At 48.0% G+C, this 144,179-nt stretch overlaps 3 protein-coding genes across 6 annotated transcripts in view; 1 reads left to right on the top strand and 2 right to left on the bottom strand.

Annotated features, from left to right (window-relative positions):
- Nucleotides 1-28,942: 28,942 nt before the first annotated feature.
- On the top strand, nt 28,943-89,145 carry LOC140425005 (biotinidase-like). The gene is made up of 3 exons (XM_072508774.1): nt 28,943-29,324; nt 72,789-72,938; nt 87,187-89,145. The coding sequence occupies exons 1-3, from the start codon at nt 29,112-29,114 to the stop codon at nt 88,351-88,353; spliced, it is 1,530 nt and encodes a 509-aa protein (XP_072364875.1). The 5' UTR covers nt 28,943-29,111; the 3' UTR covers nt 88,354-89,145.
- Nucleotides 41,406-59,870, bottom strand: LOC140425643 (uncharacterized). Its single transcript, XM_072510151.1, has 5 exons — nt 59,225-59,870; nt 54,994-56,133; nt 46,935-47,065; nt 45,075-45,213; nt 41,406-41,571 (listed from the first exon to the last, which is right to left on the bottom strand). The coding sequence occupies exons 2-5, from the start codon at nt 56,109-56,111 to the stop codon at nt 41,406-41,408; spliced, it is 1,554 nt and encodes a 517-aa protein (XP_072366252.1). The 5' UTR covers nt 56,112-56,133; nt 59,225-59,870.
- Nucleotides 89,146-109,595: 20,450 nt separating the features above from the next.
- Nucleotides 109,596-144,179, bottom strand: part of ankrd28b (ankyrin repeat domain 28b) — a 291,957-nt gene continuing 257,373 nt past the window's right edge. For all 4 annotated transcript variants that reach the window (XM_072508769.1, XM_072508768.1, XM_072508767.1 and 1 more), the window contains 7 exons: nt 141,830-141,917; nt 141,653-141,736; nt 138,449-138,594; nt 133,090-133,172; nt 129,577-129,659; nt 112,951-113,042; nt 109,596-111,836 (listed from right to left, as the gene is read on the bottom strand). In XM_072508769.1, the coding sequence (XP_072364870.1) occupies nt 111,550-111,836; nt 112,951-113,042; nt 129,577-129,659; nt 133,090-133,172; nt 138,449-138,594; nt 141,653-141,736; nt 141,830-141,917 (863 nt within the window). In that variant the 3' untranslated portion in view covers nt 109,596-111,549. The remainder of the gene's footprint in view (nt 111,837-112,950; nt 113,043-129,576; nt 129,660-133,089; nt 133,173-138,448; nt 138,595-141,652; nt 141,737-141,829; nt 141,918-144,179) is intronic.

Here is a 144,179-nt window from a genome sequence, read left to right as displayed (position 1 = left end):
CTTCGAAGCCTCAGTGATTTACTCCAAATGGTTTAACAAAGTTTATTTTATTTATTTTTTTAAAATGTATTTTATTACAAACCTGTATCCAAACAGGTTACAGTGAACAAACATCGCGGGAAACATGCTTCCCAACAATCAACGAGACAGTCTATACAGATTTTTCCCCCTTTCACCCCTCCTCCCCCGCGACGAACAGGCCCTCAAACACGGTCACAAACATCCCCCACTTTTCCTCAAACCCCTCTGAAGAGCCCCTTAACTCATACTTTAACTTCCCTAATCACAGGAAGTCGTACAGGTCACCCAACCAAGCCGCTACCCCCAGTGGCGATGCCAACCGCCACTCCAGCAAAATTCGCCGCCGTGCAATCAGAGAGGAGAAGGCCACGACATCGGCCTTTATCCTCACAATGATCCGGCTTCTCTGAAACCTGAAATATCACCACCAAAGGGTCCGGGTCCAGCTCCTCCTCCACTATTCTGGCTAAGACGCGAACACTCCTGCCCAGAATTTTCCCAATTTTTCACAACCCCAAAACATGTGCACGTGATTCGTTGGCCCCCGCCCACACTCACCTCCTGCCCACACTCATCTGCTACCCCCTGAAAGAACCCACTCATTTGCACCCGAGTCATATGCACCCTGTGCACCACCTTAACCTGAATCAGGCTCATCCTTGCACATGAGGAGGTCCCGTTTACCCGATGCAGTGCCTCACTCCATGCTCCCCAATTGATCTCTCCTCCCAACTCCACTTCCCATTTCTCCTTGATCTTCACTACCCGCTCGCCTCGCTGCTCCCCCAGACACTTGCAAATATCCCCAATCCTTCCTCCCTTTCCGCATCCGGGAGCAGCAGTCGCTCCAGCAGGGTGTATCCCGGCAATCTAGGGAACCCCCTCCAGATCTTTTGCGCAAAGTCCCTAACCTGCATTTACCTGAACTCACTCCCCTTCGGCAGCTCTACCCTCTCCCTTAGCTCCTCCAGACTGGCGAACACTTCCTCCAAATACAGATCCCTCACCTTGACCAGCCCCACTTCCCTCCACCTGCTGTATACACTATCCCCCCCCCCCCCCCCCCCCCCGCTCAAACGCATGATTCTCGCACAGTTGCGTTAGCACCGACATTGTTTAACAAAGTTTAATGCCTTAGTTGATACATGGAAGCCTCCTGTAAGCTAATGTGAACTACCTGTCTGATAAGCATTGCAGCGAACCAATCATCCACCCCTAAGGGTTTACTGTTAAAGGGCATCCCAAAATGATGTCAGAGGAGATGTAAGCCAGGACACTGCGCCTCAGCAGCTGCTGCTTTCCGACATTGAGCCTGTCAATTAATAATTGTCAAAACCCTCACCTTCCCCCACTTCCCTCCTTCATTCCATTCCCTCCCCATCCCTCCCTTCCCTTTGCAAATGGATGGAACCATTGTGCTGAAGTGAAAAAATATATTTTATTGCAAGAAATTTATAAAAGTTGAGATTATTTTATGTCAATGTTCAACTGATAAAATTAAAGGTTGAGTTAAATGCAAACTGGTTTCAAAGTTTTGCATTTATAAAATTATATTTGTTCATAAATGTTTTACATTAAAATTTACAAGCTTCTACAAATGTTTTACTGAAACATCATTTAATTGAGATAATTATAAATGAATAAGATAATTTAAGTAAACAAGGCAGAAACATATTTAACATGGGTAATATGGTGGCACACTAGTTAGCACTGCTGCCTATCAACATCAGGGACCTGTGTGTGATGATATGCATAAGCAGTCATATAAATAGTAATGTATATGACCTCCAACCAGTAGAGAACTACCACATGACTCTGTACTTCAAGGAGTCTGGAGAAAGTTGTGATAGTGGATAGTCATACATGCAGTAGCTCTAGGATAATTTATTATCATTAGTAGTTTTTTGATATATTTCTCATAGTTACCTGAACCACACATTTATTAAATAATAAACATTTAACTAGTCAAGAACTAGCCATTCTATTGTGCATGATTCCTATCAGCCAAGCATCAAAACGTAACATTGTGTTCAATTTGGACCGTGGGTGATTTTGAGGTATTTGTACATTCTCCCCATGTCGGCATGAGTTTCCTAGAACCACGGAATAGAACCATAGAATTCCTACAGTGCAAAAGGAGATCATTCAGCCCATCAGGTCTACACCGACCCTCTGAAAGAGCACCTTACCTGTGTCCACTCCCCCTCACCTACCTCTGGAACCTACTTTGTACATCCCTGGACACTAAGGGACAACTTAGCATGGCCAATCCATGTAACCTGCACATCTTTGGACTGTGGGAGGAAACTAGAGCACCCAGAGGAAACACACACAGACACGGGGAGAACGTACAAACTCCACACAGACAGTCACCTAAGATTGGAATTGTACCTGGGTCCCTGGTGCTGTGAGGCAGCAGTGCTAATCACTGTGCCTCCATGTCGCCGCAGTTCACTCTGGGTGCTTCAGTTTCCTCCCACAGTCCAAAGATGCGCAAGTTCGGTGGATTAGCCATGCTAAACAATCCCTTAGTGTCCAAAGGTTAGGTGGGGTTATGGGGATAGGGTGGGGGCGGGGGCGTGGGCTTGGGTAGGGTGCTCTTTCGGAGTGTCAGTGCAGCCTTGATGGGCTGAATGGCTTTCTTCTACACTGCAGTGGTTCTGTAAACACTAATCGAAAAAATTCGATGTTACAAGGACAGTGTCAGCAAAAGGTTCTGGGGCGCTTTTAAAATCCTATCATAATCTACATTAAAACATACAAACATTTGTAAGCTTGACACATGTAAAATTATACAATAATATAATGCAGATTTAAATAGTTTCACTGATTTAAAACAAATAGCCAAACCTATGTTCACTTATAAATAATCACCTTTAATTTAAATAAAATTTAAAATTTACTTTAAAAGATTTATCAACAATACTAATGACTGTTTAAAAGAAAGAGCAAAAGAAACATCTACATACCTTTAAAATACTTGTTTAAAAAAGTTACCTGTTATTTTCCATCTAAATCTGTTGTTTAAATGCCTGCCCTGAGTGGGCATTCTGCATCATAAGGGGGCTGCACTCCTTCTGCGCTGGACTGGAACCAGCGCAAATAGGGCGCTGGAGGCCCCAGGCTGCCGAAGAGAAAGGAAGGTTTGTCACATCATTGGAGCGCAGGTAAGTGCGCACATTTCTCTTTTAAAATCGGCGGCCTGTGGCTTGCTGCTGCTAGCAGGAAGTTACGAGCCATGGGTTCAAACACCACCATGGCAGCTGGTGGAACCCAAAAAAATCTGGAATTGAAAGCTGGCCACAGTAATGGTGATCATGAATGTTGTGTTGGGTGCTCTGGATGCGTGGAACATATACAGGTCACCAACATTTGAAATAGTGCAACACTATTTTATTGAGTCATTAACAGTTTAACATACTCTCACTGTGGGTTAACACGATACTAGCTTTAACTAAAGACCTTAGCCATGTCCTAACCAGTCGATGCACTCAGCACATGGTGAATGCCTGTGCTGCAGACTGTGAGCTCTGTCCTCCTAGCTAGCTGCAGCTCGAATGAGCGGGAACTCTTATGTCCCCTGTCTTTACAGTGAGTGTGCTCTAACTGGTGATTGGCTGCGGTGTTGTGTGTGTTGATTGGTCCCACTGTGTGTCCATCAGTGTGTGTCTGCACCATGATATACTGGTGTAGATTCTGACAACCCCCCCTTCTATAAAAGAATGTATATGTGTGGCAATAAATAGTGTATGGTGAGAATGTCCCTAACTACGTGTGTGCGAAAGACATATTTACAGGACTATGTACATGAGAACTAAGCTATTTACATGGGAAGGTGCCTGGTGCAGAAAAACAGTGTGCAACAAGAATAACGAGATGAACACTATATACAAACCATGTAAACGATCAAACAGAAGAACAGAACAATTCAGAAAGTCTATAAGTCCACAAAGTTCACAAATTAAGTCTCTGAGGTGGGCGACGAATTCTGGTTGACCGCCTCAAGGGTGGATCGGGTGCTGCCGGCTGAGGAGCGGGCTGGACTGCATCAGCGTGAGGAGGATGCAGAGTGACAGGGATCTCTGCATAGTCAATGGCAGAGTCAGCAGGAGGGTGAGGCGTCAGTGGAGGATCACGTAGCGAGAGTGGAAGGAGACGAAGGGCGTGTCGATTCCGGCGCAGAATGGAGCCATCTGGAAGATGAACCAGGAACGAGCGGGGGGCCACCTGCCAAAGGACAACAGTGATGCAGACCAGCCACCATCCGGATGATGGATGCGGACGTTATCATCTGGAGCCAGAGCAGGGAGATCAGCTGCACGGGAGTCATGAGCCGCCTTGTGCTGTGCACGAGACAGCTGCATCCATCGAAGGACCGGAACGTGGTCGAGGTCTAGGACATGAATGGACGGCACCGTCGTCCTCAGGGTGCGACCCATGAGCAATTGGGCTGGCGACAGGCCAGTGGACAGTGGGGCGGAGCGATAGGCCAGCAAGGCGAGGTAGAAATCGGACCCAGCATCGGCAGCCTTGCAGAGGAGCCGTTTGACTATATGGACTCCCTTCTCCGCTTTGCCGTTGGATTGGGGGTACAGGGGACTGGATGTCACATGGGCAAAATTGTACCACATGGTAAAGTTGGACCATTTCTGGCTTGTGAAGCAGGGGCCATTGTCCGACATAACTGTGAGTGGGATGCCGTGTCGAGCAAAGGTGTCCTTACAGGCACGGATGACTGCAGACGATGTGATATCGTGCAACCGTATCACCTCTGGGTAATTTGAAAAGTAGTCCACGATCAGGACATAGTCTCTACCCAGCGCGTGAAACAGGTCGATGCCCACCTTGGTCCAAGGCAACGTGACCAACCCATGGGGCTGCAGGCTCTCACGTGGTTGGGCCAGCTGGAAGCGCTGACAAGTGGGGCAGTTGAGCACTGTGTTGGCTATGTCCTCATTAATGCTGGGCCAGTACACTGCCTCTTAGGCCGGTCGGCGGCACTTTTCCACGCCAAGATGGCCCTCGTGTAACTGTTCCAGGACGAGCTGGCACATGCTATGCGGGATGACAATGTGGTCCAGTTTCAGAAGAACCCTGTCTACTACCGCCAGATCATCTCTGACATTATAGAACTGAAGGCATTGGCCCTTGAGCCACCCGTCTGTTCGGTGGCGCATGACACGCTGTAGCAAAGTGTCAGCCGCCGTCTTGCGGCGAATTTAGACGAGGCGTTCATCCATGGCAGGTAGATTGGAGGCCACAAAGGCCACATGGGTGTCAACCTGGCAGACGAATCCCGCTGGGTCACATGGAGTATTGACTGCCCTGGAGAGAGCATCAGCAATGATGAGGTCTTTGCCTGGGGTGTATACCAGCTGGAAGTCATATCGCCGGAGCTTGAGAAGAACACGCTGGAGGCGAGGCGTCATGTCGTTCAAGTCTTTCTGTATTATATTGACCAGCGGGCGATGGTCGGACTCGACGGTGAATTGAGGAAGTCCGTACACATAATCGTGAAACTTAACCACACTGGTCAGAAGGCCCAGGCACTCCTTTTCTATCTGCGCGTAACGCTGCTCCGTGGGGGTCATGGTGTTGCAGGAGCACTGCCCCAATGCCAGATTGGCTGGCATCGGTCAAAATTTTGGTCTCTTTTGTTGGATCAAAGAAAGCTAAGACCGGGGCCGTGATGAGTTTGGTTTTGAGTTCTCTCCATTCGCGCTTGTGGGCAGGAAGCCATTGGAAGTCTGTTGTCTTCCTGACCAGCTTCCTGAGAGCCATGGTATGAGAGGCGAGGTTAGGGATGAACTTCCCTAAAAAGTAGACCATGCCCAGAAATCGGAGGACCGCCTTCTTGTCCTCTGGCGTTTTTATGGCTGTGATAGCAGCCACCTTGTCTGCATCCGGCCGCACACCCAACTGGAAGATGTGGTCCCCGAGGAACTTGAGTTCCATCTGACCAAAAGAACATTTGGCCCTGTTGAGGCGTAGGCCCTGCTCACGTATACGTTTGAATACGCGCTGGAGGCGACGGACATGCTCCTACGGGGTGGTGGTCCAAATAATTATGTCGTCGACATAGATGTGAACACCTTCAATTCCTTCCATCATGTGTTCCATAATCCTATGGAACACTTCCGAAGCAGAGATGATCCCAAACGGCATCCTGTTGTAACAATATCTGCCAAAGGGGGTATTAAATGTACAGTTTGCTGCTGGATTTGTCGAGCTGGATTTGCCCGAATCCTTTTGAGGCGTCGAGTTTGGTGAAGAGTTTGGCTTCAGCCATCTCGCATGTGATCTCTTCGCGCTTGGGAATTGAATAATGCTCCCTCATGATATTGCGATTTAGATCCTTGGGATCAATGCAAATTCTCAATTCGCCGGAAGGCTTTTTTTACACATACCATGGAACTGACCCAGTCGGTTGGTTCCGTGACTTTGGAAATCACTCCTTGGTTCTGAAGGTCCTGCAGCTGCTGCTTGAGGCGGTCCTTAAGGGGTGCTGGGACCCTGCGAGGTGCGTGCACCACAGGCGTGGCATTCTGTTTCAATAAGATCTTGTAGGTATATGGGAGCGTGCCCATGCCTTCGAAGACATCGTGGTGCTGGTTGATGATGGCGTCAAGTTGCGCCCTGAAGTTGGTGTCCTGAAAGGCAGACGTGTCATCAGGAGAGAGAGAGTGAACTCTCTGAACTAGGTTCAACAGCTTGCATGCCTGCACGCCAAGCAGGGAGGCTTTCGAGGAGCCCTCGAGTTCAAAAGGAAGGATGGCTTTGCGTGACCTGTGCGTCACTTCAAGTTGGCACGAGCCGCTGGCATCAATGGCATTGCCATTGTAATCCAATAGCTGGCAGGCTGATGGAAGGATGGCTGGTTTGACACGAAGGCTTTGGAAGTCAGACCGCGCAATGAGATTGGCAGAGGCACCAGTGTCCAGGCGGAATCGTATTTGGGACCGGTTGACCGTCAGTGTGGCAACACCACTCATCGTCTGGATCGATGCTGTATACCGACAGCGGCTGGTGTCTTTGCTTCGGGGACACCCATCTTTTTTGTCACGATACCGACTCGAAAATGCGCCTTCGGTCCTCGGTGTCACTGCTGTGTGGATGGTCCGCATCGGACTCAGTGACCGTGGGTTGAATTGCCCGGACATTCCTGCGAGCCCGGCTGAAGTGATATGCATTGGCAGGCTGAGCTGCTCGGCATAAGGCAGCATAGTGGCCAAGTCTGCCACATCTTAGGCATTGTCGAGATTTGCCATTTTAAATGGGCGGAGCCACAGTTGCCGCACGTCGTAGCGTCAGCACGTTCACTGCGCCACCTGCGCATTACGTTCTTCGACGTCGCCGTCCCCTCGTTTGGTGCGCACAAGCGCGGGAGTCTGCGAAAAGCGCACAAAATGGCCGTCCTCATCCAGACTGAGGCCCTGGAGTTGCTCAATTGCTTGGACCCTTTCCACCTCATGGGGACCTTGCCGCACCGTTTCAGCCGCTTGGATGTGGGAATACCGACTCGTGGTGTTTTCGTGTAGGACACAGGTCTCAATGGCGGTCGCTAGGGTGAGCTGCTTTACATTGAGGAGCTGCTGTCGTAGGGGGTCCGACTTAACACCGAAAACGATCTGGTCGCGTATCATGGAGTTAGAGGTAGGCCCGTGGCTGCAAGACTGCACAAAGATGCGGAGGTGAGTGAGAAAGGATTGGAAAGGTTCATCCTTACCCTGCAAACGCTGTTGGAACATGTAGCGAAACTTTCATTCACCTCTACGCTGCAGTGCGTGTCAAACTTGAGGAGGACCCTCTTGAACTTTGTTTTATCTTCATCATCCGCAAAGGTGAGAGAATTGAAAATGTGGATGGCATGGTCCCCGGCCGTGGAGAGGACGAGAGCAATCTTCCTGGTATCCGAGGCGTCCTCCCTGTCTGTGGCCTCAAGGAAGAGCTGGAAGCGCTGTTTGAATATCTTCCAGTTGGCCCCTAGGTTGCCAGCGATGCGGAGCGGCGGCAGGCAGATGTAGTCCATGTTGCAGGATGATGGAATGCTGGCAGAAGGCAGATCACTTGCAGGTAAGTCTAAGAAGTGCTAATATCCCTCAACTCCTGGTATCATGTTGTGCTGGGCGCTCTGAATCCGTGGAACACATACAGGTCACCAACGCTTGAAATAGTGCAACACTATTTTATTGAGTCATTAACAGTTTAACATACTCTCACTGTGGGTTAACACGATACTAGCTTTAACTAAAGACCTTTGCCTTGTCCTAACCAGTCGATGCACTCAGCACATGGTGAATGTCTGTGAGCTCTGTCCTACTAGGAAGCTGCAGCTCGAATGAGCGGGAACTCTGGTGCCCCCTGTCTTTATAGTGCGTGTGCTCTAACTGGTGATTGGCTGCGGTGTTGTGTGTGTTGATTGGTCCCACTGTGTGTCCATCAGTGTGTGTGGCTGCACCATGATATACTGGTGTATATTATGACAATGAAAGTGTCATCAATTTGATGCACCCATCAATTCACTTGAGACAAGAGTAGAAATAAACTGTGGCTTTAATCAACTAGAACGGTGCGTGCCTGCGACTGATCTAACACTGAGAACCGCCTACAGGTCGACTGCTCTTTATACCTCCCTTCAAGGGGAGGAGCCATGGGCGGAGCCCATGCAGGCCCCAACATGTTCCCTTATGTATAATGCCATACAATGGCCCATAGGTGGAGCCTACAAGGGCAACAGCATAGCACAGATACAAATACAAGGGCAACAGCATAGTACAGATACAATGGTGGATTATTAGTATAATAGATTCACCACACAATTGTTGCAAAAACAATGTCACTTAGAGAAGGAATTCTACCATCCTTACACGTGATGACACCAAACCCCACAATATTGTGCTTAATTCTAAACTGTTCTCTGGAATGGCCTAGTAAGACACTCATTTTGAGGGCAATTAGGGATAGGCAGCAAATGCTGGCCTTTCCAGCGACACCCACATCCCCTTAAGCTCCTCAACCAAGTGGTCTGGGAGAGGTGACTTATTCTTTATCCAGACAGCGGGCCGGTGCAAGAGTATTGGGTGAAACATTCTCCTCCTGCTCCCGCATCCCCCCCACCCCACCCCCAACCCACCCCTCACCCCAACTGTACGACATAATTAACTTTCTGAAATAACACATAGCAGCAGAATTAGGCCATTCGGCCGTTTGAATCTGCTCCGTCATTCAATCATGGCTGATATTTTTCTCATCCCCATTCTCCTGCCTTCTCCCCATAATGATCCCCTTATTAATCAAGAACCTATCTATCTCTGTCTTAAAGACATTCAGTGATTTGGCCTCCATGGCCTTCTGCGGCAAAGAGTTCCACAGATTCACCACCCTGTGGCTGAAGAAATTCCTCCTCATCTCAGATTGAAAGGATCATCCCTTTAGCCTGAGGCTGTGCCCTCGGGTTCTAGTTTTTCCTGCTCGTGGAAACATCCTCTCCCCATCCACTGTATCTAAGCCTCTCAGTATCCTGCAAGTTTCAATAAGACCCCCCTCATCCTTCTAAACTCCAACGAGTACAGACCCAGAGTCCTCAACTGCTCCTCATATGACAAGCTCTTCATTCCAGGGATCATTCTTGTGAACATCCTCTGGACCCTTTCCAAGGCCAGCACATCCTTCCTTAGAAATGCAGAAATATTCTGCGTTTATAATTAAGGATTTATTTTACATGAAAAAGGATATGTATACTACATATACATTCTCATTCCCACTTTTCACAGGCTATGTACTAGAAGGAATGCACATCATCATGTGCAATAGGGCTCATATGATGTAATGCTGTCATTAGCAACAATTAATAGGTGATGTTATGCACAATTTAAACATCAATATTCATTACAATAGAGTTGGCGAGATTAAATTACATTATTTGATATTATTTACTGGTTCGCAGTTTGGGATAGTCCTGTCATTCAAAAAATGAGGAATAGGCCGGAGAATCATCCGCAAATGTTCTAGGGTTGCGAGAAACTGGAGAGATACTGGGAAGCAGTGTTTGGGACGTTGTCTAAAATTGAGAAGGTGGAGGTCAGGCCGGACCCAATGGTGGTGATCTTTGGGGTATCGGAAATGCCGGAGCTGCTGGAGAGGGAGGGTCCGATGTCATGACCTTTGCCTTTCTGATTGCCCGGCGAAGGATCCTGTTGAATTAGAGGTTGGATACGCCGCTGGGGGTGGAGGCCTGGTGTGTTGTTACTGTTCTTTTACACATGTTTGTAATAAAATACATTTTTAAAAAAGAATGAGGAATAGAACATGACACTTTGGGAATGGCGGCAATGTAACTACATGGAATCTCTATGTAGGTCGGTATATCAGTAGATCTAGACTTGGTTAGTCACAGTTTCCTTCTTCACTGGCACTCAGTCATATTGATGTAGCATTGCATGTTACATTATATCCTGTGCTCTGGGTAATCTCTGGTCCTCCTCCTTGGCTGTGGATCCCCTTGTATGTCCTCCTGGTGCCTGAGGTCACTTCCTTGATAGCCCATATGTGTGAAGTTGCAGGACCCATTTCCAGCTGAACTCATCATGCTTGTTGGTTGATTTGAACAGAGCCAGGCACAGTGCCCTGATGCCCCATTGATGGTAGTTGTTATTCAGTCTCTGACCTGGCAATGACCCTTTCCTCTTCCCTCTCACCTGTGAAGTTCATCACCTTGTCTGGTGAGGTTCTGTAACTTTGGATAGCAGTGTTGCTTCACAGCACCAGGGTCCCAGGTTCGATTCCCACTTGGGTCACTGTCCCGCGGAGTCTGCACATTCTCCCCGTGTCTGCGTGGGTTTCCTCCGGGTGCTCCGGTTTCCTCCCACAAGTCCCAAAAGAAGTGCTTGTTAGGTGAATTGGACAATCGGAATTCTCCCTCGGTGTACCCGAACAGGAGCCGGAGTGTGGCGACTAGAGGATTTTCACAGTAACTTCATTGCAGTGTTAATGCAAGCCTACTTGTGACAATAATAAAGATTATTATTATATTATTGACTTTGAACCATACAATTTTAACCACAAACTTGCTAGCAAAATTACTTGCCTCCTGAATTGTCTACAGTAGTGTTCACACATTTCCACTCAGAGGCACAAATACAGAGGCCTCCTAATTCCTAACCGACTCCTTCAAAATTGTGAAGGGTTTGAATTGGCCGGATTTATAATCCCTTCAAATAAATCAATTTGCTCATTGTTCAGAGCAGGTTGGGTTTGAGGCCCTCCCTTTCTGACACCAGTGAAATTTGCCAAGGGTGGAAATGGATGTGGGACCTCCAGACAGACACGTTTTCCCCCAAGTACATCTGTTTGGTCCTGATTGAGACTAGAAAATCTGGCCTTCCACCTTGACATTCCAGGCCAAGATCATTTCTCACTACTTTATTGATTTCATCCTTTATTGACTGCAAACCCATCTCCTTTGTCCTCTCTTCCCACCCTTCTGAAATGTCAAATACCCTTTTTGTAAGGGGCAATGAAGACTCCACACCAAGTTGTAGAGAAAAACAAAAGTTACTTTATTTAACTATTATGTACAGCTCCAGTAGCCCCATACTGGGTCTTCTCTAGTCAGTGCCTGACTGGTCAACTCTATTTATACAAAGACATATGAACCTTGTTAAGGGTCCCCTGCGCCCCCCCCCCCCTTACCATATTCTGCAAGCTTCACGGGGTAGTGGATCATCCCTACCCCATAAGACCCATGTGGCGCATAACAACCCATGAACATGTATTTCCCAGCTTTGGTCACCGTGCCACCATGTCTCTGTAATAGTTATCATTTCATACCCATTTATTCAGATTAGGAGCCTTTCATTCTGTCTTTTTACCATTTTCCCTACTCTGACTTTATTTGCTGTTGCACTGTTAAGTTTGTACACTCTGTCCCTTCCTATCACACTCTGGTTACCATTATCCACATCCCTAACTTGTACTTCCTCATGAACGTTTCTGAGTCTCCCCTCACGTGAACCATCCCTGTTATCCATTATTTAGTTTAAAGCCCTCTCTGAGTCTGTTATGCAATGCACAGCTGATCAAATGTTACTTCAATGGAGAGTGACTGCAAAATTCCACAGTGCAGAGGGGTCTCGGTGTTCTAGTGCATGAGTCACAAAAACATTAGTATACAGCAAGTAATTAAGATTAATGGAATGCTATCCTTTATTACAAGATGAATTGAACATGAATATAAGGACGTTATGCCTTAGTTACACAGATCATTGATGAGATCAGGGCGGGATTCTCCGACTCCCCGCCGGGTCGGAGAATCGCCGGGGCCTGGCGTGAATCCCGCCCCCGCCGGTTGCCAAATTCTCCGGCACCGGATATTTGATGGGGGCAGGAATTGCGCCGCGCCGGTCGGCGGGCCCCCCCCCCCCCCCCCCCCCCCGGCGATTCTCCGGCCCGCGATGGGCCGAAGTCCCGCAGCTGGAATGCCTGTCCCGCCGGCGAGAATCAAACCACCTCCCTTCACAGTGGACTAGGCGGCGGGGGCGGGCTCTGGGGTCCTGGGGGTGTCCCACGGTGGCCTGGCCCACGATCGGGGCCCACCGATCCGCAGGAGGGCCTGTGCCGTGGGGGCACTCTTTTCCCTCCGCCTCGGCCACAGCCTTCACCATGGCCGACGCGTAAGAGACACCCGCGCATGCACGGAGATGATGTCAGCAGCCGCTGACGCTCCCGCGCATGCGCGGACTTCCGCTGGTCGGCGAAGTCCTTTCAGCACCGACTGGCGTGGCGCCAAAGACCTTTCCCGCCGGTCATCGGCGCGCAAACCACTCCGGCGCGGGGCTAGCCCCTCAAGGTGAGAGCTTGGCCCCTAAAGGTGCGGAGAAATCCGCACCTTTGGGACGGCCCAACGCCGGAATGGTTCCCGCTCCCCCCCCCCAGCCGGGTAGGGGAGAATCCCGGCCCAGATCTTGAATACTGTGTGCAGATTTGGTCTGCTGATTTAAGGAAGGATGTAAATACATTAGAGATGGTTCAGAGGAGGCTTTATATATTGATACTGGAATGAGTGGGTTGGTTTATGAGGATAGGTCGGACAGATTGGGCTTGTTTCCACTGGGGTTTACAAGAGTGAGGGGTGACTTGATTAAAGTATATAAGATCCTGAACGGTTTTGACAAGGTGGACATGGAAAGGATGTTTCCTCTTGTGGGTGAATCCAAAACTAGGGGCACTATTTTAAAATTAGGGCTCGCCCTTCTAGGACATCGATTATTTTCTCTCAGAGGGTTATATGACTTTGGAACTTGCTCTCAGAAGGCAGTGGAGGTGAGGCCATTGAATATTTTTAAAGAGAAGGTGGATAGATTGTTGTTAGGTAAAGGAATCAAATGGTGTTTACAGACCAGTTGTATTTTGAGTGAGTGGAAGCCCTTCCTCTGGCAGTTCTGTAGGAGCCTTGATGGCCAAACATGTGCAAGCAAGGACTTCCTGAACCTGGGGGAATCCAACAATGTCCCCACACTATGGTCTTCTCAGTTTGGCTGTCTCAATCATCATGAAATCGCACATATTGACATGTCCCTCTTAAACAGGGCATTGGTGACCATTTTGATGCAGTGATGAGCCGCAGACTGTGAGGTCCCACACATACCTCAGGAAGATCCCCAGAATGAACCTGAGGTGTAGAAATACAGCATGACAGTGACATTCAGTGCTGCTGACATTAGGTTGCCACCACTGCCCATGGAGCTCAGCACATCCTCCAGAATGCTGCATAGATAGGTGATGGTCTCCATGAAGGGGACAAAGTGGCATAGTGGTATTGTCACTGGACTAGTAATCCAGAGAACCAGGGTAATGCTCTGGGGACCCAGGTTCAAATTTCACCATGCAATTTGAATTCAATAAAAATCTGGAATTAAGTCTTCTGATGGTGGCTATGAAGGAGTAAGTCGCACATTTGGTGGCTCCCGCTCTGTCGGACTTTTGGACCTTTCCCCCCGACTTTTTCCCGGTTTTAAGCTGTAAAGTCGAAGGCTGAGGCAATTGGGCACCGTTTCCACCAACGGTGTATGGAGAAAAGAACCAGGGGCGTCATTCTCCGACCCCCCAGCGGGTCGGAGAATGGCCGTTGGCCGCCGTGAATCCCGCCCCTGCCGGTTGCCGAAGTCTCCGGTACCGGAGATTGGGCGGGGGCGGGAATCGGGCCGCGCCGGTTGGCGGGCCCCCCCGCTCGATTCTCCGGTCTGAATGGGCCGAAGTCCCGCCGAGAAATTGCCTGTCCCGCCGGTGTAATTTAAAGTACCTATTTACCGGCGGGACAAGGCGGCGTGGGTGGGCTCTGGGGTCCTGGGGGGGGGCGCGGGGCGATCTGACCCCGGGGGGTGCCCCCACGGTGGCCTGGCCCGCGATCGGGGCCCACCGATCCGTGGGTGGGCCTGTGCCGTGGGGGCACTCTTTCCCTTCCGCCTCCGCAACGGTCTCCACCATGGCGGAGGCGGAAGAGACTCTCCCCACTGCGCATGCGCGGGAAACTGTCAGCGGCCGCTGACGCTCCCGCGCATGCGCCACCTCGAATGTCATTTCCGCGCCAGCTGGCGGGGCAACAAAGGCCGTTTCCGCCAGCTGGCGGGGCGGAAATCCCTCAGGCGTCGGCCTAGCCCCTCAATGTCGGGGCTCGGCCCCCAAAGATGTGGAGCATTCTGCACCTTTGGGGCGGCGCTATGCCCGTCTGATTGGCGCCGTTTTGGGCGCCAGTCGGCGGACTTTGCGCCGTTGGGGGAGAATTTCGCCCCAGAAGTGCACAAAAAGGCAGAAATAGGAAGATAGGCAAGAGCTGTGCTGAAGCTGCAGCAGGAGACAGCAAGGCCGAGGACCGGACCCCTGGGGTGTCGGCCCAGCGATCAACGGAGCAGTTGATGCAGGTTATCCAGGACGGCTTTGCATAGCAGAAACGGGACTGTCTGGACCCGATTAAAGAGTCGATTGGTCGGCTGGAGTACAGATTGGATGCCCAGGATCGGGCGATCCAGAAGGTTGAGAAGGCGCTGGCTGAGCAGGAGGAGCATCAAACTGCCATTGAGTTGGAGGTGGGGATGCTGTGGGACCAGCAGAAAAGGCTTCTGGAGAAGGTGGAGGATCTAGAGAACTTAAGAATTGTCGGGCTCCCGGAGGATCTGAGGGAGCTGATGCTGGGGAATATGTAGTGGGTATGTTGAAAAGCTGCTGGGGGAGAGGACATTCTCCCGACCCTTGGAGGTGGACAGGGCGTACAGAGTGCTTGCGAGGAAGCTGCGAACGGGGGACCCTCCGAGGGCAATGGTGGTGAGATTGCACAGGTTGCTGGACAAGGAATGTATTCTTCAGTGGGCCAAGCGAACGCGGGGCTGTAAGTGGGACAACAGTATCCTGCGGGTGTACCAGGACCCGAGTGTGGAGGTGGCTAGGAAAAGGGCAGGTTTCAACCAAGTTAAGTCAATTTTCTTAAAGAAACAGGTGAAGTTTGGACTGCTGTATCCGGCTCGTCTGTGGGTCACATATGAGGACCAGCATCATTATTTTGAGTCACCCGAAGACGCGCTGGACTTCGCGAAAAGAAAAGGACTGGTGGTGGGCTGAGAACTCTCGAACTTTGATGCAACTTGTTGGCTCATATTGTTTTTTTTTTTAAATTCTCTTCTGTTTTTGAGTTCTGTCTAAGGGGGGGAAAGAGTTTTTTCATTTTTGTGCTTTCTTTTTGGTGAATGTTGGCACTGCCTTTTTCTTTGATGTGCACTTTTGTGGGATGGAGACGTGCTTGTTTGGATTTTGATGTTTTTCTTTTCAGCTGGGTGATTGTGTGGGGATCGTTAGATGAGGGAATCTGTTTGTATGAGCGGGGGGGGGAGGGTAATGAGGAAACAATGGGTGGGAGACTTTTTGGCGCCAGGGGCAGGGGCCACCAAGCTAGTTGGGTGAGCTAGCTCACGGAAGCACAGTGCGGGGTGTGCATATGTTTAGTTTATTGTATGTGTTAGGTTTTAGAGTAGTGTTGCTAGGGGGGGAGGGGGGGTAGTTGTTCTGCTGATGAGGGAGGGACTTCGGTTGAGGAACAGAGAGGAGGTTGGTGGCGGGGGCTGCCGGGGGGCGGGCCGGAGGAGGCACGGTGCATGGGCTGGAGGTGGGCCCAAGAAAGAGGATGGCTGATCGGCGGAGGTGGGGGGGGGGAGGGGGGGGGCAGTTTGCCCCCCAACTAGGCTGATCACCTGGAATGTTCGAGGGTTAAATGGGCCGGTTAAGAAGGCACATGTTTTTGCGCATCTGAGGGTACTAACGGCGGACGTGGTAATGCTGCAGGAGAAGCACCTTAGAGTAGTGGACCAGGTTAGATTGAGGAAAGGCTGGGTCAGTCAGGTCTTCCACTCGGGGCTGGACACAAAGACTAGAGGGGTTGCGATCTTGATTAGTAAGTGAGTGATATTTGAGGTGGGTAGAATAGTTTCGGATGTGGGGGTCGATATATTATGGTTAGTGGTAAGCTGGAGGGGATGAAGGTAGTGCTGGTTAATTTATATGCACCAAATTGGGATGACGTGGAATTTATAAAGAGGATGTTGGGGAAGATACCAGACCTGGACTCGCACAAGCTGGTCATGGGAGAGGACTTTAATACAGTTATTGATCCCGGCCTGGATCGGTCATGCTCAAAAACGGGCAGGGTGCCATCAATGGCAGAGGAACTGATGGGTTAATGGAGCAGATGGGCGGGGGCGGGGGGGGATCCATGGAGATTTAGGCAGCCGAGGGTGAAGGAGTTCTCCTTCTACTCCCACATGCATAGGGTATACTCTGGGATCGATTTCTTTGTTTTGGGTAGGGCATTGCTGGCGGGGGTTGTGGACAAGGGGTACTCGGCGATCACAATCTCGGACCATGTTCCACACCGGGTTCACCTGCAGATTAGTACAGATAGCAATCAGCGCCCGCACTGGAGGTTAGATGTAGGGCTATTGGCGGGCGAAGTGGTGTGCGAGAGGCTGAGGAAATGCATACAAAATTACCTGCAGGTAAATGATACAGGGGAGGTCTCAGCAGCGGTGGTCTGGGAAGCACTGAAGGCAGTGGTGAGAGGAGAGCTGATCTCGATACGGGCTCACAGGGACAGGACGGACAGGGCAGAGATGGACCAACTGGTAAAATAGATTCTACAAGTCGACAAGAGGTACGCGGAGACTCCAGAGATAGGGCTTCTAAGAGAACGGCGGAGGCTACATGTGGAGTTCGGCTTGTTAACCACCGGGCGGGCAGTGGAACAGCTCATAAAGGCGAGGGGACGATCTACGGGCATGGTGAGAAGGCTAGCAGGATGCTTGCACAGCAGCCCAGAAAGAGGAAGGCAGCTAGAGAAATAAGGAAAGTTATTGACGGGGATGGGAACTTAGTTGGGAATTCGGCAGGGGTGAGTAAGGCGTTCGGGGATTTCTACAGCAGGCTGTACAGGTCGGAACCCCCTGCGGGGCCGGAGTGGATGAGGCACTTCCTGGAGGGGCTGAATTTCCCAAAGGTGGATGGGGAGCTGGTAGAGGGACTGGGGGCCCCGATCGGGTTGGAAGAGATAGTGGAGGGCTTGAAGTCCATGCAGTCGGGTAAGGCCCCGGGACAGGACGGGTACCCAGCAGAGTTCTATAAAACGTTCTCTGTGATATTGGGACCGGTGCTGATGAAGGTGTTTAATGAGGCAAGGGAAAGAGGGTTCTGCCCCAGACGATGTCACAGGCCACGATTTCGCTTATCCTGAAACGGGACAAGAACCCGGAGCTATGTGGGTCTTACAGGCCGATTTCCCTGTTGAATGTAGACGCCAAACTGTTGGCCAAAGTTTTGGCCTCCAGGATTGAGGATTGTGTACCGAACGTCATCGTGGAGGATCAGACGGGGTTTGTTAAGGGCAGGCAGCTGGTGGCCAATGTAAGAAGGCTGTTAAACGTGATCATGATGCCCCCGGAAAGTAGGGAGGTGGAGGTAGTGGTCGCGATGGATGCAGAAAAAGCTTTTGACCGGGTTGAGTGGGATTATTTATGGGAGGTTCTGGGCATTTCGGATTTGGGAGGGGCTTTATTGACTGGGTCAGGTTGCTGTACCAGGCTCCTGTGGGAAGTGTACGGACGAACAGGACGACTTCAGACTATTTTAGACTGCACCGGGGGACAAGACAGGAATGCCCCCTCTCCCCACTGCTGTTTGCACTGGCTATAGAGCCGCTGGCAATTGCTCTGAGGGCCTCAAGGGGCTGGAAGGGGATGGTCCGGAGGGGTGTAGCACAGAGTCTCGCTGTATGCGGATGACCTGCTTCTGTATGTTTCAGATCCAATTGAGGGGATGGAAGAAATCATGGGAATTTTAGGGGATTTTCGGTTTTCGGGGTACAAGCTTAATATGGGGAAGAGCGAGATGTTTGCAGTCCAGGCGAGGGGTCAGGAGAGGCGACTGGGGGAACTGCCATTTAGATTAGTAGGGGACTCTTTCAGGTACCTAGGTATCCAAGTGGCGCGGGATTGGGACCGGCTACATAAATTGAACTTGGCCCGGTTGGTGAATCAGGTGAAAGATGATTTCCGGAGATGGGATGCACTCCCGTTGTCTCTAGCTGGGAGAGTCCAAACGGTGAAAATGAAAGTCCTCCCGAGATTCCTGTTTGTATTTCATTGTCTCCCCATCTTCATTCTGCAGTCCTTTTTTAAGCGGGTCAATAAAGTTATTGAGGGCTTTGTATGGGGGGACAAGTCCCCGCGACTGAGGAGGGTAATGCTTGAGCTGAGTCAGGGAGAGGGAGGGCTGACGCTGCCGAACTTTAGCAATTATTACTGGGCGGCTTCATGGGTGCGTATGGAGGCGGCTTCTTGCAAGGGCACAAGTTTGGGGGCGCTGGTAACTGCGCCTCTGCCGTTCCTGCCGGCACGGTACTCCACCAGCCCCATTGTGGTGGCGGCCTTGAGAGTCTGGGGGCAATGGAGGAGATACGTGGGAGCAGTGGGTGCATCGGTCTGGTCCCCAATCTGCAATAATGACCGGTATGACCTGGGGAGGATGGACTGGGGGGTTCTGAATATGGTGGAGAGCGGGGATTGAGAGGATGGGGAGCTTGTTTATAGAAGGGAGCTTTCCGAGTATGAGGGCGCTGGAGGAGAAGTTTGCATTGGTGGGGGGGTGGCGAATTTTGTTTCTGCAGGTACGGGACTTTCTGCATAGATAGGTATCAACCTTCCCACTCCTGCCGCTAAGGGGGATTCAGGACAGGGTAGTTTCTAGAGGATGGATAGGCGAGGGGAGCGTTTCTGACATTTACAAGGAACTTATGGGATCAGAGGAGACGCAGACCGAGGAGCTGAAGCGAATGTGGGAGGAAGAGCTGGGGGAGAGAGATAGAGGTGGGCCTTTGGGCGGACGGGTTGAGTAGAGTCAACGCGACCGCAACTTGTGCCAGACTCAGCCTGATTCAATTCAAGGTCGTTCACCGGGCCCACATAACAGTGGCCCGGATGAGCAGATTCTTTGGGGTGGAAGACAGGTGCGCAAAATGTGCGGGAGGACCAGCGAACCATGTCCTCATGTTCTGGGCATGTCCAGAGCTGAGGGGATTTTGGCAGGGGTTTGCTGATGTCATGTCCAAGGTATTAAAAACAAGGGTGGCATTGAGTCCAGAGGTTGCGATTTTCGGGGTGTCGCAGGATCCGGGAATCCAGGAGGAGAAAGAGGCAGACGTCTGGCCTTTGCTGCCCTGGTAGCCCGGAGACGGATACTATTAGCATGGAGGGACTCAAGGCCCCTGAAGTCGGAGACCTGGCTATCGGACATGGCTAGCTTTCTCTGCCTGGAGAAAATTAGGTTTGCCTTGCGAGGGTCACTGCCAGGGTTCGCCCGGAGGTGGCAACCGTTCGACTTCTTCGCGGAGAATTAATCGTCAGCAGAGGGGGGTGGGGGGGGGGGGTTAAGTTAGCATAGATTAAGGGGTTAATTAATGGTGGGGCCTGTGGGGGAGGGAGGTGGTATTTGCACTATGTTTATATTTTCATGTACATTGTTTATATTGTGGCTGTTACAATGCCCAAAAAAACCTCAATAAAATGTTTATTGAAAAAAAAAATCTGGAATTAAAAGTCTAATGATGACTGTGAAATCATTATTTATTGTCATTAAGACCCATCTGTTTCAATAACGGCCTTTAAGGAAAGAAATCTCTTGTCCTTACCTGATCTGACCTGCATGTGATTGACTCAAATGCCCTCAGGGATGGGTAATAAATGTTGGCCCAGTCAGCCACCCCCACATCCCATGAATGAATAAAAAAAGATATGTGCAGTCATAAGAAATATAGCTACCCAAACAATTGAAGGTAGGTGAGCCTTGGATAGTAGACTGTCTCTGATGTGTAACCTCTTCAGTACAGTAGGTGGAGTCTCCTGGTGCTGTGATGAAATCCCCAAGAAATAAAGCAATAAATGGAGCAACAGTAATAAATATTCCACAAGAGCCAAATGCAATGGAATCATACTGCTTTTATATGGCAGAATCTTTGCACAGAGAAACTTGAAAACCGATATTAAAACAAATAAGGAATGAATAAGAAAAATGACTGCAGTGTAAAGTGAGGAGCAGCAGTTTTTCAGATCACTGTTTGTTACCTGTCTTGGAGATTGAAACTTGTTTATTAGCCAAGGCCCTGCTGCCTCTGATTTTCAATGTATAGAATTGCTCCAATTTATACACTCTCTCCAACCCACTCACTGATATATCAATGACTGAATGACTCACTAATCACAGACAAAATGCCATTTACAGATACCCAGACCAGACAGACTTTGAAAACCTCAGAATTTACTCTCTGTCTTTGTAGACAATATTTAAGACAGATATTCCGAATGAATTTATGGAAAACTGACATTATTAACAGAAAATATATATACAAATTAATGAATACTGTCATTATTAATTTAAAATGTATTAAAATTTTAAAAATTCAATTAACTAGCCAATTTTCTTACCTCTATTATAGGACAGTTTCTTATAAAAATGTAGTTATATTAACAATTCAGAATATTTTTCCATGCTGTTGATTAAACAAATATCCAAACAATTGTGTTTGTTCAAATTGCGGGGTATAATTTTTCTCTAGAGTCCATTCAAAGGGACCTGAAATCCCCTAAATTAAGGTAAAAATAAATAATATTCAAGTATATGCATCTGTATCGCTTCTCGGCCTTCTGGCTAAGATGAGCGTGGGATCAGGTGTAATGCCTGGATCTGGTATGTCTCTCTTGTGGGGACCATGAATTGGATTCAATTTGAATTGGTTTTTGGAGCAGGCAAGGAGCTGGATTAGGGGTTTGCCCCTGTCCACACTCTGCTCTGGCTTTGTAACTCTGATCAAGTAATTTTTAAAAAGTATGTGCATCTGTAATAGACGTTTGATGTCAGAGTATGGAGAATGTATCTTTTACTGTGTCAATAGGTTAGTGGGTGATTGTGGTTATTGTTCTGTAGAAACATTACCATGGGAGTTTTGCACAGAGCGATTTGCTGGCGGAACATTGCAATTAAAACAGGCTAATTGAGAAGAAAGTCTGGAGAGGTGGAAGGGTTTGTTGGTGTGCTAATCAAAGGTATGAGCATTATTTTGGTAATTGTACCTGCAGGACACCACTGGGATTATAGTTGGGCACCATTTCCCAACCTTCCACCAGTCTTCCCATTGAGACAAACCCTCCGTAAATTTATCTTCCAACCCCTCTTAACAGATTGAATTGTTACTGATTTGAAATCAGGATCACGTGGGTGGCACGGTGGCACAGTTGTTGGCACTGCTGCCTCACAGCACCAGGGACCCGGGTTCACTTCCAAACTTGGTTGACTGTGTGGAGCTTGTACGCCCTCCCCGTGTCTGCGTGGGTTTCCTCCCACAGTCCAAAGATGTGTAGATTAGGTGGATTGGCCATGATCAATTGCCCCTTAGTGTCCAAATGTTAGATTGGGTTACGGGGTTACAGGGTTGGGGGGGGGGGGGGGCAGGGAAAGAGTGGGCTAAGTAGTGTGCTCTTTAGCAGGGTCGGTGCAGACCTGATGGGCCGAATGGCCTCCTTCTGCACTGTAGGGATTCTATGATAATTTCCTGATTACACATGAGCATGGAACAGTTCTTTTGGTGGTAAAGATTCCCCGGACTTAATTTCATAGGAGTATAAAATGGATGACGTTCAAGCCCTTTATATTCATTGCCTCTTTCCAGAATATTAACCATTGTCATATCTATGGGCAGCACGGTAGCACAGTGGGTCGCACTGTTGATTCACAGCTCCAGGGTCCCAGGTTCCATTCCCGACTTCGGTCACTGTCTGTGCGGAGTCTGCACGTTCCCCCGTGTCTGCGTGGGTTTCCTCCGGATGCTCCGGTTTCCTCCCACACGTCCCAAAAGGCTTGCTGTTAGGTAATTTGAACATTCTGAATTCTCCCTCTGTGTACCCGAACAGATGCTGGAATATGGCGACTCGGGGCTTTTCACAGTAACTTCATTGCAGTGTAAATGTAAGCCTACTTGTGACAATAAAGATTATTATACTTGTTTCTATTGAGCAGATTTCCTGGCCTCAACCATATTTCCTGACATTCATTCCAGTTGTTAATGATTATGTATTAAATAGCTGCTTTTCATGCAGATAAATGGCATTTCCAGCAATTATTAATGCTGTCTGGTTGGGACAAAAAAAGTACCAATTTTGGCTGCCTGAAATAGCTGAGCGCTATTCACATTAATGAGATAAAATTGGAAAAAGAGGGGGTAACCAGCTATGTTCAATGGCCAGCTTTTAAGTTTTAAAACTGTATTGACTGCTCATGCAGTCTATACAAGGAAAAATGCACAAGCCGAAAGCTTCACGGAAGTTAGAATGAGGCCTGAGGGATATTTCAAGATGCTGCAATTTATTAGTTCCAGCCTCACCTACCGGTTGAAAGCATATTTCCAACAAGCTATGTTATTTCAGATCATGTTCTAATCACTTCTTGCTTATTCGAGGCTTGAGTTTCATGTGGTTTTCGAGATTTGGAACGGGATTCAATGGAGTACACTTTGTTCTTGCCCACCGGCCAGAGAGATGGTGGAAGCGCCTCATTGCCTCTTTTTGAAAATGCCTCCACATTTTCCAGTGGGCCATCTACAATAGATTCAAAGCACTAATTAAGTCGGGTAACATTGAGGAACAGTGAGAAATCTTCAAAAGAAAAATTAAAGGGAGTCCAAAAGCTATCCATAGAATCCCCACAATGCAGAAGGAGACCATTCAGCCCATCAAGTCTGCACCGACCCTCCGAAAGAGTACCCTCCCTAGGCCCACTCCCCCACCCTATCCCCATAACCCCAGTTAACCTGTACATTTTTGGATGCTATGGGGAAATTCAGCATGGCCAATCCACCTCATCTGCATATCTTTGGACTGTGTGAGGAAACTGGATCACCCGAAGGAAACCCACGCAGACACTGGGAGAACGTGCAGACTGCTCAGACAGTCACCCAAAGTCGGAATCAAACCCCGGTCCTTGGTGTTGTGAGTGCTAACCACTGTGCCAACGTGTCCCCCCAGGCAAGTGTTATGGGTCAGGGTTTAGAGAACCCCAAAGTGTATCATGGAGTTCACCTGATCCACAACTTTTAATAGATTGTGGAATGGGGAGCACACGGCCCACTCTACAGGTGTGGTACAGCAGAAATGGGAAAGTATTTTTTAAAGCAAAACAATGTTTATTCTATGAACTCAAGTTAACCTTTTTAAAACATACAGTGAACATCTTAGCAACCATCAATTCAAATACAACCCCCCAAAGAATACAACACTAAGTAATCATAACTTTCCTTTTAACATCCATAAGACTTAAAAAAGCACCTTGTAACAGAAAGATCAGGGGCAAAATTCTCCAGAAACGGCGAGATGTCCGCCGACTGGCGCCCAAAACGGCGCAAATCAGTCGGGCATTGCGCCGCCCCAAAGGTGCAGAATGCTCCGCGTCTTTGGGGGCCGAGCCCCAACCTTAAGGGGCTAGGTCCGCGCCGGACTAATTTCCGCCCCGCCAGCTGGCGGAAAAGGCCTTTGGTGCCCTGCCAGCTGGCGCAGAAATGACATCTCCGGGCGGCGCATGCGCGGGAGCGTCAGCGGCCGCTGACGGCATTCCCGCGCATGCGCAGTGGAGGGAGTCTCTTCTGCCTCCGCCATGGTGGAGACCGTGGCGAAGGCGGAAGGGAAAGAGTGCCCACATGGCACAGGCCCGCCCGCGGATCGGTGGGCCTCGATCGCGGGCCAGGCCACCGTGGGGGCACCCCCCCGGGGCCAGATCGCCCCGCGCCCCCCCCCCCCCAGGACCACGGAGCCCACCCGCACCGCCCTGTCCCGCCGGTAAGGTAGGTGGTTTAATCTACGCCGGCGGGACAGGCATTTTAGCGGTGGGACTTCGGCCCATCCGGGCCGGAGAATTGCGCGGGGGGCCCGCCAACCGGCGCGGCGCGATTCCCGCCCCCGCCGAATATCCGGTGGTGGAGAATTCGGCAACCGGCGGGGGTGGGATTCACGCCAGCCCCCGGTGATTCTCCGATCCGGTGGGGGGTCGGAGAATCTCGCCCCGGGTATAAATTCACTATTGAGAGCAGTTACCACTTTGAAAATCCCAAATGAACGTTCATAAGCTTGCAGAGATTCATATACACCCTGCTGTGATTTCAGCTTCTCCAAAACTAAAATGAAACCAAACCCACCCTGCAGCAAAAAGCCTAAAGCAAAAGTAAAAAGCTGACAGACAGCCCAGCTCCACCCACTCTCTGACATCACTGCAGTAGTAAACAACCATTTCTTAAAGGTACTCTCACTACAGATATTTATATACATACCCATTTATAAACACCCATTTCTTAAAGGTACTCTCACATGACACAAGGGAATTAAATCTTAATCATCGGGCAAAGGAGAGGAACTAACAAAGAAAGATGAATCACTGTCTCAATGCGGAAGTTGATCAATGAAAGAAAGCTGGCAAAGAGCAAGAGGTACCAGGAAAAGAGCACTGAGCAAAGATGCGAAGATGAAGAGAAGTACAGAAGACTTGCTAAAGCTGTGGAGAACAAATGAGTTAAAAGGCAGAGAGGTACAAGAAGCAGCAACACAAATTACTCCAGGACACTACAGAATTGTACAGAAGCTGACTGGTGTGAGAAGCACCACTGTACCAATCAAGGGCAAGGATGGCAGGGCGCTATTGCTGAAGGTGAGGTGGGTGGAACACTTACAGGCAATTCTCAACCTGCCCAATCCCAGCTCCACTTTTAAGTTCAACGACGGCACCAGAGCTCAACAGCTGAACATCAGCTTGGGAGAAATTGCCAGATCAGAGCTCCAAAGAGGCAGCAAAAGCCTGGAGAACAACAAAGCACCGGGGATTGTTGAGGCACAGCAGAGCTATTGAAAATTGGCAAGAACACAGTCACAACAGAGCTCACAGACCAATTAACAACATCTGGATTGCAGAACCTGTCCCGGATGACTGATGGTGAGGACTATTCATAAAGGTGTCAAAAATGGGTACATCAGTGGCTGCAACAACTGGAGAGACATAACCCTGACTGAAAGCAGAGTAGACACACTGGGGCGGAATTCTCCCCCCCCCCCACTGCCCCACGCCGGGTGGGAGAATCGCCTGGGCGCCGCGCGAGTCCCGCCACGCCGTCCCGACGCCCGCACGCGATTCTTACCCCCCCAAACCGGCGCGGCGCGAATCAGGGCTGGCCGCTGGGAGAATCGCCACTTGCCGTTGGTAATGGGCGAGCGGCGATTCTCCGGCCCGGATCGGCCGAACGGCCTGCCCAATACGACGGGTTCCCACTGGCGCTGTCCACACCTGGTCGCTGCCGGCGGGAACAGTGCGGGAACGGCCTGTGGGGGGGGGGGGGGCGAAGGGGGTTCCTGCACCGGTGGGGGGCTCAAAAGGGGTCTGACCCGCGATCGGTGCCCACCGAACGGCGGGCCGGCCTCTCAGAAGGAGGACCTCCTTTCCTCCGCTGCCCCGCAAGATCGATCCGCTATCTTCTTGCGGGGCGGCTGCGGGGAGGACGGCAGCCGCGCATGCGTGGGTGACGTCATTTATGCGGCGCTGGTCACGTCATTTATGCGCCGCCGCTTTTACGCGGCGCCAAGGCCCGGTGCGCGTAAATGACGTGGCACCGCTCCTAGCCCCCCTGGGACAGCCTCCGACGCTGGAGTGAAACACTCCAGTTTTCACTCCGGCGCGGGACTTAGTCTCCCGATGGGAGAATTGCGCCCCTCGTTCGTGAAGGATAGGCAGGTTGTTGGGGTGGCAGAAGATGCGATGAGTAGACCTCTATGCTCAGGATCACCAGAGCCTGGAATATCAGAAGCTTCTTGAGATCAACTTCATTGATCTCAAGAAGATTGTCACTAGCATCAATTGGCAGTCACTAAGGTACACTGCAAGACAGTACATCCTAGAACGATACATTAACACCTTCAAAGTCCTATTCTGTAACTTCAGCTGCTGCCTCAAGACCAGCACGGACATTGCAGACTACAACATCATCACAGAAGTACGGCAAAGCTGTATGATGCTTCCCTTTCACTTTCCCCTTGATTATTGATTTTGTCACGAGGAGGGTGTCATGTGAGAGTACCTTTAAGAAATGGGTCTTTATCAAATAGCTGCAGTGGATGTACCTTTAAGAAATGGGTGTTTATCAAATAGCTGTAGTGGATGTACCTTTAAGAAATGGATGTTTATCAAATAGCTGCAGTGATGTCAGAGTGTGGGTGGAGCTGGGTTGTCTGTTTTTACTTTTGCTTTGAGCTAGCAGCTACAGGGTGTGTTTAGTTTTGTTTTGCAGATTGGGAGCTGCATCCAGCAAAATCGGGTAATTCTGATTTATTTCTGCATGAAAGGAATGTCTTCAAATCACTTGCTAATTTAAAAGTGATAACTGCTCTCAGTGGAGAATTTAAACCTGATGTCTGAGTTGAAGAGGGTATTCTTTGGGGTGAGTATTTGATTTGATAGTTGCTAAGATGTTTACTGTGTGTGTTTAAAAATGTTAACTGGATTCATAGAATAAACATTGTTTTTTTGTTTAAAACCAATTCTCTGTTGCATCACACCTGTAAAGTGGGCCCTTGTGCTCCCCATAACCAAACTCTATTCAAAGTTATGGGCCAGGTGAACTCCATGATACACTTTGGGGTTCTCTAAACCTTGGCCCGTAATAAAGGCGATGGTAGGTGCAAATGTTGGCATTCCATGGCAACACCACAAATGGACCTGGGCATTGCAGACGGCAGCGCCCTCCTTGCCAAAGAATCACACAGGTGCTTCAGAACATTATCAGCAACCTAGCCAAGGATGGTCAACACCTCAGCTGCGAGAAGACCAAGGCATTGGTGACTGGATGGCAACAAGGCCTTCCATCACCATTGGGCAACAGAAGATATAGGATGTCGACCATTTCCTCTACCTAGGAAGCAATATCTTCAGGAATGGTGAGTAAGATCAATGTCCATCCAAGAATTGGCAAAGCAGCATTGATCTTCCATTCACTCCACACAGTGGGGGCATCGACACCATCTGTACGGCCATGAATCTGCGACTCTACATCCCCATAGTAGTTGCAATCGCAATCGATGCCAGGGAGCCATGGAAGAAAACAGCAAAGGTGTCACGTAAGTTGGGTGTTTTTCACCACCGTTGCCTGCGTAAGGTCCCGAGCATCACTTGGAGAGTCAACATCACCAATGAAGAAGTGGTGCAGAGAACTGGTCAGAGGTGCTGGCAGGACATCATTGCAGAGAGATGTATGAGAATGGCAGAACATATATTTCACCTCCTAGAGGTACAGAGTGGCAAAAGAATGGACACCAGCTGATGATAAAAGAAGATGGGGCTGCCCAAAGGAGACCTGGTGAAGTACATTTAAGGAGGACCTTCAAGAGTAGGGCACCACCTGGCTGAAGCGAAAGAAATTACAATGGACTGGGGCCAGAGGCAGCGTCTTGCTGCCCATCATTCCACACGGGATTGGGGGAACTAAATCTAAGTGTCGTATCTTTTCATATATCGTGCATGAGGCCATTGGGTTTCAGCTTCCAATGGATAGTTGAAATTGTGGAATGTAATCTCAAAACTATTATGAAAATCTTGAAATTGAACAGAATAAAAAGGAATTTTACTTATTCAGTCCCTTTGAGGGAAGGAACTTGTACACAGGTCTTTATTTGGGTTTTCGTACAAATATATTTGATGGATTTATACATAACTGCTTTTTGAATTGAAAACTTTGAGGGATTTATTGGCTGTTTTGAAGCTGTTTAGTCAGTCAGTCTAAGTTTTGAAGGTCGGTATGCATGTTTCATCCAACATTTGCCAACCTTTTAGTACTATACAATTTAGTCTCCAGCTTTAGTGCTGTCTTATACAACTGGCCATGAACCTTGATCTCAATTTAAGAGGATTGTATGTAATTTTATTGCAACTATGAGTTTTCTGAAGTTGACTAGCTGTTGCCTGTTATTCACAATAATCATGTAGGGAATCAACAACTGCATTTTATTTTTCCTTACTGTTCTCACGATACGCAGTTAAACCTCTTGACAATAATTAACAATAACAGCTTCACTTATTTACTTCAGCTGCCAAGCATATTGAAAAGGTCCTACTGAAATTGGTGCAAAAAGCAATAGAAAGAGATTTTTTAAAATCCTGCACTCTTAAGACTTTCACAGTGACTAGAACCACTGCTGTGGTAAGCATAAAGAAGCTGTTTAAATATGCAGTAAAGTTTGTCAATGGCCACAGTTGCTCCACGTGGTGTTCAGATAATCCAGGTGATATACTGTTTGCAAGGCTAGAGTCCAATTCTGCACAATGAACAAGGGATGATGTTGGTCACTTCTGACTGCATCTCTCTTGCAGAACACACATTTTATGTTAACTGTTGAGCAATGTTTCAAGTATAAATATCCACACAAATCTCCAGAGAGCAGTGTTGCCACCAAATGTTACACTGAAACATCAAAGTTTCAGGAATGGAGGCATTTTGCTTGCGGTGGCTGTTGTTGGTGTGGCAATGCTTTGTAATCCCAGTATGGGGGCTGGAGTTTTACAAAGCGGCCGTCTATGAACACACAGCAGTGCTGCGGCCAAAAACAAAGACGCCTGCCACACGCGAGGAGGCACTGAAGCACAGGAAAAAGAACTTGGACATCTACCAAGAGCAAGTCCATGAAGCGGGCAAACAGGTAAAGCAAATTTGTCACTTTTGAAATGCTTATTCTGCACAAATCATTCATTTACTCTTAACGCATGGCTGCATTCTAAGCAGATAATAACAGTGGTAAGGAAACTAAACTCAGAACTTTGTAGCAAAATGTTCCCAAAGGTATAAGAACATTTAGACGAAATCTTCACTTTGTAAAATATTTCATGTAAACTTCTGTTGTGTATTGGGGTTCCCCCCCCATCCCCCCATTTGTTCTGCATCACTACTGGGGCAGGCCCCTGTGAAAATTTATTCTGCTGCTAGCTACAGAATGAAGAGCTGGGCCTTGTTGCTAGTTGAGGAATTTGCTCTATCCCTGTAATACTGTAATTAATTATCTAATTCCATTGTGAAAAAGTTATTATTAGCTCCATTTCAGACAATGTAGTCCAGATCATAGCAACCTCCTGTGTTATTGTGACAGTGTGGGGAGAAAAGGGAGCGGACGTTTTGAGTCTGTGTAACACTTTGTCAAAGCTGGAGATAACTGGAAATGGGGTCAGATTTATACTGATGTTGTTGGGGGGGAAGGTATCGATCGGTGGGACTCGATAGGGGGCCAACAATAGGTGGAGATTGACAAAGGTGTCATAGACTAAAAGACAAAAGGATTGTAAATGAGGGTGATTAAGGCTAAGAAGGGTGCTGATAGTTTGTCGGCTGTGTTGACAGAGGCCTTGGGGATGTAGATCGGGAGTGTTCTAAACGGGAAGAGGAACCTGGGCAGTATGTTCATTTTGATCATCTGCACTCTCCCTGCGAGTGGGAGTGGGCCCCACTGTGGTGAATGTATTATGGCAGCCATTCACCACTGTATTGCATTGTACTATGTTGTTGCCCTTGTGGGCTCTACTTATGGACCATTGTATTGTATTACACCGCATTGTATCATGTTGGTGCCCATGTGGGCTCCACCCCTGGCCCCGCCCCCTTGGGGGAGGTATATAGAGCTGCTGCCCTGAAGGCGGCTCTCAGTGCAGGGCAGTCGCAGGCAGGCACAGTTCTAGCTGATTAAAGCCACTGTTCACTTCAACTCTCCGTCTCGTGTGAATTGATGGTCGCATCACCCACCTCTGTTGGTCCCTTTTGACTTCCTCCACCAGACTTGTCAGGTTCTATTTGTGGCTCCATGTGTCCAGTTGTTGGCTATTTGGCATCAGAATTTGATCTAAGCTTGCTTGAACGGAAGTCCCTCCAACACTGTCCCTCCCCCTGGGGACTCACGGGGAAGAACTCGCTTCAAGTTAAGCTTGTAACCAGAGAAGGCTCCAAACTCCTTTCGGAGTTTCATTATCCCTTCCATGCTGGTCCGGCAATTTGTGATATAAAGGAGAAGGTCATCTGTGTAGAGTGAGACTCTATGCTTTCTGCCCCTCTTTGAATACCTCTCCACCCCATCGCCATTCTGAGGGCAATTGCCATCATTGGCTTGATTGCCAGGGCGAACAGCAGCGGGGATGGAGGCATCCCTGGCTCGTGCTTCTGTGCAGCAAGAAGTATTTAGAGCTGGTGTTTGTCCGTACGCTCATCACGGGAGCGCTGTACAATAGCTTCACCCAGGAGGTGAACCCAGGTCTGAACTCAAACCGTTCCAGTACCTCCATGAGGTACTTCCATTCGACTTTGTCAAAGGTCTTTTCTGCGTCCAGAGAGATGATCACTTCTGGCGTACTCTCCCGGATGGGGTCACATCATCTTCAGCAGGCGCCTGATGTTCGATGTTAGCTGCCTGCCCTTGACAAAGCCCGTCTGGTTCTCCGCGACTGCTTCTGACACGCAGCTCCCCAGCTGGCTCGTCAGGATCTTTGCGTAGTGAGTAGTGAGATGGGACGGTAGGACCAGCACTCAGTCGGGACTTTGTCCTTTTTGGGGATCAGCGATATTGAGGCTAGTTGGTGACAGGGTGCCCCTTACTAACGAACAGCGAACATCTCCCGCAGGTGCAGGGCCAGTGCTGGCACAAATATTTTGTAGAAGTCTGCTGGGAATCCATCTGGCCCTGGCGACTTCCCGCCTGAATGGAGTTGATACTCTCCATGACATCTCCCAGTTCTAGTGGTGCTTCCAGGCCCCATCACTTGTCTTCTCCCATGACTGGCATGTCCAGTCCGTTGAGGAACTGCTTCATCCCCAAGTCCCTCTGGGGGAGTGGGGGGACTCAGAGGTGTACAGCCCCTGGTAGAAGGTTGCGAAGGCTTTGATGATCCCTTTCTGGTGTAGTGACTAGTCTGCCGCTACTGTCCCTAACCTGGGCTATTACCCTCACGGCTGCCTGCTTTCTCAGCTGGTGAGCCAGCAGGTGGTTGGCTTTGACACCATGTTCGCAGAAGAGCCCCTTGTCCAGTGGAGCTGGTGCACTGATTTCCTAGTGGAGAGCAGGTCAAAATCCATCTGTAGTTTTTTTCTCTCCACTGGTAGCTCCGTGGTCCTGGTCGAGGAGTACTGCCGGTCCACCTCCAGTATGGAGTCGGCCAGCTGCTGCCTGGCCATCCTCTCCTTCCTATATTTGTGTGCATTGTACGCAATAATTTCCTCCCTTTTCACTGTCTTCAGCACCTCCCAGAATGTGGAGGGTGAGACCTCCACATTCTGGTTGTTGGTAACGTGCCCATCTATGGCCTGTGATATCCGTTCACAGAATGCTTTGTCGGCAAGGAGGCTCTTGTCCAGCCTCCATGGGGATGTGTTGCGCCCGTCTCCAACCTCACATCCATGTAGTGTGGAGTGTGGTCAGAGGTTATGATTATGGAGTACTCAGCACCACTTCTCCCACTATAAAAAAGTATATCCTTGTATATACTCTGTGTACCTGGAAGAAGAAGGGGAACTCCTTTTCTCCTGGGTGTGTGAACCTCCAGGGGTTCACTGCCCGCATCTGTTCCATGGACACATTCAATTCCTTTGCCATGTTTGATTTTTTTTCCCTGACTTGAGATTTGATCTGTCTGTCTTTGGGTCCTGCACACAATTAAAGTCAGTGTGAGTCTATGTCAGGGGTTTTCACCATGGTTTTCTTCATGAATCTCGCGTTGTCTCAGTTGGGAGCATACACGTTTACAAGGAACATTGGTGACCCTTCCAGGACACCACCAACCATGACATACCTTCCCCCTTGGTCCATAATCGTCCTTGTCGGTGTAAATGCTGTTTCTTATTGAACAGTATGGCAACCCATACTATACTAGGAAGACTATGTCGGCTCTCAGACTTTTCAGTTGGGCAAAGACTCTGGATCTTTTCACTGGGCCGTTAAGTCCCCTGACATTACAGGTGACTATTCTGCCCTGGTGGGGGGGGGGGGGGGGGGGGCTTCTGTCCCTCCCTCCTACGGGGTCAACCATACTTACCTTGTGGATGCGCCCTTGCACTCTGGAGTTTCCCTTAATTTGGGGGCCATCCAAGATGACCATGGTCACCATGTTCGCCATGTGGCTGCGCCCCAGCATTCCAAGGTTCTCTTTGTCCAGGGGCCACCCAACATGGCCACCATCATAATGCACGCCATGTGGCTGCGCCTATGCACTCCGGGGTTTCCCATTGCTAGGGGGTGTGGTGGTATGTATTAGGGGTCATGTGGGACTGTGAAGCCGTGATGCTATTGGCTGACAGATCCCGGGTCCTGGTTGGCTGTTGACTCCTGGCTCCGCCCTGAAGGCGGAGTATAAGAACCCGAGCTTCTCCCCGCCGCTTCATTCTGTTGCTGAACTGCTGGGAACAAGTCTCGCTTAATAAAGCCTCATCGACTTCATCACTACTCGTCTCTTTCGTAAGTCATTGTGCGCTACAATTTATTAAGCGAGCTTAAAGGACTATGGAGCTCCGGATCGCCCCGGAATGCCTGCGGATCAGCCCCCACGCAGCGAACTCGGCAGCAGTATTTAAACACTGGCAAGCATGTTTTGAAGGCCGGATCACAGAAGACCAGAAAATGCAGGTCCTGCATTCGAGGGTAAGCCCGGAAATTTACCCTCTCATAGAAGACGCAGAGGATTTCCCGACGGCGCTCGCATTACTGAAGAGCATCTACGTTCGTCCCGTGAACCAGGTCTACGCGCGCTCCCAACTCGCAACGAGACAGCAAAGTCCCGGAGAATCGCTAGAAGAATTCTACGCCGCGCTGCTAATTTTGGGACGGGGCTGCAGCTGCCCGCCGGTGAACGCGATCGAACACACGGACATGCTAATTCGCGATGCGTTTGTGGCAGGTATGAACTCTCCCCAAATCCGCCAAAGACTTTTAGAAAGAGAGTCGCTAGGACTCTCAGAGGCACGGGCCATTGCAGCTTCCCTAGATGTGGCCTCGCAAAACGCCCGCGCCTACGGCCCCGACCGCGCGGCAGCCCCTTGGGCTCCGTGGACCCCCGTCGTGACAAACCCCCCCCTCCCTCACAGGCTTGCGCAGTTAATGCGCCAGACCATCCCAGGGGGGCCCGCTGCTATTTCTGCGGGCAAGCGAAACACCCCCGGCAGCGCTGCCCGGCCCGCGCAGCTATTTGTAAAAGCTGCGGCAAGAAGGGCCATTACGCGGCTGTGTGCCGGTCCCGGGGGGTCGCCGCAATCCCCGGAGAAGAACGAGCCCAGCGCATCCCAAACGCTCCCCAACCCCCCCAGCGCCCCATGTGTGATCCGCGGGTGCCGCCATTTTGGGTCCCGGGCACCACGAGGGGAGGATGGGCACCACCATCTTGTGACCCCCCAGCCACGTGCGATTCATGGGGGTGGCCATTTTGTCCACCCCCGACCACATGCGATCCATGGGGGTGGCCATTTTGTCCACCCCCGGCCGCGTGCGATTCATGGACGCCGCCATCTTGGATGACAACAAAGGACCCCAGCATCGATGGCTCCACGGGGTCCGAAGAAGACGCCGAGACACTACGACCACGACTGGCTTCGGTGACTCTGGATCAATCACGGCCCCGGACGCTCCAGACGACGACAACAACGGTGCTGATCAATGGACACGAGACATCATGCTTGATCGACTCCGGGAGCACCGAAAGTTTCATTCACCCAGACACGGTAAGACGCTGTTTTCTGACCATCCATCCAAGTACGCAAAAGATTTCCCTAGCTGCAGGATCCCACTCCGTAGAGATCAAAGGGTTCTGCATCGCGAACCTAATGGTGCAAGGGAGGGAGTTTAAAAACTACAGGCTCTACGTCCTTCCCCAACTCTGCGCGCCCACATTACTGGGATTAGATTTCCAGTGTAACCTGCAGAGTCTAACATTTCAATTCGGCGGCCCAATACCCCCACTCACTATCTGCGGCCTCGCAACTCTCAAGGTTGAACCGCCGTCCTTGTTTGCAAACCTCACCCCGGATTGCAAACCCGTCGCCACCAGGAGCAGACGGTACAGCGCCCAGGACCGGATATTTATTCGGTCTGAAGTCCAGCAGTTGCTGAAGGAAGGCATAATCCAGGCCAGCAATAGTCCCTGGAGAGCCCAGGTGGTAGTATTAAAGACCGGGGAGAAGCAAAGGATGGTCATAGACTATAGCCAGACCATGAACAGGTACACACAGCTAGATGCGTACCCTCTCCCCCGCATATCCGACATGGTAAATCGGATTGCCCAGTATAAGGTTTTCTCCACCGTGGACCTCAAGTCCGCCTACCACCAGCTCCCCATCCGCCCAGGTGACCACAAGTACACAGCCTTCGAGGCAGACGGGCGTCTATACCACTTCCTAAGGGTCCCATTTGGTGTCACTAACGGGGTCTCGGTCTTCCAACGGGAGATGGACCGAATGGTTGACCAGCACGGGTTGCAGGCCACGTTCCCGTATCTCGACAACATAACCATCTGCGGCCACGATCAGCAGGACCACGATGCCAACCTCCAAAAATTCCTCCAGACCGCTAACGCCTTGAACCTCACATACAACGAGGAAAAGTGCGTTTTTAGCACAAACCGGTTGGCCATCCTGGGATACGTAGTGCGCAATGGGATAATAGGCCCCGACCCCGAACGCATGCGCCCCCTTATGGAATTTCCCCTCCCCCACTGCTCCAAAGCCCTGAAACGTTGCCTGGGGTTCTTTTCATATTACGCCCAATGGTTCCCCCAGTATGCAGACAAGGCCCGCCCGCTAATACAGACCACTACCTTCCCCCTGTCGACAGAGGCTCGACAGGCCTTCAGCCGCATCAAAGCGGATATCGCAAAGGCCATGATGCGCACCATCGACGAGTCCCTCCCCTTCCAGGTCGAGAGCGACGCATCCGACGTAGCTCTGGCGGCCACCCTTAACCAAGCGGGCAGACCCGTGGCCTTTTTCTCCCGAACCCTCCACGCCTCAGAAATCCGCCACTCCTCAGTGGAAAAGGAAGCCCAAGCCATAGTGGAAGCTGTGCGACATTAGAGGCATTACCTGGCCGGCAGGAGATTCACTCTCCTCACCGACCAACGGTCGGTAGCCTTCATGTTCGATAATGCACAGCGGGGCAAAATTAAAAATGACAAGATCTTAAGGTGGAGGATCGAGCTCTCCACCTTCAACTATGAGATCTTGTACCGTCCCGGAAAGCTGAATGAGCCGTCCGATGCCCTATCCTGCGGCACATGTGCCAACGCACAAATAGACCGTCTCCAAGCCCTCCACGAGGACCTCTGCCACCCGGGGGTCACTCGGTTCTACCATTTCATAAAGTCCCGCAACCTCCCCTACTCTGTGGAGGAGGTCCGTACAGTCACCAGGAACTGCCACATCTGCACGGAGTGCAAACCGCACTTTTTCAGGCCGGATAGAGTGCACCTGATCAAGGCTTCCCGCCCCTTTGAATGCCTCAGTCTGGATTTCAAAGGGCCCCTTCCCTCCACCGACTGCAACGCATACTTCCTGAACGTGGTGGACGAGTACTCCCGTTTCCCCTTCGCCATCCCCTGCCCCGACATGACAGCGGCCACAGTCATTAAAGCCCTTGGCACCATATTCACACTGTTCGGTTGCCCCGCATATATCCATAGCGACAGGGGGTCCTCCTACATGAGTGACGAGCTGCGCCAGTTCCTGCTCAGCAAGGGCATAGCCTCGAGCAGGACGACCAGCTACAACCCCCGGGGGAACGGGCAAGTAGAGAGGGAGAACGGCACGGTCTGGAAGACCGTCCTACTGGCCCTACTGTCCAGGGATCTCCCAGTTTCCCGGTGGCAGGAGGTCCTCCCGGACGCTCTCCACTCCATCCGGTCGCTGCTCTGTACCACCACTAACCAAACGCCTCATGAGCGCCTCCTTGTCTTCCCCCGCAAGTCCTCCTCCGGAACGTCGCTGCCGACCTGGCTGGCGGCCCCAGGACCCATCTTGCTCCGGAAACATGTGCGGGCGCACAAATCGGACCCGTTGGTCGAGAGGGTTCACCTGCTCCACGCGAACCCACAGTACGCCTACGTGGCGTACCCCGACGGCCAACAGGACACGGTCTCCCTGCGGGACCTGGCGCCCACCGGCAACACACACACCCCCCCGACACCGATCATCCCCTCCCTACCACCGGTGCACCCCGCGACCGCCCCCTTCCCGGGAGGATCGGTCCTCCTCCCGTGCCCGCCCAGGAGTGAAACAGGAACGAACACCGAAACGCTCCCGGAGACGACAACGCCTGAACAAGCACCTGCACCACCACCGGGGCTGAGGCGATCGACGAGGAAGACCAGACCGCCCGCTCGACTCGTGGCATCGGCGTGACACCAAGAATGTTGTTGGATTGTAACAAAAAAAAAAAAATTTCTCTTACTAATATTGTAAATAGTTTCACAAACTTTGTACATAGCCCAGTGTAGGGCTAAAACTGTAGTAACATGCCCGAAATTTTCCTCCCAGGACCAGCCTTGTAAACCGCTACCACCATGCGAACCACCACCCCGCCGGGTTCCTTTTTAACAAGGGGTGAATGTGGTGGTATGTATTAGGGGTCATGTGGGACTGTGAAGCCGTGATGCTATTGGCTGACAGATCCCGGGTCCTGGTTGGCTGTTGACTCCTGAAGGCGGAGTATAAGAACCCGAGCTTCTCCCCGCCGCTTGATTCTGTTGCTGAACTGCTGGGGACAAGTCTCGCTTAATAAAGCCTCATCGACTTTAGAGAGGTGCAGTGCTCTGACTGTGAGATGTGGCAGGTCCGGGAGGCTTCCAGCGTCCCGGATGGCTTCATCTGCAGAAAGTGCACCCAACTGGAGCTCCTCACAGACCGCATGGGTCGGTTGGAGCAGCAATTGGATGCACTTAGGAGCATGCAGGTGGCGGAAAGCGTCATAGATCGCAGTTATGTAAATGTGGTCACACCCAAGGTGCAGGCAGAGAAATGGGTGACCACCAGAAAGGGCAGGCAGTCAGTGCAGGAATCCCCTGTGGTTGTCCCCCTCTCGAACAGGTATACCCCTTTGGATACTTTCGGGGGGGATAGCCTATCAGGGGAAAACAACAGCAGCCAGAGCAGTGGCACCACGGCTGGCTCTGATGTTCAGAAGGGAGGGTCAAAGCGCAGAACAGTAATAGTAATAGGGGACTCTATAGTCAGGGGCACAGATAGGCGCTTCTGTGGACGTGAAAGAGACTCCAGGATGGTATGTTGCCTCCCTGGTGCCAGGGACAAGGATGTCTCCGAACGGGCAGAGGGCATCCTGAAGGGGGAGGGCAAACAGGCAGAGGTCGTTGTACATATTGGTGCTAACGACATAGGCAGGAAGGGGCATGAGGTCCTGCAGCAGGAGTTCAGGGAGCTAGGCAGAAAGTTAAAAGACAGGACCTCGAGGGTTGTAATCTCGGGATTACTCCCTGTGCCACGTGCCAGTGAGGCTAGAAATAGGAAGATAGAGCAGTTAAACACGTGGCTAAACAGCTGGTGTAGGAGGGAGGGTTTCCGTTATCTGGACCACTGGGAGCTCTTCCGGGGCAGGTGTGACCTGTATAAGAAGGACGGGTAGCATCTAAACCGGAGAGGCATAAATATCCTGGCCGCGAGGTTTGCTAGTGTCACACGGGAGGGTTTAAACTAGTATGGCAGGGGGGTGGGCACGGGAGCAATAGGTCAGAAGGTGAGAGCATTGAGGGAGAACTAGGGAATAGAGACAGTGTGGCTCTGAGGCAGAGCAGACAGGGAGAAGTTGCTGAACACAGCGGGTCTGGTGGCCTGAAGTGCATATGTTTTAATGCAAGAAGTATTACGGGTAAGGCAGATGAACTTAGAGCTTGGATTAGTACTTGGAACTATGATGTTGTTGCCATTACAGAGACCTGGTTGAGGGAAGGGCAGGATTGGCAGCTAAACGTTCCAGGATTTAGATGTTTCAGGCGGGATAGAGGGGGATGTAAAAGGGGAGGCGGAGTTGCGCTACTGGTTCGGGAGAATATCACAGCTGTACTGCGGGAGGACACCTCAGAGGGCAGTGAGGCTATATGGGTAGAGATCAGGAATAAGAAGGGTGCAGTCACAATGTTGGGGGTTTACTACAGGCCTCCCAACAGCCAGCGGGAGATAGAGGAGCAGATAGGTCGACAGATTTTGGAAAAGAGTAAAAACAACAGGGTTGTGGTGATGGGAGACTTCAACTTCCCCAATATTGACTGGGCCTCACTTAGTGCGAGGGGCTTAGACGGGGCGGAGTTTGTAAGGAGCATCCAGGAGGGCTTCTTAAAACAATATGTAGACAGTCCAACTAGGGAAGGGGCGGTACTGGACCTGGTATTGGGGAATGAGCCCGGCCAGGTGGTAGATGTTTCAGTAGGGGAGCATTTCGGTAACAGTGACCACAATTCAGTAAGTTTTAAAGTACTGGTGGACAAGGATAAGAGTGGTCCTAGGATGAATGTGCTAAATTGGGGGAAGGCTAATTATAACAATATTAGGCGGGAACTGAAGAACATAGATTGGGGGCGGATGTTTGAGGGCAAATCAACATCTGACATGTGGGAGGCTTTCAAGTGTCAGTTGAAAGGAATTCAGGACCGGCATGTTCCTGTGAGGAAGAAGGATAAATACGGCAATTTTCGGGAACCTTGGATGACGAGAGATATTGTAGGCCTCGTCAAAAAGAAAAAGGAGGCATTTGTCAGGGCTAAAAGGCTGGGAACAGACAAAGCCTGCGTGGAATATAAGGAAAGTAGGAAAGAACTTAAGCAAGGAGTCAGGAGGGCTAGAAGGGGTCATGAAAAGTCATTGGCAAATAGGGTTAAGGAAAATCCCAAGGCTTTTTACACGTACATAAAAAGCAAGAGGGTAGCCAGGGAAAGGGTTGGCCTACTGAAGGATAGGCAAGGGAATCTATGTGTGGAGCCAGAGGAAATGGCGAAGTACTAAATGAATACTTTGCATCAGTATTCACCAAAGAGACGAAATTGGTAGATGTTGAGTCTGGAGAAGGGTGTGTAGATAGCCTGGGTCACATTGAGATCCAAAAAGACGAGGTGTTGGGTTTCTTAAAAAATATTAAGGTAGATAAGTCCCCAGGGCCTGATGGGATTTACCCCAGAATACTGAAGGAGGCTGGAGAGGAAATTGCTGAGGCCTTGACAGAAATCTTTGGATCCTCGCTGTCTTCAGGGGATGTCCCGGAGGTCTGGAGAATAGCCAATGTTGTTCCTCTGTTTAAGAAGGGTAGCAAGGATAATCCCGGGAACTACAGGCCGGTGAGCCTTACTTCAGTGGTAGGGAAATTACTGGAGAGAATTCTTCGAGACAGGATCTACTCCCATTTGGAAGCAAATGGACGTATTAGTGAGAGGCAGCACGGTTTTGTGAAGGGAAGGTCGTGTCTCACTAACTTGATAGAGTTATTCGAGGAGGTCACTAAGGTGATTGATGCAGGTAGGGCAGTGGATGTTGTCTATATGGACTTCAGTAAGGCCTTTGACAAGGTCCCTCATGGTAGACTAGTACAAAAGGTGAAGTCACACAGGATCAGGGGTGAGCTGGCAAGGTGGATACAGAACTGGCTAGGCCATAGAAGGCAGAGAGTAGCAATGAAAGGATGCTTTTCTAATTGGAGGGCTGTGACCAGTGGTGTTCCACAGGGATCAGTGCTGGGACCTTTGCTCTTTGTAGTATATATAAATGATTTGGAGGAAAATGTAACTGGTCTGATTAGTAAGTTTGCAGACGACACAAAGGTTGGTGGAATTGCGGATAGCGATGAGGACTGTCGGAGGATACAGCAGGATTTAGATTGTTTGGAGACTTGGGCGGAGAGATGGCAGATGGAGTTTAATCCGGACAAATGTGAGGTAATGCATTTTGGAAGGTCTAATGCAGGTAGGGAATATACAGTGAATGGTAGAACCCTCAAGAGTATTGAAAGTCAAAGAGAACTAGGAGTACAGGTCCACAGGTCATTGAAAGGGGCAACACAGGTGGAGAAGGTAGTCAAGAAGGCATACGGCATGCTTGCCTTCATTGGCCGGGGCATTGAGTATAAGAATTGGCAAGTCATGTTGCAGCTGTATAGAACCTTAGTTAGGCCACACTTGGAGTATAGTGTTCAATTCTGGTCGCCACACTACCAGAAGGATGTGGAGGCTTTAGAGAGGGCGCAGAAGAGATTTACCAGAATGTTGCCTGGTATGGAGGGCATTAGCTATGAGGAGCGGTTGAATAAACTCGGTTTGCTCTCACTGGAACGAAGGAGGTTGAGGGGAGACCTGATAGAGGTATACAAAATTATGAGGGGCATAGACAGATTGGATAGTCAGAGGCTTTTCCCCAGGGTAGAGGGGTCAATTACTAGGGGGCATAGGTTTAAGGTGAGAGGGGCAAGGTTTAGAGTAGATGTACGAGGCAAGTTTTTTACGCAGAGGGTAGTGGGTGCCTGGAACTCGCTACCGGAGGAGGTGGTGGAAGCAGGGACGATAGTGACATTTAAGGGCCATCTTGACAAATACATGACTAGGATGGGAATAGAGGGATACGGACCCAGGAAGTGTAGAAGATTGTAGTTTAGTCGGGCAGCATGGTCGGCACGGGCTTGGAGGGCCGAAGGGCCTGTTCCTGTGTTGTACATTTCTTTGTTCTTTGTTCTTTGTTGACTTCATCACTACTCGTCTCTCTCGTAAGTCATTGTGCGCTACAGGGGGCCCTCCAAGATGAATGTTTGAGGTGCAGTTGTTTCCATTGTCACCTTGTGCGATATGTCATAGCCTGCAAGGAACCCATCTAGAGTTTTCTCTATTTTTATCCGACACAATTGCTGTATTTCCTGTTCCTTTTCTGTGACAGTGGCATAATCCACTCTTCAGTGAAGACAGATATAAAATATTAATTTAGTGCCTCAGCCATCCTTTCTGCTGCCCCAAGATTATCTCTCATTTGGTCCTCAAGTGGCCCATCTCTTCCTTTGATTACCCTTTACGTTTTAATGTTTAGAAAGATTTTTGGTCTTCCTTCTTATGTTACCCGCTAAATAAGTCTCCTGCAGAAACTTTGTTCCTCAAGTTTTCTTTTCTAGTTCTTTGTACTTTGAGTTCCACTTTGGTTCTCTACTAAATTATGAATCTAGCTTTAGCAGAAACCTTCTTCTATTTTATTTTAATTTCTCTACTTTTATTCATGCAGGGAGCTCTGGTTTTTTAAACATTTAGAGTACCCAATTCTTTTCCAATTAAGGGGCAATTTAGTGTGGCCAATCCACCCGATCGAATTTAAATTCAATTAATAACTCTGGAATTAAAAGCTAGTCTTGGTAATAGTGACTAGAAAATCATTGCCCATTGTCCTAAAAACCCACCTGGTTCACAATTGTCCTGAAAATTGGACAATTCAAGCAAAAATTCAGTCTATACCTTGAGGCCTCGGGCCTCGAAAGTGCCTCTGATGTGCGAAAAATCGCCCTGCTGCTGTCTACTGCGGGGGACCAGGCCATCCAAATCTTCAATTTGCTCACTTTCTCCGACGGTGAGGACAAGGCAAAGTTCCATACTGCCCTCAAAAAATTCGACAGTCACTGCGAGGTCGAAACAAATGAAAGCTTCGAGCGTTACGTATTCCAGCAGTGCCTTCAGGGTAAGGACGAGCCTTTTCAATCTTTTCTTACTCAGCTTCGCATTCTAGCGCAATCCTGCAACTACGGTGACACCGCTGACTCCCTCATCAGGGATCAGATTGTGTTTGGCGTCCACTCCGACGCCCTGCAGGAGCAGCTCCTAAAAATAAAAAATATGACCCTGCCAGTGGCGATCGAGACGTGCAAAGTCCACGAACTGGCGAAAAGTCGCTATTCTCGCCTGAAGTCGGCAGAGCAGGACCAACTCGCCTCCCACGAGGCTGAAAGTGTACAGGCCATCGCCCAAATGCGGGGCCTGAACATCGAGATGAAGGTGGCCATTTCTCCAGGGCCCCCACACCTGCGCACCACGGTCGGGAAAACGAAGCGGCCGAAGACTACATTGCGCAGGTGCGAGCGGCGGCTGACCGCACTGCGCAGGCGTGACGACGCGCCGAACGTCACGACGTTGACGTTATGACGTGCCCCAACTGCGGCACCGTCCATTTAAAGCGGCAATGCCCCGTGAGAAGCAGGCGAAGTCTCAACTGCAAGAAGCTTGGCCATTATGCTGCTCTGTGCAGATCTGCACCTCCAACAGGGGGCCAGCGGTACCAGGCCCAACAAAAACGAGTTTGAAGTGTGCAGCAAGGGCTGCAGGACTTGGAACCTAATCCCGTCACGGATCCAGAGGACCACTGCCCGGAGTCCACATATCGAGTGGGCATCATCACCATGCGTAACCATGCCTCCTCACTTTCACCAACACATACACCCATCCTTAATGTGGATTATGCGGACGAGTGGCGTGCCACAGTACAAGTCAACAACTGCAGCTTCCGGTTCAAGCTCGACACCGGTGTTTCGGCCAACCTAATATCCAAAGCAGATCGTGCTCGTATCCAAAGGCAGCCAACCATTCCTCCAGTCTGCCAGTTGCTCGACTACAATGGGAATGCCATCACGGCGCTAGGGTCCTGTCACCTGCAAGTATCCAACAGGGCCGTCAAGGCCACTTTGCGGTTTGAGATCGTCCAGCCCGGCAAGGCTTCTCTGCTTGGTGCCCGAGCATGCAAGCACCTCCAGCTAGTTCAGGGTGTACATGCCATGTCCTCAGCTAACAACACTCTGCAAGCTGACATTGAGGAGCGCCTACTGCAGTACCCGGATGAGTTCACAGGGATGGGCACGCTGCCCTACCGCTATAACAGTCTGCTCAGGCCTGATGCCACGCCTGTCATCCATGCGTTGCGCCGGGTGCCAGCGCCCCTCAAAGACCGTCTGAAGCCACAACTGCGGGATCTCCAGGATCAAGGGATAATATCCAAGGTGACGGAACCAACTGACTGGGTCAGCTCGATTGTCTGCGTCAAGAAGCCCTCGGGAGAACTGCGCATTTGCATCGATCCCAAGGATCTAAACCGCAACATTATGAGGGAACACTATCCGATCCCAAAGCGGGAGGAGCTGACGAGTGAAATGGCGCTTGCCAAATATTTTACAAAGCTGGACGCATCGAAGGGCTTCTGGCAGATACAGCTGGATGAGTCCAGCCGGAAGCTATGCACATTTAACACTCCCTGTGGGAGATATTGCTACAACCGAATGCCATTCGGCATTGTGTCGGCCTCCGAAATCTTTCATCAAATAATGGAGCAAATGCTCGAGGGCATTGACGGTGTACGGGTCTATGTTGACGATGTCATCACCTGGTCCACGACAGGGCGTGCAGCCGGACCCAGACAAAGTCCAGGCAATTAACACGATGAAGACTCCAGAGGACAAGAAGGCGGTCCTCCGCTTCTTGGGGATGGTGAACTTTCTGGGGAAGTTCATTCCCAATCTCACTTCACACACCACGGCCCTCAGACACCTTGTGAAGAAGTCCACCACTTTCCAGTGGCTGTCCGCACATCAAGCAGAGTGGCTTGAGTTGAAAGCGAAGCTAACCACCACTCCTGTTCTAGCCTTCTTTGACCCAGCGAGGGAGACCAAGATCTCCACAGACGCCAGCCAGGACGACATTGGGGCGGTGCATCTGCAGAAGGACAACACCTCGTCCTGGGCTCCAGTGGCCTACGCGTCCAAGGCCATGACGTCCACTGAGCAACGCTATGCTCAAATTGAGAAAAACTGCCTGGGCCTACTCACTGGCATCGTGAAATTCCACGATTATGTCTATGGTCTCCCGACCTTTACCGTGGAGATGGACCACAGACCCCTGGTGCACATTATACACAAGGACTTAAATGACATGACACCCAGGCTCCAGCACATTCTCCTTCGACTCCGCAGGTATGATTTTGAACTGGTTTACACACCCGGGAAGGAGCTAATCATCGCGGATGCCCTTTCCCGTGCCATCACCTCACCATGTGAGCAGGTAGACTTCATGCACGACATCAAGGCGCAGGTGTAACTGTGTGCCAGCACCCACCCGTCATCCGACGACCGACTCGGCATCATTCGGGAGGAGACCGCCAAGGACCCTCTGCTGCAGCGGGTCATACATCACCTCACGAATGGCTGGCAGAAAGGGCAATGCCCCAATACTATAATGTAAAGGATGACCTAACTGTTGTCGAGGGGATCCTTCTGAAATTGGATCGCATCGTCATTCCGCGCAGCCTCCAGAGCTTGGTGCTCACGCAGATACACAAGGGACAAAAGTGTAGGCGCAGGGCCCAGCAAGCTGTCTATTGGCCCGGCATCAATGAGGACATCTCAACTGCGTGACATGCCAGCGGTTCCTGCCTGCTCAGCCCAAAGAGACGCTTCACCAGCATGAGCTCGTGACCTCGCCGTGGTCTGGAGTTGGTGTGGGCCTCTTTCACGTCAACGAGCGTGACTACGTCCTGATTATTGATTACGTGAGCGACAACAGTCCCTGTTTCTTCAGTCAAGAATAGTCCAACTTTACAAAGCAATACCACTTCCAGCACATCACCTCAAGCCTGCATTACCCACAATCTAATGGGAAGGTCAAAAAAGGAGTCCACGTCGTGAAGCAAATGCTCTGTAAGGCTGCGGACTCAGATTTGGACTTCAATCTCGCTCTTCTGGCATACAGGCAACCCCTTTGTCCAATGGGTTATCTCCGGCTCAGCTCCTAATGAATCGTAACCTGCGGACGACTGTCCCAGCCATTCATGTACCTGACCTGGTTCACCTTCCAGTGTTGCAAAAGATGCAGCAAATCAGAACCAGGTAAAAGATCACATTTGATGCTCACGCTGCAGATCTGCCGCTCCTCTCTCCAAAGGACACTGTTCACATTCAGTTGCCTGGTGGCGGCTGGTCAGCTCCTGCTGTTGTGGTTCGACAGGCTGCTCCCAGGTCGCTCGTGGTTCGCATGGTGGATGGATCGATTGTAAGGCGTAACAGAAGGGCGCTACGCAAACTTGCATGGCCACCACCGGATCTCACTTTCCCAGATGTCACTTTGCCCGACCTGGACATCTCGCACCATGAGGCACCAGCCTGGCTGCATGCCAACCGGTCAAGGCACCATAATCTCCGCCTCCACCTCTCAGGCGGTCCAAGAGAATCCGTCGACAGCCTCAATGATTGGAGTTATAAATAATTCCCTGTATATATGATGTTATGTTTCTGCACGCTAGACACCTTACATATCCATCCACTCAACGATTTTGTATATAGTTACTCTTGTAAATATGTCGTTTCTGTTCTAAGCAGCCGACAACATTTTTTTTAAAAAAGGGGGATGTCATAATATGCACCCATGCACATCATGAGGTAAAAACAGGCAGTGACAGACACCCAGGTGAGCCAATCAATGTACAGAACAGAACACGACCAATCACAAGACAGGACACCAGAGGGGGGCTTCCAACTATAAAACACGCAAGGCATCAGCACTCTGCCTCTTTCCACTGGTGATAGCTATAGTGATAGTCAGGGTGTACAAATCATTCAACATCTCCAACACGTGGATCAGAGTTAGCCTGGTCTAGATAGTTAATGTTAGTTTACTTAGGGTAGTAGAGAGTCAACCCACAGGCAGCTGTGTGTTTTGTTGCTAGGGTTCAATAAATCTTTTATTGAACCAACGCCTTCGTTTGGTGTATGCTTGATCAGTTAATTGCATCGTGTGCAATCCGTGTTACCCCAGGGTGAACAACACAACGTGGGGGACTCCCATAATCTGGCACATCATAACTGAAGGTTCTTTTGTTTCTTCTGCCTCCGTATATAGTTCAGGCAGTGTCCTATTGGGCCCCCCTCCACCAACACCCCGACTCCCTCCCTCCCCACCACCCTCCTATCCTGTGCTTTCCCCCCCACTTCCTTTCCCTTCTGTTGGTCTCTCCAGCGCAAAGATTAGTGCTTGTACCATTTGTTTTTTGTACAACTGTGTTGTGAACTGTTTTAATAATCAGAGTCTTCTACCCTCCCTCCCCGTACGTTGGTACTGAGGGGAGGGTACCCTGTTTCTCCAACACAAAATTAGTGTTTGAACCGTTTGGCCTTGTATATATTTTTTACCGTTTTAATAAAAAGATATGAAAAGGGACAAGTCACATGACATTGGCTAAGGCACCAGAAACGACAATGACACACGCAGTCCTGTTGATCCTGCAAAGTCCGACTTACTAACAACTGGGGGCTTGTGTTGAAATTGGGAGAGCTGTCTCAGAGACCAGTGAAGCAACAGTCTGACATAGTCATACTCACAAAATAATGCCTGACAGACATCAGCCCAGATACCACCATCATCATTATCCCTGCATATGTCAAAGAACAAAGAACAAAGAAATGTACAGCACAGGAACAGGCCCTTCGGCCCTCCAAGCCCGTGCCGACCATGCTGCCCGACTAAACTACAATCTTCTACACTTCCTGGGTCCGTATCCCTCTATTCCCATCCTAGTCATGTATTTGTCAAGATGGCCCTTAAATGTCACTATCGTCCCTGCTTCCACCACCTCCTCCGGTAGCGAGTTCCAGGCACCCACTACCCTCTGCGTAAAAAACTTGCCTCGTACATCTACTCTAAACCTTGCCCTCTCACCTTAAACCTATGCCCCCTAGTAATTGACCCCTCTACCCTGGGGAAAAACCTCTGACTATCCACTCTGTCAATGCCCCTCATAATTTTGTATACCTCTATCAGGTCTCCCCTCAACCTCCTTCGTTCCAGTGAGAACAAATCGAGTTTATTCAAATGCTCCTCATAGCTAATGCCCTCCATACCAGGCAGCATTCTGGTAAATCTCTTCTGCACCCTCTCTAAAGCCTCCACATCCTTCTGGTAGTGTGGCGACCAGAATTGAACACTATACTCCAAGTGTGGCCTAACTAAGGTTCTATACAGCTGCAACATGACTTGCCAATTCTTATACTCAATGCCCCAGCCAATGAAGGCAAGCATGCCGTATGCCTTCTTGACTACCTTCTCCACCTGTGTTGCCCCTTTCAATGACCTGTGGACCTGTCCTCCTAGATCTCTTTGACTTTCAATACTCTTGAGGGTTCTACCATTCACTGTATATTCCCTACCTGCATTAGACCTTCCAAAATGCATTACCTCACATTTGTCCAGATTAAACTCCATCTGCCATCTCTCCACCCAAGTCTCCAAACAATCTAAATCCTGCTGTATCCTCCGACAGTCCTCATCGCTATCCGCAATTCCACCAACCTTTGTGTCGTCTGCAAACTTACTAATCAGACCAGTTACATTTTCCTCCAAATCATTTATATATACTACAAAGAGCAAAGGTCCCAGCACTGATCCCTGTGGAACACCACTGGTCACAGCCCTCCAATTAGAAAAGCATCCTTCCATTGCTACTCTCTGCCTTCTATGGCCTAGCCAGTTCTGTATCCACCTTGCCAGCTCACCCCTGATCCTGTGTGACTTCACCTTTTGTACTAGTCTACCATGAGGGACCTTGTCAAAGGCCTTATTAAGTCCATATAGACAACATCCACTGCCCTACCTGCATCAATCATCTTAGTGACCTCCTCGAAAAACTCTATCAAGTTAGTGAGACATGACCTTCCCTTCACAAAACCGTGCTGCCTCTCACTAATACGTCCATTTGCTTCCAAATGGGAGTAGATCCTGTCTCGAAGAATTCTCTCCAGTAATTTCCCTACCACTGAAGTAAGGCTCACCAGCCTGTAGTTCCCGGGATTATCCTTGCTACCCTTCTTAAACAGAGGAACAACATTGGCTATTCTCCAGTCCTCCGGGACATCCCCTGAAGACAGCGAGGATCCAAAGATTTCTGTCAAGGCCTCAGCAATTTCCTCTCCAGCCTCCTTCAGTATTCTGGGGTAGATCCCATCAGGCCCTGGGGACTTATCTACCTTAATATTTTTTAAGAAACCCAACACCTCGTCTTTTTGGATCTCAATGTGACCCAGGCTATCTACACACCCTTCTCCAGTCTCAACATCTACCAATTTCTTCTCTTTGGTGAATACTGATGCAAAGTATTAATTTAGTACCTCGCCCATTTCCTCTGGCTCCACACATAGATTCCCTTGCCTATCCTTCAGTGGGCCAACCCTTTCCCTGGCTACCCTCTTGCTTTTTATGTACGTGTAAAAAGCCTTGGGATTTTCCTTAACCCTATTTGCCAATGACTTTTCGTGACCCCTTCTCGCCCTCCTGACTCCTTGCTTAAGTTCCTTCCTAATTTCCTTATATTCCACGCAGGCTTCGTCTGTTCCCAGCCTTTTAGCCCTGACAAATGCCTCCTTTTTCTTTTTGACGAGGCCGACAGTATCTCTCGTCATCCAAGGTTCCCGAAAATTGCCGTATTTATCCTTCTTCCTCACAGGAACATGCCGGTCCTGAATTCCTTTCAACTGACACTTGAAAGCCTCCCACATGTCAGATGTTGATATGCCCTCAAACATCCGCCCCCAATCTATGTTCTTCAGTTCCCGCCTAATATTGTTATAATTAGCCTTCCCCCAATTTAGCAAATTCATCCTCGGACCACTCTTATCCTTGTCCACCAGTACTTTAAAACTTACTGAATTGTGGTCACTGTTACCGAAATGCTCCCCTACTGAAACATCTACCACCTGGCCGGGCTCATTCCCCAATACCAGGTCCAGTACCGCCCCTTCCCTAGTTGGACTGTCTACATATTGTTTTAAGAAGCCCTCCTGGATGCTCCTTACAAACTCCGCCCCGTCTAAGCCCCTCGCACTAAGTGAGTCCCAGTCAATATTGGGGAAGTTGAAGTCTCCCATCACCACAACCCTGTTGTTTTTACTCTTTTCCAAAATCTGTCTACCTATCTGCTCCTCTATCTCCCGCTGGCTGTTGGGAGGCCTGTAGTAAACCCGCAACATTGTGACTGCACCCTTCTTATTCCTGATCTCTACCCATATAGCCTCACTGCCCTCTGAGGTGTCCTCCCGCAGTACAGCTGTGATATTCTCCCGAACCAGTAGCGCAATCCCGCCTCCCCTTTTACATCCCCCTCTATCCCGCCTGAAACATCTAAATCCTGGAACGTTTAGCTGCCAATCCTGCCCTTCCCTCAACCAGGTCTCTGTAATGGCAACAACATCATAGTTCCAAGTACTAATCTAAGCTCTAAGTTCATCAGCCTTACCCGTAATACTTCTTGCATTAAAACATATGCACTTCAGGCCACCAGGCCCACTGTGTTCAGCAACTTCTCCCTGTCTGCTCTGCCTCAGAGCCACACTGTCCCTATTCCCTAGTTCTCCCTCAATGCTCTCACCTTCTGACCTATTGCTCCCGTGCCCACCCCCCTGCCATGTCCTGTCCAACCAACAGGGTAGACCCAGCAGAGGTGGTGGCACAGTGGTATACAGTTGGGAGGGAGTTGCCCTGGGAGTCCTCATCGACTCTGGACCCCATGAAGACTCATGATCACACATGGGCAAGGAAATTTCCTGTTACCAACACCACCGCACCACTTGGAGGAAGTACCAAGGGTGACAAAAGCACAGAATATACTCTGGGTGGGGGACTTAGATGTCCACCACCAAGTGTGGCTTGGTAGCACCACTGCTGATTGAGCTGACCGAGTCTTGAACAACACAACTTGTATTTTGGTAGGTGGTGAGGGAACCAATAAGAGGGAAAAACCTACTTGACCTCATCCTCATTAATCTTTCTGTCGCTGATGCATCTGTCCATTACAGTATCGGTAGGAGTGACTACCGCACAGTCCTTGTGGAGGTGAAGTTCTGCCTTCACATTGAGGATACCCTCCATTGTATTGTGTGGCACTACCACCGTGCTGAATGGGATAGACTTCGAACAGGTCTAGCAACTCAAGACTGGGTACCCGTAGAGTGGATGTGGACCATCAGCAGCAGCAGAATTGTACTCAACCACAATCTGTAACCTCATGACCCCAGCATGTTCCCCACTCTACAATTATTGGTTCAATAAATAGTGCAGCTGAGCATGCCAGGCGCAGCACCAGGTGTGAAAAAGGAAGTCTCAACCGTGAAGCTTCAACACAGGACTACTCGTGTGCCAAACAGTGGAAGCAGCAAGTAATAGACAGAGCTAAGCGATCCTACAGCCCATGGATCAGAGCTAAGCTCTGTAGTCCTGTCATCCAGAAGTGAATTGTGGTGGACAATTAAACAGCTCACTGGGAGAGGACGCTTCACAAATATCTCCATCCTAAATGATGGAGGAGCCTGGCACACCAGTGCAAAAGATAAGGCATTTGCTCCAATTTTCAGTCAGAGGTGCCAAGTGGGTGATCCATCTCGGTCTCCTCCTGAGGTCCCAACATCACAGATTCCAGTTTTCAGCCAATTCAATTCACCCCACGTGATATCAAGAAATGGCGGATAGCACGGGATGCTGCAAAGGCCTTGATAATATTCCGGCAATAGTCCTGAAGACCTGTGCTCCAGAACTTGCTGTGCCCCTAGCCAAGCTGTCCCAGTACAGCTACAACTGGCATCTACCCGCCAACGTGGAAAAGAGATTAGATATATCCTGTCCACGACTTCCGGTGGCAGCCATGGAGGGGTAGGTCGCACATTTGATAGCTCTTGCCTGTAACGGACTTTTGGACCTTTTTCCCCTGTTTTTTTTCGGATTTTATGGGATAAAGCAGTGAAAAGTGAGACAGTAAGGAGAAATCCCCCTCCGGTGTATGGAGAATTGGACCAGAAGTGGCCGTGTGAGACGACAAAATCCTATAAGGGAGACGCAAGCAGAGCTGGAAACACGGGACAGCATGGCGGAGGGCAAGGGCCGCGGGGAGACAGCACAGTGGTCAATGGAGCAGCTGGTGAAGTTTTTCAAGGATTGCTTTGCCAAGCTGAAGAACGACATGCTGGACCCGATTAAGGCTTCGATTGATCAAGTGGTTCAGAATCAGGAAACCCACGGGAGAGCGATCCAGGAGGTCGAACAAAAGTTGGCCGAGCACGAGGAGTATATAACAGTGCTGGAAAGCAAGGTGGTGATGATGAACGACCGCCAGAAAAGAATGCAGGAGAAGCTGGAGGACCTGGAGAATAGGTCCAGGAGGCAGAATTTCAGGATTGTTGGCCTCCCTGAAGGCAGTGAGGGATCGGATGCGAGGGCCTACGTGACGGCATGTTGAAGAAGTTGATGGGGGCTGGGGCGTTCCCTCGGCCTCTGGAATTGGACAGAGCGCACAGAGCCCTCGCGAGGAAGCCCAGAGCGAACGAACCGCCAAAGGCCAGAGTGGTACGTTTTCACCGTTTCATGGACAAGGAATGTTTTGCGGTGGGCCAAAAAAGAACGGAGCAGCAAGTGGGAGAACTGTGAGTAGCACATTTATCAGGACCTGGGAGCGGATTTGGCCAAGAGGCGAGCTGGGTTCAATCGGGCAAAAACGACCCTCTTTAAGAAGGGGGTGAAGTTCGGGATGCTGTACCCAGCCCGCCTGTGGATCACACACGAGGAATGGTATGCCAGACGAAGTATGGACGTTTATTAAAGAAATGATGTTGGAGGCGAATTGAAAGACACTTAAGCCTTGGAGAAGTACTGTGGCAGCGATTTGTGGTGCTGGATTGTAAAAATTTAAGTAGCTCTATGTGAAATAATGGGCTGTGTGGATGGTTAAAGGTTGATCTGTCTTGTAGGGACCTTGTTAGAGGGGGGGATGGACTTTGAATTTAGTTCTGCTTTTTGGGTGACAATTTTTTTCTAAAGTGATTGTTTCTTCACTGTATTTTTTTCTGTTGTTTGTTTACTGGGGAATGTGATGCTTTTAAAATGTTTATTCACGTGCTGGGGGGGGCGGGGCGGGGGAGAGGAGAGTACAATAGGGAGACAGACTGCTTGGTGCCAGGGGCGGGAGCTATCGAGTCAGCATGGGTCAGCTGACTCTCGGAAGCGCAGTGGGGGGGGGGGTAGACAGGTGTTAAGCTGAAGCTTGACTTGGGGGATTGGGTTTTTAGTGTTGTTGCTGGGGGGGGGGGGGGGGAGAGAGGTGGGGGAGCTGCTTTGCTGATAAGGGAGGAACTGTTACTAGGGGACAAATGGTAGGTCGGGAACGGCGACAGCCTGAGTGGGGATTCGAGGAAGCGGGGGGGGGCGAGCTCAAGGCTGGCCTAAAAAGGTGATGGCTAGTTGGCAGGGGGGGGGGGGGGGGGGGTGCCGTTGGAAGCCCCCCCATCCAGGCTGATCGCATGGAACGTGAGAGGACTGAATGGGCCGGTCGTGTGTTCGCGCATTTGAGGGAACAGAAGACGGACGTGGCAATGCTACAAGAGACACACCTAAAGATTACAGGCCAGACGAGATTGAGGAAGGGGTGGGTTAGCCAAGTGTTCCACTCAGGACTGGACTCAAAGACCAGGGGGGTAGCGATCTTGATCAGCAAACATGTGACATTCGAGGCAGTGAGAATCGTGTCAGACAAGGGGGTAGGTACATAATGGTGAGTGGGAAGCTGGAGGGGGTGCGAGTGGTACTTGTGAACATATATGCCCTGAATTGGAACAACGTGGAATTTATAAGGTGGGTATTAGGTAACATCCCAGACTTAGAGTCACATAAACTGATCACGGGAGGGGACTTCAACACAGCCATTGATCCGGAATTGGACCGGTCAATATCCAGGTCAGGGAGGAGGCCGGCTGCGGCAAAGGAATTGAAGGGTTTTATGGAACAGATGGGGGGGGGGTGGGGGGGGGAAGTAGACCCATGGAGGTTTGCACGGCTGAGGACAAAGGAATTTTCCTTTTTTTTCACATGTCCACAAGGTATACTCTCGCATCGACTTTTTTGTTCTGAGCAGAGCGCTAATACCGAAGGTGGTGGATACTGTGTACTTGGCAATTGCAGTGTAGGATCATGCCCCGCACTGGGTGGATCAACGGGTGTAGATCTCCAAATTTCTTTCTCTGTCAGTCTGGCCTCAATAAAAGTTGAGACGGATTCGCACGTAAACAGAAGTTATTTATTTAGCTTGCAAGCTTGAATCATCTTACAGAAATGTAAGAGACATCCAGCTTCTTACATTCCAGAAAACGACTGAACTAAAAGACAAAGGGATCTCTGCAAAATCAATTCAAATGGTATCAAGTTTCACATACTCGACGGACATAGGTCAGCCTATGTCCCTCCTGACCTGTTCGATCTATTCTGATTGGCTCACTTCCAATCCCTTTCTCTGGCCCCTATCAATGAAGCATCACCCTCATAGACACACCTCTTCCTGCTTTTTCCATGCGGTCTCAAATTCCTTTGTCCCTAACTGCAAGAATCAAAGTGGCTTATTTCTACATTACATTAACTAGTAACTCTAAAGTAACTATTTTATATCACATTCGTCATTCCCTCCTTTTATCATTCCATGATAACCGAACTATCCAATCTATAGCTACGGTTCCTCATCTAAAAAGATCCGTCGCTGCATTTCCAATTCCTGCCTTAGCCCCCCTTCATCTGCTTCACCCTCATGGATTTTAACAGTTAAATTTTTTTTCTCGGTGATTGGGGCGGTGATCTGATCTAGTGCACCCCGCATTCTACCCATCACACATTTAAGGATGGCCAGGCCCACAAAGATGCAGCCGATAGCTACCACTAGATACATGGCCATATTTATCAACCAGTCCTTCCATCCTCCAGATCCCCAGTTACCCCAAGAGTCAGGATCCTGCATCCCGTCCAAGTGATCCCGTATGCGATCCATAAATGTAGTAATGTTAGCGGTCAAGTCCTGAACACCCATGATCCACTTGCCCTGTACTATGGCGCATACCCCACCCTCACGGGCCAGAAGATAGTCAAGAGCATACCGGTTCTGCATTGCAAACAACCGTAGCTGAGACAACTCCTTAGTTATTGCCCCGAGGGCTCCCAAGGTTTCATTTCCCAAGATGGTAAGGCCGCAAATAAAATAATTCCGATCACTAACAGCCAAGGAACCCCCCACACCTCCCAGTGTCAATACGCTCAGAATGCCCCACCCGGCTGAGTGGCCCCGGTTGGGTGCAAGAACCTGAGGTTTTTTCCAGTTCTCGCAAAATTCAGCAGAGACTGCCCGGCGTGCTAACTGATTATGCAGGTTCCACGCCGAAGGGCAGGGGACTGTGGTAGGGACTAGAGTCCCTATAGCAATTCGGCGGGGAAATGGGGTGACAAAACGTTGGTCGCCGTACCATTAAATAAAAAGTAGTATCCTTGTTCCGTGTGGAGACTAGCATCACAATCAGCATATCGGTTGCGTAAGGACTAGCCCAGTTTATCCAATTTTGAAATGCCCATTCGGGCCGCCCAGCAATGCAGAAAGCCCTATTCCCAACAGTGATATGAGAGACATTCGCCCAGCCACAAAGGAGCTGGAGGCCAGCGTTCAATGGAACGCAAGTGGTGTTATAACAAACGCATTGGCCAGACGCCTGGGTGATATGGCACCTCCTGTCCGTACAGGTGGGAAACAGACATGTTATATTTGTGTCCACCTCTACCAGCAAACAGCCATATCCTTCACTGCTGAAGCAATTCTCGTACGACCGGGAATCCCTATTGGGAGTGAAGTGGCTAGGTATGTACGCCCTCCACCGTCGCAGCCTATCGTACTGTGAATGGGAATTACCCCGAGGAAGGGGAAGGCAAATAGCCGGTGGTGCTGAATCTGGATCGTAAGGAAGAGTGACGTGCTCGGGCAATGGCTCGGAACGCTGACAATGAACCACCGTTTGGGGAGTGCCCCAAAGCGGTGAAACAGGAAATAACCTAGACACCGCTGCGGGGTTTGGGTAGCAGACAACCCGTCCCTGGCCATACAGACGGTGGTAAATCTGGTAGAAGAGATTCATACTACCCGGGTTTTCCTCAGTTTGGCCTTTAATTAACTTAAGTGCATCTCCCGGTAACCTACGTTCTAGCTGTACTTCCCTTCTCACACGCCCCGTCCTCTCTCTAGTCCCTTTCTCTTTCTCATGGTCTCTTCCTACACTCTTCTGACAGCCTGATGTTACCTTTATTGTACCACTTTTAACACATCCAAAATCAAATTTACATGTATTCCAAAAACAAGGCAATGTCCATATAATGTTCCCTTCCCATCGCCGGGACCGGTGCAGCTGCTTCATGACTCCCGCATTCTCCTTAACTTTGATGACCTTCCATGAGTCGATACCATGTCCTCGTATATGGGGGCAGCGAAGAACATCACCTTTGCATAGGTGATGTATCCTTGTAGATTGGTTGGGGCTACACAGATACATAATATTCCCCTTTTCCATGTCCATCGCCAATAACACGCCAAGCGAAGTGAGGCCAAATATCAGACAGACGATGCGTAGCCACTCCATCATGCTCCACACCTGTAAAATAGCACTGGAGAAGGGAGGCAGGTTAGTATCCGACCTTTTACAGTAGTGGAGATGGACTCAATTTTTTTAGTTTTGAGGGTCTGATTGTGTCTCTCAACCACCCCGGCTGCCTGCGGTCTGTAAGCACAGTGTAACTGCTGGCGTATGCCCAACTGGGAGCAAAACTCCTTGTTAATTTGTCCAATAAAATGAGGCCCATTATCAGAACTTAACTGAGCTGGTATACCGTACCGGGGAATGATTTCCCTCATCAAGACTTTAACCACAGTAGCAGCTTTACTATAGATAGTCGGATACACCTCGACCCATCTGCTGAACACATCCACAATGACCAAAACATATTTGTAACATTGACACCTTTCCAACTCAATGTAATCCATTTGGAGCGTCTCAAAGGGACCACTGGGCAACGGGGTTTGCCCCTTCCCACAAGGGATACCTTTTCCGGTGTTATATTGCTGACAAATCAAACACCGATTACTGATACTTTGGGCCAACCCCTGCATTTTAGGGTGCCACCAAGTGTCCAGCAACAAATCACTAGTCCCTCGAGCCCCACAATGAGTTGCAAAGTGTACACATTCGATGACCCATAAAGCCAGTACATCAGACATACAAGTCTGATGTGCAGGCGTGGTCCATAAAGAGGAAACAGAATCATATGTACAACCTAACCGTTTCCACATTTGTTTATCACTCTCAGGAGCGTCCTCCTGTAACCTTATGACGTCTGGCATTGGCTTGTCAGAAGCAGACACATTCATAGTAGATCGTTTAGTCTGACTTAACATTTTAGGCACCATCACTTGCTGAATTTGTGCGGCTGTGCGCGCTGCACAATCTGCTCGTTCATTACCAACGTCAACTGGGGTTGTACCATTCGTGTGGGCAGCGCATTTAATAACGGAAATCTGCGCTGGCAGAAGGAGGGCCTGCAGTAGGTCATTAACTAAACCCCGGTGGGATATTTGACCACACATAATCATGTCAGGTTGTTCTGACGAAATGTCACTCAAATCGCCCCTTATTGTGGTAGTTTCCTGAATCAAGGCTAAACAGTCGTGGCCAGGTGCGTCTTCATGGACAGGGGGACCACTAAGAAAACAGGCTGGATTGATAGTGGTACAGTGTTTAAATGTCAGACGTGGATTGTTCAAAAGGTATATCTCATACCTATTCTGACGAGCTGCGGTAAGATGCTGACCATTCGCCCCATATCCCTGGCATGGTACTGGTCATGGACCTGACGTGTAATATGAGGGCTTACCGAAGCTGACTGTGGCCATAAATGTGGTGATATTGTAACAAAATCGGCTGTACCTTCTTTTCCCGTGACTGTGGCTGTAACCTTGACTGGCCATTCGGTCTCAAGTAATGGCCGGTATTTGTCCTCCAACTCCCTGTTTCGTCCAGTTCTGTCATAGGCCAGGGTAACGTGATGGAGTGACTGTTCAATGTCTAACGTCCACCACTGGGGGGTGATAGAAATATAGCACTGTTGTCTCATCCTCCTCTTCGCTGATCCACCCACCCAAAGTCACTATATTGGAGCTCCTGCTGGTAAACTACCATTTCTGCCGCTTGTTGGGATCGCAGATCATCCTTTTTCATTACATACTCAGTCTTAACCTTTGTAACTGAGCCTCCTTCTTGGCCTACACCCTCCTTCCAGTAAAATCTGACTGCCCTTGCCATCTGGGAAGGGTCGTTCTCTGTCCAATTCATGTTATTACATTTCACAGCAGTAACCACAGAAGGTGGTAGGCAATGCATTAACATAGCACAGTATTGAGGGGAATTCTGACCATTTTGATACAGCAAATCGCCTGACTGCCCCCGGTAGATTTCATTAAAACGCCCCAGACATTCCTATGGCTCGTCAATCTTCCTAGGTTTTAGGTCTAAGATAACAGAAAGATTTATGGGCCTTTGAAATGTGCTATTCAACGCATTCAAGATCTGTGTCCTTCTTTTCTCTATTTGCTCTCTTTTTTTTTTAAACTTAAAAATGTTTGAAAATTCAAATTGAATTACTGCAACTTGCAAGCTTAGCTCTGATCTCAACTCAGAACTAAATTTACAATTTGCTTAACACAAACTTGTATAACATTTACAACTTAATTATTTCTTTATCTTAACAATTTTTCTTTTAACAAGTTTTTTTTCTGTTACATACACATAAGTATTAGCAAAATCAACTATCATCTCCAGATTGACACTTTTTAAAATGGTGTCCATGATCTTCTTTAAGTTTCTATTAATCTCCAGATAAAATGAGATAAACCTTATTTCAAGTAAGTAAAATTTAAGATTCTGGCAATTTCAATCAATTGCTTTCGAAAATAATAACTTTTATCAAAGAGGTGGAGAAACCCACTGGTTTCCTTTAATTAATTCAAAACGTAACTTTGCTGGTGTTCACTGACTCAAAGGAAAGGTATCCGATTACACTGCAGACTGGTGCTGTTATCTCAAGGCCTGAGTGAGAAGCACTGTCTGTTTTCAACTCCGCCTGCTGCTGTTAACCCTTTGAGAGACTTCTGCTTCAACCAATATGCAGCATTCCTCACAATCTCAACTAGACCTCGGAACTTTACAGTCCAAGGAGACAATTTTAGCTTAATCAACTATATATTTAAAACACTCACACATAGAGTTGAACCATCTTCAGATTTAAAAACAGTTATACTGGACTGAACCTTCATTAATTAAGTCACATCAGCCTCTGAACCCTGATAATAGACTGAACCTTCATTAATTAAGTCACATCAGCCTCTGAACCCCGATAATAGACTGAACCTTTATTATTTAAGTCCCATCAGCCTCTGAACCCTGATAATAGACTGAACCTTTATTATTTAAGTCCCATCAGCCTCTGAACCCCGATAATAGACTGAACCTTTATTATTTAAGTCCCATCAGCCTCTGAACCCCGATAATAGACTGAACCTTTATTATTTAAGTCCCATCAGCCTCTGAACCCTGATAATAGACTGAACCTTCATTAATTAAAGTCCCATCAGCCCAAAACCCTAACCCAAGCCGAAACAACAATATGAAATCCCATCAATTAAAGTGCTAATCCCCAGACTGACCTGTGATTTCGTCGAGGCAGTCTTTCTGTGCCAACCGCGAGTGACCAGACTAATCAGACGATAAGAAGAGGGGAACAATCAATGCTGGTCGTTTTCCATTTCTACATTGAGGGCCCTTTGTTCCCGTCCTCCTGTTCATAATCAGTCTAATTCTGATTTCGCAGTTGGATCAGGATCGCCCAGAGAAATCCCGGTTTTCGGCACCAAATGTAGATCTCCAAATTTCTTTCTCTGTCAGTCTGGCCTCAATAAAAGTTGAGACGGATTCGCACGTAAACAGAAGTTATTTATTTAGCTTGCAAGCTTGAATCATCTTACAGAAATGTAAGAGACATCCAGCTTCTTACATTCCAGAAAACGACTGAACTAAAAGACAAAGGGATCTCTGCAAAATCAATTCAAATGGTATCAAGTTTCACATACTCGACGGACATAGGTCAGCCTATGTCCCTCCTGACCTGTTCGATCTATTCTGATTGGCTCACTTCCAATCCCTTTCTCTGGCCCCTATCAATGCAGCATCACCCTCATAGACACACCTCTTCCTGCTTTTTCCATGCGGTCTCAAATTCCTTTGTCCCTAACTGCAAGAATCAAAGTGGCTTATTTCTACATTACATTAACTAGTAACTCTAAAGTAACTATTTTATATCACATTCGTCACGGGTTACTGTGGAGAGAGGGCAACACCCGTTGTGGAGACTGGATGTGGCGTTGCTAGTGGACGAGGCGGTCCGTGGGCGGGTTAACAAATCCATCCAGAACTATCTGGAAACAAATGATACGGGGGAGGTTTCTGCAGCGACGGTCTGGGAAGCTTTGAAGGCAGTAGTCAGAGGGGAATTAATCTCGATACGGGCCCACAGAGAAAAGGTGGAACGGGCTGAGAGGGATAGGTTAGTGGAGGAGATACTCAAGGTGAACAGGAGTTACTCGGAGGCCCCGGACGTGGGGCTACTGAGGGAGCGGCGGAGGTTACAGGTGGAGTTTGGGCTGCTGACCACAGGAAAAGCAGTGGAACAGTTGAGGAAGGCAAGGGGGGGGCGATCTATGCGTACGGGGAAAAGGCAAGCAGAATGTTGGCGCAGCAGCTCAGGAAAAGAGAGGCGGCCAGGGAGATAGGTAAAGTAAAGACTAGAGACGGTAATACTGTCCTGAACCCAGGGGGGTGAACGAGGTGTTTAAGGACTTTTATAGTAAATTATATGAGTCGGAACCCCCGGCTGGGGTGGAGGGGATGAGGCAATTTCTGGATCAGTTGAGGTTCCCGAGGGTGGAGGAGGACCTGGTGGAGGGGCTGGGAGCCCCAATTGAGATTGAGGAAATAATCAAGGGGCTGGAGTGCATGCAGTCGGGCAAGGCCCCTGACAGCTACCCAGTGGAATTCTATAAGAAGTTTTCAGAGATATTGAGCCCACTGCTGGTGAGGACATTTAACGAAGCAAGAGAGAAGGGAGTCCTCCCCCCCAACAATGTCACAGGCCTCGATTTCATTGATCTTGAAACGGGAGAAGGATCCGGAACAATGCGGGTCATACAGGCCGATTTCTCTACTGAATGTGGATGCCAAACTGCTGGCTAGGATACTGGCCACAAGGATAGAGGACTGTGTCCCGGGGGGTTATAGGGGAAGACCAGACGGGAGTTGTTAAGGGCAGACAACTCAAGGCCAATGTTCGAAGGCTTCTAAATGTTATTATGATGCCCTCAGAAGGAGAGGAGGCGGAGGTGGTGGTAGCGATGGATGCGGAGAAGGCTTTTGATCGGGTGGAGTGGAATTACCTGTGGGAGGCGCTGGGAAGGTTTAGGTTTGGTGAGGCCTTTATTGAATGGGTGCGGTTGCTCTATCCGGCACCAGTAGAGAGTGTGCGTACGAACCGGCTGAGGTCAGGGTATGTTGAACTACACCGAGGGACAAGGCAATGGTGCCCCCTCTCCCCGTTACTGTTTGCTCTGGCCACAGAGCCATTGGCCATGGCATTAAGAGCCTCTAGGAACTGGAAAGGGCTGGTTCGGGAGGGGGTGGAGCACAGGGTCTCGCTCTACGCAGATGACCTGCTCTTGTACATTTCGGACCCGTTCGAGGGGATGGGGGAAGTAATGCGAATCTTGGGGGAATTTGGCAATTTTTGGAGGTATAAATTGAACATGGGGAAAAGCGAGATGTTTGCGATCCAGGCAAGAGGGCAGGAGAAGAGACTAGGGGAGCTGTCGCTTAGAATGGTAGGGAAGAGCTTTTGATATCTGGGAATCCAGGGAGCCCGGAAATGGGAGGTACTACACAAGTTAAACCTATCCCGGTTGGTAGAACAACTGGGAGAGGACTTTAAGAGATGAGACATGCTCCCGCTATCACTGGCGGGGAGGGTACAGACCGTGAAAATGACGGCCCTCCCAAGATTTCTGTTTGTCTTTCAGTGCCTCCCCATCTTCATCCCCAAGGCCTTTTTCAAGCGGGTGAATGTGGTAAACCACTGTGTTCCTATATTAAGGGTTGTACGGTAGAACCTGCGCTACAGGTTCACCTGGGCCCCTGCATGCTAGCTCCGTCCAGGTGCCGGGTTATAAATATGCATGGCCTTCAGCTCGCAGCCATTTCGTCAGCTGCTGTAGGAGGCCACACTTCAGAGACTGATAATGCCTCAGTTTGAATTCAACTTCGTCTCCAGCCAAATTGATCGTGCCTCAATTTATTAGTATCTGATTCAGAAGATGGACCTCCGGATTAAACCAGATCGACTGCAGCTGGATCCACACACAAGCGATGCCAGAAAGGACTTTCAGCGCTGGCTAGCTTGTTTTGAAGCGTATATCAACGCGGCGCCGACCCCTGTTCCAGTGGCCCAGAAGATTCAAATCTTGTACTCCAGACTCAGCTCTAAAATCTTCCCGCTGATCCAAGATGCGCCCAATTACGCTGATGCTATGACTCGCCTCAAAGAGAGTTATGAGCAGAAGACGAACACGCTCTTCGCAAGACACGGGCTCGCAACGCGTACTCAACTACCTTGTGAGTCAATCGAGGACTTCTGGAGGGCCCTGATCCCACTAGTTCAGGACTGTGACTGCCAGGACATTACAGCTAAGGAGCACTCAGATCTCCTTATGAGGGACGCTTCTGTATGTTATCAGGCAGCGGCTCCTAGAAGGGGCCACGCGCGACCTCGCAGAGGCTAAAACACTAGTGCTTTCCATGACGGTCGCCCTGCGCAATGTACAGTCCTGCGCCCCCAACCGCGCGGCCCACTCCTCCTACACTTCATGGGTCCCACAGGCAGCCGCCCCAGCGGGGGCGCTACCCATTCAATACGCCTGCGCTATGCGCCAGCCAGTGATCTCCGGGGGGCCCCGATGCTATTTTTGCGGCCAACAAAGACACCCCCGCCAACGCTGCCAGCCCCACGCTGCCCTTTGTAAGGCCTGTGGGAAGAAGGACCACTATGCAGCGGTGTGCCAGGCCCGCTCAGCGGCAGCGGTCGCCCCCACCCCACCCCAGTCACGGACAATGGCCGCCGCTATCCTCCCCTCCTCCCCAGGCCATGTGCAAGCAATGGGCGCTGCCATCTTCTCCCCCGCAGAACACGTGCGTTTCATGGGCTCCGCCATCTTGCTCCACCCCCGCAATGTGCGTTCCATGGGCGCCGCAATTTTGTGACCCCCAGGACTTCTGGGCGCCGCCATCTTGTCCAACCCGCAGCACATGGAGACCAACAGCGTTTCAGGACCCCGACGCTGTGGCAGCCTCACTACCCGACAATCAACCACGACTCGCATCCATGGTAATTGACCAGTCCCGACCACACACTCTGACCAACGCATCCACCAGCGTGAAAGTAAATGGCCACGTGACCTCCCGCCTACTGGGCTCCGGGAGCACCGAGAGCTTTGTACATCAAAATACAGTAAGGCGCTGCTCCCTTAAGGTACACCCTACCAATCAAAGTATCTCCCTGGCCTCCGGATCCCATCGCGTAGCGATCTGGGGTACTACACGGTCACGCTCACAGTCCAAGGCGTAGAGTTCCATGGTTTTCGCCTCTACGTCCTCCCTAACCTCTGCGCTGCACTTATCCTTGGCCTGGATTTTCAGTGCAACCTCCAGAGCCTGACCCTTAAATTCGGCAGACCTTTACCACCCCTCACTGTGAGCGGCCTCGCGACCCTAAAGGTCGATCCTCCTTCCCTCTTTGCCAATCTAACTCCAGATTGCAAACCCATTGCCACTAGGAACAGATGGTACAGCACCCAGGATAAGGCCTTCATCAGGTCCGAGGTCCAGCGGTTGCTTCAGGAGGGAGTCATCGGTGCCAGCAACAGCCCCTGGAGAGCTCAAGTGGTAGTGATTAAGTCTGGGGAGAAAAATCTAATGGTCGTGGATTGCAGCCAGACCATCAACAGGTACACGCAGCTCGACGCGTATCCCCTCCCACGCATATCTGACATGGTAAACCAGATTGCACAGTACCGGGTCTTCTCAACGGTGGACCTGAAATCCGCCTACCACCAGCTCCCCATCCGTAAATCGGACCGGCCATACTCCGCCTTTGAGGCAGACGGCCGGCTATATCACTTCCTTAGGGTCCCCTTCGCGTCACCAATGGGGCTTCGGTCTTCCAAAGGGAGATGAACCGAATGGTCGACCGGTACGACTTGCGAGCCACGTTTCTGTACCTAGACAATGTGACCATCTGCGGCCATGATCAGCAGGACCACGACGCCAACCTCGCTAAATTTCTCCACACCGCCACTCTCCTCAACCTCACGTATAACAAGTAGAAGTGTGTTCCGTACAAACCACTTAGCCATCCTCGGCTACGTGGTCCAGAACAGAGTTCTGGGGCCCAATCCCAACCGCATGCGCCCCCTCATGGAACTTCCCCTCCCCCACTGCACCAAGGCCCTCAAACGCTGCCTGGGATTCTTCTCGTATTACGCTCAGTGTGTCCCAAACTATGCTGACAAGGCCCGCCCACTCATACAGTCCACTCATTTCCCCCTGACGGCAGAGGCCCAACAGGCCTTCGCCCGGATCAGAGCTGATATTGCCAAAGCTGGAATGCACGCTGTAGACAAAACACTTCCTTTCAAAGTAGAAAGTGACGCATCGGACGTCGCCCTTGCCGTCACCCTCAACCAGGCAGGCAGGCCCATGGCATTCTTTTCCTGCACACGCCATGCCTCTGAAATTCGGCACTCATCCGTCGAAAAGGAGGCCCAGGCTATCGTTGAGGCTGTGCGACATTGGAGGCATTACCTGGCCGGCAGGAGATTCACTCTCCTCACTGACCAACGGTCGGTAGCCTTCATGTTCAATAACACACAGCGGGGCAAGATCAAAAATGACAAAATCTTGCAGTAGAGAATCGAGCTCTCCACCTATAATTACGAGATTAAGTATCGCCCTGGCAAACTCAACGAGCCCCCAGACGCCCTATCCCGAGGTATATGTGCCAGCGCACAAGTAGACCGACTCCGGACCCTGCACGACAGCCTTTGTCACCCAGGGTCACTCGGTTGTACCATTTCATTAAGGCATGAAATTTGCCCTACTCCGTCGAGGAAGTAAGGACAATCACCAGGGACTGCCAGGTCTGTGCGGAGTGCAAACTGCATTTCTACCGGTCGGACCGTGCGCACCTGGTGAAGGCCTCCTGCCCCTTTGAATGCCTCAGCGTGGATTTCAAAGGCCCCCTCCCCTTCTATGTCCGTCACACGTACATCCTCAGTGTGATCGATGAATACTCCCGTTTTCCCTTTGCCATCCCATGCCCCGATATGACATCTGCCACCGTCATTAAAGCCCTTAATTCTATCTTCACTCTGTTCGTCTTCCCAGCCTACATCCACAATGACAGGGGATCCTCATTCATGAGTGATGAGCTACGTCAGTTTCTGCTCAGCAGGGGTATCGCCTCCAACAGAACGACGAGCTACAACCCCCGGGGAAACGGACAGGTAGAAAGGTAGAATGGGACGGTATGGAGGGCCGTCCAGCTGGCCCTATGGTCCAGAAATCTCCCAGCCTCCCGCTGGCAAGAGGTCCTCCCTGATGCACTCCACTCCATTCGCTCATTACTCTGCACTGCTACTAACAATACACCACATGAACGTCTTTTTGCCTTCCCCAGGAAGTCCACATCCGGGGTATCGCTCCCAACTTGGCTCACAGCTCCGGGAACCGTGCTTCTCCGTAAACATGTGCTGTTCCACAAAGCGGACCCGTTGGTGGAAAGGGTGCACCTGCTCCGCGCAAACCCACAGTACACCTACGTGGCATTCCCCGACGGCCGGCAGGATACCGTCTCCCTCAGGGACCTGGCACCAGCAGGTTCCGCCCCCCACACCGCCCCCGGTGCCACCCTCCCCTCCCCCACCGCCCCCATCACCCCCCCTAGGACTGTCCGTCCTCCCCCTGCCCACCCCCGTTGATGAAGAGGATTTCGGCACGCTCCCGGAGTCAACTTCGACCACGACAGCACCAACATCGCTGGCTCCACTTCATCGATCCCAGAGGACGATCAAGGCGCTGGACCGGCTGAACCTCTAACCGGCCCACCGGATGACCAGAGACATTTTTTTTTCACACTGTTCTGTAAATATTAAAGATTGCGAATTGTATATAGTTATCCACCCGCATCCCCCCCCCGCTGGACTCAATTTTAACAGAGGGTGAATGTGGTAAACCACTGTGTTCCTATATTAAGGGGTGTACGGTAGAACCTGCACTACAGGTTCACCTGGGCCCCTGCATGCTAGCTCCGCCCAGGAGCCGGGTTATAAATATGCGTGGCCTTCAGCTCGCTGCCATTTCGTCAGCTGCTGTAGGAGGCCACACTTCAGATACTAATAAAGGCTTAGTTTGAATTCAACTTCGTCTCCAGCTAAATTGATCATACCTCAGTGAATAAGATTATTTAGGGCTTTGTGTGGGCGAGTAAAACCCTGCGAGTGAAGAAAGTGTTGCTGGAGCTCAGTCGGGGGGAGGGTGGGTTGGCGCTGCCGTACTTCTGCAATTACTACTGGGCGGCTAATATCGCCATGATCAGGAAGTGGGTAGTGGGGGAGGGGTCGGCATGGGAGCGGATGGAGGCGGCGTCATGTAAAGACACCAGTTTGGGAGCATTGGTAACGGCACCTCTGCTGTTCTCGCCAGCCTGATACTCCACATGTCCGGTGGTAGTGGCGGCTCTGAGGATCTGGGGGCAGTGGAGGAGATATAAGAGAGTGGAGGGAGCATCGATTTGGACCCCGATTTATAACAACCACAGGTTTGTACCGGGTAGGCTGGATGGTGGGTTCCGGAGTTGGCAGAGGGCAGGAATTAGAAAGATGGGGGATCTATTTATAGATGGGAGCTTTCCCAGCTTGAAAACTTTGGAGGATAAATTTAAATTGCCAGCAGGGAATGGGTTTAGGTATTTGCAGGTGGGCAACTTCCTGAGAAAACAGGTGCCGGCCTTTCCGCTGCGGCCGCCACGGGGGATACAGGATAGAGTAGTCTCCAGCACCTGGGTGGGAGAGGGGAAGGTATCGGATATTTACCAGGAGCTTTTGGAGGCGGAGGAAACTCCGGTGGAGGAGCTTAAGGGCAAGTGGGAGGGGGATGTGAGGGGGGGGGCGGTGGTGGTGATGCGGATTGTTGTTGTATGGTTGAGGTGTGTGAAGATTGGGCTGGGGGGGAGGGAATGGTTATTTTACCATGTTGATGTCATGGTTTTTGTTACTGTTATAAATTTTTCAAATACCTTAATAAAATATTATCAAAAAAAAAAGGTATATCCTGTCCACAAAATGCAGGGTAAATCCGACCCGGCTAATTCCCACCCAATCGGCCTATTGTCGAGCATCTGCAAAGTGATGGAAAGTGTCATTGACAGTGCTCAAGCAGCACTTACACAATAAGCCGCTCACTGAGGTTCCACAAGACCAGCTCAGCTGCTGACCTCCTGACAGCATGGACAAAGGAGCTGAATCAGAGATGAGGTGAGAGTGATTGCCTTTGACCGAGTATAGCATCAAGGAGCCCCAGCTAAACTAAAGTCAATGGGACTCAAGGGGTAGCTTCTCCACTAGTTGGAATCATGCCAAGCAAAAAGGATCATGGTTGTGGTTGTTGGAGGTCAATCATTGCAGGCCTGGGATATCACTGCAGGAGTCCCTCAGGATAGTGTCCTAGGTCCAACCATCTTCAGCTGCTTATCAATAACCTTCGCTCCTTCGTGAGATCAGAAGTGGAGATGTTCACAGAGGACTGCACAATGTTCAGCACCATTCTGACTCCTCAGACACTGAGGTAATCCTGTCCAGATGCATTTGACTGATAAGTGGCAAGTAACATTCGTACCGGACATGTGCCAGGTAATGATCACCTCCAACAAGAGAGAATTTAACAATCTCCCCGGATATTCAAGTGTTCCATTACTGATTCACACACCATCTTGACTTGGAACAATATCGCACTTCCTTCACTGTCAGAGTGAAAATACTGGAACTCCCTCTCCAACAGCACCATCTACACCACGTGGACTGCTGCGCTCAAGAAGGCAGAACACCACCACCTTCTCAAGAACAATTAGGGATGGGCATTAAATACTGGTTTGGCCAGTGACCCCACATCGCATAAAGAAATAAAGAAAAAGGGCTTGAACCATTGATCATATGAGAGATCCAGCATGCAAAGTGTAACGATTTTCTACTTTTTGACAGAAAAGGGTCAGTGCATACTGCAAATGCCCCACTTCTTAAAATGTTGCTTTTGGTTCCCAGCCTGAGCGACATTCATGACCATTTTGCTGCCTCATATTGATGCGTAACTTAGTATGGGGCAGTGCCACTGATGTTGGTTATAATAGTTGTTAGTTTGACATGGGAATGGGCTTGATAAGTGATGCACGATCAATTGCACAAAGCCGAGAGTTGAATACAACTGAGGCTTTATTGTTCTAAGATGTGTGGCCTCCCACAGCAGCTGGCAAAATAGCTACAGCATGGAGGACCCACACATTTATACTCCGCCTACTGGGTGGAGTCAGCAGGCAGGGACTACCAATGTACCTGTAGTACAGGTCCTACCATACATTACCTAATAGAGGTGCAACAGTGGTTTACCACATTCACCCCCTGTTAAAATTGAGTCCGGCGGGGGTGGTGGAGAACTATATACAACAAATGGGTTTTACATTTACAATATTTGAGAGAAAAACAAATGTCTTTTGAAGTCCAGTGGACCAGTTAGATGTTTAACCGGTCCGGGGCCTTGATGTGCCACTGGGAGCGACGTAGTGGTGGCGGCGATGTCGGTGCTGGCCCGATGTTCGGTGACTCCGGGAGCGTGCCAAAATCCTCTTCATCCTCGAGCGTGGGCGGGGGGAGGACGGATGGTCCCGGGGGGGTTGCTGCTGGGAGCGCCGGGGGGAGGGGAGGGTGGTGCCAGGCCGGGGGGGTGTATGTGTGCGGAACCTGCTGGTGCCAGGTCCCTGAGGGAGACAGTATCCTGGCGGCCGTCGGGGAACGCCACGTAGGCATACTGAGGGTTTGCATGGAGCAATTGCACCTTCTCCACCAACGGGTCCGCCTTGTGGAGTCGGACGTACCTATGGAGCAGTACTGGTCCAAGAGCTGCGAGCCAAGTCGGGAGCGACAGTGGACTGTGGACTTCCTGGGGAAGGCAAGACGACGTTCATGAGGTGTGTTGTTAGTGGCGGTGCACAGCAGTGACTGAATGGAGTGTAGTGCATCGGGGAGGACCACCTGCCAGCGGGAGGACCTCCTGCCAGTGGGATGCCGGGAGGTTCCTGGACCGTAGGGCCAGTTGGACGGCCCTCCATACTGTCCCGTTCTCCCTCTCTACCTGTCCGTTTCCCGAGGGTTATAGCTTGTCGTCCTGCTGGAGGCGATACCCCTGCTGAGCAGGAACTGATGCAGCTCATCACTCATGAATGAGGATCCCATCACTGTGGATGTAGGCGGGGAAGCCGAACAGAGCGAAGATTGTATTGAGGCTTTGATGGCGGTGGCAGACGTCATGTCGGGGCATGGGATGGCGAAGGGGAATCTGAAGTACTCATCGACCACACTGAGAAAAAACGTGTTACGATTGTTGGAGGGGAGGGGCCCTTTGAAATCCATGCTGAGGCGCTCAAAGGGGCGGGAGGCCTTCACCAGGCGTGCACGGTCCGGCCGGTAGAAGTGCGGCTTGCACTCCGCGCAGACCTGGCAGGCCCTGGTGATTGTCCGTACTTCCTCGACGGAGTAGGGTAGATTGCGGGCCTTTATAAAATGGTACAACCATGTGACTCCCGGGTGACAAAGGCTGTCGTGCAGGGCCTGGAGTCGGTCTACCTGTGCGGGATAGGGTGTCTGAGGGCTCGTTGAGCTTGCCGGGGCGATACAAAATCTCGTAATTGTAGGTGGAGAGCTCAATCCGCCACCTCAAGATTTTATCATTCTTGATCTTGCCCCGCTGTGTGTTATTGAACATGAAGGCTACCGACCGTTGGTCAGTGAGGAGAGTGAATCTCCTGCCGGCCAGGTAATGCCTCCAATGCCGCACAGCTTCATCGATAGCTTATGCCTCTTTTTCGACGGATGAGTGCCGAATTTCTGAGGCATGAAGAGTGCGGGAAAAGAATGCCACGGGTCTGCCTGCCTGATTGAGGGTGGCGGCTAGGGCGACGTCTGATGCGTCGCTCTCTACTTCAAAGGGAATTGTCTCATCGACTGCGTGCATCCCGGCCTTGGCGATATCGGCTTTGATACGGGTGAAGGCCTGTTGTGCCTCGGCCATCAGGGGAAAATGGGTGGACTGTATGAGTGGACGGGCCTTGTCCACATAGTTTGGGACCCACTGGGCGTAGTATGAAAAGAACCCCAGACAGCGTTTGAGGACCGTGGGGCAGTGGGGAAGGGGGAGCTCCATGAGGGGCGCATGTGGTCGGGATCGGGCCCCAGAACTCCGCTCTGGACCACATAGCCGACGATGGCTAAGCGGGTCGTGCTAAACACGCACATCTCCTTGTTGTAAGTGAGGTTTAGGAGAGTGGCGGTGTGGTGAAATTTGGCAAGGTTGGCATCGTGGTCCTGCTGATCATGGCCGTAAATGGTGACATTGTCTAGGTACGGAAAGGTGGCCCGCAAACCGTACCGGTCGACCATTCGGTCCATCTCCCTTTGGAATACTGAGATCCCGTTGGTGACGCCGAAAGGAACCCTGAGGAAGTGATAGAGGCGACCGTCGGCCTCGAAGGCGGTGTATGGACGGTCCGATTTACGAATGGGGAGCAGGTGATAGGCGGATTTGAGGTCTACCGATGAGAAGACCCGGTACTGTGCAATCTGAGTGACCATATCAGATATGCGTGGGAGGGGGTACGCGTCGAGCTGCGTGTACCGATTGATAGTCTGGCTGTAGTCCACGACCATTCTGTGTTTCTTCCCAGTTTTAACTACTACCACTTGGGCTCTCCAGGGGCTGTTGCTGGCCTCGAAGATGCCTTCCCGAAGCAGCTGCTGGACCTCGGACCTGATGAAGGTCCTGTCCTGGGTGCTGGACCGTCTGCTCCTGGTGGCGACGGGTTTGCAATCCGAGGTTAGATTTGCGAAGAGGGAAGGCGGATCGACCTTTAGGGTCGCGAGGCCGCACACAGTGAGGGGTGGTAGGGGCTCGCCGAATTTGAGGGTGAGGCTCTGGAGGTTGCACTGGAAGTCCAGGCCGAGTAGTAGGGCAGCGCAGAGGCTAGGGAGGACATAGAGGCGGAAGCCGCTGAATTCTATGCCCTGAACCGTGAGTGTGACCGTACAGCACCCCGGATCACCACGGAATGGGATCCGGATGCCAGGGAGATTCTTTGGTTGGCGGGGTGTACCGCGAGGGAGCAGCGCCTTACTGTATCTGGATGGATGAAGCTTTCGGTGCTCCCGGAGTCCAGCAGGCACGAGGTCACGTGTCCGTTGATTTTAACGCTGGTCGATATGATGGCCAGGTTGTGCGGACGAGACTGGTCAATGGTCACTGAGGCGAGTCGTGGTTGGTCGTCGCTGGTGTTGGATGATGGGGTGCCCAGGGGGCACAAGTCCTGGAACGCTGGCGGTGCCCATGTGCTGTGGGGGAGACAAGATGGCGGCACCTGAAGATCTTGAGGAGGACAAAATGGCGGCACCCATGGGCCGCACGTGGCTGGGGTTGAACAAGATGGTGGTGCCCATGGGCCACACGTGTTGCGCAGAGGGGAAGATGGCAGCGCCCACTGGCCGTGCGTGGTCGGAGGGGGAGAAGATGGCGGCGCCCACTGGCCGCGTGTGTTCCGTGGAGGTGAAGGTGACGGCACCCATTGTCCGTAAACGAGTAGGGTGGGTGCGATAGCGGCGACTGCACGGGCCTGGCACACCGCGGCGAAGTGCCCCTTCTTACCATAAGCCTTACAAAGGGCAGTGCGGGCCGGGCAGCATTGGCGGGGGTGTTTCTGCTGGCTGCAAAAGTAATATCGGGGACCCCCGGTGTTCGCTGGCTGGCGCGTGGTGCAGGCATATTGGCTGGGTGAGGCCCCCGCTGGGGTGGCCGTCTGTGGGGTCCACGATGCGTAGGAGGTGTGGGCTGCGCGGATGGGGGTATAGGCCTGAATGTTGCGCGAGGCGACTATCATAGAGAGCGCTAGCTTCTTTGTCTCTGCTAGGTCGAGTGTGGCCCCTTCTAACAGTCGCTGGCGTATGAGGTCCGACCCAATCCCCGTAACAAACGCGTCCGGCATAAGTTGGTTTGAATGTTCCGTGGCCGTAATGGCCTGACAGTCACAATCCCGGACGAGTGGGATTAGGGCCCGCCAGAAGTCTTCTATGGACTCACCAAGGAGTTGAGAGCGAGTGGCAAATAAGTGCCTGGTGAAAAGCATGTTCGTCTTCTGAGCGTAATTTTCTTTGAGTAGCGTCATGGCTTCGGCGTAGTTTGGCGCGCCCTGGATCAGCGGGAAAGACGTTAGAGCTCAACCTTGAGTACAGGATCTATATTTTCTGAGCCTCCGAGACAAGGGTGGGCGCCGAGTTGATGTACATCTCGAAACAAGCTAGCCAGTGTTGAAAGTCCTTTTTGGCGTCGCTTGAATGCGGATCCTGCTGCAGGCGATCCGGCTTGATACAGAGGTCCATCTTTTGAAAATCTTAGAGCAATAAATTGATGCACGATAAATTGCACAAAGACGAGGGTTGAATACAACTGAGGCTTTATTGCTCCAAGATGTGTGGCCTCCCACAGCAGATGGCAAAATGGCTGCAGCATGGAGGACCCACACATTTATACTCCGCCTACTGGGTGGAGCCAGCAGGCAGGGACTACCAACGTACCTGTAGTACAGGTCCTACCATACATCACCTAATAGAGATGCAACAGTGGTTTACCACAGTAAGCACAGTACAACATCAGCATTATCCCACCAATGTATAACGGACTATATTAGCACCATCCTGCAAAACACTGTCCTGACAAACCGATCGTTAGTCGTACATATTAGATTTTCTGAATAATTGCAACCATGTTAATGCATGAAATTATTCTTTTTGATCTTTACTGCAGGGAGTTAAGATAATTGTATTTCCAGAAGATGGTCTCCATGGTTTTCAGTTTACCAGAACTTCTATATTTCCATATTTGGAGCCGATTCCAGATCCTAATGTGGTTCAATGGAATCCCTGTCTGCATCCAACAGAATATACTGATACAGAGGTAGGTGCCAAACAACGTTTGCACTTAATTTAAGTATCTTGTTACATCTTAGGAATTCTTGTGTTTCTTTTGGAACTTTCAGGATGAGCATTTGGCCAACAGTGATGCCAATTTACCCAGAGTACTTGGCAAAGGTTCCAACGTCTGATTGGAATACTCTAACTTTCACAGCACTATTCTCTCTCGAACTGTGCTTATGAACTAAATACTAACATTTGCATTTTTTAAATCATTTTTATTTCGATGGGGTGAGTTTCCTCAATCATGTTTGTGATATGGAGGCCTACCCCCCAAAAATGTACACATGGAATTGAGCTGTGCTCCCTCTGCTTCTTTCCATCCATTCCTTTTAGTGGACAGGAATCAAACACAGAGATTCCAATAGGCACTTACAGCATGAGATTTTTCATTTGAGTGCAATTTTGTAAAACTGCCCAAAATATTTCATTTATTAATTTGGCTGAAAAGGCCTTTCTTATGAATGGTCAACTCCCGTAACAAACGGGCGGCACGGAGGAGCAGTCGGAAGCACCTCACTGCACCGAGGTGCCAGGTTCGATCCCGGCTCTGGGTCACTGTCCGTGTGGAGTTTGCACATTCTCTCCATGTTTGCGTGGTTTTCGCCCCCACAACCCAAAGATGTGCAGGATAGGTGGATTGGCCACATTAAATTGCCCCTTAATTGGAAACAATTAATTGGGTACACTAAAATCTCAAAGAAAAACTCCCATAACAATCCTCTCTTCCCTCTTTAGCACGTGGACTGACTATTGTGTATCTTCCACCATTTTTGTTTTTATTTTATATTTCTAACATTTGCAATTTAAAAAAAATTAACAATTCTCAAGTTTTTCATTCTCATTGCTATCCAGTTACTTGCCGAATTGTCTTTTGAAAGTGACATTATTTTGGTTTTGTAGGAGTCTGATTCGCAATTCCATTATTTATGGAGAAAATTTTCTTCTGATCTGAGCACTCATTTGAGAGCTGCTCATTTAATGCTGGCATTCATTCTTTGTTCACTGCCCAAGTTAGATAGCATATTTACAGCTATGCAATCTGCCATTTTCCGCTCAGAGTGCCTGAAACAGTCTTATCATTCCTATTTGAACCCTCCCAATCCATTTTGAAATTATTCTGAAGTTAGGATTTCTCAAGCCACACACCGTATACTGACCTGGTGGTTTATGGTGACTGAAGGAATCAAATTCTGCTTCAATTAATAGGATTTGAGGATTTTACCATATACTGGGGGGGGGGGGTGTCATATTTCAGAATCTGTACTTATAATTAGGACTCTTGTTTTAAGGTACACTCAAGGCTTTATTTATCGCGATTTCAAGATGTTCTGGAGTTTGGGCGAAGGGTTTCAATCGTGGGTCGATCAAATTTTCCTTGAAAATGATAAGTAGTGGAGTTAACTTTGAGGGGAGGGGGATTATCTACTGGAACAGCATTTTGGAAATAACCTTCGAGTCCCTGCATCTTTGGAAATGGGAGATAAGTTGGATGTCGTTGGAAGTCCTGATGTGCAGACTTACCTTGTAATAACCCAGGGAGTTTAAACTTCTAATCGGTTGTGTCCTTGCTGCCTGGGACCCTCCACCAAAGTCACCAATCCGGATATAGCATGGAGACTTGAGTCAGATACGTGAGACTTAATTATGTATTTACAGTGGAAATGTTAGACAGTTTATTATCTGGTAAGTCAACTGAGCATTGTTATGGGCCAGGGTTTAGAGAACCCCAAATCATGGAGTTCACCTGACCCACAACTGTGGTATCTTTTGTGAGGTCCACGAAGAATCCAGCACGAGTTGAAGGATAGAAAGAAATAACATTTATTTACAAGAACATATATATATACAACAGCAGCAGCAACTTCCCTTGCTGCTCACTCTCCTCTAGCCGGTTCCAAACTGGCCAGCTTTATTTATGCAGGAAATCTGCTAATGATTTCTCCGCCCCCCTCATTGGGGAAGCTCATACTCCCAAAGGATTCTGGGATTGCCATTAGTCCCCAGCCAGTGGTAAGCAGGCAGGTTATAACATCCCTCCCCCGCATAGTCCAAGGAAGACCCTGGCGAAGGAGGGCGTCGGATTCGTTTTGCCGCAGGCCGGACACCATTTGCATGAGGCGCTGGATCGGGCGGCATGTAATGAGATGGAGAATGCACCTCTGTGATGAATGGCGTAACGGTTGTACATCCACGGCCCGTGGGCCTGAGGATTCCCCCTCTGAGGCGTCCTGTGTCTCCATCTCGGAGTCGGAGTCTGCTGCCTCCGTCATCTCGGCGTCTCTATCTCCATCTGGGCATCGATTAATAGAAGGAACATGGATCCTTGAAAAGGGCCGGCGAAATCCGCATGCAAGCGTGCCCAAGGCCGCCCTGGCCATTCCCAGTGATGTGGGGGGGGAAGCTTCTGGTGCTCCTGGAAAATGGAGCAGTTTAAGGCCACCTTCTCAATGTCGGTGTCGAGGCCTGGCCACCAGACATAACTCCGGGCCAACATTTTCATTTTGGTCACACCTGGATGCCCATTGTGCAAGTCTCTTAGTATCAGCTCCTGGCCTTTTCCCGGGACAATCACACGCGTCCGCCACAAGAGGATGCCGTCTTCCACGTTGAATTCTGACAGCTTGGAGGAAAATGCCCGCATCTCGCCTGGGAGCTGTCTATGCTGCCCACCATACAGGACTATGTGCCGAACCTTTGACAGGACTGGCTCCGTCTGGGTCCACTCACGGATCTGTGATGCCGTGACAGGCAAGGTGTCCATAAATTTTATGGTTGCAACCACCTCACCGGTCGTGGGGATCGACATGGGGCCGGTCGATAAAGACAATCGGCTCAGTGCGTTGGCATTTGCTATCTGCGTACCTGGTTTGTGCTCCAGAGAATACTCGTATGCAGCGGGCAACAAAGCCCAGCGCTGGATCCGTGCGGAAGCAATGGGCGGTATTGGCTTATCCTCTAGGAAAAGTCTCAGCAGAGGCTTATGATCAGTCACGATAGTGAAATGGTGGAAGCGTTTCACCACAAAGACCATTGCCAGGCCCTCCTTCTTGATCTGCGCGTACTTTTTTTCCGCTGCAGTCAATGTGCGGGAGGCGAAAGCTATCGGCCGCTTGGCCCCGTTCTCCATCTTGTGGGACAGGACGCCCCCAATACATACGGGGATGCATCACATGTGATGAGCAAAGGCTTTCCAGGATCCTAGTGGGTTAGTAACCCAGACAACGGCAATTGTTGTTTCACCCGCCGGAAAGCGGTTTCTTGCTGCTGACCCCAAACCCAGGTGTGATTCTTCTTTAGCAAAAGGTGCAACGGGCCCAGCGTAGTTGCCAGATTGGGGAGGAACTTCCAGTAATAGTTTACGAGGCCGAGAAAAAAACGAAGATGCGAAGTGTCAGTCGGGGCGGGGGCCTGTTGAGTTGCGCGCACCGTCTCTGCGACGGGGTGCAAACCTTCGCGGTCCACCCGATAACCTAGGTAGACTACTTCCTTTGCCTGAAATACGCACTTTGTGCAACGTAAATGGACTCCAGCCTCCGAAAAGGGTCTAAGGACAGCATCCAAATTTTCCAAATGTTCCTGCTCCGACTTCCCTGTAATCAAAACGTCATCTAAGTAGACAGCGACACGTGATAAACCTCTCAAAATGCCCTCCATGATGCGTTGAAAAATAGCGCAGGCAGAGGATACTCCAAAGGTCAACCGTGTATATTCATACAGGCCCTGGTGTGTATTAATCATTACATATGGCCATGAGGCAGGGTCCAGCTCCAACTGTAGGTAGGCGTGACTCATATCTAATTTTGTGAACAAGAGTCTGCCTGCAAGCTTCGCGTAGAGATCCTCTATGCGAGGCATTGGATATCAGTCGAGTCGGGAAACCGTATTCACTGTAAGTTTATTGTCGCCGCACAAGTGAACTGTGGCATCTGGCTTCATTACAGGTACAATTGGTGCTGCCCAGTCAGCGAAACGGACGGGCCTGATAATACTCAAAGTCTCCAAACGAGTGAGCTCCCCTTCTACCTTCTCGAGCAAGGAGTAAGGCGCGGGCGCGCCCGGAAATAGAGCAGCGTGGCTCCTGGTTCGACTTGGATATGGGCTACGGCCCCTTTTATTTTCCCCAAACCGGGCTAAAATACATCTGAGTATCGGCCTAGCACCTCAGTCAACCCTCCAGAAACTGTTTGGAGGATGTGCTGCCACTGCAGCCGCAAATGGCGCAACCAATCCCGACCCAACAGGCTGGGCCCGTGGCCGCGCACCACGATAAGTGGGAAATGCCCCTCCTGGTGTCCATAAACAACAAGGGTCATCGTAGTTCCTGCAATGTCCAATGGTTCCCCCATGTAGGTGGCCAACCTGGCCTGTGTGTTGGTTAATGTAAGGGTCTGTATACCCTGCTTGATGTGGCCGAATGTCCTCTGGGCGATCACGGAGACCACTGCGTCAGTGTCCAACTCCATCTCAAGCGGGTGACCATTGATCCGTACTGTCACCTTAATGGGGGCCACACGGGGAGCTGCCACACAATGCAGCTGCAGGCAGTCGTCCTCCGTCTCCACGTCCTCGGGAGTAGTCACCGCAGGTTCATCCACATGGAAGGTACGGCCCCTGGGTTGGCCCCAGTTTCTGTCAGAACAACGGCACCTTTGGCGCCCCCAGGACCGGCGTCCGTGACGGGGTCGGCGCCTACGAGTCTGACACGGACATGGCTCCTCATCCATTGGTTCTGGAGAAGGCTCCCTTCGGGGAGGAATGTCCGATGGCCACTGGCATCGATCCGGACGTCGCCTCGTCCAAGGTACCACAGGGGTGCGGGGGGACGCTTTTAGATGGAAGGGGTTGCGCCCCAATGCATGTACCTCCATTCCCTGTAGCTCCTGCACTCCCTGTTCTGAGCTCTCTCGGGACAATACTATTTGAATGGCCTGTTGAAAAGTCAATGTTGGCTCAGCAAACAACTTTCTCTGGGTGGCCGCATTGTTAATACCGCAAACCAAACAGTCGTGTAACATTTCTGACGAGGTCTCACCATAGTCACAGTACTCCGCAATCCTGCGTTGCCTGGATAGAAACTCGGCAAGGGATTCTCCTGGGGTCCTCGCAGCAGTATTAAACCGGTAACGTTGGACTATCGTGGACAGGGTTGGGTTAAAATGTTGCCCCACTAAGTTCACAAGTTCATCAAACGTTTTGGTGTCCGGTGCAGCTGGGTACGTAAGGCTCCTAATCACCCCAAAAGTATGCGGGCCGCAGGCGGTGAGCAATATGACCACCTGCCGCTTGTTTTCGGTGATGTTGTTTGTCCGGAAATAGTAACGCATCCATTGTGCGTACTGGTTCCAGCTTTCCAGCGCAGCATCAAAAACATCCAAACGTCCATACAGAGGCATGGTGTAATAGAAAACAACTTCCGACCTATATCCAACAAAAATCCAGGGAGGTGACTTCAGCAGTGTAGACAGCTATTCCCTTTATCCCTCGTCGCCAGTTTTGTGAGGGCCACGAAGAATCCAGCACGAGTTGAAGGATAGAAAGAAATAACATTTATTTATAATAACATATGTATACAACAGCAGCAGCAACTTCCGTTGCTGCTCACTCTCCTCTAGCTAGTTCCAAACTGACCAACTTTATTTATGCAGGAAATCTGCTAATGATTTCTCCGCCCCCCTCATTGGGGAAGCTCATACTCCCAAAGGATTCTGGGATTGCCATTAGTCCCCAGCCAGTGGTAAGCAGGCAGGTTATAACAGTATCCAACTGTGGATTGTGGTATGGGGAGCACACGGCCCACTCTACAGGTGTGGTACAGCAGAAATGGATAGGTATTTTTTAAAGCAAAACAATGTTTATTCTATGAACTCAAGTTAACCTTTTTAAAACATACAGTGAACATCTTAGCAACTATCAATTCAAATACAACCCCCAAGAAATACAACACTAAGTAATCCTTGATAAATTCCCAAACAACATCCAGAAGACAAAAGAAACACCTTTTAACAGAAGCATATTAGGTTTACATTCACTACTGAGAACATATATAATTCTGAATTCACCAAATGATCAAGAGATAGTCTTTTCATGGCAGAGAGATCAACAATACACCTGCTCTGTCTGGCTTCAGCTCCAACACTGAAAACGAAAGTACATCACACCCTGCAGCAAACAGCCTAAAACAAAAGTAAAAAGCTGACAGAAAGCCCCGGTCCACCCACTCTCTGACATCACTGCAGTAGTAAACACCCATTTCTTAAAGGTACTCTCACTACAGATATTTATGTACACACACATTTATAAACACCCATTTCTTAAAAATACTCTCGCATGACACGTTCCCTGAAGAAAAACAAACAAACCATCAAATTCAAGATGGTTTCATTTTTCACCTTTTCGCGATCCTTTAAGAAATGCACACAGTAAATATACTTTATTGTTTCAAAAAAAAACACACGCAAACAGATATAATAATATAGTCCATTTTTGTTCTTCTTCCTCCAACTAAAATCCTTCCTGATTGACAGTCTCTTTGAACAAGAAGGTCTCTGCACGATCTGTCCATTTCTCTACGCCTCGACATTTCTCTTTAAAGTCAGATACTTTAGTTCAATCTGATCGCAGAGTCCCTTGTAATTGTCCAACACAGGACTATTGGTTATCACAGTTTTCAGGCCGTCAAATGTCTGTTGAAAGTCCGCTGTCCACTGAATTTTTTGACGTTTCTTCAGCAAGTCCATCAGTGGTGCAATCACGCTACAAAAACTTTTCACAAATGTTCGATCAAATCCACTCATGCCAAGAAATTGCATTATTTCCCTTCATCTTCAGGGTATCGGAAATTCCTCAACAACTGTTAGTTTCACATCCTGTGTGACCATTCGACCCTGTCCGATTGTATGGCCAAGGAAAGTGACTTGGGCTTTTCCAAATTCACTTTTGGCTAGGTTTATCACCAAACCCGCCTCCTGAAGTCGATCGAATAACTCCATCAGATGTTTTAAATGTTCTTTCCATGTCTGGCTGAAAATTACCAGATCGTCGATGTATACCGCACAATTGGGTAATCCTGAAACAACTTTGTTAGTTAACCGTTGAAATGTGGCTGGAGCATTTTTCATGCCAAATGGCATAACTTTGAATTGGTATATACCATCTGGGGTCACAAAAACTGAAATCTCCTTTGCCCTTTCGGATAAAGGTACCTGCTAGTAATCTTTAAGTAAATCCAGTTTGGAAATAAAAGCTGATTGTCCCACTTTCTCAATGTAATCCTCCAAACGTGGGACCGGATAAGAGTTTGTTCTTGTAACTGCATTAACCTTTCTATATTCCACACACAACCGTTGGGTACCGTCTGGTTTTGGTACCATCACTATGGGTGAGCTCTATTGGCTGCAACTATGCCACTTCAATTATGCCATTTTTAAGCATACTCTGAATCTCTTTGTTAACCTGTGCCAATTTTAAAGGGTTAAGTCTATATGGATGTTGTTTGATTGGAACAGCATTTCCCACATCTACATCATGTATAGCCATTTTAGTACTTCCCAATTTATCTCTACAAACGCCCATGTGATATCAATAATTCTTTCAGGTCAGTTCGCTTTTCCTCTGGAAGGTAACTCAACAATCTATCCCAATTTTCAAGAACATCCTCGTTTTGCAATTTAATTTGAGGTATGTCAAATTCACAGTCATCTGGATTTGGTTTGTCACTTTGAGTTAGAATCATTAAAACTTCCTTTTTCTCTTCTTCCCTTTCAAAGTACCTTTTAAGCATATTCACGTGACACACTCAGTGAGTCTTCCTTCTATCTGGTGTTTTTACCACATAATTCACCTCACTTAACTTCCTTTCAATCTGATAAGGTCCACAAAACCTTGTTTTTAAAAGGTTCACCTACCACTGGTAACAATACTAAAACTTTATCACCACTGACAAAATTACAAACTTTGGATTTCTTGTCCACGACCTGTTTCATCACATTTTGTGCAACTTTTAAATGTGTAGTCAATTCACCTGCTCTATTTAATCGTTCCTGAAATTTGACACGTAATCCAATAATGTAAGTTCTGATTTCTCACTCACCAATTTTTCCTTAATCAATTTAAGTGGTCCTCTTACCTCATGACCAAAAATTAGTTCAAAAGGACTAAATTTGGTTGACTCATTAGGTGCATCCCTAATTGCAAACAGTACAAATGGAATTCCTTTATCCCAATCCTCTGGATAATCGTGACAATAAGTCCTCAACATTGTCTTTAATGTCTGATGCCACCTTTCTAATGCTCCCTGCGATTCTGGATGGTACGCAGTTGATTTAAATTGTTTTATTCCTAAGCTATCCATAACTTCTTTGAATAACCTTGAGGTAAAGTTTGATCCTTGATCTGATTGTATTTCTGTGGGTAGTCCATATCTAGTAAAGAATTTAAGTAACGCCTCCACAATCTCTTTAGCTGTAATATTATGTACTGGAATGACCTCTGGAAACCTAGCAGACACATCCATTATCGTCAAAAGATATTGATTCCCACTTTCCATTTTAGGAAGCGGTCCTACGCAAACAATTAGGACCCGTGTAAAAGGTTCCTCAAATGCTGGAAAGGGTATTCAGGGCACTGGTTTTATCACTGCTTGAGGTTTCTCTATCGCTTGACATGTGTGACATGATTGACAAAATTTAACTACATCTTTATGTAGTCCAGGCCAATAAAATGTTTCTGGATTTTAGCTTGAGTTTTCCTTATTCCCAAATGACCTCCCACTGGTACCACATGTGCAACTCGCAACACCTCCTTTCTATACCCTACCGGCAATACTACTTGATGAACTTCTGCCCACTTTTCATCCGCCTGCATATGTAAAGGTCTCCATTTTCTCATCAAGACATCACTTTTACGGGTATAACACTCTGGTATGCACACAGATTCCTCTTCCATGTATGCGTTCTGATACGTCCGTTTTATTTCTATATCTTTCTGTTGTAGCTCCGCCAGTTTTCCCGAACTAAAAATATCCACCTCATCCTCCACCTGTTCTTTTCCAACCATCTGATCAAAAATAGTTTCTGATAATTGCACTTCTACTTCATCTTCACTCTTTGATTTCTCCTCTTGTCTTAACCTGTAACTTTGTGACCTTGTTACTACACAATCCGGAAAAATCCCAGGATATTCGTCCTTCAACACTTCAGTTGTCTGATTTTGCACTGGCTTATCAACCACGGTAGGCATCACTCCCACCTGCGATCCAGCTATATCATTACCCAAGATAAACTGTATTCCTGGACAAGATAGTTTCTCTATTACTCCTACTACCACTTCACCACTCTTCACTGGACTTTCCAACCTTACCTTATATAATTGAACACTACTCCTCTCACCCCGAATTCCACTCCACATATTACCACCTTTTCTGGCAATATTCCTCCCAAACTACATAATTCCTCATCTCTTACCATTAAAGATTGACTAGCTCCCGCATCTCTTAAAATTGTGACTTTGTTACCTGCTCCTCCTGATACACATGAGTAAACTTTATCCACACAAGTAAATTATTTAAAGAGATCTGGCACCTTCTTATCAATCACCTCTTGATCAGGCTGTACAATCTTTTGCACCTCCTTCGCTTCACTTGGGCTTTCCTTTCCCACTTTAACAAACCCCACTGTCTGATCCTGTTTTACCACATCAGCCTTCCCAGTGCTTTTCTTCAACCACCAACACTGTGACTTTACATGGCCTAGTTTATTACAGTGAAAACATTTGAAACTTTTCATTTCTTTTCCACCCTCCTGGATTTATTTTTTAATCTGAGGTACACTTTACTTATTATCTCCCATCAGATCACCTTTGCCTCTGCCACTTGAGTATTTCTCATGTCTCCAGTTTCTATCTCTCACAGGCTGAAACTGATGTCGGAAACCAAGCTTTGATTTATGAACTAATTCATAATCATCTGCCATTTCTGCTGCTAATCTTACAGTTTTAACCCTCTGTTCTTCCACATGAGTTCTCACTACATCAGGAATTGAATTTTTAAACTCCTCCAAAAGTATAATTTCTCTGAGAGCTTCATACGTTTGGTCTATTTTCAAAGTCCTTATCCACGTATCAAAATTACTTGGATTGAGCCTTTCAAACTACATGTATGTTTGACCAAATTCTTTCCATATATTTCTAAAGCTTTATCTGTCGGCTTCAGGCACCAGTTCATATGCACCTAAGATGGATTTTTTCACCTCCTCATACGTCCCAGATACCTCCTCCGGTAGTGATGCAAACACTTCACTAGCTCTACCTACCAGCTTTGTTTGAATCAATAATACCCACATGTCCTGTGGCCATTTCATTTGTTTAGCCACATTCTCAAATGAAATGAAAAAGGCTTCTACCTCCCTCTCATCAAAGCTTGGCAATACTTGGACATATTTAAATAGATTCCCACCAAGCCTTCGACTTTGACGCTCTTTCTCACTATCCTCATCACTATCATCCAACTGTATGTTTACCTTTACGTCTGCCAATTTTAACTGACTGTCATGTTTCATGGCCATTTTCTGAAGTTCAAGCTCTCTCTCTCTCTTTATCTTTTTCCCTGATCTGTATCTCCGTTTCTCTTTCTTTTTGTTCTGATCGGGCTATGCTATCTTTTCTCCTTTCTTCTCTCTTCTTTTCTTTTTCCTCTCTCCCTCTTTCTTTTTCCTCACTATCGCTTTCTCTCTCTCTTTCTTTTTCCTCGCTCTCTCTTTCTTTTTCCTCTCTATCTCTTTCTCTCTCTCTTTCTTTTTCCTCTTTCTCGTATTCAACCTGCTTTAATTCTTTCTCAAGTTCCATTTGTTTAATTTGTAACTGAATTTTTGCCATTTCCAATGAGTCAAACTGTATTTCAGGCAACTTTAAATGCTTAGCCACCGCCATAATTACCTAATCGTTTCGCATTTTGTCAGGTAATGTAAACTGCAATGTTTTTGCCAAATCTAACAGTCTGCTTTTGGTCTCTGTTCGTAAGGTAATGCGTGTGACCGTCTCCACCCCCAAAACTCCAAAGCCTCTGAAAGAGCCATTGTTCACAACACACTCCCCACTTAAACTAGAATACCACACCTGAAATGCAACCACAATATGCTACTGTCTTTAAGGTTCACTCAGCCAATCCAATAGATAGACTTTCATCCCCCTCGAGCCCCCAATTTGTTATGGGCCAGAATTTAGAGAACCCCAAAGTGTATCATGGAGTTCACCTGACCCACAATTTTTAATAGATTGTGGTATGGGTAGCACACGGCCCACTCTACAGGTGTGGTATAGCAGAAATGGAAAAGTATTTTTTAAAGCAAAACAATGTTTATTCTATGAACTCAAGTTAACCTTTTTAAAACATACAATGAACATCTTAGCAACCATCAATTCAAATACAACCCCTAAAGAATACAACACTAAGTAATCCTTAATAACTTCCCAAACAACATCAAGAAGACAAAATAAACATCTTTTAACAGAAGCACAGTAGGTTTACATTCACTACTGAGAACATTTACAATTCTGAATTCACCAAATGATCAAGAGATAGTCTTTTCATAGCAGAGAGATCAACAGTACACCTGTTCTGTCTGGCTTCAGCTCCAACACTGAAAACAAAACTAAAACACACCCTGCAGCAAACAACCTAAAACAAAAGTAAAAAGCCGACCGACAGCCCAGCTCCAACCACTATCTGACATCACTGCAGTAATAAACACCCATTTCTTAAAGGTACTCTCACTACAGATATTTATATACACAGCCATTTATAAACATCCATTTCTTAAAGGTACTCCCACATGACAGCATCATAACTGACATCCCATCCCCCACCATCATCAAACCCTCCGACCACCCGACAATCCCCCAGACCAACCAGATGCCCCCCCTTCCAACCTGACTTGACCACCTAATTACACTTGATGCAACTACCACTCAACTATGCCCATGACTATCCCTGACTACCTCCCCGAGGTACCTGTACTCAACAAACCTCCAAAGACACAACTACTCCCTCCAACCACACAGCTACTTCCCTGGCCCTAACTACTCACCTCTCTCCACCTACCCACCTTATCCGCTTATCCAGCTTACCAAACTACCCATCATGAATCCACATTATTTATTTAAAAACTCATACATTTAGAAATCATCTCTCCTGCTGGACTTATCCTGGAGAGGCTGTGTTGATGCGCGTCTGCTACAGACGGGATTGAAAGTCCCGTCTGAAAATGATTAATATCACTGGGTTGGGAAACTATTTGAGGACAATGGCAATGCTGCTGAATGATTTTGGTCAATATGTTACAACGATTGTCCCAATTCTTCAGTCTGTATCCCCTGCTAGCGTAGCTTCCCACTGGGATTGAGGAATGTGGCCTCAAAAAACTAAGGATAGCTAAATTCATGAATGTCCTTTAGAGAAGGAAATCTGCCACCCTTACTTGGTTTGGCCTACACGTGACTCCAGACCCATAGCTATGTTGTTGACTCTTAAATGCCCTCTGAAATGGCCTCGCAAACCACTTAGTTCAAAGGCAATTTGGGACAGGCAATAAATGTTGGCCTAGCCAGTGACATCCACATTCCCTGAACGAATAAAAACAAATTGAGAACTAAGAATTGCGGCAATGACCACACCCTGAAAAATGGTATTAGAAATAATTCCAACTCCATTCTCACCAATGATGCATATAAGGATAAGATGACTTGATTTAAATTATATTTAAATGTCTTGAAGGCACATCTAGTACTCGGCTGTATAGTTCATCCATCATCCATTCATCCATCCATCATCTCTTCTGCGCCTGCAGGCAGTCAGAGAACATACTCATGTTCATTCCCATAGTTTGAATTTTGTGGAACAGGTTACCAGCCTGATGCCACCTCGGCCCTCAAGTCCTTGGATGGGACTCAAATCCGAAGCTACCAGCTCAGAGGCAGGGGAAGCTACCCGATGCAACATTAGACCTCCTGTACACTTCATACTGACCATTATTTCTTGGTCAGTCGTCAGTTATGTCCACCTGTCTTTTTATCGTGTACCATTTTTCCATTTTATTTTCCATTGTGCATTAGCTTACGTGGAACCACGTTAAAATCCACCTGACATTACTTCCATCAGTTATCAAAGGTAAACTTACTAATGTCGAACAAAAATGCTCACATTTGTACTAGTTTATGATTGCGGAGTTGTGGTACAGAATTTTGGTTTTACTTGTACAGTTTACAGTCATGGGAATAAAGTCAGATTACAATGAAGTATGAAAACTTCAATGCACAGCTTCATACACAGTTCAACTCAAAGGTGGCAAGAATGGTGCAAGGCTGCATTGTTTTTTAACCTTTATAAAGTTGTTGCTGTTGCACATAATTTGTGTAGGTGTGTATTATTATTCAACCATCTTACAAAGGTCCATTTATATATTTTTTTAAAATTTAGAGTACCCATTCATATTTTCCAATTAAGAGGCAATTTAGTGTGGCTAATCACCTACCCTGCATATCTTTGGGTTGTGGGGGCAAAACCCATCCAAACAAGGGGAGAATGTGCAAACTCCACACGGACAGTGACCCAGAGCCGGGATTAAACCTGGGACCTCGGCGCCGTAAGGGACCAGTGCTAACCCACTGCGCCACTGTGCTGCCCTTTATATATTAATCCAAAATCTTGTTTTAACACTGCAATGTTTGCTACCGCTATCTCACTTTTCTATATCTGAAATATGTTTTGTCTATGATTCAGCAATTGTTAACGGTCTACTGTTACTCTGGAGTTATTCTGCTAAATTTTAGACTATACACAAACCAAAATAATAGCAATTCAATGCAGCAATTCAGATGTAACATGAATTGGAAATGGATTGATTTTCTCACCTGTAACGTATCACAGGAGTCATCTTGCCTCCCGAGCATCATAAAGCACTGTTCTAAACTCAGGACTGTGTTCAACTATACTGTTTCATCTTTCTCCCCCTTCCTAGGGCATCCATCTTAAATTTGTTGCATAGTTCCCTGAACATCAGGAGTGGAATAAGTCACAATTTTGTGTTCAGTAAATCTACTGCTTTAAACATTCTTTACTGAGGGATGAGATTTTTTTCCCCCAGAGAAGAGTGTAAAATGGATCCCAGTTCTTTAATTCTGTTGAAATGAAATCTATATTCATCACAAAATGTATTGAATTTTCTGTTTTATTGTAGGTCCTTTATCAACTGAGCTGTATGGCAAGAAACAGCAGTATGTACTTGATAACAAACATGGGGGAAAGAGAAGCCTGTGAGCTTAGTGACCCTAAGTGCCCACCGGATGGAAGATATCAGTTTAACACAAACGTGGTTTTTGATGCTGAAGGCACTCTCATAGCCAAATACCAGAAATGGAACCTTTACTTTGAAGTTGCTTATGACACACCTAAGACATTGCAACACGTCATCTTTGATACACCCTTTGCTGGAAAATTTGGCATTTTTACTTGCTTTGATATATTGTTCTATGAGCCCGCAGTAAGTTTAATTGAGCGTTATGGTATAAAACAAATTATATTTCCCACAGCCTGGATGAACCAGTTGCCACTCTTATCCGCAGTACAGTTTCACCAAGCATTTGCTGCTGCATTCGGTATCAACCTTCTTGCAGCCAATCAGCATCATCCTGAATACAACATGACAGGAAGTGGCATCTACACGCCTTTAGATTTCCCCTATTACTACAACATGAAGAGTCGTGAAGGAAAACTTCTTGTGGCCGATGTCCCTATAATTACATCCATAAAAAATCATAACCTAGAACAGTCTGATTCCCAAACATCCACTTTCCTTCCGGACCAGAAGTGGGGAGTAAAGCAGGATCAAAGTGATCTGTTCAAAAATTCCACAGTGTCCCACATGGATGGTGCCGGAGATATTTTTCATGCGAAGATGATGTTTGATAATTATACATTCATTTCTTTGACAGGGCTGCAAGGTAACCTGCAAGTTTGTTCCAACACCTTCTGTTGCCATGTAGCCTACAAACATGGTAACACACCCACTAATCTGTATGCATTAGGAGCCTTTGATGGGCTTCACACAGTACATGGCGTTTATTACCTCCAAGTATGTGCCTTAGTGAAGTGTGCAGGCTCTGGTTATGACACCTGTGGACAAAGTGTTGCTACTGCCTCCGACATCATAGACTTTAAGTTGTGGGGGAATTTCAGCACACGCCATATTTTTCCAGAAATTCTGGCTAGTGAGATGAAAATTTATCGTGCAGATAGCAAAGGGTGGAGTAACAATGATTTTTATATGATTAAGCAGGGGATGTCAGCAGGTCTTGTGACTGCAGCACTCTATGGAAGGTGGTATGAGAAAGATTCTTCTTCCTGAGTTCCCTGCTCGAAGGAAGGTCCTTGATGATTATTCACCCAACCACGGCAAAGTGTCATGATTTATTTTCCTGAGGACCGGGTGAAGGAGCTGCCTTTGAGTGTACTTCAGCCAGAATGGGATCAAATCCTGTGCTGTTGGCAGAATATTTACTGACTTGTATGAAATTAAAAACTGTAGAAAATCACAAAGATTTAGGAGTCCGAGTAGAGAAAACATTAAAAGCTAGTGGACAGATACAAAATAATTTAATAGGCTAATGGATTGTTGACCTTTACCTCAAGGAGGCCGAGATATATTGGATGGAAGATATGCAACAGTTATATAGATTTTCACTGTAACTTTATTGCAGTGTTAATGTAAGTTTACTTGTGACATTAATATAAAGATTATTATTATGATAAAGCACTGTTTCAACCCAATGAGGCACTGCACCCAAGGAAGGATATATTTCTATTCGAGGAGATGCACCACAGGTTCACCAGAATGATACTGGGGCTGATGGGGGACGGTTTAGCTCAGTTAGCTGGACAACTGGTTTGTGATGCAGTGCAGAGCGAGGCCAACAGCATGGGTTCAATTCCTATACCATCTAAGGTTATTCCGTGAAGGCTCGTCTTCTCAGCCTTGCCCGTCGCCTGAGATGTAGTAATGCTCAGGTTAAATCTACCGTCAGTCAGATCTTCCTGTTAAAGGGGAAAGCAGCTATGGTCATCTGGGACTATGGTGACTTTACTTTTCTTTACTGGGGCTAATGGGCTATAGCATAATAAAGAATGAGGATAGATTGCACTGACCAGGCTTGTATTCCTTTGCACAAAGAAGATTAAGGGACAATTTAACTAAGGTAGCTGAGATGATTAAATGGGTTGATAAAATAGACAGAGAAATTATTTCCTCTGGTTGAGATCCAGAACAAGGCAACATTACCGTAACATTTGACAGGGGTCAGGAAGAAATTATTCACAAAAAGAATAGGAAAATATGACTCTCCCAAAGCTGTTGAGGCTAGATTAATTAAAAATTGCAAAACTCAGATTGGGGGCGGGATTCTCCCAACGGGAGTCTAAGTGCCGACGGCGGAGTAATAACTGGAGTGTTTTACTCCAGCGTCGGCGCCCGTTCCCAGACCCCTATTCTCCCCCCTCGCTGGGGCTAGCAGGGGCGACACGCGATTCACGGGGGCGGGGCCTCGGCACGGCGTCAGAGACCCGGCGCCGCGTAAAAGACACGGTGCCTTGGGTCCCGCGCATGCGCAGTTGGGCCGGCGCCAACTAGCGCATGCGCGGTGGCTGTCCTCCCCCAGGCCGCCCCGCACAAACATGGCGGATGGATCCAGGCTCGCCGGCAGAAGAAAGGAGGCCCGCCGACAGAGAGGCTGGCCCGCCAATCGGTTGGTCCCGATCGCGTACCAGGCCACTCCGGAGGCCCCCCCACCCCCCCCCGGGGAACGGAGCCCCCCCCCCCCTCCAAGCCTTCGCGACAAGTACCCGCCGGCAGCGACCAGGTGTGGACGGCGCCGGTGGGACTAGGCCCTTTACGTGCGGCCGCTCGGCTGCTCGGCCCGTCCGGGCCGAGAATCACCGCTCGCCATTTGTGGCGATTCTCCGAGCGGCCCGGCGCGATTCATATGCCGCTGGTTTCGGGGGGGGGGGTGGGGGGGGGAGAGAATCGCATGCAGGGGTCGGGGCATCGTGGCGCGATTCGTGCGGCGCCCCGGCGATTCTCCCACCCGGCAGGGGGCGGGGGGGGGGGGGGGGAAGAATACCGCTGATGCACGATCAATTACACAAAAATGAGAGTTGGATGCAATCGAGGCTTTATTACACTAAGATGTGTGGCCTCCTACAGCAGCTGGCGAAATGGCTGCTGTATGGGGAGCACACATATTTATACTCCGCCTACTGGGCGGAACCAGCAGGCAGGGAATTACCCCCGTACCTGTAGTACAGGGCCTTACCACAAAGCACCTAATAAATACATCAGTGGTGACGACCACATTCACCTCCTGTTAAAATTGAGTCCGGCGGGGGTGGTGGAGAACTATATACAAGTAGATGTTTTAAAGTACAGAAAAAAAATTGAGCCAAGCGTGGGTGGAGGAGAGTTATGCAGAAGGATGATATATTTTTTTTAAAGTCCCGATCAAGTTACAGGTTCATTCGGTCCGGAGCCTTGATCTGCCATTGGGAGCGCCGCAGTGATGGCGGTGATTCCGGTGTCGGTCTGGTCTTCGGTGACTCCGGGAGCATGCCAAAATCCTCGTCATTCTCGGGCGTGGGCAGGGGGAGGACGGATTGTCCTGGGGGGGCGGGGGGGGAGGGGGTTGCGGCTGGGTGCGCCGGGGGAGGGGAGGGTGACACTGGGTCGGAGGGGTGTGTGTGTGTGGAACCAGCTGCTGCCAGGTCCCTGAGGGAGAAGTATCTTGGCAGCCGTCGGGGTACGCCACGTAGGCGTACTGTGGGTTGGCATGGAGTAGCTGTACCCTCTCAACCAATGGGTCCGCCTTGTGGAGTTGTACGTGCTTACGGAGGAGTACGGGTCCTGGAGCTGCGAGCCAAGTCGGGAGCGACACCCCTGTGGACTTCCTGGGGAAGGCAAAGAGATGTTCATGGGGTGTGTCATTCGTCGCAGTGCATAGGAGCGACCGAATGGAATGCAGTGCGTCGAGGAGGACCTCCTGCCAGCGGGAGGCTGGGAGATTTCTGGACCGGAGGGCCAGCTGGATGCCCTCCAGACCGTCCCATTCTCCCTCTCCACCTGCCAGTTTCCCTGGGGGTTGTAGCTAGTCGTCCTGCTCGAGGCGATACCCTTGTTGAGCAGGAACTGACGCAGCTCATCGCTCATGAATGAGGATCCCCTGTCGCTGTGGACGTAGGCGGGGAAGCCGAACAGAGTGAAGATGGTGTTGAGGGCTATGATGATGGTGGCAGACGTCATGTCGGGGCATGGGGTGGCAAAGGGGAATCTGGAATATTCATCGACCACTCTGAGGAAGTACGTGTTATAGTCGGTGGAGGGGAGGGGCCCTTTGAAGTCCACGCTGATGCGTTAGAGGGGTGGGAGGCCTTCACCAGGCGCGCACGGTCTGGCTGGTAGGAGTACGGTTTGCACTCCGTGCAGATCTGGCAGTCTCTGGTGATCGCCCTGACTTCCTCGACGGAGTAGGGCAGGTTGCGGGCCTTGATGAAGTGGTACACGCGTGTGACTCCCGGGTGACAAAGGTTGCCGTGCAGAGTCTGGAGTCGGTCCACCTGTGCGCTGGCACATGTACCTCTGGATAGGGCATCAGGGGGCTGGTGAGCTTACCGGGGCGATACAAAATCTAGTAGTTGTAGGTGGAGAGCTCGATCCTCCACCTCAATATTTTATCGTTCTTGATCTTGCCCCACTGTGTGTTATTAAACATGAAGGCTACCGACTGTTGGTCAGTGAGGAGAGTGAATCTCCTGCCGGCCAGGTAATGCCTCCAATGCCGCACAGTTTCAACGATGACTTGGGCCTCTTTTTCGACGGAGGAGTGCCGAATTTCGGAGGCATGAAGGGTTTGTGAAAAGAATGCCACGGGCCTGCCTGCCTGGTTGAGGGTGGTGTCGCTCTTGACATGAAATGGTAACGTCTCATCGACTGCATGCATCGCGGCCTTGGCGATGTCTGCCTTAATACTGTTGAAGGCCTGGTGGGCCTCGGCAGTTAGGGGAAAAGGAGTGGATTGAATGAGTGGGCGGGCCTTGTCCGCATAATTTGGGACCCACTGGGCGTAGTAAGAAAAGAACCCCAGGCAACGTTTGAGGGCCTTGGGGCAGTGGGGGAGGGGGAGTACCGGCACCTTGACGCATGCGGTCGGGATCGGGCCCCAGAACCCCGTTCTGGACCATATAGCCGAGGATGGCTAAGCGGTTCATGCTGAACACACACTTCTCCTTGTTATAAGTTAGGTTGAGGAGAGTGGCGGTGTGGAGAAATTTGGCAAGGTTGGCGCCATGATCCTGCTGAACGTGGCCTCAGATGGTGACATTGTCCAGGTACGGGAAAGTGGCCCACAGCCCGTACCAGCCGACCATTCGGTCCATCTCCCGTTGGAAAACCGAGACCCCGTTGATGACGCCAAAGGGAACCCTAAGAAAGTGGTAAAGGCGGCCATCTGCCTCGAAGGCAGTGTATGGGTGGTCCACCTTGCGGATGGGGAGCTGGTGGTAGGCGGATTTTGAGAAGACCCGGTACTGTGCAATCTGATTGACCATATCAGATATGCGTGGGAGGGGGTACACGTCGACCTGCGTGTACCGATTGATGGTCTGACTGTAGTCCATGACCATTCTGTGTTTCTCCCCAGTTTTCACAACTACCATTTGGGCTCTCAAAGGGGCTGTTGCTGGCCTCGATGATGCCTTCCCGAAGCAGTCGCTGGACTTCGACCTGATGAAAGTCCTGTCCTAGGCGCTGTACCGTCTGCTCCTGGTGGCGACGGGTTTGCAATCTGAGATTAAGCTTGCAAATAGGGAAGGTGGGTCGACCTTAAGGGTCGCGAGGCCGCACACAGTAAACGGTGGTAGGGGCCTGCCGAATTTCAATGTTAGGCTCTGGAGGTTGCACTGGAAGTCCAGCCCGAGTAGCAAGGCAGCGCAGAGGTTGGGGAGGACGTAGAGGCGGAAGCCGCTGAACTCCACGCCCTGGACAGTGAGAGTGGCGATGCAGTACCCCTGGATCACCATGGAGTGGGACCCGGAGGCCAGGGAGATTCTCTGGTTGGCAGGGTGTACTGCAAGGGAGCAGTGCCTTACCGTATCGGGATGGATGAAGCTCTCGGTGCTCCCGGAGTCCAGCAGGCAGGAGATCTCATGCCCATCGATTTTCACGTTGGTAGAGGCCGTTGCTAGGTTGCGTGGGCGGGACTGGTCAATCGTGACCGAGGCGAGGCGCGGCTGGCCGTTGATGGTGGCAGACGATGGGGTACCCGGGGGGGCATGGGTCCTGTTACGATGGCAGCGCCCACGGGCCGCACGTGTCGTGGGGGAAACAAGATGGCGGCACCTGATGATCCTGGGGAGGACAAGATAGCGGCGCCCACGGGCCGCACGTGGCGGGGGTCGAATAAGATGGCAGCACCCACGGGCCGCACGTGGTCCGGGGAGGAGAAGATGGTGGCGCCCACTGGCCGTACGTGGGGGGGGGGTCGGAACAATAGCGGCGACTGCGCGGGCCTGGCACATTGCAGCAAAGTGTCCCTTCTTGTCGCAGGCCTTGCAAAGGGCGCTCTGGGCCGGGCAGTGCTGTCGGGGGTGTTTTGGCTGCCCACAGAAGTAACATTTGGGGCCCCCGGGGTTGGTTGGCTGCCGCGCGGCACAGGCGTGGGGTTGGCTGAGTGGGATCCCCAATGGGGAGTCCACGATGCGTAGGAGGGGTGGGCCGCACGGCCGGGGGTGTAGGCCTGGATGTTGTGCGAAGCGACCGTCAGCGAGAGCGCGAGCTTTCTGGTTGCCGTGAGGTCGAGCGTGGCCCCTTCTAAGAAGCGCTGGCGGATGTAATCCGACCCTATCCCCGTAACAAAAGCGTCTCTCATGAGCACGTTCGAGTGTTCCGTGGCTGTGACGGCCTGACCAGGGGAATTAGAGCACGCCAGAAATCTTCCACTGACTCACCAGGAAGTTGACTACGAGTGGAGAGGATGTGTCTGGCATAGAGCGTGTTAGTCCGCTGAGCGTAGTTTTCCTTCAGTAGCGCCATGGCCCCTGCGTAGGTCGGCGCGTCCTGGACACGTGGAAAGACGTTGAAGCTCAGCCGCGTGTAAAGGATCTGGAGCTTCTGTGCTTCTGGAATTTTGTCTGGCGCAGACCCGATGTACGCTTCAAAACAGGCTAGCCAATGTTCAAAGTCCTTTTTGGCGTTGTCTGCTTGAGGATGCAGCTGCAGGCGATCCGGCTTGATGCGGAGGTCCATCTTCTGAAAAACTCAGTGTAATAAATTGATGCACGATCAATTACACAAAGACGAGAGTTGGATGCAATCGAGGCTTTATTACACTGAGATGTGTGGCCTCCAACAGCAGCTGCCAAAATGGCTGCTGTACGAGGAGCACACATATTTATACTCCGCCTACTGGACGGAGCAGGCAGGCAGGAACTACCCCCGTACCTGTAGTACAGGGCCTTACCACAAAGCACCTAATGTATACATCAGTGGTGACTACCACAATCGCCCGATATATTTTTGTTTGACAGTGTATTTTAAAAGATGGACTTCAGGTGCAGATCAGTCATAATCGAAATGAGTAACAGAACAGATTCAATAGGACAAAAGTCCTATTCTCATTCCTCTGTTCCATGGCACATTATACTGAAGATGAAGGAAAACATCAGTTCGACAGGATCCAATATAATCAGCTTATACAGGCAAATAAGCTTAAAGATCATTTTCTGCAATTTTTGAATTTTTAATTTTTCCACTCAAGTTGAATTCGAGCATTTTGGGGAAATGATCTTCACAAGGTTGAATATATTTCTGTAATCAAAGTGTGAAGACATCAAAAGCAGTCTTTTGTTCTAGTGTGAAGATAGTAGCAATTACATGTAACCATCTGGACTCAATACCAAGGGGCTTTATATTTCACAGGATGTGCGGGGTGAGTGCGGAATGTAAGCTTTGACTAAGAATTGGATTTCGTAGTATGTCCATAAATAGTTATGCCCGTGTTTTGCAATATTAATAAAGTGTGCCAATGCTCAGTTGTGTGCTTAAACTTTCCTTTCATTAAGAATTCTTAAGCGGTAATGACAAACTCTCTCTCTAACTATTTTAAGATCATCTGCCTCGCTGCTCTTATAAAGCAGAAATGTCCTCTTACTGTGAAGATCAGGAAGAAAGGAGTTTATTATTTTATTTTATTTTTGGAAGAGAGGGAAACGAAATTGCCTGTAATACTGCAATAAAATATTATCATAAATATTACAAGATTTAACTCAAACCTAATGGGGACAATTTTCCTGTGACCAGCTCAGATCGTAAGTGCAGGGAATCCTGGCATTAAGTCTTACGTCTTTTACATTGCTCTGGGATGTCTGAGTTCCTCTGAGAGGATGGGGTGCGAAGAATCTCCAATTAGAAGATTGAAGGTGGCAAAAACCATCGTAAATATCCTAAAGCTAAGTCCATTTTATTTTTCAGGTATTTGTTAGATGACTGGTGCTTTGGGGAGGGAGCAGTTGGAAGGAGCTGACCACGGCAACCATTTCTGCTGCTTCACGTCTCTGAGGTGTTCAGCAGTGGCCTACTTTCTTCCCACTGCACGAGATCGTACTGAGTGATAGGCCCGATCAAGGGGTGTGACAAGACCATTCAAATGACCAGGTCCAGCAAATTTCTGTATTGTGAAATCTGGATAAAGTACTGTGGAATTAAAAAACGTGTGCCGCATTGGGGCAAAAGAAATGTCCAGAATATATAAGAGGTCCTGTCGATTTATGAAAATTTAAATCAACCAGCATCAATTAGCTAATAATATGAAGAAAACACAGGCCCAAGAAGATCTTTCTCAAATCTGGTGCAGAGCAGATAGGAGAGCCCATTTGTAGAACTGGCTGAAGTAGAGCAGAGACGAATAACTTACTTTTAAAAAACTAACATATGCCACAATACATAACCATTTTCTCAGAAACTCCAAGCCAAAATCCCATTCCTAATATTGACTTTGGGGCAGCACGGTAGCACAGTGGTTAGCACAGTTGCTTCACAGCTCCAGGGTCCCAGGTTCGATTCCCGACTTGGGTCATAGTCTGTGCGGAGTCTGCACATTCTCTTCGTGTCTGCGTGGGCTTCCTCCGGGCGCTCCAGTTTCCTCCCACAGTCCACAGTCCAAAGATGTGCAGGTTAGGTGGATAGGCTATGCTAAATTGCCCTTAAGTGCCAAAAAGGTGGGGTGGGGTTACTGGGATAGGATGGAGGTTTGGGCTTGGGTAGGGTGTTCTTTCCAAGGGCCAATACAGACTCTATGGGCCAAATGGCCTCCTTTTGCACTGTAAATTTGATGATAATAAGATTTCTATTTGCCTAGATTTGATTTGATCTGTCACATGTACCAAAGTACAGTGAAAAGTATTTTTCTGTAGCCAAGGGAACGTACACAGAGCGTACATAGTAGACAAAAAATGAATAATTGACAAATGGTACATCGACAAACAGTGATTGGTTACAGTGCGGAACAAGGAGCCAAACAAAGCAAATACATGAGCAAGAGCAGCATAGGGCGTCGTGAATAGTGTTCTTACTGGAAACAGATCAGTCCGAGGGGGAGTCGTTCAGGAGTCTTGTAGCTGTCGGGAAGAAGCTGTTCCTATGTCTGGATGTGCAGGTTTTCAGACTTCTGTACCTTCTGCCTGATGGACGGATCTGGAAGAGGGCAATGCCTGGGTGGGAGGGGTCTCTGATAATGCTGTCTGCCTTCCTTCCCCCCGTGTCTGACCCCCACAACCCAAAGATGTGCAGCGGAGGTGATTGGTCACACTAAATTGCCCCTTAATTGGAAAGAAAATTGGTACTCTAAATTTACAACAAAAAAAAACGTTAAAAATTATTATGCTTGACGTTTAAGAAGTGGTTGTGCTAAAGGCTGCTCTGGCATAATGTCAGCAGCAGTGACTTCACTTCAGAAACACTTTATTGGCCATAGAATACTTTAAGATACTCCAAGATTATGAAAACACACAATATAAATGCAAGCTCCTTCTTTCTGGCCATCATCTCTCCAAGCGTTGGAAAGATTCCATCAGCATCTACATCATAATTTCTTAATCCAAATATCCTCCATCAGATCACCAACTGCTCAGGTCTGTCTTCATAATTATAATTCCATACTCCTTTAGATTTAAATTTGCCATGTGTACTGAGCTACAGTGAAAAGTATTGTTCTGCGTACAGTCCAGGCAGATTGTACCATACATGAAAAACAGAGGACATATGATAGATACACAATGTAAATAAATAGACACAGACATCGGGTGAAGCATACGGGGTGTAGTGCTCGACAATAGAGAAGATGTGTGGCGAGATCCTGGTATCATCCTATATAAATTGTGTTCCAGCTCTTATCCTGTATTTATATCATTCCTATCTGTAGATGCACAATGCTCCAACTGCATCCAAACTAATGTTTTATACATGTTAGATGTTAACTCCTTAATTTTATCTTTTGTTTGTTCATTTAAGGGATGTGGATGTCGCTGGTGAGACCAACATTTATTTACTTTTTAAATATTTTTATTCAACTATTTTCATTTCATACATAATTCAAAGACAAAACAATACCAATCAAAATAACAACCCCCCAATTCCACTTACTATCTCCCCAGGCTCTATCCCCACCCCTCCAGGAACACCTAAACCACCCCACCCCCTGCCCCCCGCCCCGCCCCCCCCTTTAGCAACTAACGGTGACCAACTCTTTGAATTACATGCAACCTTCGGTAAAACCTTCAATTGCTCCCCTCATGGTATACTTGACTTTCTCGAGGTATAGGAATTTCATCAGATCTCCCAGCCACACTGAGACATTGGGTAGAGGAGCTGACCTCCACCCCATCAGCACTTGCCTCGAGTGCAATCAATGAGGCGAAGGCCAGGACATCCACCCCTGTGCCTGTCTGCAGCTCCGGTAAGTTTGACCACCACAAATATGGCCACTAAGGGACAGGGATCCAGCACAATTTTCTGAATCGCTGACATGGTGCTAAAGAAGGAGACCCAGAAACCCACAAGCCTGGGACATGACCAGAACATGTGCACATGATTGGTCAGGCCCCTGCACAGCGCTCGCACTTGTCCTCCACTCATGCAAAGAATCGACTCATCCTGGACCTAGTCAGGTGAGCCGTATATACCACTTTAAGTTGTATTAAGCCAAGCCTCGTACGCAAGGATGTGGAGTTTACTCTCCACAAGGCCTAGCTCCACACCTCACCATCCAACATTGGCCCCAACTCCTCCGCCACGTGGCCTTAACCCCCTCTTCCTCTCACATAATCCGTCCATTGATACCAGAAATGCTCCCTTCCTCCGACCCTGCGAGCGAAAGAACTCTCTCCATTAGTGAGGCCGGCGGCGCTCCGGGAAATGTCGGGAAGAGAGACCAACATTTATGCACATCTCTAATTTCCCTGAAGGTGGTAGTAAGCTGTCTTAATGAAGCGCTGCTGTCCATATGGTGTAGGTGTACCCACAACACTGTTAGGAGGGAATTCCAGGATTTTGACCCCGCAACAGTGAATCATAGAATTTACAGTGCAGATGGAAGCCATTCGGCCCGTCGAGTCTGCACCCGCTCTTACAAAGAGCACCCTATCTCCGTAACCCAGTAACCCCACTTAACATTTTTTGGACACTAAAGGCAATTTTGCATGGCCAATCCACCTAACCTGCACATCTTTGGACTGTGGGAGGAAACCGGAGCACCCGGAGGAAACCCATGCAGACACGGGGGAAACGTGCAGACTCCGCACAGACAGTGACCCAGCCGGGAATCGAACCTGGGACTGTGGAGCTGTGAAGGAACTGTGCGAACCACTATGCTACCGTGCTGTCCTAAGGAACAGCGATATATTTCAAGTCAAGATGGTGAGTGGTTGGAAGGACAAACTTGAGATGGTGGTGTTCCCATGTGTCTGCTGCTCATGTCCTTCTAGATGGTACTGGTCATGGGTTTTGAAGTTGCTGCCTCAGCAGCCTTGGTGAGTTCCTGCAATGCATCTTGCAGACGGTACACACAGCTGTTACTGTGCATCGGTGGTGGAGGGAATGAATGTTTATAGATGGGGTGCCGATCAAGTGTGCTGATGTGTCATGGATGGTGTTAAGCTTCTTGACTGTTGTTCGAGCTGCACTCATCCAGCCAAGTGGGGAGTACTCCATCATACTCCTGGCTTGTGACTTGTAGATAGCACAGGCTTTGGGGAGTCAGGAAGTGAGTTAGCTGCCACGGGATTCCTAGCCTCTGACCTGCACTGTAGCCACAGTATTTATATGGCTAGTCAAATTCTGGTCAATGGTAACCCCCAAGATGTTGGAAGTGGGGAATTCAACAATAGTAATGCCAGTGAATATCAAGGGGTGATGGTTAGATTTTCTCTTGTAGGAGATGGTCATTGCCTGGCACTTATGTGGCATGAATGTTACTTTCCACTTGTCAGTCTAAGCCTGCATGGGGTCAGGTTTTGCTGCATTTGCACATGGATTGCTTCAGCATCTGTTGAGTCGCAAATGGTGCTAAATATTGTGCCGTCATCAGCAAAAATCCCCATTTCTGACTTTACAGTGGTCAGATGATCCTATGCTATACCTTTTGCCTTTCTTTCAGACTCAGTTGTAAGCTGCTCTTGCTACCTAAAATGCAGTTTTAATCCAAAATACATTTTGTTTTTTTCCCACAATGGAAATCAGCCATTTCTATTGTGCTGGCCTGACTAATTCGCCTGGATTATTTCATTTAATAAGGACCAACATACAAATTGTTGTATAGGCGGTCTTGTGGTACAATGGTGGCATACCGACCACTGGGCCAGAAGCTCCGGCTTAGAGTCCAACACCAGGACTTGTTCGCCACAGGAGTATTCAACATGGTTCTACCAGCTGGAAATGAGCTGGAGTCCTTCTGCCAATTCTCCATCCCCCTCCTCCGCTAACTATTCCCCAAATGATAAAAAACAGTGTGGGTACGAAGATACTCTTTAAAAAAAAGTTACTGCACAAGAGTTCACAATGTTGGAGGTGAACTATTAGCACGGATTGAGGATTAACTACCTGAAAGGAAACCGAATTGGAATTTAAAAAATAATTGTCAGGTTGGCAAATTGTATTGATGGGAGAGCCACAGGGATAAATGCTGGGGCCTCAACTATTTACAAACCAAATGATGAAGGGAGGGCTGTATTGTAGGCAAATTTACAAATTTCATGGGATGTGGGCATTGTGGAGAGTGAAGACGCAAAGATCATTGCCAACGGCTCAACAATCTCCTCCTTCGCTTCCCGTAGTAACCTTGGGTATATCCCGTCTCGCCCATGGGACTTATCTATCCTGATTCTTTTCAAAATTTCCAGCACATTCCCCTTCTTAATATCAACCTGTTCCAAGTCTATTAACCTGGTTCACGCTGTTCTCATGAGCAACAAGGTCTCTCTCTCTAGTGATTACTGAAACAAAATATTCATTTAGGACCTCCCCGACCTCCTCAGACTCCAGGCACAAGTTCCCTCCACTATCCCTGATCGGCCCTACTCTCACTCTGATCATCCTCTTATTTCTCACAAGGGTAGAATGCCTTGGGGTTCCCCTAATCCTTCCCGTCAGGGCTTTTTCATGCTCCCTTCTAGCTCTCCAAAGTCCATTTTTAAGTTCCGTCCTGGCTACCTTGTAACCCTCCAGAGCCGTGCCAGATCCTTGCTTCCTCAACCTTATGTAAGCTTCCTTCTTCCTCTCGACTAGAAGCTCCACTTCTCGCTTTTAAAAAAATTTAGAGTACGCAATTATTATTTTTTCCAATTAAGAGGCAATTTAGCATGGCCAATCCACCTACTCTGCACATTTTGGGTTGTGGGGGTGAAACCCACACAGACACGGGGAGAACGTGCAAACTTCACACGGACAATGACCCAGGACCAGAATTCGATCCCGGGTCCTCAGCGCTGTAGGTAGCAATGCTAACCACTGTGCCACATGCCGCCCTAGAAGCTCCATTTCTCTTGTCATCCAAGGCTCGTTCAGCTTGCTATTCCCTCCTCATCTCAGTGGGACAAAACTATCCAGCAGTCGCAGCAAGTGCTCCTTAAACAACCCTCACATTACTGTTGTGCATTTCCCGGAGAACAACTGCTCCTAGTTTATGCTCCTCAACTCCTGTCTAATAGCATTATAATTTCCCCTTCTCCAATTAAATACCTTACCATACTGTCTGTTCCTATCCCTCTCCATGACGATGGTAAAGGTCAAGGAGTTGTGGCCACTGTCACCGAAATGAAATGAAAATCGCTTAGTGTCACAAGTAGTCTTCAAATGAAGTTACTGTGAAAATCCCCTAGTCGCCACATTCCGGCGCCTGTTCGGGGAAGCTGTTACGGGAAATGCTCTCCCACCGAGACATTTGACACCTGGCCTGGTTCGTTGGCAAGCACCAAATCCAATATGGCCTCGCGACTAGTCAGTCAATCTACATATGGAGCCAGGAATCATTCCTGGACACACCTGACAAAATCTGCTCCATCCAAACCATTTGCAGTAGGGAGGTTCCAGTCAACATTAAGGAAGTTGAAGTCAACATGACAACTCTGTTACTTCTGCACCTTTCCAAGATCTGCTGCCCAATCTGTTCCAACATCTCTCTCCTGCTACTGGGGGATCTATAGAAAACTCCCAATAAAGTGACTGTACTTTTCTTGTTTCAGACCTCCACCCATACGGACTCAGTAGACAAACCATTCTCGACTACCTCCTTTTCTGCAGCTGTGTTGCACTCCCGAATTAACAATGCCACTCCCCCTCCTCTATTACCTCCCTCCCTATTCTTCTTAAAACATCTAAACCTCGGAACATCTAACAACCATTCCTGCCCCTGTGAAATCCATGTCTCCGTAATGGCTACAACATCGAAGTTCCAAGTACTGATCCATTCTCTAAGTTCAGCTCCCTTATTCCTGACACTCCTTGCATTGAAACAAGACACACTTTAACCCATGTGTGCAACTTTGCCTTATCAACTGTCTATCCTTCCTCACAGACTCGCTGCATACTATTTAGAACATAGCACATAGAACATTACAGTGCAGTACAGGCCCTTCGGCCCTCGATGTTGCGCCGACCTGTGAAACCACTCTAAAGCCCATCTACACTATTCCCTTATCGTCAATATGTCTATCCAATGACCATTTGAATGCCCTTAGTGTTGGCGAGTCCACTACTGTTGCAGGCAGGGCATTCCACGCCCTTACTACTCTGAGTAAAGAACCTGCCTCTGACATCTGTCCCATATCTATCTCCCCTCAATTTAAAGCTATGTCTCCTCGTGCTAGACATCACCATCCGAGCAAAAAGGCTCTCACTGTCCACCCTATCCAATCCTCTGATCATCTTGTATGCCTCAATTAAGTCACCTCTTAGCCTTCTTCTCTCTAACGAAAACAGCCTCAAGTCCCTCAGCCTTTCCTCATAAGATCTTCCCTCCATACCAGGCAACATTCTGGTAAATCTCCACTGCACCATTTCCAATGCTTCCACATCCTTCCTATAATGCGGCGACCAGAATTGCACGCAATACTCTAAATGCGGCCGCACCAGAGTTTTGTACAGCCGCTACATGACCTCATGGCTCCGAAACTCAATCCCTCTACCAATAAAAGCTAACACACCGTACGCCTTCTTAACAACCCTCTCAACCTGGGTGGCAACTTTCAGGGATCTATGTACATGGACACCGAGATCGCTCTGCTTATCCACACAGCCAAGAATCTTACCATTAGCCCAGTACTGTCTTCCTGTTATTCCTTCCAAAATGAATCACCTCACACTTTTCTGCATTAAACTCCATTTGCCACCTCTCAGCCCAGCGCTGCAGCTTATCTATGTCCCTCTGTAATTTGTAACATCCTTCCGCACTGTCCACAACTCCACCGACTTTAGTGTCATCTGTAAATTTACTCACCCATCCTTCTATACCCTCCTCCAGGTCATTTATAAAAATGACAAACAGCAGTGGCCCCAAAACAGATCCTTGTGGTACACCACTAGTAACTGGACTCCAGTCTGAACATTTCCCATCAACCACCACCCTTTGTCTTCTTCCAGCTAGCCAATTTCTGATCCAAACTGTTAAATCACCCTGAATCCCATGCCTCCGTATTTTCTGCAGTAGCCTACCGTGGGGAACCTTATCAAACGCTTTACTGAAATCCATATACACCACATCAACTGCTTTACCCTCATCCACCTGTTTGGTCACCTTCTCAAAGAACTCAATAAGGTTTGTGAGGCACGACCTACCCTTCACAAAACCGTGTTGACTATCTCTAATCAAATTATTCCTTTTCAGATGATTATACATCCTATCTCTTATAAACCTTTCCAAGATTTTGCCCACAACAGAAGTAAGGCTCACTGTTCAAAAGCTACCCTATCCTCTGATCCGTAGCTGTGTTTCCCACCCCCCTACAGAACTAGTTTAAACCCCCCCCGAAGAGCTCTAGCACACCTCCTGCCCAGGATATTGGTGCCCCTCCAGTTTAGGTTCAACCCATCCTTCACATACAGGTCCCACCTTCCCCATAAGGTATCCCAATGATCTACATATCTGAAGCCTTCCCTCCTGCACCAGCCGTGTAACCACACTTTCAGCTGCACTCTCACTCTGTTCCTTGCCTCACTTGCACGTGGCACCGGTATCAATCCTGAGATTACTGCTCTGCTCGTCCTGCTCTTTAACTTCCAAACTAACTCCCTAAATTTACTTTTTAGATCCTCATCCCTTTTCTTAGCTATGTCGTTGGTGCCTATGTGCACCACGACCTCTGGTGTCTCACCCTCCCTGTTAAGAATTTGCACAGGTCTATTAGCCCAGACTTTGTCACCCAGAATTGTACCTTATATGGAAACAGGCCATGTGCGGCTCACACCACCTGAGATGGGACACCTGGGGCATGCTCAGGTGTCCTGTCAAACGATCATTAATTGGACCATTGGTTGCTGAGACCCTCTCCCGAGGCATCTTTGGCAGAAAGTTAGAGAAAATGGCAAAAGAGCGTGAAGGGAGGGGGATAAAAACAGGCACCCAAGGCTCATCAGGAGCAAAGACTCCACGCAGAGGAAATCAAGACGACTGACCAGGAAAGGAACGAAGGAAGAAACAGCATGCGAGAACCACCTTCGCGACGATGGACCAGAGGGACTCGAGAACCAAACCCACAGTTCCATCTTTGCGGGTAGTATAACCAAATCTTGGGTGTTTCTCGTATTATATATTTTGTGTAATTTATGGGTTAATTGTGTGTTTAATAAAGATTGTTGAATTTATATTTGTTTGCCCTTTGTTCTCCTTGCTATTAAGGCACTTGGTAAGTGAACTGATCGAAAGTATCTGAAGTGAACAGATACACCATTTGCCCTGGGGGGGGGGGGGGGGGGCAGTTAAGAGTAAACCACATTGCTGTGGATCTGGAGTCACATGTGGACCAGACCAGGTAAGGGTGGAGGGTTTCCTTCCCTAAATGAGATTAATGAACCAGATGGATTTTTGTGACAATCGACAATGGTTTCATGGTTATCATTAGACTTTTAATTCCAGATTTTTATTCAATTCAAATTTCACCAACTGCCTTTGAACTCATGTCCCGCGGCCATTACTGTGGGTTTCTGGCTTACTGCTGTACCACGTTTTAATATGGTGATCTTATTGAAATAAAGAGTTGTGAGTGGCTTGACAGGGTAGATGTTGAGATGATGTTTCCCCTCATGGGGACGTCTAGAACTCGGGGCAACAGTTTAAAACAGGGGTCTCCAATGTAAAGATGGAGGTTCAAATTTCTTCTTTCACAGGTCTTTGGAATTCTCTGCTGCAGGCAGCAGTGGAAGCTAGGACATTGAATATATTCAAAGCTTAGACAGATTATTGATCTAAAGGGAATTGACAGTATGGGGACTTGTAGGATATCGACTCAACCTGCTCAACCATTCCTCATTAGCAAGACCTTCATCACCAGAATCAGCCTCATGAACCTTCTCTAACCTGCTGCTAATACAAGCATCACTATTGAACTGTATAACCTTTAGCATTTTCATCCAACACACGACAAAATTTTCACTGGCTCAGCAAAGTTTTGCTTGGGTGATGCCTTCAGTCAATTGCAGGCAAATTAACTTTTTGTTGTGATATTGACCTTCTTAGCCACCATGATTGATTGTTCAAGCTGAGAGAAATTGTCCTTTACATCCCAGCCATCTTCATTACATTGCAATTTTCAATTTGCTCGCTTGCTCACAAGGTGGCAGCATTATGCAAGCATGCATAAATCATAAAATTTAAGCAAAGGCAGAGTAGAACAGGTAGGTACAAAATATATGAATTGTCATTTTATTTGTTTATATTGGAGAGTTCTGCCAGGGCCACTCAGCTCCTGACCTCATTACAGCCGTAGTCCAAAATAGACCCAAGAGCTGAAATCCAGCGGTGATGAGAGTGTGCCTGCCCTTGATATCCAGGCAGCATTTGATGAGTATGGCATCGAGGAGCCATAGCAAAACCGGAATCAATGGTAATCATGGGGAAAACTCTACTGGTTGGAGTCATGCCTACCACAAAGGATGATGATTATGGTCATTGGAGGCCAATCATCTCAGTCCCAGGATATTGCTTCAGGAGTTCCTCAGGGTAGTGTTCTAGCTCCACCTTCAGCTGCTTCATTAATGACAGTCCCACTCTCATAAGGATAGAGATTGGAATGCTCCATGATCATTGCAGTGTTCAGTAACATTCACAACCCTCAGGTACTGAAGCAGTCCTTGTCCATATACAGCAAGACTTGGACAACATTCAGGCTTCGGGGTTGATAATTGGCTAGTAACATTTGCACCACAAGTGCCAGACAATGGCCATTCCCAACGAGGGAGCATCTAGTCATCTTTCCTTAACATTAAACAGCATTACCATGCTGAACCTCCCCTAACATTCTCATCCTGGGGACTTAACTTGGTCAGCACACGAACACTGTAGCAACAAGAGCAGATTAGAGGCTAGGAATTCTTAACTTACCTACCGACTCCCCAAAGTCTGCCTCCAAGGCACAAGTTTGGAGTGGGATGGAAGTGTCACTTGCCTGGATGATGAAACTCCAACAACATAAGAAACTCAAAACAATCCAGGACAAAGCATCCTACTTCATCGGCAACCCATTTCTTTATTTTTTTTATAAATGTTTTTTATTGGGTTTTTGAACAAAGTATATTTACCCTTTTGTACATAGAATAAAATATATATAAAAGAGCACACAAAAACAAAAAAAAAAACTGGTAGGGTATTATGCACTAGTTCAGCAACTCTGTACAATTGGCAATATTATTTTTACCACATAAGTAGGCATCTGTTTGTCTGTGTGTGTGGGGTGGGGGGGGGGGGGGGGAACTGGGGAGGTACATATACATTTGGGTGCCGGAGAAATAATTAGAGGGCAGTATGCAAATGGATCTGGTGGTGGTGTTGTTCGCTGCCGTTGTCGTCTCCCGTTCACCTCCGCTTCAGAGTTTGTCCCGTCTTCTGTCCGGATTCTCCTTGCTCTCTGTTCCTGTAGATGCCAAGTTTGTTATCGTTTCCCGTGCCCTCCTTCCGGCTATCATTCCCCTGCCTCCCCCCCACCTCTATTGTTCCCCGTCTCCTCCCTCTTCCCCTCCCTCCCCCCCTTCCCCATCTCCTGTGGTTCGCCTTTCTTTTCTCTTGGGTTTAGCTGTCTCCCCCCCCCTCCCCGGTCTATCCCTGCCTCTCATGCCTTGGCTACTTTCCCCTGATTCTTGGCTACCTGACTATTCTTATGCTCGTTCGTTGGCCACAAATAGGTCACGGAACAATTGGGTGAATGGCTCCCACGTTCTGTGGAAGCCGTCTTCTGATGGATGGCGAATTTGATTTTCTCCATTTGGAGAGATTCTGAGAGGTCGGACAGCGAGTCTGCAGCTTTGGGTGTTGCTGCTGACCGCCAGCCGAACAGGATTCTACGCCGGGCAATCAGGGAGGCAAAGGCAAGGGCGTCCGCCCTCCTCCCCAGGAATAGATCTGGCTGGTCTGATACCCCAAAGGCCGCCACTTTTGGGCATGGCTCCAGCCTCATCCCCACCACTTTGGACATTGTCTCGAAGAAGGCTGTCCAGTACCCAGCAAGTCTGGGGCAAGACCAGAACATGTCAGCGTGGTTGGTCGGGACACCTTGGCACCGTTCACATCTATCCTCCATCTTCGGGAAAAACCTACTTATACGAGTTCTTGTTAAGTGGGCTATGTACCACTTTTAGTTGCATCAGGCTAAGCCTTGCGCACGTGTTGACCCTATGCAGTGCTTTGCTCCAGAATCCCCACCCTATTTCAATCCTCAGGTCTTCCTCCCATTTCTTTCTTGTTGCGTCGGGTATGGTGTCGGCCCTTTCTACCAGTCGGTCATACATGTTGCTACAATTCCCTTTATCTAGGATGCTTGCGTCCAGTAATGTCTGTCGTGGCGATTGTGGGTACGTCCTTGTCTCCTTTCGTAGGAAGTTTGGCAACCCATTTATCACCTTAAACGTTCACTCCCTCCACCATCAGCACACAGTGGCAGCAGTGTGTACCATCTACAAGATATGCTGTAACAACTCACCATGGCTCCTTCGACAGCACCTTCCAAATCCATAACCTACATCCCCTAGGACAAGGGCAGCAGATGTATAGGAACATTGCGACCTGCAAGTTTCCCTGCGCGCCACACATTCTCAACCATTCCTTCACTCTGCTGGGGCAAACTCCTGGAATCTCCTCCCTAACAGCACTGCGGGTGTACCTACAACAATATGAACTGCAGTGGTTTATGAAGGCAGCTCACCACCACCTTCTGAAGGGCAATTTGGAATGAGCAACAAATGCTGACCTTGCCAGGGATGTGCGCATCCCATAAAAGAGTAATACATAATCAACTGCTGTGTGCCATAGCTTTTAAAAAAAACATTCAGTGGATATTAATGGTCTGTTTTTGAGTCTTTTGCCAGTTATGTTCTGGTCTCTGCTGTTCTCATACTGTTTATATATTTAGCCCCCTCCCACAATGCTCATTAGCGTGTTAACGATTCTGTCAAACTACATTTGACTCTCTCAGTTGGACACAAAATATCCCACGGCACTCTCCTGGCACCCTGACCAAGATTTATCCATCAACCAGCACCGTCAACAACAGATTATTTGGTCACTTACCTCTGCTCTTTGTTCATCCTTGCTGTATGTCAGAACATGCCATATAAATTCAAGTCCTTTCTTTTAAGTGTACTTACAATATTTCAAGGGAACCAAGTGGCTCAAAGTGCTTCCAAAACAAAAAATAAAAGAACATTAGTCTCTGAAGACTTGGCAGAGGTTACCAAAGGGTTGGAGAGATTGATTTTACAGAGCTTATGGAGGTTGGACTGAGATATTACAAAATGGGGAAAGAAATTACAAGACGAAGCGAGCAGGAGGTCTTTGGAAAAGAATGTCAGTGTGCAGAGGCATGATGGTGGAAAGTTCTAGGAGCATTGCTGGAGCTGAGAAAGGGCTGCTGTTGAATAGACCAGGATCAAACTGCCTGTGTTGATGGTTAAGAACGTGGGGCCATAGGATGTTGGAGACTTAATTTGAATAAGTCAATGCAATTATTTGCAAATAGGAGAGCTGGTGGCACAGTATATCACTCGACTAATCATCTAGAAATCCAGGGTAATGCTCTGGGAACCTGGGTTCAAATTCCACCAGGGCAGATGGTGAAATCTGAATTTGATAAAAGAAATCTGGAATTAAAAATCATTGTTGATGGTCATAAAAACCCATCTAGGTCACTAATATCCTTTAAGGAAGGAAATCTGCCATCCTTACCTGGTCTGGACTGCATGCAGTCCCACAGAAATGCCCTCTGAACAAGGACAATTAGGGTAATATAGACAATAAATGTAGGCAGAGTCAGCAATGCCCACATCCCATGAACAAATTTTATAAACATCAATATTTTGGAATAAATGCGCTGAAAGCTAATGGAAGCGAGGTCTGTGGCACTATCGGAGAAAGAAAGCATTCTTATACGCAGCAGATTTCTGGATGAATTAGATTTTAGGTATTGATGAGAGAGAGGTTACAATATATAAGCTGCACAACGAAGGTGGAAACAAGCGGAGTTTTAAATTTCACGTGCATTCTAATGTCAAAAAAGATGCTGGAGCTCTACATTCAAGGTTAAATCTTAGAAATTAGCTAAAAATACATTGGAACTGGAGTTAAATGAATGGGGAATTGAACAGAATGATCAGGATAAACAATGCTGAGCTAAAGAACCTCCTATGTCATCCGTGGCAATTGCAGACAGACGGCTGGGCTGTGAAACTACAGATAGAGTCAAATGTGGTGCTGGAGGGTAAAGCTGGGTGTTGCCATCTTATGTATCAAAGCACAGAGGATTTAAATCTAGCTAATTTCTAACTACTATCATAAAATCACATGATATAACACTTAGTTACATACAACTCACATTTGTGTTTTATTATCCATAAAATATACAATAATCTCAGCAATGTATTTAAAGAATGCAGGTCGGTAACCAAGCAGTCACAATTTCTATATACATGCTATAATCTTAACCTCTTCAAAAGAAAATAAAACAAATCAGAAGTACATTAAAACAGCACAGATTTTGTCCCATTTCACACTTCAACATTTTGAGAAATCAGTTTGCACTTTAAAGGATTCCAGTTATTAAAATGTCATGGTTTGATGGAACTGTTCTTTTTAGGGCTTTTACCCAAGACTGCTGAGAAGTCACACCAACTAAAATAAAGTGGCAAAATAGGTAAAAGTTATACAGTAGTTGACATTATACAACTAAGTAAAGAAACTGCTGAATGAAATGCAACAATAAACTTTTAAGAATGTAGTGATTTAAAAGGATTAAACTGAATCAAATTCAGCCATTTATTGTGCTCTCCAGGCCTGCTGTTTGGAATCAAATGAACTAAATACAATACATTTCAGGAGCACTATTTTAACAAAACTAATTTGTACCAAGTAGTGTTTTAAAAGAAAAACAATCGATATCTATCCATTTGGGCAGGTAACAGGAAAGCCTTTTCTGGCATTACAGAACCAAATGCAGTGCTAACATGCTTCAGTTGTGAAAAACAGAATTAAAATACTGCCTGATACAACTGAAAATGTATGCCCGTCATGACATTCCAGATGATTTCTTCCCCAATCCCTGTCAAAGCTGTTCAAATCGATTGTGGAAGCAATTAAGCAACAGGTTGCAATATTTGGCTATGCCAAATGGGGTGCTGAAAAGAAAAGGTCTCACCTACTAAAAACTTCATACATCTCCCTCCTTGAATGTACATCCACAAGAATGAAACAGACAACAATGAAGGCACTGAAGAAATCGGAAACCAAGCATACAATTGTACAAATGTGACTTAAATAACTGTAAAACAGTTAACCATCTAAAAGGTGAATGTCAATTAAAAACGAAAATCCACTACGTTGCAAAGTCCAGGCAATCTTACTTTCCGAGACTTGTGCCATCGTTGGTTTCCACATCTAAAAATCTATTTAAAAATACCAGATATATAATAAAATACACTGGTAAAACTAAGGGTTGAAAAAACTGCAAAAAGAATGAGTAGTTCTCCACAATAACTTGGTAGATTTTAATTATCCATCACCCTGACTTCACCATGTCCATTGGTCTTGTGCCAAACTAAGGGGCATCTGTGTTGGTTCAAAAATAGGTTCCAGTTTTCTCTTCTCTTTCCCCCCCCACCGTACCACAATGCCGTTACTATATCCATGCAAAACTAGTAAGACCTAGAGTTGATCAACAGATGTACATCAAAATCTGAACGATTTTACTTTAATACTGTTAAAGCAAAGTTTAAAAGTTGCAGCTTGAGAGATCGTTAATTACAGCTCTCTAAATATTTGTTGTTTCACTTTTACATAAGATCTTTTTTTTAAAAATCAATTTGTTTGGTCCCTTTGGCAAATCATCATGCAAGTGAATGATGTGATATACACCAATCTTTTTACACCATTTTCTTCATTAGATTCAGTAATGCCTAAGAGTTAGGAAGTTTTGATCAGCTATCCCCATTAATTCTAGGTAGTGCTATCCCATCCAGCATTGTACGGTCTTCTCATTCAAACCATTAACCAGTGTATGTGGTTAAAATGGATCCTGGCACTGGAAATAAAGAGCATTAAAATAACGTAACATTGGCATCCATTGACTTTGTCTGTAGTTTCTTGTTCCATAGACCTGCATTCTTGTGTCTTCTTTTTTGATAAATTCAACTTTAAACCTATAATGTATTTGCTCCGCTTGGCTGAGTGAGTTCAGAAGGCGCTCATTTTTTTAAAAAAAACATCCACCTGTGGGCAAGCTCCAAAGGCTTTCATCATGAAAGTTCAAGTCAGTGTATTCAGTAGGTCTCTGAATCCGAATCATTTAGTTCATCATCTTCAGTATAAGGGTAAACATCTTCCCTGCCTATACTGTTCAAACTGCAGAAAGAGCTATGATCACTTCTCATTATCGGTAGAGAGTCAAAGGACACAGTCTTTGAAGGATTACTGTAGTGATTAATGGCATTAAAACTGAGAGTGGGTAAAGTGCTGCTGGATGAAACAGGCATCATGGTGGCCAGAATAAGGGCTAAACAGTCTGCCACATCTTTATTTGGAGCACAAGCCAATGCAGGCGTGTAACCTAAAACAGCAAGTTTTAAAAATCACATTAATCATAGTTTACTCCACACCTTTACCAACAGTAGTAACAATACAATTACTGGTGAGTTATGTACAATCATTTTAATTAAAAAAGTTAGTATGTGCAAAGTACACGTGAAATTTTATTGTATTTCATACAGCAACAAGATAGAACTGTGATGAAACTATTAAAAACAAGACTGCAACATTGACCATTGTAACAATTTGCAGTTGACAGGAAGGGAAAAAGGAGATAAATAAACTTAGTACGTAGATGAGAGGTACAGCATCAGTGCTGAGTGGCTGTACCAGTGAGGCAGACTGTTGAAATCATCAGGTAAGATAGACCAGGCACCTTGCTTCACAAATCCTGGAAGATTTGTTGGTTGAAGCCTTGTTTTCGCATATAGAGGAAATAACTTGTTTCAAGAGCAAAATCTTTCCTCTTAGAGTTATACCTGAATATCATTGTAGGTATATTGCTGGCACTGTCAATCTAATACCAGTTTAAGATGCCTTAAAGTAATAGGCACAGCTATAGGTTCAGTGTCATCCTGAATAAATTCCTGGATAAGTGCGAGGGGGACGAACAGCCAGACAAGATCGATAATTTATCTTGGTGGTAGCACTCTCGCCCGAGTCAGAAGGTTGTAGTTTTAAGTCCCATCCCAGAGGCCTGACAACACACAACCTAGGCTGACACTTCAGTGTAGAACTGAAGGAACAGGAGGAATGCAATGATAAAGCGTTGGCCAGTTTTGAAGAATGGCTCGAAACTGAGGAAAGCGTCAGAGGCCATTAACATTAACAGGCAACAAAAAATGTTCACACAACTGTAATAAAATTCACAGAAGCAATGTGGAATAAATGAGACTTAATGGTTACAAGCACTTAGCAGTTAATAACGAAAAAGTAAACAACTGTTTAAATAATTTTAAATGCTGATCTTTGCAAAAAAAAATAAATAATGGTAACTAAGTACACAATTACTAATACCCTATAAATTTCTGCAACTCCAGTCATTGACATGAAGTAGTTAGTTTCCAAAGCTCATCACACATGTACTTTCATTTTATTTCATAAATTAGATGAATTGAAAGTAAACACAAACTTACCATTCTCATCTACAGCAAGTACACTAGCTCCTTTGCTCAGAAGCTCTTGCACAACTACAGTTAGCCCATTGCGTGCAGCAACATGCAGTGGTCTGTGGGAACAGAAAACTACAAGTTGTATCGTGAGCCATTACAACAACCATTTATATTTAAATAGCACCTTTAATGTAGAAAAATGCCCCAAAACACTTCAGAGAGATAGACTGGGATGAAACAAATTGCCTTTGAATCCTCTTACCCTAACTCTATGTGAAAAATGAAATGAAATGAAAATCGCTTGTCACAAGTAGGCTTCAGTGAAGTTACTGTGAAAAGCCCCGAGTCGCCACATTCCGGTGCCTATTCGGGGAGGCTGTTATGGGAATTGAACCGTGCTGCTGGCCTGCCTTGGTCTGCTTTCAAAGCCAGCGATTTAGCCCTGTGCTAAACAGCCCCTAAACGTTCTCTGAACCAAGGGAAATAAGGCCCACCTATCAACTCTATCTACACCCCACAATTTGGTCTCTGCTCGACGTCCTTTGTTCCACTGAAAAACAATTCTAGCCTATCCAATCTTCCATCACAGAGAATTCTCCAGTTCAGGACACATCTGTGACCTAACTAGTTCCAACATAACCTTCCTGCTCTTACATACTATACCTTAGCTAATAATGGTAAGTAGCCCATATGCACCTTCATCTAGTTGCTCAGTCACCTTCAGAGATCTGTATATATGCACTCCAAGGTCCATCTGTCCTATATATTTTGCAGTATCCTGCCATTTATTGAGTATTCCTTTGCCGTGTTAGCTTTCTTCTCACATTTCTCTGCCCACCTCACTAGTCCATTAATATCTTCCTGCAGTTGACAGCTTTCTTCATCATCAACCACACTGGTAACTTTTGCATAATCTGCAAACTTCTTAATCATATCCCCATGCTCAAGCCTAAGTCATTGATAAATACCTCAAAAAGCAAAGGACTCAGTGTTGAGACCTGCAGGACCCACTGAAAACAGCATTCCAGTTACAAAAACATCCATCAACAATTAACCTTTGCTTCTTGTTAGTTCATTGTTTTGGCTCCAATTACCACTCTGCCTTGAACCCCATTGGCTTTCACGTTTCTGACCAGTCTACCACATTGAGACCTTATCAGAAGCTTGGCTAAAGTTCATGTTGACTACATAAAACACATTACATGTTCAACGACCCTTCTTGTTGCTTCCTCAAAACATTTAGACGTGCCTTGCCCTTAGCAGGAAGGAAAGGAAAATAATACAATGCTGGAAGTCTAAAATGAAAACTAAAGGATGCTGGAATTATCCAGCAAGTCATTGACCTGAAATGTTGGGTTGGATTTAATTGGCCTGATGGAGGTCTCGCCCAATGGTTGGAGAATCAGCGGGAGAACCCGGCAGTTCCATGAGGGAGACCCAACAGTATTCAGACACTTCGGTAGCCACCCTCGGGTCTTCCTTGAGATTCAGGACTTCAGTATTGGACGCTTCATCTGCCAAGGACTGTCGGCCAGAATGCCTGGTAATGAGGGAACAAGGTTCTCTCTTTCCCCCTGCATTCTGCCAACCAGATCAATTTCTATTAATGGATAAACACAACTTACAAGGTATTGCAAAATGTGATGATTAAAACTGAGCTTCCTTGAAGATTTCCATTCTGTTAGCAGCCTTTCCATCCATCTTTGCTATTTATTTGTCTAGCAAATACAAAAGCAAAATACTGCAGATATGGAAAGCTGAAATAAAAACAGAAAATGCTGGAAACACTCAGCAGATCAGGTACATTCTGAACCAAAACCTATTAGCCAAGTTGAGTGAATTACACCAATAACTTGTATTTATACAGCAGCTTTAACAATGAAATATCTCAAGGTGCTTCTCAGGGGCATCACAAAACAAAATATGACCACATTAGGAGATATTCGGTTAGATGACCAAAAGCTTGGTCAAAGAGGTAAGTTTTGATGATTTGGAGTTGGGGACCAAGTGTAATGTGTCAAAGTTCGCAGATGACACGAATATGAGTGGTAGAGTGAAGTATTTAGAGGACACTGAAAGTCTGCAGAGGGATATAGTTTAAGCGAGTGGGCAAGGGTCTGGCAGATGGAGTACAATATTGGTAATGTGAGTGTGGTAGTATGCATTAGGGGTCATGTGGGACTGTGAAGCCGTGATGTCATTGGCTGACAGATCCCGGGTCCTGGTTGGCTGTTGACCTCTAGCTCCGCCCTGATGGCGGAGTATAAGAACCAGGAGTTCTCTCCCGCAGGCCAGTCTGTTACTGAACTGCAGGGAACAAGTCACGCTTAATAAAGCTCATCGACTTCATCTCTATTCGTCTCTCGTGAGTCTTTGTGCGCTACAATTTATTAAGCGTGCTTAAAGGACTATGGAGCTCAGGATCATCCCGGAATGCCTGAGGATCAGCCCCAACGCAGTGAACTCAGCAGCAGTTTTCAAACACTGGCAGACTTGTTTCGAGGCCTACCTCAGAACGGCCCCCGGCCGGGTCACAGAAGACCAGAAACTACAGGTCCTGCACTCGAGGGTAAGCCCGGAAATTTTCCCTCTCATCGAAGACGCAGAGGATTTCCAGACAGCGTTCGCAGCACTAAAGAGCATCTATATTCGCCCAGTGAACCAGATCTACGCACGCTACCAACTCGCAATGAGACGGCAAAGTCCCGGAGAATCGCTGGACGAATTCTACGCCGCGCTGCTAATTTTGGGACGGGCCTACAGCTGCCCGCCAGTAAACGCGATTGAACACATGGACATGTTGATGCGCGATGCTTTTGTCGCAGGTATGAACTCTCCCCAAATCCGCCAAAGACTTTTGGAAAAAGAGTCCCTGGGACTCTGAGGCACGGGCCCTTGCAGCTTCCCTGGATGTAGCCGCGCGAAACGCCCGCGCGTACGGCCCCGACCGCGTGGCAGCCCCTTGGGCTCCGTGGACCCCCGTCGCGACAAACCCCCCCCCCCCCCCCCCGCCCCAGGCTTGCGCGGTTCAGACTCCAAGTCGTCTTGGGGGAGCCCGCTGCTATTTCTGCGGCCAGGCGAAACACCCCTGGCAGCGCAGCCCGGCCCGCGCAGCGATTTGCAAGAGCTGCGGGAAAAAGGGCCATTTCGCGGCTGTGTGCCGGTCCCGGGAGGTCGCCGCTGTCCCAGGAGAAGAAGCATTCCTGCGCGTTTCTAACGCTCCCCAACCCCCCCCAGTGCCCCATGTACGACCCGCAAGCGCAGCAATTTTGGGTCCCGGCCACCGCTGTCCCCGGAGAACAAGGAGTCCTGCGCATTTCAAACGCTCCCCTACCCCCCCAGCGCCCCATGTGCGACCCGCAGGCGCCGCCATTTTGGGTCCCGGCTACCACGAGGGGAGGAGGGGCGCCGATTCTTGGGACCCCCCAGCCCTGTGCGGCGCATGGGGGTGGCCATTTTGTCCACCCCCGCCGCCATCTTGTACACCTGGAGTACAGTGCACAGATTTGGTCTCCTTACTTGAGAAAGGATGTACTGGTACTGGAGGGTTCAGAGGAGATTCACAAGGTTGATTCCGGAGTTGAGAGGATTGGCATATGAGGAGAGACTGGAACTAAACTCATTGGAATTTAGAAGAATGAGGGGGTATATTATAGAAACATATAAAATTATGAAGGGAATAAGATCAGCCAAGATCTTATTGAATGGAGGAGCAGGCTCGAGGGGCCAGATGGCTTATTCCTGCTCCTAGTTCTTATGTTCTTAAGCTCTTAAGAGGGAAGCAGGGAGGTTGTTTCCACTGGCAGGTGAAACTAGAACTAGATGGCGTAGCGACAAAATAAGGGGGAGCAGATTTAGTACTGAGTTGAGGAGGAACTTCTTTACCCAAAGGTTTGTATATCTGGAAAATACCCTGCCCAGTGAAGCAGTTGAGGCTATCTCGTTGAATGTTTTGAAGTCAAAGATAGATAGATTTTTGAACAGTAAAGGAATTAAAGGTTATGATGAGCAGGCGGGTAAGTGGATCTGAACTCACAAAATGATCAGCCATGATCTTATTGAATCCAGAAAGCCTTCTCTTGCTGCTAGTTTTTATGTTCTTTAAGGAGCGTCTTAAACAAGGAGAATGTTTTCAGAGGAGAGGCACTTTAGGAAGGAAATTCCAGATCTTGGGGCCCAGACAATTGAAGACAGCCCATCAGTTATGATTGGGAAAGCACAAGAGGCCAGAATTAGAGGATCGCAGATATCTCAGAGGTTGGTGAGGATGGAGGAGATTGCAGGGATATGGAGGGACATGGCTTTGCAACGATCCAAAAACATTGATGACCCTGGCTGATTTCCCCCCTCTCTCTAACTCAAGGTCACTGGACAGTGATCAGCAGTAGGAACACTGGCTGAATCCTCCCTTTCTCTCCAACCCGGGGGTCACTGGATAGTGATCAGGAGCAGGAACCCAAGCTGATCTCCTCCCTCTCTCTCACCCAGGGATCACTGGATAGTGATCAGGAGCAGGGACTCTCCTTTACTTTGTTTCCATCTTGTTATTGGGATAGACACCCCATTTAGCACAGGGCTAAATCGCTGGCTTTGAAAGCAGACCAAGGCAAGCCAGCAGCACGGTTCGATTCCCGTAACAGCCTGCCTGAACAGGTGCCGGAATGTGGCGACTAGGGGCTTTTCACAGTAACTTCATTTGAAGCTTCCCGTAACAGGCGCCGGAATGTGGCGACTAGGGGCTTTTCACAGTAACTTCATTTTCGGGGCAGCACGGTAGCATTGTGGATAGCACAATTGCTTCACAGCTCCAGGGTCCCAGGTTCGATTCCGGCTTGGGTCACTGTCTGTGCGGAGTCTGCACATCCTCCCCGTGTGTGCGTGGGTTTCCTCCGGGTGCTCCGGTTTCCTCCCACAGTCCAAAGATGTGCAGGTTAGGTGGATTGGCCATGATAAATTGCCCTCAGTGTCCAAAATTGCCCTTAGTGTTGGGTGGGGTTACTGGGTTATGGGGATGGGGTGAAGGTGTTGATCTTGGGTGGGGTGCTCTTTCCAGGAGCCGGTGCAGACTTGATGGGCCGAATGGCCTCCTGTAAATTCTATGATATGCATGGCCTCACTGGACAAGTGCCCAGATTGGCAAAATGTCCAATTGGCAAAAAATCATCTAACATCCCAGTCCTCCTCCACAGTGAAACACACAGCAGCCGAGACTGATCCTTCAACCAGGCATTAGATAGGACTATGGGTCCCAGATATAACCATATTCTACTAATTCGAGAGCTACCTGTAACTCAGCTGGGATATTATCTGCACCCAAATCTAATTTTTAGTCCTGTATCTGTACTTTGAAATACTGGTCACGAATGGTTGTACTCTGCAAATCACAGCAACTCATGTGCAGTTACAGACAATGCATACACAGTGTACATTAGTGGAAGTTTGGTTTTTCTATCTTCTAAACGCCAATATTATTTCATATGCAGTACAGTACAGGTACTGTGGATGGGTGAAGATTTGAGGCCGCAATGGGAGATCCTGTGTACAAGATCGTTTGTGAAAAAAGTAATTGCGAATGGGGGGATGTCACTGAATTGAATTGAAAGAGGTTTCTGCTCATGCAAGGCAATTGGGGCTGGGCAATAAATGCTGGTTCCCCAGCAAAGCCCACAACCCTTGAATGAATTAAAGAAAATCACAACAGCGGAGGACTGCGAGAGGTGGTGGCATCTGGGAGTTTGTGAAAAGCACAGTCATCCCAGAAAACCACATCTGCAGTACATATTTGCATCTGGAGGAACTTCACCTCAAGAGTTGTCAAACTGCAGTAAAGATGTAGACATTGTGGGGCATCAGGGAGGTGCAAGAGTTACCTGGATACTTTGATTCAGAAGGCAGACATGCCCCCAGGTCAGGAATTGGGACAGATCTTTTTTGTGATCGGGAACAAATGGGTGCGGCTTGCAGTCAGGGAAGATAGAATCCAGCAAGAGAAAATTTAACCAACACCCCCTGACATTCAATGGCATCACCATCACAGAATCCCCCACACTCAACATCCATTGACCAGAAATTGAACTGAATGAGCCATGTAAATACTGTGGCTACAAGAGCAGGTCACAGGCTAGGAGTCCTGCAGCGTGCAACTCACTTCCTGACTTCTCAAAGCCTGTAACCACCACCCACAAGGCACAAGTCAGAACTGTGCTGGAATACTCTCCACTTGCTTGGATAAACGCAGCTCCAACAGCACTCAAAAAGTTCAACACAATCAAGCCTGCTTGATTGGCACCCCCCCCCCCCCTTCCACAAACATTCACTCCCTCCAGCACTGGTGAATATTACCAACAGTCTGTACCATCTACAACATGAGCTGCAGGAATTCCCCAAAGTTCTTTGGGCAGCACCTTCCAAACCCACAACCTCTACCATCTCGAAAGACAAGGGCAGCAGGCACATCGGAACATCACCACTTGGAAGTTCCCGTTCCACTCACCATCCTGACTTGGAAATCTATCCGGGTTCCTTCACTGTCGCTGAGTCAAAATCCTGAAACGTCCCCCCTTAAAGCATTGTGGGTTTACATTCAAACAGGGACTTCAGTGCTTCAAGATGGCAGCTCATCACCACCTTCTCAAGGGCAATTAGAGATGGGCAATAAATGCTGGCCTAGCCAGCGGTGCCCACATCCCGTAAATTAATTTTTTAAAAAGGTATGGAGATGGCAGGTGCATTGCCAGGCGAGCCATGGTTTTCGCCATTACCCAAAAGGTAAATGGTTCTTATTACCTGTGCGGATCAAGACAAAGTCTGCAGGGTGGATGCACATATTATCCATGGCACTAGAAGCCATTCAAGTGGGGGAATGAGAAGCACACTCTGGTAATGGTAGGTGACAGTATAGTCATGGGGATCAATACCATACACTTTGATCACAAAAGGTGGTGTTCTGAAGGTCATATTGCCTGTCTAGTGACTGTCCATCAGGGTCTTTGCTGACAAGTCCTGGAACTTGATGCATATCAATGTAAGCTCTTAAAGGAAGTGTCTCGTGAGATAGTTGAAGCACTGGTTTCAGTTTTCCAAAATTCTCAAGATTCGGGGAGGGTCCCATTAAATTGGAATATAGCAAATTTGACTCCTTTATTCAAAAAGTGAGAGAGACAGGAAGAAGTAAACTACAGGCCAGTTCGCTTAACATCTGTCATAGAGAATATGTTAGAAGCTATTATTAAAAATGTTATGGCAGGGCACTGAGATAAATTCAAGGTAATCAAGCAGAGTTAACATGGTTTTGTGAAAGCGAAATCATGTTTAACCAATTTTTTTGGAGTTCTTTGAAGTAATAAGGTGTACTGTGGATAAAGGGAAACTAGTGAATGTATTGCATTTAGATTTTCAGAAGGCATTTGACAAGATACCATATTAAAAGTTATTGTGGAAAAGAAAAGGTCATCGTGTAGGGTTTAACATATTTGCATGGGTAGAAGATTGGCTAGCTAACAGGAAAGAGAGAGCAGGTATAAATGGGTCTTTCTCTGATTGGAAATTTGTGACAATGGAGCCCCACGGGGGTCAGTGCTGGGGGCTCAACATTTTACCATTCATATAAATGACTTGGATGAAGGAGTCAAAGATAGGGTTGCTAAATTTGAAGATGACACAAAGATAGGTAGCAAAGTAAGTTTTGAAGAGGGCACAAGGAGGCTTTAATGGGTTATTGGCTAAGTGAGTGGGCAAAGATCTGGCAAATGGGGTAGAATGTGGGAAAATGTGAAATTGTGCACTTTAGCAGGAAGAATAAAAGAGAAACATATTGTCTAAATGGTGAGAGATTGCAGAGCTGAGATGCAGAGGGATTTAGGAATACTAGTGCATGAATCGCAAAAGGTTAGTAAAAATGTACAGCAAGTAATTATGAAAGCTAATTAGAATGTGTCATTTATTGTGAGGAGAATGGAATGCAAAAATAAAGATGTTATGCTTCAGTCATACAGGGCATTTGGTGTAACCACATCTGGAGTATTGTGTACAATACTGGTCTCTTTATTTAAAGGAAGGATGTAAATGCATTGGAAGTTCAGAGATGATTTACTAGATTAATAGCTGGATTGGGAGGGTTATTTTATGAGGAAAGATTGGACAGGCTAAGCTTGTATCCGCTGGAATTTAGAAGAGTAAGAGGCGACTTGGCAGGGTTGATGTGAAGAGGATGTTTCCTCTTGTGGGCGAATCTAGAACTCGGAGGAACTGTTCAAAAATAATGGGTTACCCTTTAAGACAAACATGAGGACGACCTTTTTTTCCTCAGGGGTTCATGAGTGTTAGGAACGCTCTTTCTCAAGGGCTCAGTGGAAGCAGAGTCTTTGAATGTTAAGGCAGAGCTAGATAGATTCATGAATAGAAAAAGGGGTGAAAGGTTATCGGGAGTAGGTGGGAATGTGGAGTGGAAGTTTACAACCAGATCAGCCATGATTTTCTTGAAACATGGAGCAGGCTCAATGGGCCAAGCGGCCTACTCCTGCTCTTAGTTTGTATGTTCCAGGGTTAAGGATATCTCCTAGTGTCTGCAGAAGGGCTGAGAGCAATGTTCCAACTGTTGTGACCCCTGATCGGGTCAATAACACGGAGAAGAATAGATAAGTGGTCCTATTAGAAGAGTACCAAGAACAAGGAGCTAAATAAGGATTAACAACTCTGGATTACCACCTGACCCCTGGGCAAACCAGCACAGGGATAAGAAGATTAAGGAAGTAAACATGTGGCCAGTGGCAAGTGGGAAGAGGGGTTCCATTTCATAGGGCACTGGCATCAGTACTGAAACAGGAAGGAACTACTTCATTGGGGGCAAGCTCTACTTGAAGTGGACTGGGACTAGGGTCCTTTTGAAAAGATAAATAAGGCAGTCAAAATGAATTGAAACTAGTAAATGGATAAGGCTCAATTGAAAAAGGCATTATTCAGTACAGTTTCAAATCAAACAAAAGGGACAAGTGCAGGGTAACAGTCAGAAAATGTGTTTTAGGTAAAAGAGAAAACAAAAGTAATTAAACTAGGTGAAAAAAATGAGTGTAAATCATTGCAGCAGAAGGATAGATTCAGGTGGATGGCGTAAATGTTCATTTATACAGATTATAATGGCCAATTGAAATAACTGCAGTTACAAATTTAACTTATTGTACGACATTGGAGTCATCATTAAAATATGGATGCAAGGTGGTCACAACTGAACTAAATAAACAGGTTAAAAGGGTATGTCTTGTGTTTTAATGTCTACAGGAAAGATTGTGCAGAGGATGGAGTTGCCTTAGCAACTAACCATTTTTAAAAAATTATTTAATGGGATATGGCCGTCGCTGGCTGGACCAGCAATCACTTCAATCGTATGAGAGGATATATTAAGACGTAACCAGGTAATTAAGAAATAGGAATAGATTTAAGACCATTGTGGGATTTGTGTATACGATTCCAGGCAACAGCCGTGAAGTGATAAAAATGTAAAGATTAGATGCTCATGCAGCAAACAGGACCATTGTGAACTCCTTGTAAACTGATAGCAGTGATACTGGCGATAAAAATATGGAAATGGCAGACGTGTTTAATAATTAATTTGTCAGTATTTAGTAGAGGTCAGAATGCTGGACATTCCAAGAAACAAATATTGAATCAGGGACAGGGACGTGCTAAAAATAAATAAAATAAGATCAAAGAAGAAAATAATGACATTGAAGTATGACAATTTCCTAGGACCAGATGATTCCCATTCCAGGATTTAAAATAAATTGGTGAGAACAGTACAGATGTTCCAACCATAATCTTCAAAAGTTCTGAAGATTCAGACATTGTTGCATTAGAATGGAAAATTGTGCACACGCTCCGCTATTAAGATGATAGAAGGAAATCAGGGAGTTGTAGACCAATTAGCCAAACATCCATTTTCTGGAAATTGCTAGAACCTATAATGGAGGGAAGAATGCTGCACACCTGAAAAACTTACAGCTGATCAGACAGCCAGCAAGGAGTTGTAAAGAGCAGGGTGATGAATCTGACTGAATCTTTTGAAAATGCCTGCAGTAATGGCCAGGTGAATATCTATGCATGTTATTTTTATGACCTGGAAAGAAACGGATAAAGTGCCTAACTAAAGTTGTTGCGCATAGAATCAAGTGCAATTATTAGATCTAGTTAGGAAATGGCCAAGTAGCAAGGGACAGAATTGGCATAGTGGGCAGGCATTCGCAGACATTCTATTTTCTGTCACTGTACCAATTTAATCAAAAAGGTGAGCGGATTGCTGGGTTTTCTGCACAAGGGGGTAGATGTCATGCTTCAGCAATGCAAAGTCCAGACAACACTGAGTTCCACAAGCAGTTCTGGACATCATATCCGAGAAAAGGATTGCAACATAGATTTACTGGAATGATACCTGGATTGTAAAGGTTGTTATGAGGAAAGATGATGCAAACAGGGGCGGTGTGTGTGTCTAATAATGTAAATATCAGAGCCAGACAAGAGTTTCTGCCAATGAGACACAGGAAACGAGACACACACACATGGAATTCGAACCGCAATGGATTTTAGATGATTTGTTAAATCTAAGATTAATACTTTTACCAGTTGTATGGCAAAGGTGAGTGCATGGACTTTGATCTGCCATGACCTCACTGAACAGTAGCATACGTTTGAGGGGCTAAATGGCCTGCTCTTGCTACTATTTTCCTGTCCGAGGAGAGAGAGCTAGTTTTCCAGGTTGATGACCTTCCATCAAAAATAAAAAAAGTTAAGACTTACTGCACATTTTAAGCAAATAGAAGCAGGGCAGGAAAGGGGTAGCGCATGGATGGAACATAATAAAAAGGAAGGTCTGTGAGAGGATGGAATTGAGAAGAGATCAAATAACTGAAGGGAATGACGATAGGACAAGAAACAAAAGATGGGTCCAGAGGACAGATCAATGGGGATGGCAGAATCATCACCAAGAGCTGCTGTCCAAACAAATGGGAACAGAGGCTAAGATCTGAAAATAAACCATTTGTATGCCTACCAGTTCTGTACATAGCTGTTGTAGTGAATACATTTGGGCAAAATTCTAAAAGCAGCTGTACACTGAACTCCTACCACTGCCTGTACACCAGAATTATGTTTTTTCAAATAATTGTTAATACATTTTGAATATTCATTAGATGACATCAGAAAACTTTAAATATACAGACAGAATTCACAGGTTCACCAATGTCCTTTAAGAAATTAAATCGACTTCCGGTTGCGGCGATGACCAGCTAAGCCGCACGTTTCGGCACCTCCCATTTCAACGGACTTTTGGGCTCTTATCGGGAGCCCCAATGTAAATTTTTTGCGGCCAAACCCAGTGTGAGGTGACAAAGGAAGGAGTCCCCCCCGGGTGTGGATGGAAAGGAGCGACAGTAGCGGCCAGATTGCGGAGGATCCTTTGGAGCAGCGGCAGAGAAGAGAAGGGAGAAGCACGATGGCGGCCGAGGGAGCCCAGATGGTATGGGGCCTGGAACAGCAGGAGTTCCTCCGACGATGTGTGGAGGAGCTCAAGAAAGAGGTGCTGGCGCCGATGTTACTGGCAATCGAGGGACTAAAGGAAACACTAAAGGTCCAGGCGATGGAACTCTGTGGAGTGAAGGCAAAGGCAGCCGAGAACGAAAACGAGATACAGGGCCTGGTGGTAAAAACGGAGACGCACGAGGCACTACACAAGAGGTGCATAGAAAGGCTGGAAGCCCTGGAGAACAGCTCGAGGAGGAAGAACCAACGGATTTTAGGTCTCCCCGAAGGAACAGAGGGAGCTGATGCTGGGGCGTATGGGAGTACGATGCTCCATACTCTAATGGGAGCCGAGGCCCCAACGGGCCCCCTGGAAGTGGAGGGAGCGTACCGGGTCCTCGTGAGAAGACCAAAGGCAGGGGAAACACCAAGAGCAATAGTGGTGAAGTTCCATCGCTACAGGGACAGGGAGATGGTCCTGAGCAGGGCTAAGAAGACACGGAGTAGCAAGTGAGAGAATGCGGTGATACGCGTGTATCAAGACTGGAGTGCGGAGGTGGCGAGAAGGAGGGCGAGTTTCAACCGGGCCAAGGCGGTGCTCCATAGGAAGAAAGTCAAATTTGGGATGCTGCAGCCGGCGAGATTGTGGGTCACACATCAGGGCAAACACCATTACTTCGAGACAGCGGAGGAGGCATGGACATTCATTCAGGAAGAGAAATTGGACTAGACTTGAGAAATTGATGCCCGGAGAAGGGTAGCGAGGTGGTGGCACAGAAATGTAAAGTGGGGAGAGGGGAGGGCTACTGTATAATAATGTTGGACGGGGAATTTTTCTCCCCCGATGTGGGGGACATGAAGAAATCTGGGCGCCGGTGGAAAAAGGGGACAGGGAAGGGGAATGAGGGAACTGCGCCATTAGGGGCGGGGCCGAGAGGAAGGCGCGGGTATTTTGGAATATGGCGCTATGGAAACTATGGCGGGAAAAAGGGCGCAGGAAGGAAGGGAGCCTCACACTCAGGGAGGTCAAAGGATGAACGGGGGAAGCCGAGGTCAGCCAGAGTTGGCTGACTTCCGGAAGCAATATGGGGGGAGTAATCAAGCTAGAGGGGGATCTGGGGGGGGGTTAACTGGGTTGCTGCTGCTGAGAGTAAGGGGGAGCTGATACAAGACGAGGTGGTCGGGACGGAGGGCACCGTCTGGGGGACAGACGGGTGCGTGAGACCTGGGTGAGGAGGAGGAGATGGGTTAAAAAAGGGGATGGCTAGTCGACGAGGGGGGGGGGGGGGGTAAATTGCCCCCCAACCCGGCTGATCACGTGGAATGTGAGAGGTTTAAATGGGCCGATTAAGAGGGCAAGGGTGTTTGCGCACTTAAAGAGACTGAAGGCGGACATAGTTATGCTCCAGGAGACGCACCTGAAGTTGGCGGATCAGGTTAGACTAAGGAAAGGATGGGTGGGACAGATATTCCACTCAGGGTTGGACGCGAAAAACAGAGGGGTGGCAATACTGGTGGGGAAACGTGTATCTTTCGAGGCTAAGGCCATAGTGGTGGATAGTGGGGGCAGGTATGTGATGGTGAGTGGCAGATTGCAGGGTGAGGCGGTTGTGCTGGTGAACTTATATGCCCCGAACTGGGATGACGCGGGATTCATGAAGCGAATGCTGGGACGTATCCCGGACCTGGAGGTGGGAAACTTGTTAATGGGGGGGGGGGGGGGGGGGGGCCCCATTCTGGCGATTAGACATGGGACTACTGGCGGACGAGGGGATGTATCGAAAGATACCTGGAGGTCAATGACGATGGGGAGGTCCAGGTGGGAGTAGTATGGGAAGCGCTGAAGGCGGTGGTTAGAGGAGAGCTGATTTCCATCAGAGCCCACAAGGGGAAATAAGAGGGTAAAGAAAGAGAGAGATTAGGAGGGGAAATTTTGAGGGTGGATAGGAAGTATGCGGAGGCCCCAGACGAAGGGCTATACAGGGAAAGACGAAGATTACAGACGGAGTTTGACCTGCTGACTACGGGAAAGGCAGAGACACAGTGGAGGAAGGCACAGGGGATACAATATGAATATGGGGAAAAGGCGAGCCGGCTGCTGGCCCAACAACTTCGGAAGAGGGGGGCGGCGAGGGAGATTGGAGGAGTTAGGGACGAAACGGGAAAGATGGAGCAGAGAGCAGGGAAAGTGAACAAGGTGTTCAAGACATTCTATGAGAGGCTGTATAAGTCCCAACCCCCGGAGGGGAAAGAGGGAATGATACACTTTTTGGACCAGCTAGAGCTCCCGAGGGTGGAGGGGCAGGAGGTGGCAGGTCTGGGGGCGCAGATTGAGGTGGATGAGGTGATCAAAGGAATTGGGAATATGCAAGCAGGGAAGGCCCCGGGACCAGATGGGTTCCCGGTGGAATTTTATAGGAAGTATATGGACCTGTTGGCCCCACTTTTGGCGAGAACCTTTAATGAGGCTAAGGAAAGGGGAATATTACCCCCGACAATGTCGGAGGCGACGATATCGCTAATTCTGAAACGAGACAAAGACCCGCTGCAGTGCGGGTCATACAGGCCCATCTCCCTCCTAAACGTTGACGCCAAACTGCTGGCCAAAGTGATGGCGATAAGGATAGAGGATTGTGTCCCAGGGGTGATACATGACGACCAGACAGGGTTTGTTAAGGGGAGACAATTGAATGCCAATGTACGAAGGTTGCTGGGGGTGATGATGATGCCCCCACCGGAGGGGGAGGCAGAGATAGTGGTGGCGATGGATGCAGAGAAGGCATTCGATAGGGTGGAGTGGGACTATTTGTGGGAGATGTTGAAGAGATTTGGGTTCGGGGAGGGGTTCATTAGATGGGTTAGACTCTTGTACGCGGCCCCGGTGGCAAGCGTCATTACAAACAGGCAAGGATCGGGATACTTCCGATTACATAGGGGTACAAGACAAGGGTGCCCCCTGTCCCCGTTAGCAATTGAACCATTGGCCTTAGCGCTGAGGGACTCTAAGAAGTAGAGGGGGGTGATTAGAGGGGGAGAGGAACATCGAGTGTCACTATATGCAGACGATTTGCTGCTATATGTGGCGGACCCGGTAGAGGGGATGCCAGAGGTAATGCAGATACTCAGGGAGTTTGGAGAGTTCTCGGGATACAAATTAAATATGGGAAAGAGCGAACTTTTTGTGATGCACCCTGGGGAACAGGACAGGGGGATGGATGCTCTGCCGCTGAGGAGGGTAGCAAGGAATTTTCGATACCTGGGGATTCAGGTGGCCAGGAACTGGGGAACCCTACATAAACTTAACCTGACGCGATTGGTAGAGCAGACGGAGGAGGGCTTTAAGAGGTGGGATATGGTGCCCCTGTCATTGGCGGGCAGAGTACAGGTGGTTAAAATGGTGGTCCTCCCGAGGTTCCTTTTCGTGTTTCAGTGCCTCCCCATACTGATTACAAAGGCCTTCTTCAAAAAAATAGACAGGAGCATTATGAACTTTCTGTGGGCGGGAAAGACCCCGAGGGTAAAGAGGGGGGTCCTGCAGCGCAGTAGGGACAGAGGGGGATTGGCACTGCCGAGTTTGAGTGACTACTATTGGGCCGCCAATGTGTCGATGGTCTGTAAGTGGATGAGGGAAGAAGAAGGTGCGGCGTGGAAAAGGTTGGAGATGGCGTCCTGTAAGGGAACGAGCCTAAAAGCGCTGGCGACGCTACCATTCTCTCCGAAAAGGTACACCACAAACCCAGTGGTGGTGGCGACCTTGAAGATCTGGGGGCAGTGGAGACGACATAGGGGAGTGATGAGTGCCTCGGTGTGGTCCCCGATAAGGAATAACCACAGGTTCGTCCCGGGGAGGATAGATGGGGGATTTCAATGTTGGCAGCGAGCAGGAATTAGGGAGCTGAAGGACCTGTTTGTGGATGGTACGTTTGCGAGTTTAGGAGCATTGGAAAAAATATATAAGCTGCCACCAGGGAATGCTTTCCGATACATGCAAGTGAGGGCATTTACGAGGCGACAGGTGAGGGAATTTCCGTGGCTCCCGACGCAAGGGGTCCAGGATAGAGTGATTTCAGGGGCATGGGTTGGAGAAGGTAAAGTGTCCGAAATATAGAGGGAGATGAGAGACGAGGGGGAGGCGATAGTAGAGGAGCTGAAGGGAAAATGGGAAGAGGAGCTGGGGGAAGAGATTGAGGAGGGGCTGTGGGCAGACGCCCTAAGTAGGGTAAATTCCTCGTCCTCGTGTGCCAGGCTTAGCCTGATTCAATTTAAGGTTCTACACAGAGCGCATATGACGGGAGTGGGAGGTGCTCGGGAAGCTCGGCGAACCACACTCACATGTTCTGGTCGTGTCCAGCACTGCATGAGTTCTGGGAGGGTGTGGCAAGAGTGATCTCAAAGGTGGTGGGGGTCCGGGTCAAACCAAGCTGAGGGTTGGCTATATTTGGGGTTGCAGAAGAACTGGGAGTGCAGGAGGCGAAAGAGGCCGACGTCTTGGCCTTTGCGTCCCTAGTAGCCCGGCGAAGGATTCTACTTATGTGGAAAGAAGCGAAGCCCCCGGGCGTTGAGGCCTGGATAAACGACATGGCAGGGTTTATAAGACTGGAACGAATAAAATATGCGTTAAGAGGATCGGCTCAGGGGTTCACCAGGCAGTGGCAACCGTTCCTTGACTATCTCGCGGAACGATAATGGAAAAACAGAAAAGACAGCAGCAGCAACCCGGGGGGGGGGAGGGATTATTCCGTGTTCTTGTTTTTTCTTAGTTGTTGATATTTGCTTTTTGTTTATTTCTTTTTCCATCTGTTGTTAGTTTAATATATTATTTAAATAACGTTTAATGTATATTCCTTTATTAAGTTGTAAAAATGGAAAACTTTTGTTTGAAAAACTTCAATAAAATATATTTTTTTAAAAAAAGAAGAAATGAAATCTGACATCCTTATCTGGCCTGGCCTGTGTGTGATGAGATTCACAGCAATGTGCTTGACTCTCAGATGCCCTCAGGTATGGGCAATAAAGGCTGGCCCAGGCAGCAAAACCCACATCCCAAAAACAAATTTTAAAAAATCAGCCTATAAATAAGTCTGCCTTTAGAGAAGTCAAGAATTTGGTTGTTCCCCCCCGCCCCCCCAAAAAAAATCTTACGTTTGCAATGAAGTATTGGTTGAATTTATGAGGCTCCTGTCCGTAATCTTCTCTAGTATTAACAAGGCACTAGTTTCGTGACCCTAAAACGTAAGAGAAAAATGTTGCTTTTAAAAAAAATTATAAATCTTTTAGCAAAAACAAAAGAAGTTGTAACATAGACGAACAACTGTAAGAATGCTTAGGTATTTTATCAAATAATACATCATATGATTCATCTCACAAACTGTCTAAAAAGAATAAATTTACTCAATCTTGCAGCCCCGAAAATGTCAGTTGTTTCTTTAATTCATAATTTTTAGTCACCAGTTCAATAAATTCCTACCCTCATTACTTCCAGCTATTTTCTTTAACCGTTCAAGTTTGGAACAAGAATGACTAGACGCTTCTAATAATGCAGAACCTTAGGCACTGAGAGAAAGAACAAAGGAGTTTTAATTCTGTAACTTGCTGTAGTTCACTACACCCTCTCAAAAGTGAAACAATCAACTCATCAGAGAACTTAGAACTATTCCAACATTTCACACCCAGCAAGATAAATCTCAATTTAATTACCAGTTTAGAATTATTTAGGGATAGGGCGGCAGGGTGGCGCAGTGGTTAGCCCTGCTGCCTCACGGCACCGAGGACCCAGGTTCGACCCTGGCCCCGGGTCACTGTCGTCCGTGTGGAATTTACACATTCTCCCCATGTCTGCGTGGGTCTCACCCCCACAACCCAAAGATGAGCAGGGTAGGTGAATTGGCCACGCTAAATTGCTCCTTAGTTGGAAAAAAATATTTTCTTGTCAGGAAAAGAATTATTTAGGGATGGCCAACAAATGCTGGCCTAGCCAACAGAGTCCACATCCTGTAAAAATGGGGGGAAAAAAACTTTGTTATAGGAAGGATGTCTTGTGAAGTAGTGGGTAATGGCCCAGAAGCTCCAGGTTCTGGTCCCACTCCATGATCTGATAACCAAATGCGTTCATAATGCAGCCAAAGAGGTTGAGTAGCAACCTGAAAATCCTTCCAACACAGGCCAGTGGAAAGCTGCACAGCAGATGATGTTTCTGGTCAGCCATGTGATGGAAAGAATGCATGAACCTCCACCATCACTTCCTATACCAGACTCTCACATGCATGTAAAGGCCCATGTTGCCACAGCAACTCTGACTCCAAGTGACTCCATGCTCACACCACCTTTGTAGGTATCAGCTTTTACATTGGAGCAAAAATCGTATGACAATTTTATGATGGCCCTCTAATTTGAAATGAAATAATTCTGGTTATGAGGTTGCACCATGACCTTACTGAAGTCAGCATTTTGCTGATGTAGTGTCAGCTGCAATCTACCACGCACCTGTGGCAATTAAAAAAAAAATGTTTTATTGGGAGTTTTTCCATTTATGACAGGTAAGTCTAGCCATAATACAGTTCAATCGTACAGTTGCATTGATCATAACTGAGGTTACAAATACATTTTATTACACATGTGATTAAAATTTACATTATTGCTGTCAAACAAAAACAGAGCAAGTGATAATGAGAGAGAAAAAAAAACACAACAAAAGAAATAAGTGGTCTATTTACATTTCAGTGACCAGCATAGTGTATCTATGGTGCGAGCTACCTCTATGGCATGATGTGGCAGGTTCCCAGCGAGTATCCCACCCCAGGACGGAGTGAGGCAGGAGATGAGCTCTGGCACCCCTCTAGTTGCTGGCACGAATAGGTCTTCGAATCTTCGAAGAGGCTGGTGAATTTTTTCCACATGTGGTGGAACCTTTCCTGATCCCAAATTCTAATTTTTCTAGTTTTGGAAACTCCACTAGATTGGATAGCCAGCCTGAGGCTGACCACCATCCAAGCAGGATTCTCCGCCGGTCAATCAGGGATGCGAATGCCAGGACGTGGGTTCTCCTCCCCACAAAGAGCTCTGGATGCTCCAATACCCCGAAGACAGCCAATAATGAGCATGGCTCCATCTTCACTCCCACCACTCTGGACAGGCCTCGAAGGTGGCTGTCCAGAACCCGCCGAGTTTGGATCAGGACCAGAACATGTGAGTGTGGTTGGCCGGGCTGCCCTGACATCGCTCGCACTTGTCCTCCACCTCCGGGAAGAACCCGTTCATCCATGTCCTAATTAGGTGTGCTCTTGCTCAGGTTTAGTTTGTATCCTGAGAAGGTTTTCTGCAGTCTCTCAGGAGCTCCGTTACCTTGCCCAGGCTGGCTATGGGGTTCAAGACGTAGAAAGCAGCATAGAGCAAAACTCTGTGCTCCCTGCCTCTTCTTTGGATGCCCGTCCACCCCTTCACTGATCTAAGAGCGATAGCCAGTGGCTCAATTGCCAGCGCGAACAACAGCGGGCATCCCTGCCTCATGCCTCTGTACAGCAGAAAATATTCAGAGCTGGTGGTGTTCGTCCACCTCTTTGTGGAGGCCAACATAGACTCTACTGCTGACCTCACTGTCACCATCAGGTCTTCTTTCACTGCTTCTCTGTGCTTCTGGAGTTCCGTTGTGATAAACTCAATCAGCTTTTCCATTATCGGTTGGGCCGGCATCGGCAATCCTGTTGGGTCTGCCATGCTCGATTCTGGGCCACTTGGTGGGTCGCCCTGTTCTGGGTCGTGGGTTTCCTCTCCCTACATTTTCCGTTTTTGTGGCCTGGTTGCTGGCTCATGGCATCCTGGTCGGTTAAGTGGTAGATAGGAGTTAAGCTGGGGAATCTTTTGCCGTTTTGGTGCCCGTTTGACCGGGTTAAAAGGTGTACATAAAGGTTTCTAGGGGAGAGTCACCTTTTGTGCAACCGTTCAACTCACAGCTGTTTAGGGGCTGTTTAGCACAGGGCTAAATCGCTAGCTCTGAAAGAAGACCAAGGCAGGCCAGCAGCACAGTTCAATTCCCGTAACAGCCTCCCCGAACAGGCGCCGGAATGTGGTGACTAGGGGCTTTTCACAGTAACTTCATTTGAAGCCTACTTGTGACAATAAGCGATTTTCATTTTCAGCTGCCACAAGATGTGACTGTCGCAAATTTGATCTCTAAGCTGCCCTTATTCTATATTTTCAACCTTCATTATCTTGCTGGTCCCCTCGAAGTATATAAAAATGGTTTGACGATAGGTCAGCGAGAACAGTGATGAGTAAACAGAACTTTGTGATAGTAAGGATATGGATAGCAGATTTTTGGAGGACGATCTCAAGTATGTGAAGGTTGGAAATGGTAGTCATGGCAACATTGGAGATGATAACAAAGGCATGAGTGGAAGATTCAGCAGGAGATGAATTGAAGTAGCAGTGGAGAAAGATGATGCTTTGGAGATGGAAGTTGTCAGTCTTGGTGATGGAGTGGACATGGGGTTGAAAGCTCAGCTCAGTGTTGAAACTGGATGGTGCGGTTGCAAACAGTTTGTTTTAGCCTCAGCCAGTGACCAGGGAACACTTAATTACAATTGCATATTTATATGACAAAATATGAAACACCTACCAATGACCAGCACTATAACATTTTTGAAAGTCGACACTCACCTTGCTGCAAGCCAAATGGAGGGCTGTGTTCTTGTTCATATCTTGCAGAATAAGGTTGGCCTTTGCACTGCCAACCAATACCTCTAGAATAAAACAGCAAATACCCATTATTTTAAATTTCAGCACAAAGACTGCATTAAAATGAGCACTCCACTCGTGAAGACTCCCATTTATCACACTGGATTTGTTTTAAATTTGTTTTTTATTCAAGGCATTTAACAAATATACACAGAATATCAGAACAACACATCCAATAATCAACCACAACCCCCCCCCCCCCGCCCCCCCCGACACCACTTCTATAAATTGTTTAATATCTGGGTTAAAGCACAGGCAATTAGGGATGAGCAGTAACTGCTGACTTAGCCAGCGACGCCCACATCCCATAAATGAATTTTAAAAATTACATGTTTAATCCTCCAGTGTGCCCCTTTCTGGCTATGGTAATCAGACTTTTAGACTTGGATACAGATGATAATTAATGTTCGACACATTGCAATTAAAAACACAGTAATAGCTGAAGTAAGTTTATAAACAATATAATTACTACCCAGTATTGAAGTCAAATGGTATATAGGGCTATTCAAGAAAAGTAACAAATTCCCATATTATGCATTTTGCAATCATCTTCCCAAAGAATCACAAAATAGTAAAGAGTACAAAAGAACTGGCTGAGTGGCCTGTGGAGTCCATTCCATCTTTCTGCAAGAGCAATTCAGCTATGCCCACCCCCTGCAATTTTCTTCTCTTCAAGCGATTGTCTCAATCTCTTTTAGAGTGGTTAGCACTGCTGCCTCATTGCGGCAGGGACCCGGGTTCAATTCCGGCCTTGGGTGACTGTCTGCGTGGAGTTTGCACATTCTCCTCGTGTTTGCATGGGTTTCCTCCGGGTTCTCTTGTTTCCTCCCACAGTCCAAAGATGTGTGAGTTAGGTGGATTGACCATACTAAAATTGACCCGTAGGTTAGGTGAGGTTACGGGGATACTGCGGGGAGTGGGCTGTGGTGTTCTTTTGGAGGGTGGGTGTCTCAATGGGCCGAATGGCCTCCTTCTGCACTGTAGGGATTCTATGAAGTAACTTTGGAATCTACCTCCAACCTCCCTTCCAGGAAGTGCATTCAGATCATAACCACTTCCGAGCAAAAACACTTTTCCACGTGTCACCTTTGGTTCTTTTGCTTATCACCTTAAATAGAAGCATTGCAAACCAGTGAGAACAGTTTTTCTCTATCTACTTAATCTAGACATCCCTGGCAGGACTTACCTGGGAAAATATCAAGGAGCAGCATCAGCTCAGCTCCTGGAGGCATTCCCACCTCTTCCCAGTGTTGGGACTGAAGCCTATTGGCTGCCTGCGAATGCAGGTGAGCAGCAGATTTAAATGATTAAGGCCCCTATTAGGATGATTCTCCCCACACGCTCGCCATTAGTGTAATAATAATAATAACAACAATAATCGCTTATTGTCACAATTAGGCTTCAATGAAGTTACTGTGAAAAGCCCCTAGTCGCCACATTCCGGCGCCTGTTCGAAGAGGCCGGTACGGGAATTGAACCCGCGCTGCTGCCTTCTTGTGCATTACAAGCCAGCTATTTAGCCCACTGTGCCAGCCCCATAGCCCCATAGCTGGCGCATGGGAAGGCTGCAGACATCAGAACTGGCAGTTCAATTACCCACAGAGGGAACCGCAGGCAACAAAGGTTGCCCCTATCCCAGTGACCACCCAGAGGGACCTGCTTTCTTGATCCTTGGATTTTTAACTTTATATACTATGTTGAAGGGACGTCTCTATTCCCAAGATGCCTCAGTGAGACCTCTCCCAGGCAGGCTGCCATGGCTTTAGAGATGCGGAGCCATCTGACTGGGCGAGCAGCATCTGCAGTTTTTCCACCATGCTTAGTTGGATGGCAAACCTGAAGGTGATCAATTAGGAGATAGCATACGATAGAATCGCTGAGCTAGTCTCTATGTCAACAAACGGGGCCTCGGGACACCAATTTCATCCCAATGTCAGGGTCTGGAAACTTGCGGTAAATTCCTGTCCCCCCAGGATTTTAAAGTGAACACTTAAGGCTTCTCCAATTTATCCATGTAACAAGTTCCTCATTCCCAAAATCATTCTGGTAAATCTTTCCTGCACCCTCTCCAAAGCCTTCACATTTTTCCTAAAGTGTGGTGCACAAAATTAGATACAATGGCCGGGATTCTCCCCTACTCGGCGGGGCGGGGGGTCCCGGCGGGATGGAATGGCGGGAACCACTCCGGTGCCGGGCCGCCCCAAAGGTGCAGATTTCTCCACACCTTTAGGGGCCAAGCCCTCACCTTGAGGGGCTAGCCCTGCGCCGGAGTGGATGGCGCGCTGCCGGCTGGCGGGAAAGGGCATTGGCGCCATGCCAGCTGGGGCTGAAGGGACCTCGCCGGTCGGCGGAAGGCCGCGCATACGCGGAAGCGTCGGCGGCTGCTGACATCATCCCCGCGCATGCGCAGGGAGGGGGGGTCACTTCTGCATCGGCCATCGCGGAGGCAATGGCCGAGGCGGAAGGAAAAGAGTGCCCCCACGGCACAGGCCCGCCCGCGGGCCAGACCACTGTGGGGGCACCCCCCGGGGCCAGATCGTCCCGCCTCCCCCCCCCCCCCCCCCCCAGGACCCCGCCCGCGCCGCCAGTTCCGCCGTAAGGGAGGTGGTTTGATTCACGCCGGCGGGACTGGCATGGTAGCAGCGGGACTTCGGCCCATCGGGGGCCGGAGAATTGCTGGGGGGAGGGGGGGGGGAAGGGGGATTCCCGCCCCCGCCAAAATTTTGGTGCTGGAGAATTCGCGCCACTCCCCGCCGATTCTCCGACCCAGCGGGGGATCAGAGAATCCCACCCCAGATATCCATTGTGACCAAATCAGCATTTTGTGAGGTTATCCATTTTGGTGGGAATAACAGCAAAAGGGATTATTATTTAATTGATAAAATATTAAAACATGCTGCTGTGCAGAGACCTGGGTGTGCTAGTGCATGAGTCGCAAAAAGTTGGTTTACAGGTGCAACAGGTGATTAAGAAGGCAAATGGAATTTTGTCCTTCATTGCGAGAGGGATGGAGTTTAAGACTAGGGAGGTTATGCTGTAATTGTATAAGGTGTTAGTGAGGCCACACCTGGAGTAGTGTGTTCAGTTTTGGTCTCCTTACTTGAGTAAGGACGTACTGGCACTGGAGGGTGTGCAGAGGAGATTCACTAGGTTAATCCCAGAGCTGAAGGAGTTGGATTACGAGGAGAAGTTGAGCAGACTGGGACTGTACTCGTTGGAATTTAGAAGGATGAGGAGGGATCTTATAGAAACATATAAAATTATGAAGGGAATAGATAGGAAAGATGCGGGCAGGTTGTTTCCACTGGTGGGTGAAAGCAGAACTAGGGGGCATAGCCTCAAAATAAGCGAAAGTAGATTTAGGACTGAGTTTAGGAGGAACTTCTTCACCCAAAGAGTTGTGAATCTATGGAATTCCTTGCCCAGTGAAGCAGTTGAGGCTCCTTCATTAAATGTTATTAAGATAAAGATAGATAGTTTTTTGAAAAATAAAGGGATTAAGGGTTATGGTGTTCGGGCCGGAAAGTGGAGCTGAGTCCACAAAAGATCAGCCATGATCTCGTTGAATGGTGGAGCAGGCTCGAGGGGCCAGATGGCCTACTCCTGCTCCTAGTTCTTATGTTCTTATACAAGTTTGTCAGAATTCCCTTGTTTTTGCACTCTTACCCCTCCATTGAAGTCCCGATTTCTGTATGTTTTATCCAAACCATTTTCACAATCTGGCCTGCCCTCATAAATATACTTCCAGGTCCCTCTGCTCCTACACCCCTTTTTTAAATATTTCTTCTCCTCTTTCCATCAAAATGTATCACTTTACAACTCTCTGCAATAAATGTCACCTGTGGCATGTCAGTCAATTCCATCAGCATGCGTCCTCTTGAAATCTATCCCTATCCTGCTCACAGTCCATAATACTTCCAAGTTTTGTGTCATCTGCCAGTTTTGAAGTTGTGCCCTGTGTACTGTAGCCAGTTAAAATGGCTAACTCCCGATTAGAATGGCCAAACCCCGATTTAAAATGGCAAACGGAAGAGGCTGATGGGAAAATCAGCCATCAGGACTCAAACAGGCAGCTGCAGGTAAAACTGTGTATTCACCTCTGGGGAGGCCAGACAGAATCGATACCTGCAGCCATCAGCATAACACACCAGCCATCTGAATATTAAGTAGCAATCCCCGGGAACAATGTGCAACAAATTAGACACACAAAGCCAACCCAGACTTTTCGGCGCCAGCAGGAGCCTACACAAAGAGAGGTGAACGACCCCCCCAAAACCGCCCATCGATCAAGGAATCGCTCAAGCATTGGAGAATATCGAACCAAGTGATTGGGACGAAGTCCAATCACTTGGAACCAGGTACAGGGTCCGTCCCGAAAGGCGGAAAGCCCCTGGGGACTATAAGAATAGAGTCCAAGTTCAAATCGACCCTTCTTCACCTTTCTTCTCCTCTCCGCACCCTTCGAGACCCTTCTGCTGACCTTCTACAACAGCCGCGAGAACTGTAAGTCTTACTCCAACACTCGCTACGAGATAGGCACTCCTGACTATCGACCTGTACCCGCTTTGAATCCCGCAGGCTCAGAACCCATACGAAAGGCCATTTGTTTCCCTGACCTGGTGGGCCATTTCCAAAGTTAAGTATTGGCCTGTTAGTTGTAGGAAATAGCTTAGAAGTAGAATTAATGTATAAGTATTGATTACTGAATATAATAAATGTGCGTTGATTTAACTCTTACTAAGCGGTGTGTTGGATTATTGATCCATTACTCGGACTTGAACCACGTGGCAGTATCAGAAAGATACCTGGCGACTCGAGAGCAAAGCTGATAGAACAAGAGCAATTAAACGAAGGCTAAAACGAGCAACAGTACCCAAATGCACGTTATTCACATATATCACAAAAAGCAATGATCCAAGGCTGGGTCATGGGGAACCCACTGTATATGTTCTTCCAGCCCGAACAACATCTGATCACCACTATTGCTTCCTGCCAATTTCATATCCATGCTGCCACTGCACCTTTTATTCCTTGGTCTTCAACTGTGCTGACAAGTCTAAAATGTGGCACTTTATCAAACGCCTTTGAAAGTAAAGTGAAGTTAACGGAGGTCTGAAAAAAGACCACAATTGTGAAGTAAATTGCTTGTTTTAATAAGGGAATAATTTCAGCAAGGTTCAGTTAAGCAAACTGCACATAATCTACCGGGTCAAAGATCCTGGCATTGATTCTAATGTGCACCACTTCCTTGATAAAATAAATGAACAAATAATATCCTCACCAACAGCGTTAGTCTGCCCGTTCTCAGCTGCCATCATTATTGGAGTTTTTCCAGTTGAGTCTGCAGTATTTACTTGAGCATTATGGCTGAGTAGAAGTTGTAAACATTCAACATGATCTGTGAAAGCTGCAGCATGAAGAGGGGTTCTGCAGCGAATAAAATAGCCAAGTTATAATTGTTTCATTGCTCCATCATTAGGAAGGATGAATTACTTGATGGGTTACATTTCAATCACTGCATTATTCTGCACATAAAATATCTCAATACAGTTTGAAACATCTCATCTCTTCCAGATTCCCCCAGTCTATTATACAATTAGTGAAAATAGATTCGGACAAAGACAAGGACAGGATTTAATTTATATTGCTCTTTATGAAGTCCTTCAGGAATGCCTCGATAACTTATGCTGAAATCACCAAATATTGTATACTGAGCAATTTCTGTAATGAGATAAATTTCTAGTTAATCTGTCTTTGCAGTTTTGAGGGGGAACATTGGAGGACAGTTTGCTCCTCTTGAATGTGAAAGTTCACTTGGAAACTGGGAAACAAATGTAATATCTTGTCCGAGAACTGAAAGTTAACAAATCACCTGGTCCAGTTGAAATACAGTCTAGCTTGCTGAAAGCTTAGAAATATCAGACGCAAGCGGCACGTGGCGCAGTGGTTAGCACTGGGACTAACTATGGCGCTGAGGACCTGGAATCGCATCCCGGCCCTGGGCCACTGTCCGTGTCGAGTTTGCACATTTTCCCCGTGTCTGGGTGGGTTTCCTCCGGGTGCTCTGGTTTCCTCCCACAGTCCATAGGTGTGCAGGTTAGGTGGATTGGCCAGGATAAATTGCCGTTCGTGTCCAAAACGGTTAGCTGGGGTTACTGGGTAAAGGGGATAGGGTGGAGGCGTGGGCTGAAGTAGGGTGTTCTTTCCAAGAGCTGGTGCAGACTCGATGGGCTGAATGGCCTCCGTCTGAACTGTAAATTCTATGATTCAAGCTGCACTCATCCAGGCAAGTGCACAGTATTCCATCACACTCCTGACCTGAGCCTTGTAGATGGTGGACAGGTTTGGGGCGATCAGGTGGTGAGTTACTGGCCACAGGATTCTTAGCCTCTGACCTGCTCTTGTAGCCACAGTATTTATATGTTTAGTCCAGTTAATTTTCTGGTCAATGGTAACCTCCAGGCTGTTGATACCCTGAGGAACACCTACAGTGATGTCCTGCAACTGAGATGATTGACCTCCAATAAATTCCATTGTGCTGTGTGAGATTCATACCAGCGGAGAGTTTCTCCCTCCGATTCCCATTGACTCCGCTCCCTTATGTCATACTCAGTCAAATGATGCTTCATGCCGCACCTCTGGAATTCAGCTCTTATGTGCATGTTTGAACCAAGGTTGTGATAAGAGCATAACTAAAAATGAGGCATTAACCTTGTGAGTGGCCCTTGAAAAACATAAATAAGCATCAGTGAGCAGGTTATTGATAAGCAAGTGCCACTTGGTAGCACTGCTGATGATCCCTTCCATCACTTTACTGATGATTGAGATTAAACCAACGTGGCGGTAGTTGACTGGGTTGGATTTATCCTGCATTGTGTATACAGGACATAGCTGGATAATTTTCTCATTACTGGGCAGATGCCAGTGTTGTAGCTGTACAGGAACAGTTGGGCTAGAGGCACAGCAAGTTCTGGAGCACAAATATTCAGTACTATTGCCAGAACATTGTCAGGACTCCTAGCCTTTGTTGTATCCAGTGCCATCAGCCGTTTCTTGTTATCACGCGGAGTGAATTTAATTGGCTGAATACTGGCATCTGTGATGCTAGGAACCTTTGCAGGCGGCAGAGTTGGATCATCCACTCAACACTTCTGGCTGAAGATTGTTGCAAATGCATCAGCCTTATCTTTTGCACTGATGTGCTGGGCTACTCTATCATTGAGGATGGGGATGTGTGTGGATCTCCTCCTCCAGTGAAGTGTGTAATTGTTCATCACCAGTCATGGCTGAATGTGGCAGGACTGCAGACTTTAGAGCGGATCCATTTGTTGTAGAATTGCTTAGCTCTGTCTATTGCATGCTGCTTGGTAAGCAAGTAGTCCTGTATTGTAGTTTCACAAGGTTAATGCCTCATTTTTAGGTATGCCTGGCTCTGCTCATGGTATTTCCTCCCGCACTCGACATTGAACCAGGGTTAACCCGCTGGCTTGGTGGTAATGGCAGAACGGGGGATATGCTGGCCCATGAGGTTGCAGATTGTGGTTGACTACAATTACCTCATGGTTGCTCAATCTTGAGTTGCTAGTTCAAAATCTATTCAATTTGGAATGGTGGTGATGCCACACAACACAATGGAGAGTAGCCTCAATGTGAAGACAGAACTTCATCCCCACAAGGACTGTGCGGTGGTCACTCCTAAAGATACTGTCATAAACAGGTGCTCTGTGACAAGCAGGTTGGTGAGAACCAAGTCAAGTGTTTTTTCCCCTTCATCACCTGCGGCAGGTGCGGTCCAGCACCTATGTCCTTTAACACTTGGCCAGCTTGGTCAGCATTGGTGCTACCGAGTCACCCTTGGTGATGAATATTGAAGTCCAACACCTAAAGTACATTCTGCGCCTTTGCAACCCTCAATGCTTCCTCCAAGTGATGTTCAACATGGAAGAGTACTGATTTATCAGGCAAAGGCTGCGTAGGGGTGGGGGTATGTAGTAATAAGCAGATGTTATTTGGCCATGTTTGGCGTAACAGCAAGAGACTTCATGGAGTCAAGAGTTTATGCTAAGGCCTCCCAGCGCAACTCCCTTCCGACTGCACACTGTGTTGCCGTCTCCAACGGGTTTATCCTGCCGTTGGGGCAGGACATATCCAGGGATGGTGATATCGAGGACATTGTCTGTAAGCTCTGATTCTGTGAAGATGATTGTCAGACTTTTGCTTGGCTAGCCTGTGAGAAAGCTCCTACAAGAGGAAAAAGGCAGCTTTTAGATACTCTATTGGATTAAGTCACAATTTTGTATTGGCATTACCATCTTAATCTCCCCATAAACTTCATTTTCCTTTCTGTTTGATCTTTGTGAACAAGAATGTCAAGAATCTAACTCAGCAAAATGGAGATTGGTTACATTTAATAGCCAACAGGATTTACAGTTTTCAAAGGCTTATGGGGACTGAAATGAGAATTGTAAAGTTAACATTCCATTACCTTCCTTTTCCATCTGTAGAGTTGACAATGCTAGCACCAAGAATGTCTATTAACATTTCTGCTGAACCTTCATTATCATTTATTCTGAAAGAAACAAAAAATTATCAGTTAAAAGATATGTTTAATTGGACACTTTTGTAATAATTCAAATCATAATGGATTTGAAAACAAACTTACACAGCACAGTGCAATGGATTAAAAGAGTTGCCATCCAGTTTTTGAAAAACCTCCTGTTCCAGCAGAAGTTCTACACAGGTATCATGACCTAATGAAGAGAAGAAAACACTTTAGACCATTTACTCTTTACTCTTGTTTCAGATTGTACAGAAACACTGTAGAGTTCTCTCAAGGAAGCACACCAGGAATGAAAAACATTTAGTCATGTAGACTACCAGGCACCTTGGGATTCTTTTCTATTTTGTAGTTTCCTATATAATTATAGCATCAGCTGTATAATTATACATGATATTATTTTCAGTTTTGTTTGTCGCCCAGTTTTAATTGTTGAAAGTATTAGGCACGAGGCATTGCAATAACAGATCCATACAAAAATATTTGTAGCTGTATGATCTTGGATTTAATATCCAAGTAAAAGAGGAAAATTGCGGTATTCAGCTTTTTTGTATATATTTCCTGCAGGACTAAGGGAAATAAAATACTGTATAAAGGATATACCAGTCATTAGTAAGAAGTCACAACAAATTCCAAGAGTATTAAAAATAAATGGGTGTTTTAGATATGGTGAAAAATCAAGAGATCAATTCTGAGCAACAACCTAAACATGATAGCACTGTTGCTTCACAGCGCTAGGGTCCCAGGTTCGATTCCCGGCTTGGGTCACTGTCTGTGCGAAGTCTGCACATTCTTTCTGTGTCTGCGTGGGCTTCTTCCGGGTGTCCCAGTTTCCTCCCACAAGTCCGAAAAGACGTGCTGTTAGGTGAATTGGATATTCTGAATTCTCCATCCGTGTACCCGAACAGGCGCTAGAATGTGGCGACTAGGGACTTTTCATGGTAAATTCATTGCAGTGTTAATGTAAGCCTACTTGTGACAATAATAACCATTATTATTATTATAACAAAGTTTCATTTTTACTCCTTGAATGACCATGGCTAACTTCTGTTGGGAAGATGGAAAATCTCCACAATAACAAAAAAAGATCTATAACAAGTGACTTCATGATTTGATCCTTCCATGGAAGACAGATAGTAATGGAGAAAAGAAGCTTGACGTTATCTTTGTTCTCAGAAGAATCCTGGAACGCAGTGGCTTTAGCAGTGGAGAATTACATAGACTAACTTACATAGAATTTACAGTGCAAAAGGAGGTCATTTGGCCCATCAAGTCTGCACCGACTCTTGGAAAGAATACCCCACTTAAGCCCATACTTCCACCCTATCCCCATAACTCAGTAACCCCAGCTAACCTTTTTGGACAGTATGGGCAATTTAGCATGGCCAATCCACCTAACCTGCACATCTTTGGACATGTGGGAGGAAACCGGAGCACCCGGAGGAAACCCACGCAGACACGGGGAGAACGTGCAGACTCCGCACAGACAGTCTCCCAAGCCGGGAATCGAACCTGGGAACCTGGAGCTGTGAAGCCACAGTGCTAACCACTATTAGGCCCATAGTATTTAATGTGGCCCAATTATGGTGATGGGCGGATCTAGTAAACCAGTGACATGCGGGATTCATTCATGTCTGCATTCCTTGTACTCAAAAAAACTAAGTCATATCAGAAGAAAATGTGATTTGGGGAAGTGTATCTTTCAAAGAAGTAGAGTTTGATGGGCAGTGTGGGTGGGGAGGGATACAAGCAAGTGTATAGAGTTGGCTTGGTTTGTGATTGAGACCTTGGAAGTAGAGTATTAATGAACACATTCATTCAAACAAGCAATACTGCATTATGTTTCGTGCTAAATTTTAATGACAGCTTTCAAGGTAATTTATAAGAAATGTTTCCTTGATAACACAAGTTCATAAAACAGTCACTGCTGCCTCACGGCGCAGAGGACCCTGGTGCGATCCTGGCCCCGGGTCACAGTCTGTATTGAGTTTGCACATTCTCCCCGTGTCTGCATGGGTCTCACCCCCACAACCCAAAGATGCGCAGGATCACGCTAAATTGCCCCTTAACTGGAAAAAAAATTGTATAGTCTTCGATATATATATTTTTAAAGTTCATAAAGCAGTTTAAAAAATTTCTTTCTCGGTGGACAATGTTACATTGAACAAGTTTGGAAAATGCCTGGTCATTTGCTGATTTACATGGTGACCATAACAGCAATCAGTTAAGACAACTATTCAAATTCTATCCTTTTGGCAGCATAGTACTGCTCAGTTTTGTGCAGTTCTTTAAAATTCAGAAGCACTAGATAAACAGAGCTAACTTTGATGGTTATAGACAATGGTTAGAGACGAGTTACATTTGAGGTGGATGAGCAAGCATGCAAGTTCAGACCATAGAAATGTTATGACACAGAAAGAGGTCATGTCTGCACCAGCCAGAAAATAAAAAAAAC

Source organism: Scyliorhinus torazame, chromosome 6 (assembly GCF_047496885.1).
Source record: "Scyliorhinus torazame isolate Kashiwa2021f chromosome 6, sScyTor2.1, whole genome shotgun sequence".
NCBI classification, from domain to species: domain Eukaryota; kingdom Metazoa; phylum Chordata; class Chondrichthyes; order Carcharhiniformes; family Scyliorhinidae; genus Scyliorhinus; species Scyliorhinus torazame.
Note: the sequence above shows the minus strand (reverse complement) of the source record. Positions and strands in the feature narration are given on the sequence as shown.

What these genes read in the sequence shown, in the direction of transcription:
- LOC140425643 (XM_072510151.1), bottom strand. Translation starts at nt 56,111, where the DNA reads ATGATGGAGTGGCTACGCATCGTCTGTCTGATATTTGGCCTCACTTCG. An exon ending in ACCGATATGCTGATTGTGAT is followed by an intron (nt 47,066 to 54,993) that starts GCTAGTCTCCAC and finishes TGACATATGCAG; the next exon opens with GGATAATGATGATGGTGGTA. An exon ending in ACACAAGCCCCCAGTTGTTA is followed by an intron (nt 45,214 to 46,934) that starts GTAAGTCGGACT and finishes TCTTGACTGAAG; the next exon opens with AAACAGGGACTGTTGTCGCT.
- LOC140425005 (XM_072508774.1), top strand. Translation starts at nt 29,112, where the DNA reads ATGGAGGCATTTTGCTTGCGGTGGCTGTTGTTGGTGTGGCAATGCTTT. An exon ending in TCCATGAAGCGGGCAAACAG is followed by an intron (nt 29,325 to 72,788) that starts GTAAAGCAAATT and finishes TCTTTACTGCAG; the next exon opens with GGAGTTAAGATAATTGTATT. An exon ending in CAGAATATACTGATACAGAG is followed by an intron (nt 72,939 to 87,186) that starts GTAGGTGCCAAA and finishes GTTTTATTGTAG; the next exon opens with GTCCTTTATCAACTGAGCTG.